This window comes from Manduca sexta, chromosome 27 (genome assembly GCF_014839805.1).
Source record: "Manduca sexta isolate Smith_Timp_Sample1 chromosome 27, JHU_Msex_v1.0, whole genome shotgun sequence".
Lineage (NCBI taxonomy): Eukaryota > Metazoa > Arthropoda > Insecta > Lepidoptera > Sphingidae > Manduca > Manduca sexta.
This window is the reverse complement of record NC_051141.1, coordinates 9,834,168-9,939,565: the sequence shown is the minus strand read 5'-3', so window position 1 is coordinate 9,939,565 and position 105,398 is coordinate 9,834,168. Positions and strand designations below refer to the sequence as shown.

General features: G+C 33.7%; 3 protein-coding genes and 1 long non-coding RNA gene across 12 annotated transcripts; 3 read left to right on the top strand and 1 right to left on the bottom strand.

The window, feature by feature from the left end:
- Positions 1-18,510: 18,510 nt before the first annotated feature.
- Positions 18,511-30,154, bottom strand: LOC115447973. Of its 2 annotated transcripts, XM_030175273.2 has the most exons (6): positions 29,864-29,989; positions 27,213-27,362; positions 24,106-25,389; positions 23,649-23,814; positions 23,117-23,315; positions 18,511-22,294 (listed from the first exon to the last, which is right to left on the bottom strand). In XM_030175273.2, the coding sequence occupies exons 1-6, from the start codon at positions 29,987-29,989 to the stop codon at positions 22,177-22,179; spliced, it is 2,043 nt and encodes a 680-aa protein (XP_030031133.2). In that variant the 3' UTR covers positions 18,511-22,176. The 2 variants fall into 2 exon arrangements, with proteins under 2 accessions (XP_030031133.2, XP_030031134.2); XM_030175274.2 differs by lacking the exon at positions 27,213-27,362 and having other exon boundaries at positions 29,864-30,154.
- A 707-nt stretch (positions 30,155-30,861) lies between these two features.
- Positions 30,862-35,320, top strand: LOC115447987. 8 transcript variants are annotated; one of them, XR_005113244.1, is made up of 5 exons: positions 30,862-31,276; positions 31,697-31,799; positions 32,221-32,398; positions 32,651-32,809; positions 32,978-35,320. It is a non-coding gene; the product is annotated as an uncharacterized LOC115447987 (long non-coding RNA). The 8 variants fall into 8 exon arrangements; XR_005113246.1 differs by having other exon boundaries at positions 32,651-33,689; positions 34,949-35,320; XR_005113245.1 differs by having other exon boundaries at positions 32,651-33,689; positions 34,372-35,320.
- A 2,724-nt stretch (positions 35,321-38,044) lies between these two features.
- LOC115447993 (mediator of RNA polymerase II transcription subunit 23) lies at positions 38,045-52,606 on the top strand. Its single transcript, XM_030175290.2, has 17 exons — positions 38,045-38,361; positions 40,736-40,980; positions 41,260-41,392; positions 41,819-42,001; positions 42,118-42,890; positions 42,977-43,380; positions 43,470-43,644; positions 43,873-44,042; positions 44,804-44,922; positions 45,076-45,266; positions 45,684-45,864; positions 46,111-46,256; positions 46,475-46,698; positions 47,404-47,643; positions 49,114-49,558; positions 49,828-50,034; positions 50,404-52,606. The coding sequence occupies exons 1-17, from the start codon at positions 38,302-38,304 to the stop codon at positions 50,540-50,542; spliced, it is 4,035 nt and encodes a 1,344-aa protein (XP_030031150.1). The 5' UTR covers positions 38,045-38,301; the 3' UTR covers positions 50,543-52,606.
- A 6,365-nt stretch (positions 52,607-58,971) lies between these two features.
- On the top strand, positions 58,972-84,595 carry LOC115447992 (failed axon connections). Its single transcript, XM_030175289.2, has 6 exons — positions 58,972-59,457; positions 78,545-78,680; positions 79,138-79,340; positions 80,180-80,317; positions 80,570-80,845; positions 81,227-84,595. Exons 1-6 carry the CDS (start codon positions 59,152-59,154, stop codon positions 81,299-81,301), a joined length of 1,134 nt encoding a protein of 377 aa, XP_030031149.2. The 5' UTR covers positions 58,972-59,151; the 3' UTR covers positions 81,302-84,595.
- Positions 84,596-105,398: the final 20,803 nt, after the last annotated feature.

The window sequence follows — 105,398 nt, the reverse complement described above, 5'->3', positions numbered from 1 at the left end:
TATATTTTACTTGAAGTTGAAACATTATTATTCTCAATAGTTGCAAGGAAATTATTACCACCACTCTCATTACTGATTTATTATTATAAGTTCTTCCTCTAATATTTTTGAATTATAATATGATCCACGTTGATGTCCACGACATTATTAAATCTAATAAATCCATTTCCTCTACCACTGTTAACATTTCTGTGTCGACAATCTCTTTGCATGTGGCCAGGTTTTCCACAGGTAAAACATTTAAAGTTTTTATTAGGTGATGCAGAACTACTAGTGTGAGCTTTAAAACATTTGAGTTGTCGCGTGATGGTTCATTACATTTTTCAGGTTCTTTATCCAATGATTTTAACATAATTTTACTTCTCAAATAATCTACAGTTCTGTCTTTTTCTGGTAAAACGTCTATTAGATCTCCAATATGACTGTAATTACGAGGTAAGGCCTTTAACATATAATTTAATTTTTTCTTGTTCACTTACCGTCGCGCCGGCTTGTTTTAACTGATTTATTGATTTCTCAAAGTCGTCAAAAATACACTTACTTGCGAATAGTTCGATAATTTTATTGCTTCTACATTGTTGCGACATATAATCTGTAGTGCCGATGATTTCTGCAGGTACATTTCATCAAATTTTGCCAATATTTTGCATGCGGAATCTAAGTCGCATATATATTCGAGTTGCTTGTTGCTTATTGCACTATAAATGTAGTTCGTTGCCTGGATATCCATCTCTTCCCACTTTGCAACATCATCCGAATCATTTTTGATTCGTATGGCAGCTTCTTTACATTTCTTAAACTCCAAAACTTAAGTATACGTATTTTCCAGCTACTATAATCCGATCCGTCGAATATTGGAATAACTGCGTCATTGCATTTAGTAAACGCCATTTTTGCTTATTGCATATATAGCACGTTTCCACTTTATTTGCGAAAATATCTTCTTTTCTTCTTTGTATTTGCAGGCAACCACGCTCTGCTACCATGTTAATAAAACCACTATGACGGATCACTGTTATTTAATTTGATATCTTAAACATAAACTTAAAGAACTACATTATTGTGGCTGCTCGCCGGCAGCCCGTGACAGGAAGAAGGAAGTGGAGGCGTGTTGCCACAAAAACAAATTAAATTACATATTAACAAATGTTACCCTAAACAAATATAAATGTACCCATTCAACAGCTATAGAGAGATCCGTCTTGTTCTAAAAAAGACTGTGTTTGTTATATTTTATTCGCTATTAAACAAAAAATATACGAGCTTGATAAACTCTTAGCGATCTGTAATTCGCATCCGAGATTAATTTTTTTTTTCCTTGAACGCCACTGGTTACATATTCTGTCTGCTGACTAGCAGACAGCGGTGCGGAGGCGCATAGTACTATCCTAATATGGAGTTATGACTTGTTATATTTTTCTATATATTTTATCTTAGATAGTGATGGTCAGCGCATCTTTCTTGTGGCGTCTTTACTATAATTACTAAAATACCTTATATCAAGTGCTCTCCGCATAGCGAAATAAAATTTTGCGGTAGTTCTAAACTATTCCGTGATACAGGAGAACTTTCCCAAGACAGGCACATAGAGTAAGTGACAGGTAAACATGTAATTACAGAATCCATAGTTTCCCGAATTTAATTTGTGTGAGTGGTACGAATTCATGTAGTAAAGGCAAACTCGCAAAGAAATTATAATATTTAATAAGCTTATTCCAAATTTTTATATTTTATTAAATATAAAAAATTATATTTAATAAATAATTTAATTTAATTTATATTTAAAAGGATTATAGTTTTTTGGCTCGTAAATGGTCAAATTTAGTGTTTGTCACAATATATTGTTTTCTTTTTATTAAACTTTATCGTCTGATTTGTCCTTTTTTGTTGTTTTTGCAAATAATTATCTATTATTTGGGAAGACAACAGTTGGTTATAGACTGGACATCAGGACCAAATTTGTGCGCCAAAATGATTACCAATTGGCAATAAGTCGCTGTATTTGAAATGGCCGTGTAACAAGATGTTATAATGTCTTTAGATATTGTTATAAAAATAACCTATTTCTAGAAAATATATGCACTAAAAACGTGCGCCTCACGATATTGAAAAAAAATAGGTATTTCACATTGGTGATTTGCTATTTTACAGTAAATTGTGTAACCGTCGCATGAGCGTAAAATTTTTGCATGACAATTTAGGTATCCAATGTCCTCTCTATATTGTTATCTGAGGACTCTGAATATTTGATAAATAACTGTTTAAGAACCGACAATTATCGTGAATAATTATAAATGCATTAGCTATATTTAATTATAATTTACCATGAAATGCCTTGAATAAAAATCGCATGGCGGGATTTCGCATTGCCAACTTCTGTCATCCGTGTTACGATTCATTTCATTGCCTAATTATTTTATTTCCTACGAATTGATATCAAACATAAATATTACAAAGACTTTACACTACAAGCTATCTAAGTATAATTTCATTTTTTATGTTTTGAGAACAAATTAAGTTTAAAGCAGACTCCTAGCAGGAAATCCATTCATTATATTACCATCCTCAATTTCAACGCCATTACAAATTTATATTATTATTTATAAATAAAAATATTATGTTCCAAAATATTCTTGGTTTACACCAGCATAGGTAGGAAAGCATTTATATTTATTAATTGCTCTCGTTATTATCTACGTGCATTCCCTTAAAATCAATCACGTATTCACTGTTTTGATGCCAGCAAATGTTCTAGTTAAAATGTTTCTCGGTGTAAAACTGCAATGTCAAAGAATATTAGGGTACTTTTAAAATATAAGTAGGGTAGCGTGACCGAATATAGCCTAGTGCCTAATATGTTAGACCATAGCCTAGAGTCCAAAAATCCTAGTAAAACCTTACCAAATCATTTCATACAAAGTAAAATCAAGGACGGAAAATTCATCTAAGTTATTGCTATAAAATTGTTGCTAAATATTAATCTAGATCGCTAACCACCGTCATTATTTTAATATTCTCTTTAAATTATATTTTTTTATTACCTAAATAATACTGTATTCTAATAAAGTAAAAGAGAATAGAATTTTCTTTGCAATGCAAAAATAATATTTTTTAAAAAACAAAAAATTATAATTAAATATGTTGTAGTTTGATCAAAGGTTTTTGTTTATATTCTTACACGAAACGATTTCATAAAGATTTTAAAATAATGTGGGCCATCGATGGTTCTGTACATTATAACTGCTTTCACCGTTTTATAAGAACGTTTTCCCCTTTCAGATCCCGTCAGAATCCTGAGAAGTACTGGGACATTTTTTAAATTTAAACGATTTCATACCTCATATTTTGAGAGTAACTTTTATGAGAACTTTACTCGCCAACTTCCATTCAGAACCCACCCACCAAAATAAAAGTAGATAGTTTTCAAACTTAATAGCTATAATCGAATAATCGAAGCAATAAATAACAATTTAACCAATATCTCGTGTCGAAATTTCTTCAGAATCTGTATAGCGTAGCATGCAAAGTTAAGTGCAGTAAAAATATGTTCTACAATACATACGTTTAATAAAAATTTATATATGATAATAAAATGTATTTAAATCGAGTACTTATATACTTAATTGACAGTGCAATGAAATAGTTGGCTAGTTGGCGGTGATAAAATGTTTTTAACAAAAATAGTTCATTGAATTAAAATTTTGTTAAAAATAAAATAAAAACGATTTATAACAAACTTAAAAATAATACCACATAATTTGCAACACTTATCGTAAAACAAATAGATTAAATTGATTAATCATTATAAAACTACTGAAAATATAAAATACTTGTTACCTGATGCAGATGTCTTTGTTAGGGCAGGAAAGCGCGACAATCAGCCAACACCAAATGATAATATTCTCAGCGCTAACCTTAATGTCGGGGTGGCGACAACCGGGGTGGACACCCGAGGGGCGGAGCATTACATCAACCCCGTATTTCTGTAAACCTTCATTGGATCGCAAGCAGTGGGCGTGACCTGATATAATCTTGTCTTCCAGGACCTTGAATTTTATGCTTCATCAGTATTTTATCCTGTAGGTTCAAACATCTAATATTGTTTTCTGTGGAGTGAAGCATTCAATATATTTGCGTCTGAAAATCTCTAGATACAAGTAACTGAGTATAGGATTGATGATTGTAAAGTGATTTCATAAATAAGACACTGATCTATTGTTTATTGTGAAAAATATCTTGAAAAATTGATAATGAGCCTGATTAAGTAAGTATGTATCTAAACTGAGACGGTTTCGAGATTTCGATTAAATGGTTTTCTGCTGTTTGTTTTTTTTTTACTCCAAATTTGTTCAAAATTTTTAGAATATAGTTGGTCACAAGCATAGGTTCTGGACTACGTGCTGCCCAACTAACGTGTAACGATAGAGCCTAAGCCTCACAAATTACTATGTCGTTCATATAGATAAGCACATGCATGATACCTATATCGCATATGTTATTTGGATATGTTCGGTTTAGTGATCAGTCTCACTTCCCCTGACATAAAGAAAAACTACTGTGTTACTATCAACAACAGTGTGTTAGTATTACGAATGTTATTAGTTACAGGATACTTAATTAGAAAATTAGCTACGTTTAAAAATGTATACTAAATTTTAAACGTTTGGTAGACACGAATCATACTTTTCGTTAAATGTTTGTCATAGGTTTAGGTCGAATCGACCTACAGTAGTAATATATACAAAAAAACTAGTTAATGATATAAATAAATAAATAGTCTGTAAATAAACTATGTTGGCAACATCTATTGAAAACCCTATAATAAGTATAACAAAACTTTACTACCTAGATGTTTGATAAGTACATTTCACAACTTCTGAGCACACGCTACTCGTCACAAAAATGTGTAAGCCGTACAAATAAATGGCAATTAGCTGTACGATGATTGTTAAATGAATTTACTTGAAACATGTGAGACAGGCCTAAGTTTCTCATTACAAAACTTGGATAGTTGCATGTTGCAATTTTTATTTACATGTTTCTGAAACGCATTGACTTAGTTTTACGAAAATGCGCCTATTTATCAGTGGCGTAGCTAGGCGTGGGCGAATATCTTCAATATTCACCCACCGCACATTTATATTTTTTCACTATCATAAATAGGTATGTCGTGTCAAAGCATGTTTGGGATCATAAATTTATTGGGAAGTTCTGGGGAATGCAAGAAAAGGGCCTCGCTGATGCGACTTCACCCACGTCTACATTATTAGTCCACGCTACACCACTGTAATTCATACCTACATACATAATTCTGAGTAGGTAATTCCGGTGACAAGAAGCTACACAAAGTGTTTGTCATGACACCGATAGTAAGTAGTGGTAAGACAAATCAGGTAAGTAGGTCTGAGAATTGAACGCAGAATCTTTTAATTCTACCGGCTTAGTTTACTTCAGTTTAAAGGAAGCGACAGTACAGATAACTCACAAAGACAAAATGGACTTATTATTTTAGCACAAACTTTACCGTCGCCTCCTCAATGCCGGAAACTAAATTTTAACCTAAAATCCAATTTTCCTGTAGCCTGCGGGTTTTCAAGTAGGTTCTTTCGACGTTAATATTTTTTTTGTATGTAAGGTTTAAGAATATTTTAAGGATGGAGGTGGATTACAAGCCGGTACCGCGCTGCGATGGTTTTCAGCAGGGAGCAGGAATTTCTTTCGAGCTAGGTCTATCGTAGTTTTGTTTGGGACGCCGGTTTCAAGAATTGGTTAATTGTTAGTGACGGATAAGTAACACCTTTCCTACACCCAGCTTCATTGCACCCAAGTACTTATGTAACAATAAATGCGCAATTATTAAATTTATGGAAGTAATGAATTACTAAGTTTTTATCGAAGTGAGTTAATAATATTTATATGGGTTTTGCGATAAATAAAACTATATTTAATGTGGAACCTATTTATTCTAAGTTCCAATTTTATAAAACAGAATGAACTAACTTACAATTAAGTTATTACACAAAAGTGCATTACATGCTTTACGTTAACTGTGATATATCAATTTTATGTAACAAATACATAGGTTACGATAACGTTATTAAACAAATAAGTACAGATTAAACTATAAAGCTTAACTTATTTGTGCTTTGGAAACGACAGCATATAAATGAATAGGGACAACAATACTTAACTAATCAATGTTATTAGAATATAAAACATCGAATAGAACACATCATTTTATAGCATTATTCTCCAAATAACGAACTAACTAGTAACTACAATATAATATTACCCAATTTTCAAATAACATTCAAAAGTTTTAAGTATAATATTTTTTGTACAAGAAATTTAAGGGAATGAAGTACTTAGTAATTTTAACATGCTATTGTTTACAAGACGTTTATTGTAAATGGCAGTAACAAGTAAATTAAAAAAACAGCATTCGATGAACTAAGTACATTGGGTGCCAACACCAGTGTCGGACCGCAAACGATAATGTAAATCAACATACTTAATTGAAAAATAAAAAATTGTTATGAGAAATATTTTAGAAATATGACATATATATAATGGTACCATATAAACGATGTGTGGCAGTGCGAGGGAACTCTCGATTAAAACGCAAGTTTTGATTCAATCGATAGCTTAATCCGAGAGGCACAAGATTGACGCACCAAGCGCATTTGTATTGAGATGCAAGCGAATAGCTGCAACTAGAGATACCTTTAAAAGGTAAACATACCTTCTTGTAGAGAATGTTTTTTTTATAAAAAAATGTACTGTATGTGTTCTTATGGCAGCTCTAATATAACTAGATATTATACTATTATGTAAAGCTAAGAGTTTGTTTGAATGTGCTTATCTTAGGATCCACTAATGCGTATTGAAAAAATATTTCAGTGTTAGATAGCCCATTTACCGAGGAAAGCTATAGGCTGTATAGCATCACGCTATAATCAATGGGAGCGGAGGATTAATGAGAAATATTACAACAACGAGGAAAATTTATTCCTTTTGCGAGCTTCCGTTGTATGCTCTGCGTAAACGATTAAAGTTAAGCATCGATCGTGTATGACAGAATTGTTCCATTAAAAAAGTTTCAAAAATATAACATAAAACAAAGTAGGTACGTCGCCGCATCTGTCTGCTATCTGAACGCGTTAAACTAAAAAATTACCCAAAGGGTTTAGATGAAATTGTATATGGAGATATTTTGAGACACCGGAAAGGCTACTTTCTATCCCGGGAATTATATATATATATATTTTTATCCTGGAAAACTATGTCACGCAGGCGAGGGTGCGAACAAAAGCATTCGCTTGGGGCAGTGTTTCCCAACGTGGGGCCCACACCCCACAGGGGGGCAATCTAAATATATATAACTCAAAGGTGACTGACTGACTGACATATCAACGCACAACCCAAACCACTGCCGGATCGGGCTGAAATCTGGCATGCAGGTAGATGTTATGACGTAGGCATCCGCTAAGAAAGGATTTTGATTAATTCTAGCCCAGGGGGATAAAATAGGGGATGAAAGTTTGTATGAAACTTTGTCAATTTTAAACCGATCGGGCTGAGACTTTGCATGCATAAAGCTACTTTGACGTAGGCATCCCCTAAGAAAGGATTTTGATAAATTCCACCCCTAAGGGGTTAAAATAGAGGATGAAAGTTTGTATAAATCTTCTTAGATTTTCGACTGATTGAACTGAAATTAAAGATTGGAGCTACTATGGTGAAGACGTTCGCTTAAATAGGATTTTGATAAATTCAACCCCATGGGGATAAAATTAGTTTGAACCTATCAGTACCGGGAAAATATGTAGCAAGACTTTTATCATACAGTGGACTTTTATCCCGGAAAACTCCTCCACGCGGGCGAACCCGCGAGCAAAAGCTAGTTTAAACAAAATTTTCAGTTTTTCATTATATATTTTGAAATTTTACTTACGATGTTTTGATAACAATTTCATAGAGATTTCTTCTCAAAACTTATCATTTATATTTCTAAAGGGAACGATACAAACTTATCATTTATATTTCTAAAGGGAACGATACAATATTTTAAGGTTAAAAACTATGTATGTGGAGCATAAAAATTTTAGAACTAACGTAGGGCATGGCCTAAGAGTTTGGGAAACACTGGCTTAGAGAGTCAGTCTTGTGGCCCGGTCATAAAATATACACTTTACAGGGCGTATACATAATAATTAACAGCACTGTGGTGCGTAAATAGCTGATAAAGTGGCGAGTGGCATGTGCTATGTTATTCCAGCACTGCGACGTGCACGGTACCATTAAACATTATCATCAAAAATTTTGGAACAATTTATTCTATGTATCGCAATAATTTATTGAGGACTTGAGTGGATGAAGGCAAGATAATGCTATATTTTTAGTATGAACAGATGAATTTTTGAGATAAGGCAGTTTAAATTAACCAATGGGTAAAAAGTTCTAATGCTAAGTTAGGACTAGCAAGTTCCATAGCAAAGCGGTTATTTTTTACTAATACGTACTATACAGATATAAGTTTGCCGTGATTCATACGCTAAAATCATTAATAGGTGTTAACATCTGAAAGTTTTCTTACAAATCTAAACCTGTTTCAGGGTTAGGACAGGAAGTTTTATTTTTAAAAGTATATTGGTCCATATTCAGATTTTTAGAAGCGAGAAATACTAAAACTTCTAATACTGAACGACCCTATTATATTAAAGATGAAAAATATTATTCAAAGGAAGCCTCTAAGAATGATTTTCTATAACCACAAAGTTACTAAACTACCGTTACTGCCCAGTCTCAAAAATGCATTGTTTTAAATTTTTTTATGCAATTTTACCGAGCCTATTTTGGAACCAATATTATACTTAGCCTGATTATAATCGTTATTGAATTTAATACACGCCAGTTTGTACAATAAAAAATATTTTCGTTGCCAGCTTTTACTTACGTTACATAGTTCTCAAGTAACAACCTTCATCAACACAATATATTGTCTTCAAGTAACAAAGCGCTACTATTTATTATTGAATTGGTTTAACAAGCTTTTATGACACATTGTTTTATGCCACCTTCTAAAGCATTTCGCTTTATATATTATTATTTATATATCACATAGATGTTCATACATTTCACGAGTAAATTTTTCAAGAAACATAATATTACGCTTACTCAGGTGTAATGTTTCTTAAAAAAGTGTAATATTACCACATAACATAACGTAAGAACAAATTTGTCCCACTTATGTAACGTGTATAAAGTAATAAACGAGATTTAGTCTTTTCATTTTATATGAAAGAGATAAATAAGAAAAATGTTATATCTACTGTTGATAGGATGTCCCGGATATCGACTACTTTACACTAGGTATAAAACCCGCTGTAGTGGCCTACGTAAGTATGTCGTGTTCCGGGATCAGTGTATGTATATTCGGTTTCAAACGCCGGCATAATAGTGTCGACTGACAAGAAAACCTAGTCATCTCTCATCATTCGACATTTTTTCTAGACCCCACTCCACACTTTTAGGTGCGGTGGGGTCATATTACCGTGCTGAGGTAAAAAAAATCAAACCATAATATCAAACATAAGTACTTAACATGACACATTACATAGCATTGTATACGATAAGTATGTTTGTAAAATTATTGCATTTTTTATTAATATAAAATCAAGTGTTTAAATGTTATGTGTTGCATATCGTGTCGCGTCGAATAAATTTGTGTCTACATTAATTTTATGATGCCTATTTGGTACTTCGATTTCACCTCAGTTGACTGAACTAGAGTCAACTTTCAGAGCAGTATTACGTTCGTACATGCCATAAAAATATATTAAAAAATATTACACTGTCGTTAAAGGTATATAATATGTATTCAATATAGACGATTGTTGTCCATAACGAAGCCCTTTGTAATAGTATTTGTACGACCGTGACAATTAGATTCACGGCGGGAGTCACGTCTACTGTGTCATTATTATTACACTTCAAAGACGTAAGTAGTGCATCGTTAATGTAGTATAAAAATATGTATTAAATATAATATGTGTATTGAAAATCACACAATGTCGACGTATTATATGAGCCTATTCTCAATGTAGCGAAGGTAACAACTTTTCCATTCAAGTCGCGCATTTTCGTTGTAGCATTTTATTAGTGACTTGTTGATGCTATGTCAGATAGTAGACTATATTCGTTGTTCCATTAACGCAAAATATCTTCGATAGATTTTTCAAAATACTTTGTTGTCACATTCAGGTATTAGAGTATATTTTTGCAATTGACAATTACATTTGTAGTAATATTACTTGCTTTATTATACTACGACTAATTATTAGTATAATAAACCCATAAACAAATATACATTTCATAATCCATGAATAATATTTTCCAGTTTGGTGTCATCGTCATGTCCAGGTTAGATCGGAACAAGTTTCTCTATGATTTTAATTATCACAGACACTAAGAGGTGCCATTTCATATTATGCAAGCTACACTTATTACACGCCACAGTTTTGGAAACTTTTGCATTAGCTATCACAACTTCGCTATTAATATAACAATATTGACTCGTAGGCAGCCTGCAAAAACTAAACAACACTAGTTTTCCAGTGCTTAATCCACATAACAACATTTATTGAAGATATCTTTAGCTTTGGACTACACTCAATTAACGCTGGTTTATATTAATTTCGCGATAACTGCAACGAGTAAAGGATTTCTAAAGATATCATGAGTGAAATTAATAAATGCGACTATTTAGCATGTACTATCTGCCAACATATTATACGTGTTGGTAATAATAACGGTGCGACACGCACGTTTTTCTACATCTTCTAACGTTTATTAAATTATACAGCACACAATCAAGTCGATATTGCGTATATTATAATATAATTATTTTAAATTATAATTGACTACGTATTATGATTTGCGACTATGAATTTGGATGAATATATTAAGTACCTAATAGAACAAGAAGCAATGATATCTTAATCGTGCAATGTTTACTTTAAGGAAAGGGCTCGTGCGAATTAAATATTTCTTGCAAAACAGCTGCGGGACATGTTGGTCTATTGGGTTACGTCGATTAGCCACTAAGAGGTAGATAACTGAAGATTTTTAATATATTCGAATATCAAACAATATACACAATTTAGCAATGTCACTCACTAGAGGTGAATTTTCTTAAGGGGTTATATACAGTTAGAAGGCCGAAAAAAGTAAATTTTCCAGATTTTTTTCTAAGAAAACTTTTAAATTTATTGATCTAAAAATATGTACACATATTGTGGTATCTTTTAACTGTATTTTAAGACTTAATATTAGTAAAAATATTTATTTGGAACGGAGCTGCAGCTGATCTCCGGGAGCTCCTCTCCAAAAAGTCGTTTAGCGGTGACAACTATATCTTTGAACTGGATCCTCTGTAACTAAAAAAACCAAACAGATTTCGTTAAAGTAATGTTAAACTAGTTAATTTCTAGTAAGTAATCGAATGAATAAGCAATTTTTTTGACAAATACGCGGTTACTCAAAAAAAACGATCGGCTTTAAATATTATAAACCTTCTATATATTTATCGGTGAGAAAAAATCTCCGGTTAATTACTAGATTTAACATTACTTTAACGAAATCTGTTTGGTTTTTTAATTTCAGAGGATCCAGTTCAAAGATATAGTGGTCACAGCAAAACGTCTTTTTTGAGAGGAGCTCCCAGAGATCAGCTGTAGCTCCTTTCCAAATAAATATTTTTACTAATATTAAGTCTTAAAAGACAGTTAAAAGATACCGTAATATGTGTAAAAAAAATTAGATCAATAAATTTAAAAGCTTTTTTTAGGACTTCTAACAGAATATAACCCCTATGTACCTACGACGAGAGCCGAATCTACAATGCCATGGTCACGATAAGAGATGATCTACGCGAATGACAAACGACCCGCACAAAGCAAAGAGGTCACAGGATACATTAAAATTTTACACGAACGTATTTGCGGACAACTATTTATATTGATTTAAACTCAATAAATGACGAAGCTGAGAATGACGGCCATGACAGGCCTAGGTGGGCCAAGACTCCTCTCAGCCTCTACCAGTCACTTAACTTGATTAATTATATAAATGTCGCTAAATGTCCAATCCAACATTAATCGAGAGATTAACTTATATTCTGGAACCTCGTTAGAAAATGTATTCTTAGAGCCCCGCCCCCGACAATAGCGCGCACTGCTCGTATTTTGAGAAGCAATCTTTTTGAGATCTATTATTCATAGGGGAATAAATATTCACAATACTTGGGCAACGTTTTCTTTACTTCGGTTTTTTCAAATTTATTAATATGGATATTGTTAATTTCATAATTTTGCATATTCTCCGTAACTCGTGTGCCGCCAAGTATGGAACCAATCGCTCAGGGCCCTTTGCCCATGATGAAGATACGATTCAAAACCAAGTAATTCCATTGAATAGATAATTGTTATTCATTGAAGCAGTAATATGTATGCTTACCTACATGGATGTGTCAAGAGACTACATCGAAGAAAATTACAATAAATCCAATAACCCCTTCTGATTAGCTATATTCAAACTGTGCCGCGGCCGAGGAGTCCCATACGGCCCACTGAACATTTGCAAGATACTTACCTGATTTCTTAATTTCATTAAAACTAAAAAAACTTCAAGATCACTCGAGCAGTAAGTTAGTATGAAAATTTCAGTTGCTTATTTTTTTATTCATTAAGATGGTTCGTATAAATAATATTTCATTGACTGCAGGATATTTAAATATATGTAAGCGCAGCAAGGTCTATTATTGTTATTACATGATTATCTATGGATTACAGTACATAAAAAATAACTATTTGAATAATTCGTATCACTTACAACTGAGAATTTCTTTATGACTATACATGCTCGATTTAGCCACAGCCACTACAATTATAATTAAATTTTATCATTTAGCATGAATACACGAAGAATAATCACATTTCGCTATCAATTAATATAATTTGTTTGAATAAAAATTGGCAACTATTACGATTTATTTACGTATAAAAACTTTATATACACGATGTTATTATAAATTCACAGTCCATTGTATTTGAATAAGGCGCTATATAATAATGTATTCTCATTAATGTAGTGGTACTATGCGAACCAGACTCGTGGCTTAGTGGAACATCACAGTCAATTAATGTAAGTCTTAACAAGGTCCACTCCATTCATTAGTGGAAGCAGAGATATTGGCGAAACTTATCATAAAATAAGTTTTATTTTATCATTTTCTTTGCTCGTTAGCTATAACTGGCCGGATATAAAATGTTTTTATATACAGGGTCATTTGTGGATCATTATTGTTCAAGACTTGGGATAGGAACCAACGTAATCGGTTCTTATTATATTAAGTAAATTATAAATTCCTATTAGGAAATTAAATACAAAACAATTTGTTTAAATTACATGTTCATAGGTACTATGTAACTACTTAAATACCTAATATTTTATACTTACCTACACAATTAGGTACTGTAGACAAAAATGACCATGGGAGAAGGTAGTACAGATATCCATTACTTATGGGAGCTACGTCATTGAATAGTTCGGTCAATGTCGAAGACAGTTTACTGATAGCAAAATGTTTTTTATAAAAGTATAGTGGTTGATTTTTTATAGCAATTTATGGCAAATATTATCACAACGATACTTTCCCGGCACAACCCATACTCGTGCTTCATGTGTGATAATCAAATTTACTTCGTTGCTCTACCAATATGAAATACTTAAATAAATACATTTACTACTACTACTATCGTATATTTTATTTCTAATTTGGGCTATTACTTATGTGTATCTTTATTTTTTAACCGACTTCAAAAAAGGAGGAGGTTTTCAATGCGACTAGGTTTTTTTTGTTACGCGATCACTCCATTTGTGGACCGATTTCCAAAATTCTTTTTTTGTTGGAAAGGAGATACTTCTGAAGTGGTCCCATAGTTACTAAGTCAGGATCTGATGATTTTATCCTGGGGAAATCGAGGGCAATACTCAAAATTTTTAGGCCGTTTTTCGTAAATTTTATGAAGTAACTTAGGTACTTGCGAATGGCAATCATCGTTTTATATAGCTGAAGATAGAACTTAACAATAAAGAGTTACCCGAAGAGGCATCGACTGATTTACAGTGCCTAATAAAAATTAAAAATTAGTCATTAATTGCTAGTTAAACTAGATAAATACATGAACAAATGTACGAAAACAATATTTGATTGTTATTAGGTACCGACTCCAAGATTGGTAATCAGTATATAGGTAATGTTAAATAAATTTTTGGTTTTTAGTTGTTTTTGAAGGCGGTTTTATTTTTTGTTAAAAAGTTTTTACAAGAAACTCTTATTTTAATGCGGATTTACGTACACAACTTTAAATTCTGAGAGAGTTTGATACTCAGAAGCTACGTTGACTTGTACCTGGTGCGTGTTCTTCCAAATGGCCATCATCCTGCAGCAATTAGCAAAGGTTGTTAGTGCTGCTTCTCAGTCTGTGTCTATGCGGTACTACGTCTCCCGGTAGCTGTCAATACCCTCGTGTTTAGACTAGACTAGGTGAACATAATTACGATAAAAACAACGTATGTACCTACTAGCCTGACGAAATACTAAGCATTCTCAGATGACTGCGTCGAAAGACGTCGTCCACTGTAAGATGGAGCACCTGCACAACTGCTGTACTGGTATAGCGAACAGACCTCCGCTATATTCCTTCAGAGACCCTGTGATGCCACCAGTTGGGCCATCTGTGTTAAGACTCATACAAGTAGACGATATTGTGACAAAACTTTACCGTATGTCTATCGTTATTTTAAAGCGCTAAATTGTTATAAAAACTGTGAAATTAAATCAATAGCTGTCGTACAATTTCAATTCCAAAATACACTTATCTGTTCAATTACGCAAGTCTCGTTGGTGGTCGAAATCTGAAACTAAAGCAGTAATATTTGGTATCATTGTTGTTTAATATTTAAATATAAAATTAATATGGAATTATTACTTGGGTTCCTTATGCATCCTACAAATCTTTCACATCCAGAAGGAACGGTACTATAAAAATCCTTTTAAAGTAATTTGTTGATTCTTGACGTAGTGTGATATCTCCCAGAATTTTATATGAAAACTAGCTTTTGCTCGCGGCTTCGCCCGCGTGAATGTGTTTTCCAGGATAAAATTCCACTGTTTGATAAAAGTCTTGCTACATATTTTCCCGGTACTTATAGGTTCAAACTAATTTTATCCCCAATCTATAATTTCAGTTCAATCAGTCGAAAATCTAAGAACATTTATACAAACTTTCATCCCCTATTTTATCCCCTTAAGGGTAGAATTTATCAAAATCCTTTCTTAGGGGATGCCTACGTCATAATAGCTTTATGCATGTAAAGTCTTAGCCCGATCCGTCCAATGGTTTGGGCTGTTACTTAATATATCACTGTCAGGCACCTTTGAGTTATATATTATATTAACAACTGAAGTTAGCTAAAATTCAGTTTCTCGAAGCCGACCACTATTTATGTACTATGCATTTTGAGACTATGCAATTTTGTCGCGTTCGCGATTCACTTTCACTTTTGTTGAGTTTCAGAACGCGATATTAGATCCTCCAACGCGCACGCGAATTTGAACTTTATGCAGCGGTAATAAATTACAAATTGACTCTCCATTTTATTTAGAAAACGTTTGTATGGGAAATAGAAAAATGCTGTTTTGAGGATTTTCCCGGCAATTATTCGAATTTTTCTCACCTTTTAAACCTTCCCTAGACCTCCACGAATAATTCAAGACCAAGATAAGATAAATCCGTTCAGCCGTTCTCGAGTTTTAGCGAGACTAACGAACAGCAATTCATTTTTATATATATAGATTATAATGTATTGATCGCGCTACATCGTGTATTTATTTCATTACTACAAATACTATTTCGAATCATACATACATGCATACAAATCTTTGTAAACAAATGAATGTATAAAGTATTTTCATTAACTCTTAGATTCTTCGCTCACTTTTTTGTAATGACGAATATGTATATATTTTTACTAATTGACCCGACAGACGTTGTCCCGTCCTAACTATGAATTTGCAGCGCGCTTTCTGTCAATCGCTGACAGTTATTTCAAACAATTATATTATAAAAATAATATTTTCGTTAAGTTTTCTTAAATGTTCTAATTTTCGGCGCAATATTTTGTTTTTTTTTTTTATTTCGTAAGAATCTTCTCCTGACAATAACACAAAAAAAAAAATAGCGAAATCGGTCCAGCCGTTCACGCGTGATGGCGTGACCAAGGGAAATAGGGATTCATTTATATTAGGTTAATAGAGATTAATTCGTATCAAAATGACCCTGTATAATAAAATCATTTTTGTGTGTTGTGTGCCACTCGGCCAAGTTATAGTTCTTGTATTTTTTTCACAAAAGGTTTATTATTGTACCGGAATCAACATTGAAATACATTTTCTATTGGCCCACGTTGAACATGGCGTGTGATCTCGAGTGTCGCTAATGGCCTTTTGGTATATCACAAAACTTTATTTACTTTTCCACTAATCATTTATCAATCTGGAATACCTTTCTCATATTTTTTTAAATAATTCCAGCTACTAAGACAGCACTACCTCGCCTAGTTTAAGACTTTGCCCTTACATAATATATTAATGCTTTATGATACAAACACTACAGTTATATAAACGTAGATCTAAAGAAGTACCTCAGTAATTACATTTCATTGAATGAGAATATACATAAGCCACTGATGTACCTAACTCATTAATTGTATTCATATCGTATGCTACACTGGCAAGAATTCTATTTGTACTCACGTGCGTATTTTAGTGCTTCAAATAAAATTACAGGAAGAAAGTTACTCCGCGTTAAAAATAATTTAAAAGAAATCAATTCCTTCTAATTATATTTATAAGAGCATATACTTAGGTATTGCGTTTCAATATAACTGATATGTTTTGAACGTGTACGCACGACGACTTTACGATGATGTCATATAAATCCCAATTCGTTAGCAATCCAAATAAAATGTGTTATGTACTTGCCATGCGTACAACCTTCATGATTTATGCTAAACGTTGTTTGCCTCGTATATTCTAAAATCAGGTCTTGTAAACAAATACGACATAGGATGTGTAAATACGATTATTAGTTTCAGTATAATATATTATGTTACTTGCGAAATATCACGGCAGCAAACAGCGAAGATTCGAACAATCCATGCACCAAAAGCACGTGTACAGCATACCACGATAAAAATGTTAGCACAAGCCTCGCCAAGGTACAAAATGAACTAAACACTTTCCTCCTTATTCATAAACGTTATTTATCTAAGGACGGTGCATTGCTGTGATAACAAGTCTGTTTCTCAGTTTTGTTTATCTGATAGCTTGCTGTTTGTTCAGATTTGTTCATCTGACAGCCAATTAGATTCAAGTTGTATCTCAATATTAGCCAATCACAACGGCTCTATGTCTACGCACTACGAGGCTGCCATGCCGTCAGCACAGAGAAACAGACCTGTTATCGCAACAAATATAGAGCTTAGATAAATAACGTCTATGAATAAGTGGGTTTACATATAATCAGAATCATCATTACTGATGATTGCTTCCAGTTATCACGACCAGTCACAATACACAACTATGTTGCTATTGCAATGTACGCAAAAAATTACAATACTAAAAACGCTTATGTACTAGTTAATTACAATTTTATGGTACTAACATGATAATATACATATTTTAAAAGCGGGTACACGGCGACAATATCTAATAGACATTCTCGAACCGCATTCACACTACTAAACAAATTGTAAAAAACCTCTCCGGCCGTGCCTATTGCACGCCGAACATTTTCGCTAATGACTTCGATCGCATGGATATTTGTACTTTACTCACGTTTTAGAATTGAATTTCTAAAATATATTTTAAATTATCATCTATCGAAGTCCGTCTATAATTTGTGTCAAACACACACAAATAGACGCACTGCGCAGGTTTACTTACAATCTAAAATTGGTGTTCTGTTATTTGTAATTAATTATAATACTGTATAACACCGACATATAGTTAAAGATCCTTGTAATAAAAATAGCATAAGAGACTATATTGTGCAAGCAGGTACCAATACGAACAGCGTTAGACCACGTGATTGTTGTCTCGTTTTATTTACTAAATAATATTCATAAATTATGTTTTAAAACAAGACAACTAAGACAAAATAAACCATGGTCTCATGTCGCAAATATAAGTGAAAGATGTTATCTATACACGACAATATGTCAAGCAGAAGGAGTAGTCAATTATATAGAACACACTCCCTTAATAACAAACGAAATCGTCACCGGAGACCTGACTCGAAAGACATATTTACATAATATAATAAGCTTTAGTGAAGATGTTTTATGTACGCATAAGGTGAAATAATGATAAAACAAAAACGAAAATGCAAATAATAATGAAAAAAATAATTGTAATAACCTAAATATACAAATAATTTTGGTTACAAATCGTAATACGAGCGTATTTATAACAATAATTGTTATTATGGTGATATGTTTGTTGCAATATCTTATAATGAAAGAACTTACAATATAAAATGTACGGTGGTATTATAAGCATACGTGCTTTATTTTCATTGCTCGACGGCGTTCGTGTTAATAAATCACAAGATAACATTAAATACAATAATCAAGATTCACAGGCTCCTGATGATATAACTAAAAACATTTCCTTTATCTTTGGTGTCTCAAAACACGCAGATGACGCAACTTACATTCGCAGCGACGTATAATGCAGGACAAGTTTCTGATGGGTGCGACAAATTGTGTCATTTTTATATCATTGAGTACCATTTCAAATAATCAATAATCCACCTTTGCTTGTGTCTAGCGTGGAGCGATACTTGGTTAGCCTTCAGTCATATGTTACAAATCCCAATATGCGTCCAGATCTGACGAATGGTAGTATTTACAAAACTTTCGCAGTCCTATGTCATCCTGTTCGCAATCCGCGAGCGGCGCTTGTGTTATCGTAACACAAATCAAAAGCAACCTTACACCAGATTTTTTAAGTAGATAACTGATAATTATTTAAAAATGTACGAACTCGCAACGTGATCGCCTTCCTTCTGTAGCCTTCAGTAGTAGAATCTACTTCATCTATTCATCATATATATCATCTGCTGAGTAAAGTGGTGACTGGTGCATCAGTGTCTTGCGCCGGTCTACAAAGTAAACTGGGCGTGGAGTTTAAAATAGGCTTTGAAAAGGTTTAAACGGTTTAAGTTGCTTAAAAGGTGTTCTGGCACCTTGATAAAACTGAGAATAATATATTAAAAAGTAGTTTCTTAAAACTGCATTCTCTGTAAAATTGGCTAGTAACTATCTGTTGAGATGACATGAACGATTTAGACGGCCTCGTAAAAATATCCGCGTTGAAAAATCTTATAAAAGTATCGCGGGCGAAATTTCATTATTTGTTTTTTATTTATACTCACTACAATAAACTAATTAGTACATTCAGAATAATCATAACATAATATCGACTACGAAAAATGAGACGCTCGAGAGCCACTGTCAGCACGTCAGCCTGACTTAATTCATTATTGATCATAATAAATTTTAAAATTATCATATTATATAGAGTGTTCACACTTGCCATCGTCCACTTGTCCAAAATGTGTCAATGTAAGTTGATACTGCTGATATTTATACTACTTGGTAAAATACATAAAGATAAGTCACAAATACGTAACGTAGGTGATGTTCGGAATTTTTCAAATCATTATTTCGACATTCATAATATATTTAAAAAACAATCACGCGTGTGATATTGTACTATATAAAGACGTTGATACGCGATTGCTACTGTTTCCATCTTGATGCATTAAGTTATTTTATTTATGATTAATTTAATAAACTGGCAGCGCATAATAATACGTATGTTGCGTACAAGTAACAACGTTATCATTATGAAATTTGCCATTCAGAAAGGAATAATTACTTACGTGTGTCAAACATAGACCATCTAGAAAGGACGCGGCATGCGCTTTTTGCCGAACAAAGAATTGTTACACTTTCAATGTAACTACTACATAGAAAATGCAACAGTAACATCGTTTTAAGTCGTCATGATCGCACACATAAATAAATCTAATACGTACAAATACACATATTATGTTCAACGCACATTAATCAGCTAAATACAACAGTTTTCATAACATGTGCGTGAGCATTTGATCTTATACTTTGGCAGAAAGGAAAGATTGTACACGCCGCGTTCTTCATACACTGGCTAAGTTGCCAGGTAATTATAACGTTAGCTAGAAATATGTCACAAAACCGACATAGTTCAATGAGTATGATAAAATTATAACCTCAGACAAACAGTAGCATATTTGAGTTAATTGTATATCCAATAATTTTCTAAATTATTCATGTAATTTCATGCAAGAGACGCTCTTAATTTGATATCACTCATAAGTTTAGTAACAACTTTAAATGTAACGCAGAAACGATCACAATAAGTTGTTTCAACTTATATAATAATAAAACACCTTCGATATGAAACAATACAACCACAATATAACATATAACTACGTTATTGTAAAACAATTCAATTATTACCTACAAAATATAACATAACTTGTAATACATTAGGTTAAGCCACAGTGAGCAATTAACCAACGTGGTTGTAATGTTGTGGCTTTATAAAGCGTTTTTACGATTTATTCCATTTTCTCGCAGTGGTATAGGTATTAAAAATATTTCATACACTTCATACAAAATATTCGAATATATCTCTAGGCTCACAGCAAATTGAGTAAAGCGTGCAACATTAATTTGACTTCTTCATACGTCTTTTGCAAACTATCAGAGTGAACCACAATTATCACAATATAGCTCATATTTATATTACGAGTAATGCCCGAGTTCACACTCACCCAATGAAGCGACACCAGAGCACATCGCGGATACAGCCTCTCCTTGATGATAGAATATCAGATTATAATATTTAGGGCAAAAGTGATCAGGTATCAACAATTTCACAAACTACTGCGGTTAATAGGTTACAGTTAAGGACATCATATAAATATCAAATAAATTACTTCAAAATATACTAAAGTTCTCTGATGCAAGGGATATATTATATTGGATATATGGAATAGAAAATTTAACAAATTGATTTCGATAGAATTTAGTTATTTACCAAAGAGTTTTCTTACTAAAAAAAAATATTCACAGAATCGATGAATAAGTGTAGCGTTCATTGAACTGTTTGAACAATTTTAATAAATTCCATTAATATTTCTTTCTTGGTGAAACAACTTGTATTCGTTAAAATGATTTATTTTCCTTTTCGTGGGACTTTGATTGAGATAATATATTTGACCACAGAAGTGACTGTTCAAATAGTTTATTTATTGATTTGTAAACATTTTACCCTTTAAGCCCAAATCCATGTTGCATCTTTATATAATCTTAATAATATCCATGATAGGTTCTTATATTGTATTAGATAACTTCTAAACTTGTTTAGAAGTCGAGTGTCTCGTGGTCGGTGAAAACGGGCACACCCATGCTGGCACTAATCACTCGAAGTGACCGTTCCGCTTCTATATGCTTACTAATTATTTCAGTACATCTACAACCTTTGTGACCGGGCCTGGATTCATGTCAGTGTAAACTCGCAATGTGGCTTAATGTCAATTAGTGAATAACACTAATATGTATGTACACAATTCATTATCAAAATAATTTATATTTATGTCCGCCACTTTCCGTATAAATTGCCGATGTGTCACAAGCCAACTAAACACTACGTTACCATGTCGGTGAAATACACGTTACAAAAAATTGATTTTATCAAACTCTGTACAAAATATGTTATGTATTGAAGAATTATCATGAATCACGGGTGAATGTACTAGTAATAAATAAATTAAGAGACTTTTATAAATACGCATAAATACATTTTACTTAAAATTATACGCCAGTAATACTTACAAACCAATGTAACTCATTGCAATTAATCAACCTTACATTATATATAGGTGTGTTGTAGAAAGTCAAAGACGCGGCAAGATAGCCTTTCGCACTCGACACTTGACACTAAATATCAGCGAGAAGTTCCGAGTAATAATGCGTAGCGCTTAAGTAGTCAAGTAGCCGCCGGGGCAGAGGTAGGTTACTTATAAGGTCGCGTCGAACGTACTTCAGTATCACAAACCTGGAACAAAATGTCACATACTTATTCAGAAGCCGGAGCCGCACTCCATGCCTTCATGAGCGCAAATCTTAGTTTGACGGAAAGCGTAAATGTCAAAAAAAAAACAATGGAAAGGCGAATTTACTCGGTACAAGTATTTATAATGCTTCTATTCCTCTTGCATATAGATAATATTTACAACCCTGAGTCTATAATATAGTTCAATCTATATATTAAAATATTTATGCAATATATATTATCTCAATTTTTAAGCCGTGTTTAGATTAGAAAGATTTTCCAGCAATTTCTTTTCAAATTTGTGTCACATAACCAGAATTTTTAATAACAACGCACTCAACTGCGCCAGTCATTTCGACACATAGTATTTTAAGTTTAATAAGATAAAGTAAGCTGGCTACAATATCTCTCTAACAGGACCACAATAGTGCATACATACTGTTGCTTGGCGGCAAAAATAGACATCGGTAACACCCAACAACATGCCAACTTAAGACATACCAATAAGGTCTATAACTTTAGACGGGTCGCATGTATCTTAACTGTCATCTTTACTTGCTCAACAAGTAAAATTTTTTATCAACACGAGGAATAAAATGCAAGTTGGTGGCACAAATCGCCTAATGGTGTTTAAGCGTGAGTTGTTATTGCAAGTCCCGCAAGCTATAAAAATTGCAGAAGTCTGCTTGTCGTGATTGTCTACATGGTAAAATCTACTTGCTAAAGTATATTTTTGCATGTTTTCTTGCTAATCTCAACTCCAATTTACTAAAGTGGTTGATGCAGATTCCGCAAATGCAGAAAGTAAGGAATATGCATAATCACCTGCACATATGCTGTAAGCTCTGCACTCGCTTAAACCTGGACACAGGGTACAAAAGTTGTACCCTTACGGGGCCCAGTAGAGGTCGCAAATTCAAGAAGAACAAATATCTACCGCTACGAGACGTTTCAACGGCATTCTCTATGAACTCGACTATAGTTTGCGCCTTGAACATTGTACAGCCTCCAAAACAGAAGTTACCTGAAATCATATAGCATAGTAATAGTGGTAGAATGTCGATGCAACAGTCCACGTATCGTTACAGATACCTTTATACATAACAGTTTCATTTTCGATTAAGTACCTAATTGACATCTTACATATAACTGTTTATTCATAGTTAAGGCTGGTGATATCGGCTGTTGTCTATAACAGGTTAACGCGTCTCGTAATAACTTAAAAAATAGTCTTAAACAATTCCGCTTGTTTGCGGGGCGGCGCTTTGACCTTATTTGGACACACCTTAATATTTACCTAGTATAGTCGTTTTATCTAAGTTGATGGAAACAAAGTATCGAATAAAAGACAACTTACCCTGGTCGTGTTCTATCCTTACATGCCTAAGACCATTCAACTTGAACGTTAACGTAAATATATAATGATCATCGCTGCTGTCCCGGACTATAAACGAACCGTCCGGCTCATTGGAAAGTATTTTTTCTGCTGCTTCTACTGATATCGGGCCCCAATACCACCCATACTGCAAAAAAATAGTATTATGAACGTAATATATGAAAGCTTAATGTCGGATTCTTGAATATCGTTATGCAACAGCTAAATTATAATGTAGATTGTGCTTTAAGTATTTTAAGTTATTAGGAAAAATAATTAGGATCATTTATTAAAAACAAAATTTCGAAGTCAAGACTAGATATTTATCTATCATAAAATAATATGGATGACTTATAAATGTATCTTTGCCTCAACAAATTGAATCCTCAAAACGAATGTAAATGGCAAGTAACACTAAACAAAATAGTAAGATGCTTACGTCTTTGACTTTCTGTATCGACGTGGCAAAATCCATAACAGTGTCGTCCTCGTTAGCAGGTCGTCTCGACGAGTGCGAGGTGGCATGAGACTGCGGCAGCGGCGGCAAAGCCCGACGGACAACTGCTGGAGGCGTGTCTTCTCTCCCATCCACTCTTGCTATTTCCGTAATATTCTCTACCACAGGCTGCCTTCGCCATCGAAAAAGATTACAGAAACTTTGTTTTAAATTAAGGGACAAAATTCTAACAGGCGACAACTTGGCTTTCTGGTTCTGATTTGAAATGTTTTTTTTCACCAGTTTGTCATTTTTACTAACTTCTAAAATGTCTTTTGTAATGTTTTCTTTATGTTTCATATGCTTAGTATTCATACCAAACGAATTCTTTGCTGTTTTTCTGTGATTATTATTTGTTTCGATAGTCCTCGATATATCAACATTTTCTTTCAAGAAAGCAGAAGAACTGGTCTCTTTATTCACATGTCTGGAGTGTATTCCGACACTTGTTACTATTGTGTTATTCTTTTTATGTATTGTATTCCTACATTCTGAATCACTGGAACTAGAATAGAGAGTATGCAAGTACTTCCTCATTTCTCGTAACGTTAAATGTAGCGAGTCTGTGTCGGAATCTGTGGCGCTTTTCTTAAACGAAGAGCTCGGTAAGCTGTGTCTTTTAGTTTTAATGTCTTTATGTCTATTCGATTCCTTTGGTTTTTGATTCTTTTCCACCGTATCGTTAATAATTGCAGTACTCTGCGGAGTACTCTTTACACGTTTCTTGTTAGTTCTTGCACTTTTTTTAACTTTGTTTCTCATATTACTATGACTAGGGTGAACCATGTCTATAGGGACAGCATAAATGTCGCTGTCGAAAGGAACATTGTACATGTCAGTTATATCAGACTTCTGAGCAGGCAAAGTGTCATGCGATATCGCCTGTGTTATAAAGCTCGAGTCATCCGCTTGGAATTGTGTTACGAGCGAGTTGTGGCTACTGGACAGCCGCGACGAAAGCGAATTCCGCGACGATGGTCTGGTGCCGCGACAAGGGCTTAAGTGCAACAGTCTCGGGCTTGCAAATCTGTGGTTTAGTCCTTGACGACGTTCATACAAACACTCCGGTTTTAATTTTCTTGGGTACAAAGGCGACAAGCGCCTTGTACTACTAGATACATCTAAGTTCGACGTTTTTAATTTACTTATAGGCTCATTGGTAAAAACAACAGATGGAGGCACATACACAGCCGTACATTTATCCACATTTACTGGGGCAGGAACATCCTGTAATAATAATAAAATATAATTCAGTTTATATTAACGTAAATAGTCAGAAAAAATGTTTAATATTAACGTAATATTAGGATAATCTATCACATTAGCATCCAAGGTTATGAAAAACAGAAAATTTCAATAGAACTTTACCCGAACTGGGTATCGAATCCGAGACCTCAGCGTAATAGTCGTACCGTGTACGCAGTGACTACAACTACACGTACCAAAACAATTTATTCCTATTGTAAACATTAATAAAATTATCATTTAAATACAAACTGAATATGAAAATATTGTTATAATCTGTTGGTGTATACGAATTGTATGCTAATTTTAAGTAAAAAAACCTACTAATTCATTTACTTTCATGAACTCAATGTTGAATATTTTGACGTTTTTCGGTCGTACGTTAAGCATTCGTAAGTTGTATACAGGTTATCCCAGAAAATAGTGTCAAGCGGGGATCAAGAGATATAACAACCCTTGGGGTGGATTTTGGATAAATTAGCCCCATATATGTTAATCTTCTGGCTGTCGGTAAAGACAATTAATAAGGGATATCTGGGAACGCCGATGGACGGTTGGAGCCTGACTGCCGTAAACATATTTTTCGAGTTCTTCGAGTACATTGCGATTCCAGGGATTGGTGGCAGTGTGGGTTGTTGGCTTCATGCTGCCGTCTATACCCAGGTCGTCCGTCAATGCTCGGGAGCTAATGAGCAATGACACGATCCAAGAGGAGCACCCATGAAGCATCGCGCAGTGCTTAGATGAACCCGTGGTCGCCCCTAGTACGCTGAAGATGGCCACGGTGTGTGTAGTGTGTGTAAAGTCGGGTTGTTAGACCGATAATTTTAACCTAACCATCCTGCAGCTACCGCCGCTTCTCTCTCCCTAGAGGCTGGGCGGTAGAAGTTACGGCACTTACCTCGTGGAAACAAAAAAAGGTATTTTTATTTATTAACAAGTGCGGACCGCCTTTACTTGTTTTGCCACGATGTGGCCACTGCGTGCTGAATGGTTGCCGACCGGTGGTATAAAGGATCCGGTTATTCAACAAAGTAGGTGATAGACGTACAAGCAAGTACGGGCACCTATTTCGGGCTAGACGACCTTTTTCGCTCTTTTTCCTTGTGCTTCGCCGTACATTATAATAGGTATCATATTTGGGTGACAAATTAAGGAAAAAGATGTATAATCTAGGCACAAGTACACGTAGAAGCTCGTATGAATTATTTACTTTACATATATTATAAATCACGATATCGTGAGTATGACTCTGCGGATCCGCAGATGATCTCTGGGTATAGCACTTGACTCTCTAAAGTCTCAAGGCGGTAGCATTTTTTTATTTCTTTGAATTACGAGAAGAGCTTGTCATTCGCGTGATGGTAATGGTAATTTCAAAGTATCGTTTGGTATTTCACTGCGCTCGTTATCCTGAGTCATGAGATGTTTAGTCTTATTATTTCCAGTAGTTACACTGGCTACAATGTCCTCCAAACAGTGACTACTCATTGCTACTTGCGGCGGCAGAAATAGATATTGTGGATCACCACATCATCTACCAAGGCGGATTCTCACATAAGTTACACCTAACATTAGTTGCTATGCTTGGTTGATATATGGAAAAACGAAATATTCGATCGAAGACCGAGTTTTATTCGTACTCACTGTCGAATGAAAGTGACTACCTACAATTAAATTTAGTCGTTAATTATAATTACTCCAATCCTATTAAAATATTATATAGAAAGTGACATGTTGTAATTGGTTATAGAATAAACAGTTTTATTTATAACTTATTTATTTGTTTTCTACGTATTGTATACCTGAAATTCTGGCGGTGGTTCTATGGTGGTTAGAACTACTTTTCCAGGGCCTTTCTTTACTGTATTGAAAAAATCTCCACACATACGTTCGGAAGTTTCAGTTGATTCGCAGAGGGATAGTGACCTCTCATCGAAATCACTCTCTTGTAACTGCCGAAAAATAAGGCATAAATAGAATGAATAATTAATATATCCATATAAACTAAAGAATTATTCTGGCATAACAATATTAAATATTTATAAAAATCGCTAAGCAAAATAATATTGTAACACAGGAAATGTTATATACATAAATAACAGTCACAGTCGCTCTACTGCAATAATTTATAACAAGTCGTAAATGAGGCTTAAGGTTATAGCTTAAGGTCCATTTTTCATACATTTTGTTTCACCTTTAATCTGGGTAACTAAACAAGTATTGACAAGTAAAGAATTTAAATTCACGTCTAGTTAGTGATTAGTTCTCGCAGTTGAAAGAAAAACGTAAAAATAATTAATATGCATGGATATATCGGCCTTTAAAATTTAATACGACGAAATTTCGTTTTATTGCAATAAGAATTATTGCAATAAGTATCTTTATATGATTGAAATGGAATGAATTTTTGGAAATTTTAGATACCATTCATTGCATTAATAACTTTGTCATTACTAATTTCCTATAGAAAATTGCAGTTATTAATCTGGTACAATGTATATGTATAAAATTCTTTATCTAAACATTGAAGGGACAACAGTAGACTCGTGAATCATCATTATTAGATAGGAATTTACTATTTAGATATCATAACAATTATAATTATTGATATGCCTAGATTTAATATGAATAATGATCTTCATATTATTTGTATGTTTAGTAACTGGTAATAATTATAATAGTGTATTTGAGATTCTTCGAAAACATTACAGTTGCATAAAAATTTAATATAACACCTACACAAAATTAGCAACACAAGAAAAAAGTCTCATTTAAACTTTAATTGTCATTATCACTAATTGTAAGTAATCATCGCTGAAAAAAGTTATGCCACTTTAACATGCAAAATGGCAATACAGCTCCCATTCTTGTTAACTAACAGACACAAAAGTCTTTCAAATATTATATATTGGTAACCGTGCGGGATTGTGAGTCACTGTGGATGCCCTCTGCCCCATATAGGGGACATAATTTACAGCAGATGCAAACAGTTATGCCAGCAAATAATCTGTAATCATTGAAGCACTAGAATAACAAGAACACAGCATATACAATATAACCAATCAAAATTAGCAAAGAATTCAACAATTAAGTATTAAACTAATAAAATTTTATTAAACATGAGTTGATGATTTGTATATACTAAAATTCATAAATTAAAATTCTAAGTATTGTACTACTGTATTAAATATGAAGCTATTATGTGGTGTATTAACAATCGCTTTTGAAATAAGTCTCAACCAAGCACTAAAATATCACAATTCGCTAAATTTTGCATGTGTAAATTGTGAGCAACAAAAATCTCTAAAGTAATGGCAATTCAAAAGGTTATTATTAATTATTGATATAATCTGAACAGAATAATCAATTTGCAATTGTTTTCATAATGCTGTTGGTACAATTTACAAGATTAATAAACATATTCAGGGAACAAAAACTTTATGTTAATATAAACTTAATTTTTCACTACTTTGATGTTTGTTATAAAAAAATATATTACATATTTTTCCTTTTCTAAACATAAATACTTAAAATATAATATCATTACTTACTAATATGCATTACAATATATTTTGCTTTATGCTATTTATTTTACATGAATTTTGGGTAATTCTATTGTTCGCTAAGATTTTCACCTAGAGATTGTTGTATGAGTATAAAATTCAACAGTCTCAACATTTATCACAATATTCTATTTTTGTAAGTTGCTGACTTATTCATATTTAAGACACTATACTATATTATTAGACGTAATTGATTTTGGTGATGGGTCCAAAAAGACCACAGAAAGATTCTTTTAAGTACTTTTTTTTATTTTATTCAAAAATTGCCAAGTCCAGACAAATAGTTATGAATAAGAGTGTGTAAACAGCTTACTCAGGTGTATTTGTTACTCATAATTTTTGTATATTGGTGCATGAATTATTCGCTAAGTTATTCAGTGGATAATTCATCAACAATCTACATGAGCTATAATACTTTCCATCCTGGACATGTATAAACTTTCCATCTTATATATATCTGGCACATATTACTTATAAAATCTAATTCACCAGGCATTTATATTGATAACATATACAAAACCAAACCATCTTAACCAATATTAGGAGATGCATACAAAATTTCAATAAATGTCAAAACTGATGCTATGTTATGATCTGAATTAAACGTAATAAGCACTTTTAGATTACAAATTTACAGTATCATTGTGATATATTAATAACACTTGGCAATTCAGTGCAAAATGATAAAGAAATCTTTGTTTATATACTGGAAGGACGTCAATGTACCTACACACTGCCATTTAAATGGAGATGTGCATTTGTGTCAATAGATTGTAGACAAACGTAATTTGCAGTGAGAAAAAAAAACATAAAATTCGGGGTACTTGGTTTGTTGCAATTCATATGTGATTTATAGGCTTCAAATAAACGAAATATGCGTAGTGCTTTACCTCCGATGCAACGTGATGCCATCCGCTTGCAGAATCACTTGAAAAAGAGCCACTTGTGATCAGTAAACCACTGTCTTCACTTAAAGGAGGCGCTTCGGAATGTGTCGAGAAGGGTGGTGACTCCATTACCCCACAAACGATATTATTAGAAATATCATATAGAAAACATAGAAGACACTAAAATTATTATACCTCATAAAAAAATACGATAACACATGGTAATATTCAATCACTTTTTCCCCAAAGAGAATATTTGTCTTCGTCGAAGCAATAGTTTTTTTTTTTTATTTTCCCTTTTCTATTGGGAAGGCAAAGGGCTCTAGCCCATACAGCCTCGTCATTAATAGTGCTTTCAATGAGATTCTGTACGATAAGGCCTAAGCCAAATCTTCATATTATTTTCTTGTTAATGTTATTTAATAAGGCCAAAGCCAAGTCGTAAGTTTATTGTAAATCCTTTTCATTTTTCATTATATATCAATTACTGTATTGCTGATATATTCATAAATTACTTGGTTTGTCTCTGTTCGTTTCAGTATTTCTACTTTCCATATATATTATAATTCTCTTTGATTTCTACTATAGAGCGCGGGACAAGCTCAGATTTGCAGTATATGTTAATTAATTTGTCAATAAATATAAATCTTTGTATACTAAAGGCAGTGCACTCAAACATTATGTGATTGTTTGATCAACATTCTGATCGCAATCCGTGCATTTAGGGGACGACACAATACGCATTCAATTAAGATGGGCTTTAAAACAACCATGTCCAAACCGAAGTCGGTTCAATATAGTGTAATATTTTCGATACTCGTTGACATTGAATCGACAGAACCAAGGACACTTTCCCACATGAATTAATTGCTGCATAATGAGTACCTTTTACTTTTAACGTATTCAGCCAATATTCTTTGCATTCGTTATGAATAGACTCTCTTATTATTTACTGGCAACATCATCAACAGGGATGCCTGAGAGGGATGCCGCTGTCACTGTCAACAATTGACTTGGCTAAAAAATCAACTTGCTCGTTAGTTTATTGGTCTCTGTTGCTCGTTTCCTATTACGCCTACATCTGTATTCTCTTTGACCTACATGCGCAGGTGTCCAAAGGAATTGTACTTCTTTGCCTTGATTCTTCAGTAGAAACCAACGACTCTTGATGTTGTATATAATGTAATTCGTATTACAATCCAAGTTATTATTCTGTAAGGCACGTAAAACACTCATGCAATCCGTTATAATGAGCCAACGTTGATCATTTACTTGATGAATATATTGCAATGTAAATAATATTGCCAAAGCCTCAGCAGAAAAGATACTCAACTCAGACGGAAGTTTGCGACCAAATCCAAAAGTAAATGAGGAATATAGAAAGCCATTGATACATTTCTCGACTTGGAACCATCAGTAAATATTTTTCTATATTCATTGTATTCATCTGAAACTACTGTTTACCTCTTCTTTATGTTTCATATTATTATTTACAATGATAGGTATGGACGTAAATTTACTTTCATAACTGTCCATATAGCAAGCCCAGTTCTCAGGTCTATGAATTTTATATTTCTGATCAAGTTGAATTATAAATGAAAAATCATGAAGTGGATAAGGTACATTAGTAGTGGGACCATAGGGACACTGACTATAAAAATGTTTTAATTTTCGCAATAATAAATTATTAGCCATAGATAATAATTTAAGAAGAAAACAATATTTTTGATACTTAAATCTATATGATAAAGGAGGAGTATTGCACTCTATTTATAATGAATTTATAGGAGTTGTCCTCATAGCACCAGTAACTAATCTAAGGTTTTTATTTTGCAGAACATCCAATTTCTTCACAAGCTTTTCATTCGATGCAAAACACAGAAAACCATTTTCAAAATGACTGCGGACAAATGATTTATACAACATTTACACAACATGGGTCAGCACCCCAAGACATTTTTGCAAGTGATTTTAAAATATTAAATCTCTTACCTGCCCTTCCCATAATGCAATCAACATATTTCTTCCATGAAATATTTTGAGTAAAAACTACCCCTAAAAATTTTACTTCAGACACTTGTGGAATTTCTCTCTAATCTTAAAACAATTTGATTGTTATAGGACGAGTTTTATGAAATACTATCATTTTAGTTTTGTTGATATTGATATCAAGATTGAGATATGTAAAGTAATTATTAAATTAAGCTTATAAATATATAATATGAATATTAAAGGACTTAAAGTTCCTCCTTAACAGACACCTTTGAATGATGCTCTAGGTCCAATAAGTTGATTTTGGAATTTGACATACACTACTCTACCATGTAAAAAATCAAAAATCCATTTCACATTTTTTTCAGGAATACCAATGGTCAATAATTCAGAAGCTAATATGTGATGATTGACATTATTAAATGCTCCAACAATGTCAAAGAAAATACCTATTAGAACTTCATTGTTCTTGAATGCATTGAAAATATCAAAATGTAAATGAGAAATACTTTCAAGACAAGAGCGGCCCTTGCGGAATCCAAATTGGTACGATGGTAAAATATGATAGCTTTCTAAAAAAAAATCTATTCTTTGTTTTAACAATTGTTCAAATATTTTTCCCATACATGAAATTAAAGCTATTGGCCTATATGAATCAGCTTGTTCTTTCTCTTTATTGGGTTTTAAAATTGGTACTAAACAATCTGTTTTCCAACTTAAGGGAATGACTGAATGATGCCTTAACAGATTATATATCTTTAATAAAACATGTTTTGAATTATTTGTTAAATGTTTAAGGACTTTATATGGGATACCATCGAGGCCAAAGGCTTGTATCTCGTCTAGAAGAAATGGCTGAATTTAACTCTGCAAAAGTAAATGATTTTGTAAGATAATCAAAACTGGAAGCAGGAATAAGTTTATTATTTAAGTTTAATTCAGCCTCAACAGTGGAAGGTGTGTATTTTCTAATAAAATCAAAAATCCAATCTAATCTGGTACAGGAATTAGAGTTAGTGTTTACTTTTTGAAAATTTTCATATAGTACCATATTCTAGATAAAGGAGTAGTTCTGTTGAAGCTTTCACATAAATTTTCCCAACTTATTTGCCTTTCTTGCTTCAGGGTCAACTTCTTAATAGCTTACAGCTTTTAAAAAGTAAATAATTGGATTTAGTTGAATTACATCTGAAATTTACATATACAAGTTTGGCCTGTTCAACAGCCAAAGCACACCTAACATTCCACCAAGGTAGAGGTCTTCTATTTTTATTATAATAAGTGCTGGACTGACTCTGAGAATTAAGACGATTCCCAACTGACATAGACAACTCAATAGCTGTATCTAACAAATTCATTAATTCTTCATATGCATTTAAAGGATTTTCTTCATTATAATGAAAATTATACATAAAACTATCTGTGATCGTTCTAAATGTATTCCAATTAATTTTATGATAGTTATATTGTTGAGGATATTGTTTACTATCAGGCAATAAAATTTGTTTGTTTCTAACAAAACTTTCAATATCTTTATATAATCGCAAGGTCATTGGCGCCTCTTAAAGCCTTAATACAGGTAAATGATAGCTTCCTTGAGGCTCATCATGCACGGACCAATCACACGAAACTGCAACATCAGAAGAAACTATTGTAAGATCAAGAGCATTTTGTCGCCATTTATGAGAAGCTACTGTTGTCATCTGACCATCATTCAGAATTACCAACAAATTATCATCTATACATTCTAAAACATCAGATCCACAAGTATCAGAAGTCATGCAGCCCCAACTATGGTGCAAGGCGTTGAAGTCTCCAGCAATAAGCAAGGGCTCAGGTAAACTTTGAATTAGGTTATAAAATTTATTTTTAGAGAAACGTGGAGAGCATAATTTGAGGCTGTAGAGAGATACTATGGTCAGTTCCTTATTATTACCATAATATAAACGAATTGCGATATTTTGAATGGATTTATCGCTAAAAGTGTCTAGTTTTTTAAAATTAAGGATTTTATGTACTAAAATAGCAACGCCGTTATGATCGTTACCACTGTCTAATCTCACTATTTCATAATTTTTGAAACTAATATGATGGTGTGGCTTCAACCAGGTCTCACATATAATGGCAATATGAATGCTTTTCTCATAAAGAAAATGTGAAAAAATATAATGATTACTTAGTAAACTCTGGGCATTACATTGTACAATATTTATATAATCCATAAAAGAGAAAAAATTAAGAGGAAGCTTTTTGTTCTTGTTGTATGTTTTGGATGAGAAAATATTTAATAGTTTTACTACAAATGCTAGTTTCATTTGATTTGCTCATAGTGATAATTTTTATAACTGAATCAACTAGTACTTTCAAAAAGTGATCAGAATCTAAAAATGATATAAATAATTCATTAGGACTTTTTTTCTTGCCACCTAGTGAAGGAAATGATTTTTCATTGACAACGTCCACAGATGATCTTTTAATTAACTTTTCTTTGTTTTGTTTAATTTTATCTTGCCTTACAGGGTATTCTAGGGAAATAGGAATATGACTCCCTTTGCAATGTATACAACAGGCATTAGTTAGAGCTATTGTGCAATTCTTATAATTGCGATTGCCAGCACAAATGGAACATTTTTCGGAGTTTTTACAAAATTTTGCTAAGTTGCCGTATCGGAGACAGCGTAGACACTGTTTAACTGGAGGAATGTATAGTGTAACCTCAAAACGCCAGCTATTGAAGTTAACACTTTCTGGTAAAATTTGACAAGAGAATGTAATACACACAGTTTGTGTTGGTTTGTAGATTAAATGTGTTGTCATAATTTTTGATTCTTTTCATAATTCTTCGAATAGATATTATGTTTTTAGTGGTTGTTAGCGCAGTATAAATTTGTTCGTTCGATAGATTGATAGGAACATGATAAATAACACCAGTAGCTTCCGTGGCTGCAGCTGGTATACTGGCTTTAAGCTTATTCATATCAAGAAATTTTTATTTGACTGTGCAGCATTAGCCAAATTTGCACTATCAAATATAACGCCCACCTTATATTTATTCATACGTACTAATTACTTAATTCCTTTATTGTATCTTTTCAGATTATTCGCAAGAAACATCATATATCTATCCCCCAGCGGCTTGTTGTTTTCAAGGCTTTCTAAGAATACAATATATTCAACATTACCTGAATATTCAGTATACACTCTTTGGTAATTTGGTATTTGAAAGGTTTTGTACTTATCCACAGCATCAACAGATTTGTGAGATGAAGAATCTGACTCCTCCAACTCGGCCTCATCAAACCCTGTCTCAGCTTTTTTCTTACGTTTCCTTGTCCCCCCCCCCCCCCATCTTGGACCAATTCCTTCTTCTAGTTGTAAATATGTATCAAGATATAAATATGTTATAGTTATGTAACTTAAATCGTGTTCAAATTTTTATTAATAAATAAATTAATAAATAAATTAAAATTGCGCCTTTTCGTTTTAGAGGTTCCCGCGCTTTTTTTCAACGGCAATAGAGTGGATGTTTTTTTTATGTCTATGGTTACATGGTAGGGATGCGACATATTAACGTTAACACATTTTAATACAAGGCTCCACGTCATAGTATGTGTCACGGAACGATAAATGCATTCAGTATTAATTGAAGAATTATTATTAGTTGTGATCCAGCCCAGCCGAAATTTGATCGTAATTTATAAATACATTATGCTTGATTGCGATTTTGTTCTATTATTATAAGCTGACATTTCAATCACATATTGGTTAAGGATCGTACACAATAATATTATTGTTTTCTTTTATTTACTGTACCTACTTGAAATATATATTATAATAATATTTATGAGTCCAAGCGTATAATGCTTTTAAGGAAGAATTAAAAGTTTTTGCATCACATATGAATATAATAATATTGTAGATATTCTATTAAAAAGTCCACGCTTTGTAACGGAGTATGACGCGAGTAAGATAAACCGCAAATAATTGTAGAAAATATCCTAGAACATACAAGAAATTGAAATTTTAAATACAGCTGAATATGCCTTATAATTAAAAATAAATATACGGTAGACTCGTAAGATTTCTGCTCTATTATAGCCATAAAATTAAAATACCGTGAAAGACAAATCACTGCAAATAACATTGTTTATAAAATACTGTGTCAATTCACATTAAATATTTCAAAACCGTTTACCTTGTCTATTCTTAACGGATTTTAAAAATTATTAATCAAAAAGACATTATGCAGTTACTCCTGCATCATTTCAGCCGGGAATCGCCCACTGCTGGAGATAGGTCTCCCCCATTGAGCGCCCTCGTCTATCGGATTCCGGCGAACCTCACCAGACGTCGGTCCATCTCGTGGGAGGTCTGCCTACTCTGCGTCTCCCGGTTCGTGGTCGCCACTCCAGAACTTTTTCGCCCAAACGGCTATTAGTTCTACGATACGTTTTTTTACGATATCGTCATTAATATTATATAAAAATCCATACGTCAAGGTGTATGATATGACTATGACGATATTGGAGATTTATTCAGTAATTACAACTCCGCTTATAACGACCGGCTGTTTTTAACGGAGTAATTCCACTCATAATTGTTCGGTTATAACGACGTGTGTGGACGTATTGACAAACAAATCGAAATGAATAGTGATAGACGCTATCTCAGTCCCGCGCACCTCTCTTACTAGTGCATCATGGACTGATGACTGACTGGCTGACTTTATTTTATGACAATTTTTAAATTGTAGTTGATGCTCAGAGTTGATGAGTGAGTGCGGCTAGCAAAACAGCTAATCAAAAAAAAAATCTGTATTGAAGAAAAAGTATTATACTACAACGTTAAGAAGCTAGTGACACGAATGTAACGAGAGAGGAATTTGGTGTAAACAATTCAACAATATCAACATTTAAAAAAAAATAACACAAGATAGAACTTATGTTCTTCGCAAATGTTTTGAAATCTCAACGTATAAGGATGTCGCGTCGTTGTCTTTAATATGTATTAATAAATACATACATACATTATATATGTGAGTATTAAAAAACAAAAATTCATTGTTCGTTTAATACAACTTCCGGTTATTTCGACAAAATATCACTGATCCCTTAGCTGTCGTTATAACCGGATTATAATATATTATATAGGTCATTTCATCCACGAAGACGCACCCAACGATTTTGAGCGGAAAAAATTGAAATTTACCATTTGGTTATAGGTTTATACGAGAGTTGAGTGAATTTCACATATCTACGCTTAATATAAAGCTTGTATAGACTTACTCATGTTCTTTTATACCTACGTAATTATCTATTTATCCAACTTTTTAAAGTGAAACTTTAGAATCATTGTTATTTGAAACTTGATGAAACGAAAATGCCTCACAATATTTGAGAAAGAAATAGCATTTAGCCAGCATGCATACCACATTTTGCAACCTTTTATTTTTTTGTTAGTATCTGTTTGCCCTCGCATATTACAAAGCCCTATTAAAAAGCAATCGTGTGGTATACTTAATTTGTGTATTTTTATTTATGTGAATATTTTTATCTTGCTAATAAATTCACTTTTTGCAATTATGCAAAAGTAATAAACCTTTCATTTATCCTAGTACTCTATATCCATATCATCTTAATCTCTCATAGGCTGTTTCAGAAGTTTCACTTCTGCTGCGTGTGACTTGTATTGTCTCCTCTTTAATAGGGTAAAAATGTACTAATAATAAAATAAAATACACACATCGAACTACTCAAACAAATAATAAATTTAAAGTATAGCATTTGTCCAATCGTATCGTTACGCTCTACGTGATTTTCGTATTGTCGGAGATAATGCAATACCGCGAAAATGACAAAAAGTCAGTATTTACATCTCAGATTTACATTGTTACTTATATACAAAACTTATGACTGACAATTCTATACGTTTATTCTTACGCGGTATTGCACTTTCTCCTACTTTATCCATCGTGTGTGATCTATACATTTCTTATCCTATAAAACTATCCTATGGAATTATTGTGTACCTACATAATATGCTTTCTCTAAGTATTATACACATTAGTTAATTAATAATAATAATTCCAAGTCGTATACAAATGATTTTATTGATATGAATATTAGTCGATGAACTATATTTAAAAAAAAAATGCATACTACAATCACGAATCGTGCACATCACTAGTGCAAGTCAATCTTAGTAGATGGGGACACGATTTATTTTAATTGTTTTCAATGTTTCCAATTTAGTATTTAAAACAGTATTAATAATTACTAAAACTACCTGCCAACTAATTAATGTAAACAATTTTTAGGGGCGTGACGCCTGCCATTTTGAATTATGCCTTATAGTCAATAGAGTAGAATTTATTATAAACGGTGCCGCGTTGAGTGATGCTTTATTGCGAATATTAAACAATTTACGGTTTTGCATAAAATATAGTCTTCATGAATCATATCGTCGATATGGCTGATACACAAGTAGCTAATATAGTTAATGATATATTGGTAAGTTAACAAAAAACATATTATTTTAAAAATAGTTACTTATTTTTTATATTTTCTAAAGATTGCATGAACTTAACATATTTTTTATTGCAATTATTAATTTGATTTAAATAATAAATACCTACTGTGATTTGTTTTACTTGAGATAATATGGAAAAAAACATATTTTATGCAAGGTTCTATAAAGGCTATCAGCACTTGTGGTTAGAGCCATTTTCCTTTATTTTTGCTACAACTAAAATTAGTACACGTACATATAAAAAACGTATAAATACTGATTTAACCAATATCGAAGTATAATTTCATTATTATTTATTATAATCACAAACAATTGTGACAACAGAACTTTGAATTTTGCATTATAAATTATGCAAAATATGTTTATGTTTAAAGTACAGTTAATAACGAAAACTAATAATACAACTGGGGCACTCTATCTTTATATGTTACTATCTTAATTCTTACAAATATAAAGGTCAAGTCCAAAGCTAAATGTACTGATCAGCATACTGTATCTCTCTCTTCTTTGTTTAAAAAAAATCTAAATTTATGTACATAATTTCTAACTTATCAGCAGAGATCTGTTTGTGCCAAAGTAAGTTGGCATTATAAAAAATAGTCCTGACATAAGAAGTCTATATTTCTTATACATAGTGATAATTTAGGTTGTATAATGGCTATTTTCTATAAACATATTACATTACTGTTAGATCTTTTACAAAATTTCATAAATCAGCATCAAAATTGTTTCACATACTTATGGATGTGTTATAGTGAAAAACGGCGATAGCCTAGGTGGTAGTAGAACGGACTGCCGAATGTCCGCAGGTTCAAATCCCAAAGGCACACACCTCAGACTTTTCTAAAAATTATGTGTGTATTCTTTGTGAATTATCGCTTGCTTTAAAGGTGAAGGAAAATATCTCGGGGGAAACCTGCATGCCTGAGGAGTTCTGTATAGAAATTTCGAGGGTGTGTGAAGTCTACCAATACGCACTAGACCAGCATGGTGGGCTAAGGCCTAATCCCTCTCAGTCCTAGAGGAGGCCTGTGTCTAACAGTGGGACAGTATATAATACAGGGCTGATATTATTATTTTATAATGGAATTTTGTTATTTTCTATTCCTGTAAACAATATTAATCATTGCTGTCAGATCTACCACAAAATTTTGTAAGGAAAAACTTGTATGACCCACTTATGGATGTGTGATAATGAAATTCTATAATATCCCATTCCTATAAACAATATTAATGATTACCTCAGTGTTATTTTTATTGGTCTCTTCTTACCATTAACACTTAAGTAGTAGTTGGCGTAATTTACTGGAATTCCCATTAGTTAATTACCAAAATTATAGCAATAGTTATTAAGATAAATTGAACAAAAAAGCATGTATCCCTAAAGAATATTGATACAATGGTAGCGAACAATGCTGGTAGGTTAGCTAGATTAGAGCTTTTATCATCTTCATTAGTGAGGATCTGAAAGCATTCCTCCCTTTATCTTAATTAAGATTATATACAACTTTTTTATTTCTTCTTTCCTACCAGCCCAAGCTGACCTCTTTGTTTACTTTATAGTCCTCATTTATTTTATGTTCAATATAAAATGTCTTTAGTTATATAAGCAACTTTATTTAAATAATAATTAAATATTTTCATGTAACCTGACTTATCAAGTGCAACTATGTTCGCCTAGATGATAAATAAAGCATTTTTTATTTATTTTAATCAATGATGACAGGTTTCATTAGATCATTCATTATTGGTTAAATTTTAATTATAAATTAATTACAGAAATCATTAGCATTGTAATATAACAAATGTTTTATGTAACAGTTTCTTTCCAATCACATATGTGGATTTTTTTTCTAGAATATGAGCCCTATGGAAATCCTGTACTTCTCTTGAATAAACAGATCATTATTCTATTACCATCTCATCTTTATGGTCATGACATTATATTGGGGTTATTTATTATGTTGTATTATGTTACTATGGTTAAAACACATTTTACTACTGCATTCTGCTGGGTGTAGCTAGGATGATAGCTATATGTATTATAGCATGATTTTTTATTGCCAATTCATGTAGATTGTAAGTATAAAATCTAATCATTATGAGAACCTAAAGTTGGAAACCATTGTTGTCCAGTTTGGGATTGTTTAGACATATTTGAACCTGAAGTGTAAATATATGCTACGCAAATTGTTGTGCAGAATGTTCACAAAAATGAAGAAAAGGTTTTTTAGAAAATATGTTTCTGATTGTAACAATACACATTTTTTAGGAAAGCTAAAAGACTACAACTGAAAGAGGAAACTAATAGCAAGCAAGATGCAAGTGATAACAACAGTATTTTTTTATTTTCAGAGAGTGGAAGCCGTAGAGGAAGCATTTAGTTGTTTCCTAGTCCATAAACCTGACCAAGAAAATGAGAGGCTGGCGATCTATCAGAAGAAATTGTCGACCATCATGACAACACTTAGTGTAGAGTTACAGGAGTCTGCCATAAGGCAGTACTTGACTCTCACTGCAGTTTTGACAAACAGATATAAAATGAAACAATTGCTCACTCTGCTGGAGAATTTAGTGAACTCAAATATACTTCCAGCCCGGTAAATTAAGTGCACATTATAATCATCATTCCTTGATAGTAAATATGGGCTGATGCCCTTATCAATTTACTATTGAAGATAGCCTCTTCTGAAGCACGCTAGTGAACCCTATCTATGGAATACATACATAGGGTTCAGATACCAACAATCAATTATTTGCTTTATATGAGACATATTAAAGAGTCAAAAACTAATTTATATTAACATCCATTTGCAGCACAGACATATCAATGAGATGTTTTAAACTTTATATAACATACTTATATTATGCCATTGCAGGATGCTTTGTGATTGTATTCTTACCAATGATAAACTTACCTATCAGAATGCAGATTTTTGGATAGAATGTTTTAATTTAATAAGAAGAGTAATTGGAGGAGTTGATTACAAAGGTGTAAGAGAAATAATGAAGGTAAAAAAGTCTTTTTTATTAATTTTTATATAATATTTAATTAATCACACTAAGGGTACATATGCATCCAGTTCTAGATTTTTGGCATCATAACTGTTCTATCACTGTCTGCACGTCTAAGAATGTTAAATGAAACACGTTAAAACGGCCATATTAGGCTTTGATTGTAGTTGGTGGAGAAAACAATGTGTAACTCACATGTCTCAAAATATAACTACATTCACAGACATTAATGTTTACAACTGCAGACACTTAAAAAGCGATAACGGGGTGAATTATTGTCTCCAGGGTCCCATCACATTATGGATACGCCACATGGCGACGCTTCCAATTAATGTTTATTGTCACCATCACAAAAATCAGGAATCTGCAATGATAGCAGTAACATTAAAATAAAGTAATAATAATATGCCACTTTTATTCTAGGGTTGCAGAGAGAAAGCGCACACATTACCAGTAAGGTTAAACTCTAGTACAATGCCTCAGTTAAAAGCTCTATATAATGTTATAGAATATATTTTCGATCGAAATGCCTCATTGCTGCCTGCATATTTCATAGTCACAGAGATCCAAAAAGATTATCCAGACAATAACCATTGGCCGCATTGGGTAATAATATTATCTTACTTATTTAATAAAACCATTCTGTGTTACTCATATTAGGAATGGAATTGGAAGAAAATTGATATGAAGAAAGTATTAACATGATTAATTTACATTTTCAGCAACTAGCTAAACTTTTAACTAGTTTTATTGAAAGCTTCAAGCCATGTGCACAAATGGTTTCAATCATAGGACATTCAAATATGCTACCTGTGGTAGAATTTTCTGGTTATGCAGATCATCTTGTAAACCCATGGCGCTTGGATCCAACAACATTGAAATTTTCTTTAAAGGGGAACTTGCCATATGATGATGAACTCCTTAAACCTCAAATAGGGTTGTTGAGGCATGTTCTGCAACAACCCTACTCTAGGGACATGATGTGCTCCATGTTGGGCTTGCAGAAACAACATAAACAGAGGTGTATAGCCTTAGAGGATCAATTAGTTGAACTAATGATATTGCCCATGGAAAAGAGTGAACAGGAAAATGAAGATGACGAAATGTCATCAACACATTGGTGTTGGTTGCATTTGTCATCACAAGTTATATATTTAATACTCATTGGGTTTGCATCTTTTCCCAACATTGTTATGGGTCTTCACAACAAGTTAATTGGGCATGATATGAAGAAGGGACGAGATCACCTCATGTGGGTGCTTCTGCAGTTCATATCGGGAAGTATTCAAAGAAACCCATTGTCAAATTTCTTACCTATTATAAAACTGCATGAATTATTATACCCCGAAAAAGAACCTCTACCAGTGCCAGACTACACGAAAGCGCATTGTACACACCAAATGGCGGTTGTTTGCATTTGGATGCACTTGTTGAAAAAGGCTGAAACAGAACATAAGACAATTTCCATGCCACCAAATCTCAAAGTTCAGTATGAGTAAGTGTGTGATGATTATACTGCAGGCTCTTAAATTAAGTAACCAGTTTCATTTTATAACAAATTAATATTTTTTTTTCTTTCAGTTTTTTACAGCATCTTATGAGCTCCAACAGCACGCCAACGCTTATGGGGTCAGATTATCGTATAGCTTTGCTTTGTAATGCATATTCAACAAATCAAGAATATTACGCGAGACCAATGGGAATCATAATTGAGACTCTGTTTGGAAATCAAAAAGCTATGCCAAATGGAAATCCAGGCACTCCTCTACCAACTGTTCCCCTATCAATGTGCATTCTAGACAGTTTGACCCTCCACTGTAAAATGTCGTTGATTCATTCGATCGTGACTCACGTTGCTAAATTGGCTCAAAATAAGACCAATATTCCAGGCAGTAGTAGCATGATGGCACCAGCCCTAGTTGAGACTTATAGCAGGTTACTTGTATATACTGAAATAGAGTCTTTAGGCATTAAGGGATTCATTAGTAAGTCTTGCGAAAAATTGCAGTCGTTTACATTTTTTTTTGCATTAAGCTCTGTTATATTATTGTTATCTAAAATTTGAATATTACAGACCAACTACTGCCCAATGTGTTTAAGTCGCATGCGTGGGGAATACTCCACAACCTGCTGGATATGTTTTCGTATCGCATTCATCACATACAGCCACATTACAGAGTGCAACTTCTGTCTAATATACATTCGCTGGCTGCTTATCCTCAAGCTAATCAGACCCAGTTACAATTGTGGTATGTTTCTAAATTAATATTAATTATTTTATATTGGTCACGCTAACGCTTTACAACAAGCGTTATGAATATTAAACTCATAATTCCTTTGGCAATGTTTACAGTATTTTTTTGAAATTTGCATATTTTCAACTACTGCAAAAAAGCCAAGAAAAGAATTTCTATCTTATTTAATTATAATGTAATATTATGTATGAAACGAATTTCCCACAATATTATATGTTTCAGTTTCGAGAGCACTGCCCTACGTTTAATAACGAGCTTGGGGAGTTCCGGTGTCCAACTACAGATGTCGCGAGTGGTCTCAGAACCGAAATCACTTGTATCTTCGGAAAGTGAAGAACTCAACCGTGTACTGGTGCTGACGCTGGCACGCGGCCTCTATATGACTGGCGCCGGTATTTATTTATATATATCTTTATTGTAAGCCAAACAATTCTATACTTAAAGTAAGAAACATAAAGCAGAGAGGTGGGACAATGTATGTGCATAGTTCAATCACACTGACTATATCTCCGAAGGTTCTGAGCTTCATCTGGGAAGGCGTAGCTACTGCACCCGCTTCGTAACTTTCCAAAATTACGATTTAACAGATTTATAACACTGTTTCCTTTGCAAATTGATATAAGGGCAATTTCATTGAATGGTGTCAGTTAGAAAAATAGATCATTTATATAGTTTCGATATGCTTACAAATGATTTATTTTTATTGGTTAACTGTCGGGATCGATCCAAAAAACATTTAAGATCCCTTATTGCCTAGTAAACTCTGTGAATTTATGTAAAACCCTTTTACCCGACTACAGGGAAGTAAAGAAGTAATAATTTTAACACTGTATGTATGTATCCATTTTATGTTTCACTCTACTGAACAGATTTGGCAAGTAAAATGTCTATGCACTCGTATTTATCTTACGATGATTATTCGTGTCATAAACTGTAGTAATATCATCTAAAATGACGAATTACTAAGCGCTTCGTTACTGTGAACATTACTCGTAAATGTTAAATTTCGCGATATTTCACTGGCTTTGTAGCTATGGTGTCAACAGTCATCAACAAACTACAGTTCAACAATGCTGGCAAATCAAATGCAATCCTAGAATGTGATACTATCCTGTTTTAATATAATAATAATTTAGGGATTTGTTCCTAACAGGTAGTGACGGAGCCGCAGTAAAGGAATTGTTAACGACTATAATGACGAACACGCCTCACATGTGGTCCCAACACACGTTGCAGTGTTTCCCGCCGGTGCTGGTAGAGTTTTTTGAACAGGTTTGTGTGTGTTGGTATGTTGTTACGCAACTTTATTTTCATATATAATTTTATTACGTTATTCCATATTTAACCTTATAATATTAGATGTTGTGAGTAACAGGTTCGTATTTTTTGATAACATAGTGATCGTGGGTAATATATTATTTTCAGAACCCAGCCCCAAAAGAAAATAAACAACTTCTTAAGAAGTCAGTCGAGGAAGAGTATCGCAAGTGGACCTCTATGGCGAACGATAACGACATTATAACACATTTCTCCGTCCACGGCACTCCTCCACTCTTTCTATGCCTTTTATGGAAGATGATATTTGAAACAAATAGAATCAATCCTATTGCCTTCAAGTAAGTTAACGAGATAATGTTAATTTTTAGGTCGGTATTATTTGGTCATTATAAATTTTAATATGCTAATTACTATTGGACTTGACTAGTGGTGCTATGAAATTTATTTTCATTGACACAATCGAAAAGCAAAATGTGAACAATGTTCATTCTTCATAGTTCATAATATTTATTTATGTAACCCATGGCAGTGAGAGGGATTAGGCATAAGTACACCATGCTGGCCTAGTGCGTATTGGTAGACTTTACACACCCATAAAATTCCTATAGAGAATTTCACAGGTATGCAGGTTTCTTTACGATGTTTGCCTTCACCGTTAATTAAATCAGTGATAATTCAGAAATAATACATGCATCATTTTAGAAAAGACAAAGATGTGTGCAAACTTCAAAACTTACATATAAAAATCTTTACAGGATTTTGGAGCGGATAGGCGCCAGAGCTCTCTCAGCTCACTTGCGCAAGTTTTGCGACTACCTCGTATTCGAGGTGACGAACCCCGCCGGCGGCCCGCATATCAACAAGTGTGTGGACGCCATCAACGACATCATATGGAAGTACAACATAGTCACCATCGATAGACTTGTCCTGTGTTTGGTAATACTTACATACATATACAGACAGCCACGCCTTTTTCCTTTCCAAGTATAAGCAGGAGTGTAATCACACCCACATTTTGTCAGTTGATTTTGATTGTTTTTAAAAGGGGCGAGCCTATTGCTATTTATCGGCTATAATAACAGACTTCGTGTTATTACTGAACAGAAAAATATCAATTTAAAACTCAGTCCGGCATGCATATCCCTATTGTACTTGTGTATTATTTAAATTTTTCCATTCAAGGTATTACGTCCTAATCCAGACGGAAATGAAAGCCAAGTGTGCCTTTACATTATACAGTTACTATTACTAAAAGGATCCGAATTGAGGAACAGAGCACAAGATTTTGTAAAAGAGAACTCTCCCGAACATTGGAAACAAAATAACTGGTAAGTGTCCAGTCGCAATGTATATTAATTTATTCATACGCTTGGTACTTTCGCGTGTAATTCCTTAATGCGATACGCTCTCTTATGTATTGTATTTGTTTTAAAACACATTAAAGTATTCAGTTCAAATTATAGACTTTATACGGTATATATTATTAGCATCCATTTGCCGAAGTTCGCCCCTAATAATGTATATTTTTATCAAAATCTTTTTCCAGGTATGATAAGCATTTAGCTTTTCACAGAAAGTACCCAGAGAAGTTTGCCCCGGAAGAGGCGAGCAGTGCATATGGCGGGCCAATTCCCGTCTACTTGAGCAATGTTTGTCTCAGATTCATTCCAGTTCTGGACATAGTGGTGCACAGACATTTGGAGATACCGCAAGTGAGCAAGAACTTGGAACAACTGCTCGAGCATCTCGGATATTTATATAAATTTCACGGTGAGTTTTTGTATTGCATTTTGTGGTGTCGGTTAGAATAGTCACGAAGTTAATACCGCGTAAGTGATTTACAGTTTTTAAAGTTAATATTTGCAGTTTGTTTCTTCGACCACATTGGAGCGGCAGATACTTAACAAATTCAAATGATAAGAATTTATAAATATACTATGGTATTTCACTTATAGGCCTATGGCATTAAGATTCATTTTTGTTTGATAATTTTTTATAAATATATTTACATCACATAAATTGTAACAAAATAAAAAAAAATAAAAAGTTCAAAGACTGCAATCGGTTAGAAGCGGTACAGGCGATGAAACAAAATAGAATCGCAATTACTATTTGTTGTTTCCTAGATTTTAGTTACTATAAAATTTATGATAAAGATTATAAAAAAATATTATTAATCAATTACAACGTGAACCCACTAAAACGCAAAACTCCCTATAAGTTAAAATTTCATTTAAATTTAGTTGGTTCACCTCAAAGCCCGTATATTGATGCTCTATTTACAGCGCAAGTCAGTATAAATGTGTTATAAATTCCCATACTACAAACACGAAAAAAATGTTTACTATTTCCCTTTAATTATTTACTTACGTGATATTATTAATAACTAACTTAGCGACGAAATGTTGTTCCGCGTACTCCAAGCACATACCATAAAATTTTCTCTTACTTTGGTATATATAATGGATATTTCAGATCGCCCTATAACGTTTCTTTACAATACATTGCATTATTACGAAAGGAAGCTTCGTGATAAGCCATTGTTGAAACGGAAACTCGTGAACGCAGTACTAGGTTCTCTGAAAGATGTTCGTCCGGCTGGCTGGGCTACCACTGACGCGTTCCAGGCGTATTTAGCAAAGTCCGACGTCGATGCAACAGCGTGGGTGCCAGACCTCAACTACTACTTAAGTCTGGTTAACAGAATGGTTGACAGTATCCTTTTCCAATGCACGTTACAGTATTATCATGTTAATAGGAATCACCATAGACGTATCTAGAGGAGGGAGGGGTGGAGTGGGAAGGATAATGTCGTTGGTGCCCACACGCTGGATGATTGTCACTGCCCACTACCACCTACTGTTCATTTTTAAAACCATTGAAATGATCAAATCCGCAAGTACACCGAAGTCTTTTTTGTTTAGGAAACTGACCTCCCCCCTCTCCCCCTGTAAAATTTCTTTAGCTACGCCCATGGAAATGCATATATCATAGCGTATTTGGTGCAGTTACTAATTGATTGCAATTGATAAGCTAATATATAGATATTATTATTTATGGTGGTGTTTAAATCACTTCCATCACTATAACGACAATAGTGTCGTTATAGTGATGGAAGTGATTTAAACACCACCATTTTTAAGATAGGGTAATTATTGTATTGTAGTAGTTTTTGTCATAAAATATGTGTTTAGGTATCTAGTTTCCGTGGATAATAATTGTCCTCTCTTACATCATTAATTATTGTAGAGATAAATAAGATTACAGTTAATCAATTTAGTCCAAACATTCAAATGCCCGAAATAGTAAAATAGTCTCCCCAGAAACTGGATTGTAGTGATATAAAATCATAATTGATGTGTAAGGGTCCGCTTCCCTTTAATCCTCTGAAAATTATGTCAAAATTTAAAAACTACTCGACGGATTTTAACGAAACTTGGTACAATTATTTTTCATACTCCTGAGCTGGATATAGTATACTTTTCATCACGCTACAATTAATAGGAGCAGAGCAGTGAAGGGAAATGTTGGGAAACCGGGAGAAGTTACTCCATTTTTTGAGCTTCCGTCGCGTGTGCAACCTTAATGGTTAAAGCTACACAGAAATCATGTATGACGGAAATGTTCCCCTTAAAATTATATAAAAATATCCCACGACAGCATATGTCTATCTTTTATGGTTGACTCACAATAACACGTTTAACTCCCGATAGCTTAGCAGTTCGAAGCTTTCTCATTATATTTGTTTACTCTTACGTTTATAACACTCTCAGACATCCCTAATTAAAAAGTTAACATTATTAAATATTCCATAAAAAAGAATCATAGAAATCGGTATAGAAACACCAAAGTTATACATGAAATAGGCTAATAATAAGCCATCACGCGTGAATACTGAATCATGCTATATGCTTCCTTCGATTTCACCAGGATCCCATCATCAGACCCTGACCGGACAATCGGACCACCTGCATACCACCATACATTAAAAAAACATCCCGACAAATTGAGCACCTCCTCCATTTTTGAAGTCCGAAATCCACGCGGGCGAAACTGCGGGCGGAAGCTAGTATAAGAATAAAGTATGCTTAAATGTTACGATGAGCATTACAAGTAGATCGGTTATTTTGTTACATTAAGTATTTTTATTTGTATTTTAAATATATTTCTTTAATATTGCCGCAGCGATGACAGGAACATCCCATTTTCCAAATACAGATTGGCGATTCAATGAATACCCTAATCCCTCAGCGCATTCCCTTTATGTCACTTGTGTGGAGCTCATGTCACTTCCAATTGCACCAAACTTCGTGGGTAATAGCATGTTAGACGTTGTCACAAAGGGGTTTGTGGTTATTCCTGCAACAAAAATACAGCTTTGGATTAACGCGATCGGTCTCGTGATGGCCGCGCTGCCCGATCCGTACTGGACGGTGCTGCACGACCGGCTGCTTGACCTGATCACCGGCAGCGACCTGACGGACTGGCCCTACCCGCACACGCCATTCCAGCTCTTCAGCCTGACTACCACTAATGACGCCATGCTGGAGAACAAATATAGCTTGACGCTTGCTCTCGCACATGCTATATGGTACCATGCTGTCGTCGGACAAATTATGCAAATACCTCAGTGAGTTTTATAAGTTTTATTGTTTTTTTATAACATAATTACAAGTTTAATGTTATTTAACTTTAGTTTACATCTATACTAATATTATAAATGTCAAAGTTACACTGTCTGATGAGCTGTTGCAAGTAAATTACTGTATTAAATTATTTAACTTAAATTTGGTATGATGTCAGCTTCATTCCCGGAAAGATTAATTTAATATTATGAATGTTTCGTTGTATTTTAAAACCTTTATTTTATATACTTTTTTCGGTATAAATGTTTTCCAGGTTCATAAAAGAGAAGCTCGCTGTGGAGGTTCACATGGAGATCCAGTTACTGTTTTTGTGTCACATGGTGGGACCCTTCCTGCAGAGATTTAATTCGGATTTGTCTCGGGCCGTCATGGACATCACAATCACTTTATACGAGCTGCTGGCCCACATAGACAAAAATCAGCCACATCTGCAGTTTATCGACCCCATCTGCGACTTACTGTATCCTTTTTGTGTCATGAACGTGTTTATAATTTTAAATTATTAATGCGCTTACACACTTAGTCTAATAATTTTATTTCTTTCTTCATTGTGTGTAATTAAAGTTATTGTCGGTTTTATAAAATCGTTTGATAAGACGAGTATATTAATCGCTGGATGGTATGTGTCTTCACTCTTTGTTAATTAAAAGCAATAGGGCATTGAACCGCGATCATTATACTGCGCCGTATCCACGAATTATTGCTCTGTGGTGATCATGATAATAATTTTTCATCAATTCAATTTATCTTATGTGCAGATACATAATATGCTATTGTAAGGTTGTATATGTGAGCTATAGAGTGAATATAATCCTTAATGGCAAAGCAGCTATCACATAAAATACATGTTCGTCGGGGATACAATGAAGAATGAAGTTGAGAATGTAATTCGCAAACTTCGTCCGGCGTTGCAGATGCGGCTGCGCTTCATAACCCATTTGAACGTGGAGCAAATAAACACCGCCTAGCAGAACGATTACTACAGCTACACGCCGTCCAGTTCGAGCTCCAGCTCCGAGTGATGGCTACGCTGTAGTAAGTGTTTGGATCTGTCGTTGTAGATATAAATGGTTGTTAAGCTAAGTTTCGGCTAGCAAGTTCTCGCAGCAATATTTTGCGCATGAACTTCTATATGCGTTTACACTAGCTACTAATTAATTATATACGTACGATTCGCGGCTCGCCGCAAGTTACAAACGTAATTTGCAGAAGTTTTTACCGTTTTTGTTAACACTGTACAAATCTCTCTTGCAATTAAACTTCTGCAAATTTTGTTAATAATCCTCGATTTAAATATACGACGTTCACACTTGTACGTGTCACTGATTAAGCTGTTTAACATAGATACGTACCATTCGTAAAGTTAGTGAGCGAGACTAGGGGTCGTATTAATAGATGCAATTTATTTGCACTCTAAAGTCCAATATTAGCTGAGACTCTGCCAAATGAAGGTCAGCCTCTCAAGATAGCCGCTATATAATAAACTCATCTCATAACAGCTCAAATTATATTTTATATCACAATATGTGACAGCTGACGTGCTCTTAAATTATAGCTTAGGCTCTGTTTACTAAATAGTTCAATACATTAAACGTCTACACGAGATCCTACTCAAAGCTGTAATTGATTTATTAATACGGCCCTATAAATTAGTCTTACAAAAGTTGCCTTTGTATAAAACTGAATGCACAAATTTCGCAGTAAATATATTACAATTCAATATTTACTGTCGCATGTCAATTCATTAGGCGTAACAAATATTGTCAGTAATAGGATTGTATGCGCATGCATGTAATTTCGTTATCGCACATAATTAAAATGCAACATGATTTAGGTCTTCGAGCACATATCTAAAGATTTATATCTATGTTTGTAACGATTTACATAAGTATACTGACAATTTCAGTTTACTATACGCTTTTGTAGTAAAAATATGTGCGATACTAGAGATAGGGAGAACCATTATATTTGCAGCAATAGTTCTGGAGCATCGAAATAAATGCAATAAAAATAGCATAAATCTAAGTTATTTTAGACATCTTTTGTAACTTAAACCCGTCGACTGAATAGTAAGATATGATGCTGACGATGCACTATAATGATAAAGTTTATTCAGCTAGATCAGCTAGTTCACGCCACGAACACGATCAGACGCATCACTGTACTCTGTGACTACTGAATTAATTAGAACAAACGTTAAAGCCTCATTATCATAAGGGACATAAACTGACTTCTATTTGTAAATGTTATATAATTATATTATTACTATTTACGGACAAATCAAGTGTTTATGTTTTATAGTTGTTTGTCACACATTATATTTACCATTTTGCTTACGTCGTGTTATTTGCCGCGAAGCTTTGGTACACTGGGACATATAGACAATGCAATCGAATAATACAAAAAACGCAAGTTATGAGTATGATCAAATAATCCAATGTAAGAAACAATTACAGAACATGTTTTGTGGCTTTTGTAGACTAAGTAGAAATAGTTTGTAAAGAGTTACTATTAACTAGTATAAGATAAAATAATGGGCAATATCACACTTTATTTACAATTGGTGTTAATAGGTCTAATATTTTTTAGCCTTTTTACATTATAGTTATAAAAATGAATATTTCATTTGCTAGCATACTTTTACGTTTTTATACAACGTAAATTTTACATTTTTACAATCGTCTCAATAAATGTATTTACAACCGAAAGCAATAGTTAAAGAGTACAAGAGTTAAATACTAAGGCAAGAGTGACTGGATTTGTTTCGAGATCATTTCAATACTTCATCCCAACGCTGCGAGTAATTGTGACATAATATATTTTTGATACTGGGTAGAATAGAAAATATTTTAGTCATAACTCTAATCATACAATTGAAATTATTGAATAAACTAAGGAAGTATGACTTTATCCAATTCAGAATACAATTTTACGCAGATAAGTTAGTTAGCGTCATTTTTTTATAACTATGACCTTACTAAAAATCTTAAATAAGATTGAAGTTAGATATCAACTTAAAACATATTACCAAATCGAAGTATTTCAACATTTTCAAATACATCGTCAGTAGTAATTTTGTTAATGTAAAGGTTCTATGCACTCCAGCCGGAATCACGTGGCATTATGGGCCCGGAAATACAAGATAATCGTTTGTTATTATCTGACCTAGGAATCAAACCTATAATCTGGCTGCCTTCATAGTTAACGTACGCTGACACTAGGCAAATAACGTAATGATTTTATACTATTTCGCAGAAAAAAAAATCTGTAGGCCTGGACGGCTAGTGGCATATTTTGAACGCGAAACATAATATTCAAAAGAATGTGTACTTTATGGCCAATGCAGACGGTGTTTTTCATACGCGCCATTGCGAGCGATTTTTAAAACCGTAGTTAGCGCGTGTTAACCGCCCGAATACGAATGCAACAGTACTCTGGTTCAAATTGTGTCGTATTTAGGCTATGGATGAAGGGCGTTGTCAATTTTTTTGAAAACGTCGTGTGTATAAGCTTATAAGTTTAGTGTTTCGTGTTCTAGACAAAAATTTAAATCGATATTAGCCATACCCACTATAGAGACGGGAAGATGTTGGTATGTTATTACCAAGAAATCACACATAGCCATCTAAACATTTTTATTTTCAATGTATAAGGTTCTACAAAATCGAACTGACCATAATATTATTATAAGGAAGGTAACAGCTTAAAGCCTTAACAACAGTACTTTCAGGAGAACAAAAGGACGTAAATATGATAATTAAAGTAGATGGAATATATTTTGCTGTCCCACCAAAATAAAAACACAGTGGCATACAATGTTAAGACATTTCGCGTAATTTTTATTTATCTGATCGAGGATGTCAGCTATGTAAATAGGCCTCAATTGAATTAGAATACCACTAGTTGTACGAACCTAAGGAATTGAATAATGTTATTGTCGACGTGTGAAAATGATAACTATTTTAATTTTGTTATTTATTATTTAAGCTACTTGCATCACATGTAGTGGTTTTTATAGTCAAATGGTAGGTATTATTTATTGTAATGTAACAGCGTGGTTATAGATAAACTGACTGATTCAATTACTCTAGAATTTATAAATCCAGTTACAAAATTTTTATAATTTATTTCAATAGAACTTGCTTATTTGCGTTATTACGAATTATTTAGGCTTTTGACAATTTTTTAAACAAATATTGCATTTCAGAATAAAAGTAATCAATGTCAATTGATTAAAATTATTTTTAATGTTCTGACTGTCAAGAGATTTTTTATCAGGACGCCTAGTGGTATCCGGTTAGAGTTAATAACAAACACTTGGCTATGGTTTCTATCAACTATAAACAAAAATCAAACTTGTAAGTGTACGTAATATATAATATAACAGTTTATGCCGCATATTTTGCGATTTCGCAAGGGAATCAAAAACTCTAGGACGCTTCCTGTTGAATTAGAATGATCAAATTTGGCAAGAAGCAGTGTCTTACAGCACAAGTAAAGGAAAATATCAGAAAACTGTAAATGTGCACTTATATACTTAGATACCTTTGCCTAAAAGCTTGTACGGAACCCGAAGCGCGAGTCCAACTGGCACGTGACCGGTTTTATTTGAATAATGGGGCATTCCACGTGAAGCGGGCACGAAAAAAAACTCGATGTCTCAGATTTTCGTAATTGATTATGTTATACCTGTATATGTCCTCGATCCAGATACAAAATATTATTAAAGTATAAAGCCTGGTTAGCGAGTTAAAGGACTTTGAAGTTTTGACTGGCCGGCTGGTATACGCCACTTCGAATCCAATTATCAAGTTTTTAAATATTACAATAAAATAAATAAAGTAATGAAATAAATACTTCATTTAATGAGCTTTTTTGTTGTATTCTTGTAAATTGTAAAATGATTTTTTTTCTTTGAAAAAAATGTGTTTGAAAGTTTCAAACTTGAATTTCACAAAGTTGGCATATTTATATATTTTTTATTTGTTTTTCTAAAAATAGCTACTATTGTATAGACAATCCCTGCGAAGTTTCATAATGGGCTGAGAAGTAGTTTAGGAGCTAGACCGATTACAGTGCCGAAGCGCGGCGGTCGCCAGAAAGAGCGAAGTAGTAAAACTTTCCATTAAACTAAATACTGTCGATCAGAGTATTTTATCATGTTTTGCATCGCTCTAACGATTCAATTACATCTGATTATAATATAAAAAATATATTTATATTACTGACGGTGCACAACAACATTTTAAAAAGATTTAATTGTATTAACTTGTTATATTTCAAACAGGATTGTGGTAAAGATGCAGAATTTCATTTTCGTGCCACTTCACATGGCAGAAGGGCAATTTGACGGCCTCGGTGATAACCTAAAACGCCTGGCGACACAAGCTAGTTTACATAACGCATCAAACAAAGCCATCACGATACCCGACCGCTTATACATATAGGCTAGAACATCAATGCCACAAACCCATATTTATTATTACTACTACTATTTATTATTACTATTCATATATATTTTAATGTTTCAAACTTGTATTTCACAAAGTTGGCATATTTATATAATAACTTTTTTCTACTAAAATAGCCAATATTGTATATAGATTATCCTTGCCAAGTTTCAAATGTTGTTGTGCACCGTCAGTAATATAAATATGTTTTTTAATATTATAATCAGATGTAATTGAATCTTTAAAGCAATGCAAAACATGATAAAATTATCTGATCTAAAGTATTTAGTTTAATTGAAAGTTTTCATTACTTCGCTCTTTCTGGCGACCGCCGCGCTTCGGCACTGTAATCGGTCTAGCTCCTAAACTTCTTCTCAGCCCATTATGAAACTTCGCAGGGATTATCTATACAATAGTAATTATTTTTAGAAAAAAAATATAAATATGCCAACTTTGTGAAATTCAAGTTTGAAACTTTCAAACACATTTTTTTCAAAGAAAAAAAATCATTTTTCAATTTACAAAATACAACAAAAAGCTCATTAAATGAAGTATTTATTTCATTGGTTTATTTATTTTATTGTAACATTTAAAAACTTGATAATTGGATTCGAAGTGGCGTATACCAGCCGGCCAGTCAAAACTTCAAAGTCCTTTAACTCGCTAACCAGGCTTTATACTTTAATAATATTTTGTATCTGGATCGAGGACATATACAGGTATAACATAATCAAATATTACGAAAATCTGAGACATCGAGTTTTTTTTCGTGCCCGCTTCACGTGGAATGCCCCTAATGTTAGTTTATTTTTTTTAAAGTTCTATTGAAATAAAATATGGGTCACAACTCGCAAGTGCAATTTACAGAATAAGTGCATGATAAGAAGGTGATGTTTTTTAATACAATATAAGGATATTCATAGATAATGTTTATATTATATAATATTATTAAGGATTGTGGAAAAACCTACCGCCCATTCATTGCCGAATAATGAATATTGTTATACAATGTATGTTCATCCATTGTATAACAGATTTTTCTAGCTATGCAATTGTTATATGGATTTCGGTATTGATTGTTTCGACTTTACGCTATTTTTATTTACTATCTGCCCTCTTTCACGCTAATGTGGATTTGGCGCAACACAATTTTTCGCGTATGTTGTTGTTAAATATTTGACTTTAGTTTTTACAACTGGCTGCCTGTCTAACATTAAACTGCTCAGGCAGATCCAATTCCGGGCTGATGATTTGCTACAGCCACACTAACCACAATGAATTCCATTGTAAAATGATCGCTTTAACTCGTTGTTATACTTATGCTTCGTCTCAACACATATTAGTGTGGCCCCAGCATTAAGCAAACACATATTAAGTGTTGCCAGAACTAGGAATCAAACTCGAGACCGCCTAGCTTACAGCCCACATACGCTAGAGAAATAATAAATATTATGATAATCATTTGTTATTGACATGATGGCTACCAATTTTCAAATATAAAATGTTTTGCATATGACATAATATATTTTAAACTTGTTAATGCTACACAATATCAAGTCGGTTCTAGTACATTATAATAAGATTTAGTTTTAAGCCATAAAAGGACGCACCTCTATGTAAGTATATAGGTATAAGTATACAATTTTAATACTAAGATATTTTGCACATGGTTTTTAGTTTTACTATATTATACAGAATATGTATATTATATTTTAACATGATTATATATAATTACTCATATTTTACTTGATTATTTCTAATACATAAAATTCTCCATATTGGTTATCACTATTAGGTGCAGAAGATAATTTATGAGAACCTCTACTCCGATTTACAGCCGTTTTTAATAATCGATCCCAATGTCAATATTTAATCCAATTCCGAGAATGAACCAATCAATATAAGTAATTTGCAATCATGTTCAAAAATCTTTGTTTTGTTTGATCCATTTTTGAGATAGATCTAAAAAAGCGATCGGGTCGTTTATTGAAAATGGTGATCACTTCGTGTCACCTTGCCTTTTAACGCAATAAAAATTGTATTTTAATACGGAAGCAAAGTTCTATACTTAAATTTATATCTAGTGACATTGTAATCATACAAATGGTAATAATGTGATTTTTGCATAATTTATAATAATTCTGATTATATGTAAAGATTTTCATCATATTTATATTAAGAATAAGAAAATAAATATTTTAATTACTACTTTCTAAATATTTTATTACCCTCACATAACCAATATGGTGTTCGTTTCGGTTACAATTTTAACTAAATTGTAATTAAGTACTGGGAAGTTCTCAAAAACGATCTCAAAGTCTTTGGAATATTTATATCTCATTTGGAGAAATAATAATGTTTCTGAAAGTCGCGTACACTTATCTAAATCAATTAGTAAATTATTTAAGAGTATCTTCAAAATGAGAAGGTTGCTTTATTCATAATATTTTTATTACTTTGTTCGGTGACAATTTTTTAATACGTGCTCCGATTTATTCTTGAATGGGCTTGCTTATTACCTACCTTGGAGTGCGAAGATGAAAATAGATATTCTTTTAAATCAAATAGGATTTTGATATTTTTTTTGTTGGGTTCAGTATGTATAGCCACAAGATGGTGCCATATCAAGAATTTTGTTGTTTAATTTTTGTTCAAAGATACGTAAGGGAACTCCACAAAACTAAATAACATTTTGATTATTATTTCGTTTTTTGTTCAATATCTCAACATCTATGTATATTTTAATTAATAAAAAAGAAAAATTTTATAACTAAAATAAATCCGATTTCAAAACCCACTACAAACCAATAAATGATGAAACTTTCTAGATGATGATAAGAATTTATGAAAAAAAAAACAGGTAAGTACATAATGTACCCACATTATTGCATTGCGTGTTTTAATGTGTATAATCTGTATGCACATTATAATACTTTGTCATACGCAAGACTAGGCAGTATGGTCGAAAAACTATAACCAGTCTTCTAGAAAAATTATATATAAAAATATATATTATATTATGGAGTCGCTGCCTAATTTAAATTGCTAGCTAAGCTAAGAAAATATGTGTCTGTTGACAGAATGGGGCCCCCTGATCTTATTACATTACGTATACATAACTAAAAGGCATAATGTACTCGTAAAGTGTTAAACTTATTTAATTAATAACGAATGAGGTCGGTTTCAATATATGTTGCAAATAGAATAAAGCGCAGGTTAAGTAGCTACTTATATTTTTGTTACAAAAGGCAAATTTGTATAACGATTTCATTAAAAAGACCTGACGTGGATTGCATGGCAGATCACGTTATGTACATGTACCTAATCCAAATTACCACAAATGCTTAATAATTAGCTGGACTTGTTTAGTCATTGTTTACTAAGACTTAGAAAAACGTACTTAATCCAAATAACTTGAAGCATGCAATATCTAAGTATATTCACAAAAACGGCCTGTTCGCTTTTTTTAAAATATTATTTTATGTATAATCATTAATCTGGAGTGTGGACCTTCGGCTGTCTATCGAACTTGGCTGACACCATAGGTTATTTCAAAAGCTTTACGTAAATAATATTTCAATTATAATTGCTATTGTAGGAGTGTTTGACTAATCATTTTAATTGACGAAATAAGTGCTTTTTAGTCTAACTCGTAAGCACTTTTGTTCATATTTCCCGCTATTGTACTGAAAGTCAATACAAGTACTTATTTTCTTTCTTTGCTTCATAAAATTATATAACTACATTAAAAAAATATTTTATTAAGATATTATTATAGTTAAGTCGCATAACTCCTAATTTGTTTCTATTTAGTCAGATTTTATTTACAAATTTTAACTTTAAATCTAAAGTTAGGCGCCATTTTGTAAGCCAAGCGTTGATTTAATGGCGTGGCCTGGCAACGACTTGTTATTCGGTGACTAATGCACCCTAGCGGATGCGGCCAGAGGTAGAAGCTTTGTACAAGCGGTGCGGCGGCACCCGGCAGATCGGCTTGTCAGTTAGGCGATATACAACGTTGCGCTCCCTCGTTTTCGACGGTGAAGCGAAATTTATAAATTGCTTACGGGAATTTTGAGCAATTTGTTGTGCGTGTGGGTTGTTTTAAAACTTTGATATATATCACAATGACTGTTGATACTACAAATAACGTTCCGGAGAATCCGGAGAAAGAGAAGATCATGAAGGAGGACACGCCAGTGGATAATGGCCAAACTAAGGAGGAGGCACCGGCTTCAGCGGAGAAAGTTGAAGAAAAGATCGAAGAGAAAAAAGTAGAACTCTCCCAGCCGAAACCAACTGTCCGTAAAACCAATTTTGAGAAAGATGTGGTCTATCTGTACCAATTTCCGCGAAATCCTTTGTTACCATCAACATCATCCTTCTGTTTGAAAGTAGAAACATGGCTTCGTTTGGCCGGCATAAAATACGAGGTAAGTAAACTTAACACCTTATAATTATTATGTTTCTTTTAATTATTATTTCAGTGAAACTTGTGTTTTATTTATTGAAACAAAAGCTGCGCTTGATGTATGAGTGGGATTCTGTAGATAATTAAAAGCTTCTTTGCGAATTGTGCTTTGCGAAAGCAGTTCTGATATCTTTAAAAAAACTAATAGTTTTTTTTCTTGTATCTGTCTATAGTTTTGTATAAACCTATGTTTACTTGATTTTAACTTCAGTATAAGCATAGTAGCACTTATAAATTAATTAACACGTGAAATGTTTAAAGCTCATTTATTGTTTTTTTTTACGTTAAGTACTTAGTTCAGGTAGATAATATAAGGAACAATAACTGGAATTGGCACATTCCTTCATTGTAGTACATCGATTTTTGCAATGCCTGTCCATGTTTGTAAATTTTAGGGTAACTTGTATCAGGTTGGAACACATATTTTTTATATATCTACTGCCAGAGTTGAAATGTTTTCATTGCATAAACTAATAAATACATAATATGTAATGCATTCTTAGTTACACTTAATGATGAAGATTATTTTATAAGAGTGCAAAAATTTTAAATCGCAGCGTTTCAATAAGTTTATTGGTTGGAGTAGGGAACCGCCCCAGTAGGTGCGTACCTACTGCTCAGCGGTTTGGAGCTCCCGTATCACGACCCACTGACGATTTGTATTGGGGTCTGGGAGTAGCCACAGAGTAATCTTATTGTTTCTAGAACAACTATTAAAATTAAGTGTAAGTATTCCTTATATTAATTATAGTATTGCGAAGCAAAAAAATAAGAAATTATTATTTTTAAATTATTCATAAAGAGGGATTTTAATACAATTTAACCAAAATGCAATATATATGTAGTTGAAAGGTACGTATATAGCGATGGCGTATCCGTATAATATACAGACCAACCGTCAGGAGGTGGTGTGGTGGTGTGGTAAGCACGGGGATGGGGTTGGGCACACGCGGCGGCGCGCGGTCGGTCGAAGCGTCTAGCCGATAAAAACATAGCTATTATTGTATAATGCTTATTATGACAATAGATTTCTAAGCCTACGCTGACAACGCCAGATGCAATGGAATCTGGAAGTTTCAAACTTTGGAATTTTTAACGGAAATTTGGCAACTGTTGTTCTTCTGGAGAGTTAATAAGTAATTTTTACTACATACACTAATTCTTATATTATTATATTCATCGTGTAATAATTATATGCCCCACTACTGTTGGGCAGTGGGGCAAAATAAAGAGCATCCATGATGATGAATGCTCGTTATTTTTGGGAAGGTATTGTTTTTCTTTCCTGTAAAAGCGCTTACGGAGACTACCATATTTTTTACAATATTATATAATTCTCAGGTTGATATATTTGTCCTGAAATGCTCGCTAACGGGTAGCTGCATATAGAGAAATGGGTAATGCGAAATAAAAACCTTTCTTCTGAATTGGGTTGGAACCCGGGTTATTGGATTTTTAGCCAGTTTTAACCCATAAGCACTTATTTGCCGGGTAAAAACATTTTTTTTTAATTATCTATTAGATTTGTCTATTTATATAATTTTATAGAAAGAATAAACTAACTAGCAGACAGGATTACTGATCGCTAAACGCTCAACCATTCTAATACTGCTGAAATGTCACACCAAAGTTAAAACATATTATTTAAGAGTCAATTTATAGTTCACAATCGATACCGAATGTGCGTTTAATATTTAAATTATAAGGGTTACGCCACCTGTTTTTCGGCTAGTTGCTCTTAAAATCGAAAAGTGGTTGCTGGCCTAAATATTGATATGTAAGTCAGTTGTGATTAAAGCTAAGCAATTCAAAATGAGTTACTTTTTTCAATTCTAATATTGGAGCTGTTATAAAACGAACCTTAAATGAGAATATTGATATTCCTTGCCTGCTTTCGTGTAAGATATAGACGGGGGTTTTCGGTTCTGCATTTTGCATGGATATTAAAAACATTGTTTGATGTTTCGGTCAACACGAATCAATACGTAATACAACTTTTCATATCCATAGTCATGCCAATATTCGTAACACCGAAGTTAACTAGAGTGAGCTAAAGGATGCCCGAATCATTGTGGGTGCGGTGCGCATCCTCTCATTGAGTATTGTGAGTGACAGTTATGACACTTTACGGATTTAATGGCAAATTTTACAAGTTGCAAATAAATAGTTACCCAAATAATTGAAAAAAGTCCACCCCCAGTGTCTTCGTGTTTGGCGAATAGGTTATATTGATATGTTAAATCGTTATCAATAAAATATAATTATTATACGCTTAAAATCTGACATTTCCTTATTTGGAAGTTGTGGAAATTATACTTAGGTCAATAAATAAATTATTTTTTGGTAATATATCACATGAATTCTAATTACGGATATTAAATATAGGCTGTATTATAAATTAAGATCTGTGCAATAATTTATACATTGGATCAGTATATCCGATTTGGCATTGTCTGTTTTTATCCTTGAACAAAGGTTACACATTTAATCTGAGGGCTAGTTTATTCTTGGACGATTTGACTGCGCCATAAAGGGCTTAGCTCATTATGTATTTTAAACATGCTGTACTTTGTGAAAACATATATAGACAATGCAGCACTATAAAAGGTTAGTTATTTGTGTATATCGGCGTCAAGATACCTACGAACATATCGAAAACAGGAGTCGCCTGCATCAATTATGAGGCGTCGCAGAACATGTACATATGATTCTATAGTTTTATACTCGGAATGTGATAATATAATGAATAACCTCGAACCAGTGACATTTGCCATCATTCAATACTCCAAGCCAACTAAGAAGGAACAGTATTTGCGCATTTAGCGTGAAGGGTGCTTTATACTACTTACTCCATGATCCACTTTCTTGCTTTCGAGACTTCCTTGTTGAGTCTTCGAGACAAGTCTGATTTGGGAGTAATAAGAAATAAAAAATTAAATTGGTATGTTAAAAAACTTAGTGTCCCACAGAGCTAAGCGAAATAATATATTCGACACCATATTATAAAAAAAGTAAGTTTACCCCGTTCAAGTACTCTATTAAGGTCAGATCAATTGCATGATTGACGGATTTTAGTGTAGATTATGATTTCAGATGTCATTTTACGCGTTTATCTGGGAATTTGCCTCTGAAATGACATGGATTTTTGCATTTTTTTCAAATATATTCCGCTTTAAGCTCATTACATTTAGATCGTGGGCGATAGGTTCCAATATTGCAAAAATCAGTTCGTCTATCAGCTAAGTTTAAGATCTATAAAAGAACAACTAAGGTACTAACAGGCTCGTTATTTTTTGCTTTTTTGTAAATAGTGCAATACATGTATTTTCCGTCTAAAAAAATGCGGGCAATATGACGTTAAAGATGAACGTATGTATTGCTAAAGAGAGCAGCTTGCAAGTAGGTATGAACTCGCATGATATAAATTTAAACTGTAAGTATTAAAGGAAAAGAGTTATAAAGTAGTCATATAACAGTAATTGTTTTCATAAATAAGGATTATGATATTAATAGAATATCAAAACAACAATGTTTATAATATTGGCATTTAACTGTAGTATACTGCGGTTGGACTTGTTATGTTAATTATTCTTTAATAAGAGTACGCCACAACTGGGTAGATGAATAAAAGCTATTGTCAATTGGATGTTCATAACAGTAATAATAAGCCATGTGCAGTCGCACTAGCCAACCATAGGAGGGTGTAGGACGAGCGATATCCGGCCGCGGACATTGCCCTTTCGTATTAACCTTGTTCATACACCTAGTTACTATACTTGTGCCTTTAGCATTCACTGTGATCCTAATAAAGCTATTCTTCTTAGCATTTAAAAAAAATATGAAAATATCGATTTGTAAAAAAAAATTTATACGCGGCGTAACCATTGGCGTAATACGATAGAATATCAAACTAAAGCAGGTCGATTCATCTAGCAAATATTTGCAACAGCCAGAATACCCTATTTCATGACATATAGTTATTAAATTGTTTATATAATCTTACCTAAAAAATACCTTGTATTTAAATAAATGGATTTGTTATATATGGCTAGAACTTAACTCTTTTTAGCAACCTTTATCACACCTTGGCAATTTGTAAGACTATTTCATCGTTTATGTTTTCTTCCTTAGACAAATCGTGTACTGGTTGGCACACTTAGTCTCTACATAGCTGTCCCATTTTTTTTTATGATTGGACACTGGTATGTTACCTCTGAAGTATTTGTGTTTAGTTAAGTTTAAGTAATAAATATAACGTTTAGTGGGTAGACCAGACCAACTCGCCCATTCGTTTTGTCATTAATCCGTCTTGTTCACAATATCACTTTAGGGCCCACCAGTCATTTCAGCCATTATTAAAATAATGTTTATCGAAAAAAAATCCTTAATGAATTTACTCCGAATGCTGAACATAAATCTACAACGTGATATACAATAGAACGCTGCACATGTGAGAGTGCTCGCGCATATAACCCGGTCAATAAGTTTAAAACATAAATCGTCAGTGTCATTACGGACGATGTTATTTATGAAAATATTTTAATTAATTCAACATCAGGAATTAATAAAAACAAAATCTACTTTAGCTTCTTTTGTATATTAATCATTTAAAGCATTGTACGACTTAAATCAAAATCCGCTCCAAATTTGAGTAATTATATACCATGCTGAATATTATGTTGTAGGAAATAATATGTATTCATTGATTAAGATACCTATGAGTTAATGTTTAACATTAAATACTTAACTTCGTCATTTTCGTATTAAACCAAATGACGAGACGAGACATGTCGTATATAGGTATTGTCAGTGATAACAAACGAACTTGCAAAGACAATGCAAATAAGGTACAATGTAAGTGGCAATAGCTTGTATCTACGTTATTTGTCCTGACTCTTAGCTCCCGAGCGGAGGCATGTCGATATTGCAAATAAGAAAAATAGCAGGCGGTAATTTCTAAATCTTTCATATGAGAACCGTTATGTTTACATTATACATAATTCCTAGTAATATATGCTTTTGTTACAGAATATAATTTAAATTTTGCTTTAAGTTAGTAAACCGCTTAACATTTAAAAGTTAATGGAGTTAACATGTTATTGTACCTAAGCGGGGACCCTGTTTCACCGCATGTCTGATACTTTTTGTCCCTTTTTTTTGTGAAGCTTTAGAAAGAAGTTCAAAGAAATATTCCAGATGTTACGCCTATTCGAATACTGAACTGGGTGCAGTGCATTGGTATGCATAATTTAATCATATTCGGTAACGTTTTAGACTGCCAAGTATTACGGTTAAAATCATAAATATTATTATTTTTAACGTAATTACCTTATTCTGTCATCCACAACAAGGCGTGCTTCGAAAATATTTTCTTATGATATTCTAACACAATAATCAACCATAATATCATTATGTTTACGTTAATAATAAAGTCAGCCTGAAAAGTGGAGCGCACATAAACAACTGACATTGCCTACATGAGATACTTAAATGTATAACAACTATCTTGAAAATTAATGATTGTGAGCTGCTGGGAGCCACTATTTATTAAATTGCTTTCTAGTGGAACTTAAGAGGTCGACGACCGTCGTGGTCATTCTCAACTCGGGCCACGCCGCGCCGCGTCTTATCTACTCTATCTTGTGCCTACTTGAACGAGTATCGTTTATACGGATATTACACTTGCATGGTTGTCATGTGTAAGTTCATGTTCACTGTTCAGCGTTTCTACACCAAATTATATTAATGCATGTTTAAATTTTAAGCAATTATATTATTGTACATTTTATGTAAGTACAAATATATGCCGGTATCTGGAATTTTCAGGTTTGTGTTTGTATATACAACTAGCTGACCCGGCGAACTTCGTACCGCCTAACAGTCAATAAGTGTCGTGTTACCTTTTAGCTAAACTAATTTAGGCTTTGATGAACGTAATACAATGATACAAAATAATAGAAATATAAAAGTATTTTATTATGATGAATGAAGAACCGATGATGATGGCCTTGATTCTGTAAAAGTCAAAGCCATAGTTATAGTTAGATTTACAAACACTTTTATTTTCAAATAATAACATGCCATTTTTATTTTAGAGACAAATACAGAAATCTAACAAACTACATTCCAGATTTTTTTTACAATCATAGAAAATAAAGTTTTTAACGTAAATTACCTTAAATGTCGGATTATATCCGTGTTCTTCGATAATTTCCGGCCCAAATGAAGTCATTTGGAAACAGACATTGTATTTTGGAGTGTTCGCTGGAAAATGTCGTGATTCTAGTGTTTCGCCATAAAGCAGGGAACACAATGGCTCTGGTGGCGGGACCAATAATGGCAATTTCACTTTACCACTAAGGCAGCACAAACCAGGCGTTTCACCAGCAAACTTCAATGCGCCACAATGCTGGCAAACAACGTCCATTGGACCAATGCAAACTAAACGATGCAAGCTGTAGTCGATGGTGCAATCATATAGAAACACTGCTCGATTCAAATCAATACTTGAACCATTTCTTCTTGCACTTTGAAGATTATTCCTCTGTTCATCTGAACGATAAGCTCGATTTCTCGTTTCTAACCTAGCCGTTTCACGGGCTGCCTCTCTTTGCTCTTGTGTTTGAGAAGCACGAATTAAGGCCCTTCTTTGCTCCATACTAACGCGGCGCTCTTCTCGTGCAATTTCTCGTTCTTCATCAGATAATTGACTCGCGATATTCCGTTGCCTAATTGCATTACGGCTCCGCTGGGAAAGATTAGATCTTCTAGGACGCGGCATTGTTTTTAATAGTAATACTAAATATGCATTCGCACAAAACCACATAAAATCACCAAATATAATAACCAAAGAGAATTATAAATAATAACAGTGCCTGAACTTTCGAGACATAGACAATAGCTTGTCAAGAAAAATCATAGACAACCTATAAAAAGACATTTACACTTTTGTTAACCTGTAGAATAAATCTTAGGTATTATTCCGAGCTATTTTAGATTTTTCTCTATTTGTCAATACACTTCTATTCAAGATGGAAATAAATTTCTGAACGCACACATGAATAGTTGTACAGTATTTGACAGGATTGGACAACATGTTTGACATGTACTAAACAAAAATGAGCATTTATTGAAATGATTAAGTATTATTACACATATCGAGTTTTCATTGTTTTTAAGGTGTATTCTGCTATTCGGGGCGGAGACAAATCCAACGAATCAATAACCATGAAAATTGGTTCAGCAGATCTCGAGTTATAAGTGTTGTAACGAACCCGTCTTTGTTTTATATATATAGATTATGCCGTTACCACTATCTATCAAGTTTTGTCTCTTTCTTACTCGAATTATTCGTATCTGGGGAGTAAGTGACAAAAACTTATCCTTTGGCAGAAAAGGGGATAACATATAATAATAATATAATGCAACTGGAACAAATGCAGTGTCATATAAGTATTTATGAGTCGCATTATTTTCCTTAATAGCTTTCCCGTTTCAATGTTTATTCAAGATCCGAATAGCGCAATATTGAATAGTGTACCTTATTTGTAGTAAAAGTAACAAGAATATTCATAATATATTAAAAGATATTATGTAGGACCACGTAAAAATGATTATGTTTGTGTTTCACAAGCCGCAGTATAAAGTCACACTAACTACAAGTCTATGTATAAGCTTGACCATCAGTTTTATCTTAGGGAGCCTATTTGAATCAATTGTATATTTTATGTAGAGTTATATTTCAATAGTTTACGTCGGGATTTGGTGGTACACATTTTTAAAAATCCTGGGCAGTCTTTTGTGATACATTTATTATATCCATGGGCCATGAATAAGTATTTTATCCTAAAATATTGGTACACGAATTAATTTTCTTCTTCTTCTTTGACTGTATCACTTTTGTCAGCGTGGTCGTGACTTCAGGTGTTGGTGTCTTCGAATAAATTTATATGGCGATTAATTATGCCCGGTAGAAGTGTCAAGCCGTCGCGTTCTTTTCTAGTGAGGAGGTAGGTATACAATGTATAGAATATAATCTTATCTAAAAACATTTATACTGGTTATAATATCCATTCTGATACTCCTTGAAAGATGATCGATGTGTGCAAAATAAGAAGTATAATTATCTGTAAAACACCAAATTTCCAGGAAAGCGCGTTGAAAGAAAAAATGAGTCATCTTTTCAATTTCTCAGTTATGTTTTCGTACATTTATCAGCATATAATTTTATAAGCGTCTTAAAATATTGTATAATTTTAACAGTCTTTAAATTTTGCACTTTACATTTACTTCCTGTGTTCTAATTTACTTAGTCTATTTGCGTCTAGTTCGAAATTCAAATTAAGGATAATTTAACTTAAAACTCTTATAAACATCTCACTTAATTAACCCAATACGCATCAACACAGCACTCTGATTTGTAAAAAAACTACGCTCCCTCATTAACAACAAGGACAATTGCGAATATCCGGCGAATGCACAGTAATGAACAAAACAGCTATGACTCAGCTAAACGAAGAATGTAAGGACCTAATTAGTTATGTCTATGGCGAGAGCATCAAATGCAAATGAATCGAAACTGACAGTTGGTACGTCTTATCGTAATTGGGCCCCGAAATTCTAGTCGCCAGCAAGTTTTCTGCGTTTTAACGTTGTACTAGACTGGAGCATAATTATCTAAGTAAGCGATGAAGTTGTAGCTTACATATCAATATGTTTAATTGTCATTCAAGTTAAGACGTTAATCATACGAAAAAGTCTCGCGTACTGTAGTGCGCGAGACTAGTAGTATAAGGTGTACCTTATACTACTTTTTCATACTATTACCGTACTTGAATTCCATCCTATCGGAATTTTGGCCTCGGCGGCCATCAATGAAGATCAGCCAGGTATGCATGAGCTATTATAGTGAACTCTTTGTTCCTTCACTTTTTTAGTCCCGCGAGACGGCAATCCCACATGACCGGAGCTCTCTCTTCCAGCGCCTGACCTCTATCACGCGCTGGACCAACGGCTTTACGTGCCTTCCAAAGCACGGAGGTATCAAACCGGAAACGTCCTGACTGAGCTGCACCTGAGCAATTTTAAAATGATAAAACCCAGTAACAATTATTTTTGGCCCGAACCGACTTTCGAATTTAGGACCTCAAGATGAGGTAGTAGTAGTAGGTAGAACGACTACCGAGTTGAGGTCCTTAATGCGGTAGTCGTATTCATACTGCTCTCGCATTACAGTTGCGTCACCGAGGCAGTCAAATGTAATGACCGTATTAGGAATTTGTCTGGCTCCTGCTCTCCGTTACCGAACAACATGGTCTCGTCCCATGCACAACAACTATTATCGACGAATATATTTTACCAGTGCTGTTACGCTCCGTGCATGGCATGTGACGATGTCTAACTGGTGCGCCCGTCACGAAATGACATTCGTAACTGTTAATACGTTCTACCGGACTTAGTAGCCCAAGTTGTGTTTTTTTTCGTATCTGATACATCATAGCACAGTTATAGTATGATCGAGTTATGTGGGTTTGATTATGATTATAATAATTATTTCGATTAATTTAAGCCATGTTTAGTCAGAATAAAATTATCATTTTCCCTTTATTAAACGTTGGTAATAGTTATTGTTTTAAATTGTTAGTGACTTGTATCCTTTTTTCCTTACCACAAATAATTTGGAAGTTCAAGAAATAAAACATTTCTTAGCTTAATCACTGATTATAGATTAGTTTCCTATCAAAAAGGGCCACACTATGCAAACGGTATTAATCGGCATATTAGGCACACATGATTAGGAAACAGTTCGGTATTGTACCGAATAAGTGTTATCTTTATATGTGATCAATTTCGCTCGGTCCGCAAGGCGATCGACTACAAAGCGTTTATTATTCCAACCGGGAGCGTTGTTTGGCGCGACGTATTTGGTGGTGGAATGCGGGTCGAGCTCGGAAGGCGACAGTGGACAGCCCTCCACTGCTAGAGTTGCACGATGGAAGTTTACTTTGAGTTGCTTAATGCTACGTTTCAAAGCCGTTGATTCGTATTCGATGCAGGTGGATCTTTACTATAAAAACTAGCACCTGCACCGTTACAGTATGTCCTTCATTGATATATCGCAACGCGGTCCCGGTTAGGAGCACAGCCACACCATATATTTCACGGTAACCTAATTTGTTTATGTTGCTTATGTATGTGTGGCGAGCGCAATAACGGAAGCTTATTAATTTTCATAATCAGTATTGCATTACGTATGTACCTAGTTTCTGAGCTGCGTGCCTAAGTGACAAGTGTAATATTGTGATTAGTTTACTTTAAACACTTAAGTATCACATTTCGTGTTTGGGTATGTGCTATTAATTAACTACAATCAGTTTTAATATATTGTAAAAGGTGCCTTGTGATAATGGCTCTGCATTTTGTCCTTTTAAATAAATCATTATATCTAAATCATCAATAATTTATATGCGGATTTATTTTGGAAAAGATAAATCTTAAAAAAATAAGCTTTCTGCTGCAATTGCAAAACCGCTACAGAGTTTGGCTCTGAGCTATGAAATCGCGGGACATAGTCATGCCGCACAGACAGACGAATAAACTTTCCCAAGTTCCTACCAAAATCATGCAATATTGTAGGTTTTCAACTTTCTGCTTAACAGATTTAGGTAAATTAATTATGTTTAATTTGATACTTATTTTTTATTTTCCAAGTATCTTATTGTGGATTTATTATTAATCTGGTTAATGATTACTCTAGAAATTAAGTTAGCTTCAACTAACTACCTACTGGCTTATTTCCAAATAGTCTTATAATGCTTTATGCTCATAGCATAAAATAATTTTATTTCATGTTCATTTGACATATGTTCTAAAACTGGCTATCCTAGTAAGTGTGACTATAGTTCTTAGGTATATTTCTTCTCAACATTTTCTTTTTTTAATTCATCAGTCTCTTTCTAGTGCCTTGGATCTTATGGATAAAAATATATTAATAACTATGAAATATAATAAGGAAGCGGCTTCATAGACTTGTTAAATCTATAAATTGACGACAATCCAAAAAATGTCGTTACCGATAAATCCGGTTACATCATATTACAAGATGCATCAGGTCGTTAAACCCCCTTATCAAGGCGTTAATATGCAGTCAGTGCATGATACATATACATACATATCTATTTATTACGATCGTAAACATGCAATAATTGCGTCAGCATTTGAGATGAGTAAGTCGAAATATTTCTGTAATAACTTATATCAAAGTGGGACCGGCACGGCATGTGCGGCAGCGCGTATTCATCGTGTAATGTGGACAGATAAAAAAATCGTCGTCGTCGTTACAGTAGTACATACGTCGTGTGAAGAGTAGTGATTGGTGCACACATTTTGAGCATAGGCCAATTAATCAATTGATCCAACATAGCACAGAGTTATAAAAATTACATTCTATTTTTATAAAATTATTTTGGACATCTCGCGTATATTAAATACCTAGGCAATAAAAAATAAATAAAAAATAGCGTAGTCTTAAATTGCGAAGTGACAGATTTTTTATTCATGTAGGTAAAAAAAAAACAGTACTTAGGAAGGTATTAGTAGAGACTAATCAGGAAATAAAAAAGTGTCGTTTCTATATTTCTAAGATATCGCTGGAACCACTTTATCAGTGAACTAACAGATACCGGAAATGATAAAGGATCTCGATATTTATATTTGATTTCCAGACTGTAACGGCTTAGAGTAGAAAATAACTTATTTATACGGCCTCAAGGCCGGCAAAACTACGATGATTATTACGGTGACATTGATGTTTTTACATGCACGGGCAAGTGACCCCACTGGACCAGACGGTAAGTGGAGTGGGGTCCAGTACAATATCAATGGACGAGAGATGATTACCCCTCGCTAGACGATAATTCTAACATGTTTAAGCTTAACAAATTCAAATTTATAAAAAAAGTGTCAAATTCTCCGCGCAAATTTATAATTTATTAGAAATTATATACCTAACAACAAAGATCTACATTATACGAGACAAAAGATGTCACAAACTGGTTAGGTTTGCTGTTATCGTTAACTACTGCAAAACGTCAAATTGGTAAGCCGCTATGTTTGAGCCACTCAATTGAGTTATCCCGAGATCCGTCATGATAATTTTAATTTAGCGAATCATGTACTTACGTAATACGGAGGAATACATTTTATAGTAGAACTGGAAACGAAACCGAAATCGCCAATAAAATTCTGTATTTAAGAACAGTCAAAATCCTCATTTTTTCCACCTCCATAAATAGCTAACAATAACATGTTAATACCTATTATGTGCGATACATTGGCCAACAGAATGTCCCTCGGCGCACAGTTGAAGAAAGACGGTCACAACTAGCGTCCGTAGTCTGAAGCTCTCTGGGCCGGTCATCCGTATGGTTTTAAAAGAATCTCGTTCAATACACCCCACTAAAACACAAGTTTGTGCGTTCACTGCTTAGAAGGATCTATTCGTTATGGCGCCACAGTTCGAAAGAGTTACTCTCAGTACCTATAATAGTGTTGAGATCTTCAGTATTAAAATTTCCAGTGATGTCCAGTTTAGGACTCCTATGACTTGCCCTTTTTTAAACGAGGCTTCAAAAGAGTGCTCATCTCCTATTAATCAGCAGTTTGGCTGTGCCACGGTATTGCATAATTGACTATAAAGTCAATGGGCAGTGAGCGCCGCTTACAATGAGGCGGGATGCTCATTCGTTTGTCTACTTAAACACTGAGAAAAGTAAAAATATATGTATAACTTCGAAAAGTTAGAGGTTGGGTTATGAACTAGCGGACCTTCGTCTCAGCAGTCCGTTCCATTCCCAATTAGACTCGTGCACAAAGCACGTAGATTTTTATTAAAATTGCACAAACAATGAACAAATATTTTATCGCGCTATATTTCGCAACATAATAATTAAATGCGCAAGTAGTTTTGTAGGGCATTGTACTAGTACATAAGAACGTAAAATTGTATTTACTTATAATAATAAAAAAAAACAATTGTACATGGAGGTTCATTTATATTTTTGTGAATCCGCCGGCAGTGTTGCACCCTGTACGACGATTATAAAATACTTAACTTTGTCAGTACGTGATCGTTAATGCTTCTTATGTACATTAATTCATACCGACTTGAACGGCATGTACATATGTAGAAATCGTTTTAACTGAAACTCCACACATACACTAATAATAATTTATTGACTTAAGCGTATGAAAACCTGAAACTTTGAGTATGCTGCACAATGGTATAGCGTTTCCCCGAACGTTGGTGTTTAAGTAACGGTTAACACAATGTGTGATGCAGCGTTGTTTACTTAACACACGATACATAACAGTAGCATGCGTTGTTAAATTTAGCTGCGATACGTTGAATGGTATTTCTTCCATAGTATGTTTCTCAATTAGAGTATATACTCTAAATACCATAGAGTTTTATACCCACTGAGCATTTAGATAAATTAGTTCAATCCTTGTAAAGGATTACTTTATACCTATTTAGGAAGGATCCTGATTATAGCCTAAATTTAGCATTTTTTAATGTTACAATATGAAGATTAACAATAGAGATATAGCTTAGTATAAATAACTACATAATTATTAAGATAAAGAAAATCGAAACAGAAAAATGAAAATAGCCAATCGGTACCGTTTAGAACTTAAGATAGTAATAAAACCTTATTTTCATGTCATGAATATAAGTCCTGTGTTTGGGAAATTTCCATTATTCCAAAGCGTATACCTTTAGCCTGGGGGTCGGCAACCGCGAGGGCTTCGACCTGTATTGCTAAGGCGCCTGCGCGACCCCGCCCGGCCATCGACCAACCCCTGGCCTCCGATTCCAGGGTGTGCCGCCCGGGACGCCAGCGCGCCCCCGACTTCTACTTTATTATTTGGGAACGGTGCTGTAAAATATAGCTTAACTGTCACTTCAATTTAGGACGCTTAATTATATGAACAGTGACACCCTATCGAGTAGGTGTCATTGGCAGTAAACGCTAACGAATTGCGGATGAGATTGAAATAATGAGCAAACCTCATTTATATAGGATTTATAATAAATTCTACATAAATAATAATTTTATATATACAAGTACAATTTCAATTTGGAGGTAGATATTAAAAATTTGAGTGTATCTCAGTATTAAAATTGTTTAATTACGATTCAGTCATTGTAATTTCGTAATTAATTCTATAGGACGAATCATTTCGTAGTTTATTTCTTTTAAATAACCTAGCAAAATGGTGACAGAATTTTATATCCAATAACTAATTAAAGTTTATTTGACAATAATTTACAATTAACCCCGAGTAATTTATCACCAATTAAATTATTGACGATAATATATTTTTTTTAAGCTTTAAATCCTCACATAGATAACTATATAATACCGTATGTAATTAATTATTCTCATGGTATAGGCACATATCTACATACTTTATTGATTTTGTGATATTAAGTATACTTTGATATTAAAGTGGATTCAATCTAATAAAGTTCCCATTAGACATCTATAAATGGATTTTAAGAGTTTTTGTTTCATTATTATCAGATTTAAATGCATAAGTCTTCCATTCTTGACCAAAATAGGTTAATTATACTTACCATGCATCTATGTATCTGCCTAAAAGACTTTACAAACTTCTATCTTATTAATTTTACGGAGGTACGGTATCAACGTTATCTTTTCCTTGTTGTTACCATGTCCAATGATAGTTATAGGGGATGCATGTAACTAGAACTGGGTGGGGGTGTGATGCCCGGCCGCTGAACCTCGCTACTCGCCAAGCAAAATCAATACAGCCGCTCCCGGAGCCCGGCGAGCTTGCGCTCGTCTGGAGCCGGTCGCCATGGATACGCGACCAGATAAACGTAGTCGATGGCACGTTTCACCCCCACCCCCGCCGCTGCCGCTGCCCGCCCCCCGCTCGTCGGTCGCTACGCGGCTCATCCCCGCTGACGTCCCCTGTAGCTCGATGCGACCGCTCCCAGACACATTAACCAAACTTGGCCCATCCCTTTTTATAATAAAATTTATTATGGTTTACAATTTTTTGTTGTCACATGGGAATAAACGAAATATGATAATAGAATATATTATGTATTTTAACTAATAGTTTAATCGATAATTTATTTTTTCGGGCCCAGCTATTAAAGAACTAAATTAAAGTACCGATAGTGAGCTTCGAGTTTGGTGTTTTCAAATTATTTGGTTTTATGCCATTTTGGCATTCATGAAGTTATCTAAATTTGCTTTTTGTAAAGAAAGCTGAGAATCTTGCAGTTGTTTATAAATTTAATATGAATATTATGCTGGTATAATAAAGTCTATTTTCTATAGAAAATAGTACGCATGTGTACAATGTACGTTATTCCATTACAACGTGATTTATCGCAAAGACAATACTATCACAACAGTGAAGAAAAACATTGCGAACAAACTTACATAACTAAAATTTCACCATAAGAGTTTGGAAGGTATGTGAAGTCTGTAAGTCTGCTTTAGAGCAGACTTACAGACTTCACATACCTTCCAAACTCCTGGAACTCCTGGAACTCCTGGAACTCCTGCCTATGTCCAGCACTGCCTTAGGGCAGTGCTGGACATAGGCCTAAGTAAAGAAGACCCGTACTCAACAGTGCATATTACTAAGTAATAAAGGGCTAGTATGATTTATATCATAAATCTAATTCATGGTAATGGTTGATAACTGCATACGTTTTTGAGCTTATCACATTACGACTAAAAATATCTTACTGTGGTATATTTTTAGAATATCTGTTGCATTGATATTTGTAATCAACCAGCTTTCACTCGCGGCTCCGGTCGCGAATATGTCCCTTTCAGGATATATTTATATGCCTTCCGCCTGCAGCTTCGCCCGCGTGGATTTCGGACTTCAAAAATGGAGCCGGTCGCGAGCGTTCGAGAATGTTCGTTTAACGAAGCTACTCGCTACGTGATCCGCTAGCCTCTAGGTGCCAAGCAAGCCGCCTGCCTGTGCGTTCGCGACCTTATATATATATATTACAAAAATAATCCTTATAGCATGATTCAGTATTCACGCGTGATGGCTTATTATTAGCGTATTTCATGTATAACATTGGTGTTTCTATAACAATTTCTATGATTATTTTTTATGGAGTATTTAATAATGTCAACTTTTTTAATTAGGGATTACTGAGAGTGTTATAAGCGTAAGAGTAGACAAATATAATGAGAAAGCTTCGAACTGCTAAGCTATCGGGAGTTACATGTGTTATTGTTAGTCAACCATAAAAGATAGACATATGCTGTCGTGGGAAATTTTTTACATGATTTTAAGGAGAACATTTCCGTCATACATGATTTCTGTGTAGCTTTAACCATTAAGGCTGCACACGCGACGGAAGCTTAAAAAATGGAGTAACTTCTCCCGTCTTCCCAACATTTCCCTTCACTGATCTGCTCCTATTAATTGTAGCGTGATGAAGAGTATGACAAATAATTGTACCAAGTTTCGTTAAAATCCGTCGAGTAGTTTTTGTTTCTATAACGGTTATACAGACAGACAGACAGACAGACAGACAGACAAAAATTTTACTAATTGCATTTTTGGCATCAGTATCGATCCCTAATCACCCCCTGATAGTTATTTTGGAAATATATTTCATGTACAGAATTGACCTCTCTACAGATTTATTATAAGTATAGAAGATTATATTTTTAAACCAATGTTATGTGATGCAACGGAATCAATAGAAAGTATAGCTTAAACCCTTTCTGAATTATGAAAAATCACATATTAATCCTGCCTACTGAAGTTACAAAATTTTATATGTAACTAAATCAGAGAACTTCATTATTTTCTATTGCTTTCTTCTACGGTGATCGTTTCTGGAAACCACGTATTAGTTGTACCTTATTATTCCCAGCTGGTATGACACAGCGATATCTAGTAACAACCCTGTATATGATGATAAGGACAGGGTGTCTGAGCACTGCAACACCCATATCGATCAACTTGTACAGACAGAAACAAGTGACCTCTCCTGCCCCCATTACTTGCTTTAAGTTACTACACGTCCTCGTTGATTTCCCTTGGCCTACTGAAATATACTGGTCCGTCTTAACGTATTACTTTTAGTACAGTACGTATGGGAGTGCCTCGGTCTTCGCTACTTGCATGATCATGCGTCAGGGTATATTTACAGCGAAACTACATGCAATATTAATTCAGAAGATATTCAAGTTTATCATGATTTATATCAAAATAGCACGTTTTACCATAGTCGAACATGATATAGAAGAAACCAAGGTTTAATTGATATCCGACAGTAATTTATCTAATTATAGTGGAAACGTAGGTATGTTGTTTAGTAAACAGGGGACGATATAGAAGCCTATTTCCATATACATATGTTGTGCTAAATAGTTATGTCTCGTAAATTCCTTTTGTCACGAAAAGTTAATAAATAAAAATGATATAATATTATTCCCTATACAGTCATTAAAATATTTTGGGGTCTTTGTAATGAACTGTTTAAAATATGATTTTAAAGGCAAATAATGGTATGTAGATGTTGGAGGTTGCTTGAGTTCTGCCTGCGTGTAAGACTATCCCAGAAAAATATCACACTATGTACTTAACCAGTATAAAAAACTATAAAGGTATCTTAAGCTAGAAGAAGAGCTTTTTTGAGTAGTATTGGACGTAAAGAAAAATGTGAGGTAGAGTCAGCGTATTGAACATTAGCCCAAATATATCATAAGAGCATTCATTACCTACTGTTTTATTTTTAAATGTAATATCAGCCTTAACTATATGGACTCCAATTTCGATTAGATGGTGGGTGGATACTCTCGGGCATGAACCTGTGCGAATTATATGACACATCTTTTATAAAGACTGCCCAATTTTGATCAGCACTTCACGCAGTGTTTGGAGCGGGTTACCAAAGTTATTAGCATTTATTATAATGTTACTTATACTTGCGACTATGCCTGGATATTCTTTGTTCAACGGAAAGAGTGTTAATGGTTATTTTTACGGTCCTAGGCAAAGGTTATCCTGAGCTTTAAATTTGATGCTAGAATGTCCTTCCAACCATAACACATCAGCTGATGTTTAGCGATAGAAATTGACAATGTTGTGGTAGTAGTTGCCCAGATGGACTCGTGTACTCGAGAAATCTAGCAAGAAACTTGACGACAATGTTCTTGTTATATCGTCGCATATGCCATCCAGGCACATGCTTAGTCTACATTCAATACTTTAGGACCATTATAAATAGTTTTAGGGGAAAGATAATTATAATAAAAATATATTTCATCTATCAAATCTCAACTTCCATTACTTTCTTGACATCATTTTACTTTGATTTCACCTTTTTGTATTATTTTATTGTTACTTCCATACAACCTGACAATTCTTCACCCCTTTAAAAGCAGATTTTCGTAAAATCATTTATAAGTAGACGTGTGCCCCTATAAGGAAGTCGCTTCATCAAGCCATACAAAGTGAAGATGCATTGCCGTGGGTGCCAAAATCTTGAACTTGTTTTGTATGTTGTTTTTTTTCTCTGACGGTTTATATGCAAAGGCACTAACTTGAAAAGCTGTGCAAAACAATTGAATTACCTACTGATTTTAGGAGACGATGTGAGATACTAGCCGGATTCGAGACACTCCATTCTTATTCACTCCACGTAGCTTCCATTTCTCTGACATTGTGAATGCCTTCATAGCCGTCGGTGATCACTTACTTTCAGATGACCTACTTACCCTTTTGCTTTCTTTCTGGTATAAGTACTTATATAAATATAAAGACGATTATACATGATTGCTGCTGACTTTATGCGCCTAAGCGTATGTGACTATGATAATAACGTTACGAAGGCACATAAATTTGAGTAGCAGCAATTCGAAGTATCAGTTGGTTGAGCCACTAATTATGATAGTTGTTTATTTAGACTTAGATATAACAAGTGGGAAATATTTGTCATGGAATACAGTCAATACGTTTATTGTTCACAGAATGTTGACCACCGAGCGAAATACCGTTCCAAGAAGGGCCAATTACCGTTTGTGGAACTGAATGGCGAAGAAATAGCTGACAGCACGTTCATTATCAAGGAGCTTTCGGAGAAATATAACAAAGATCTCGATGCCGGTGAGCCTTATATTTTATTTTACCTTATTATATCATATTAGTGTCACGCTTCACTATAACGCAATCGCGAGACAAGCGTATTATTACAATGTAATTTTATACCCTTTGTAGTAAGAGGCTTGTTATTAGCATAAGTTATGTTAGTAACAACTTAACGAATATAATAAGAAAGCTTCAATACAGTGTTTTCTACGTTTGCAGCTTTAATAATTAAGTATAGTAGCGTGCTACTACCAAGTTTCATGCCTACGTAGCTGCCACATTTAAAATCAAATGTATCCGAAACCTATCGATTTGATAAACTGAAATACCTGGCTTGCTATGGCTATTTTTAACTGCATAGATCTAGGTGACCTGCGAGTCCTAGTATCCTAGATATTAATGGGACGTTGCGCATGTGCACACGAATAATGACAGAAGGGCTGGGCTTCACTTTATCGTTTGTCCTTACTCGCAGCCCTATCTCCGGAGCAGCGAGTGATATCGCACGCCATGATCTCTATGATCGAAAACCATCTCTCGTGGGTGATTCTGTGGTGGCGTGCCAAGTACCCCGACAGCGTCATCAAGGGATATCAGCTTAACCTGCAGAATGCTCTCAATACGCGTCTGCCTAATTCCATACTTAACTTCTGCTACAAGTTTACCTATGGGCGCAAGGTAAGGCATTTGCGAATTATAATTTAAAAGTGGTTGCGTTCAGCGGCGTCCACGGTTTCTTGCTACGTTTAATGTAATGAATTACGTGGCCCAATCTGGAGGCAATAGAACCGTAATTTGTGGTCTAGCTTCGAGCTCGTCATGTATAATCAGTGAAGTGATAATTGAATTGCTGCTTTAGCTCATAAGTCGACGTCGTCATGGAAGTGTAATAAGATATTTATGAAATACAAATACCTGACCTAAAAATCTTAATGATACAAAATCCACATCAAAATTAATTTTAGTAATTTATCCTTCAGTCCATGTTAGTCAGCGGATACTTGTGTATTATTTTAATCATAGGCGTAGTGTAGTAGGTTGGTGTGTGTGTGGGGGGCGGAGGGGGAGGGGATGATTTAATTTATACATTTATCGTTCAAACTTATAGTGATATGTAGCTATGTGTATGGTTGCAATTGATGGAATATAAAAAATAGAATGGAATAGAGTAGTGGGATGGTTAGCCTACGATATACGCAAATTCCGTGAAAAATTTCTTATACATACATAACATAACATCACGCATTTTATCCCCGAAGGGGTATGCAGAGGCGCAACTAGGGCACCCACTTTTCGCCAAGTATGTTCCGTCCCATGATGTGATAGGGGGCGAGCCTATCGGCATATCGGGCACAAATTCCAGACTCCGGGCTGATACCGAGCAGAAAAACCCAAATATCACTTTGCCCGACCCGGGATTCGAACCCAGGACCTCAGAGCGCTATTGTACCGGACGTGGAATACAACTACGCCACCGAGGCAGTCAGCAAATTTCTTATATCTTGAATTTATTTTAGGGAATGAAGAAAGCTAAGGCGCATGGCATTGGCGTTCACAGCCAGGATGAAATCATTGAATTTGGCAAAAATGACTTGCGCGTGCTCTCGGATTTGCTTGCTGATAGACCATTTTTCTTTGGTGATGAGCCGACTCTAGTAAGTATATCCCTTTCGTTAAAAATATTTTAATTGCAATATCAGTAAGTGAAGGGCGTAACTTGATTAACAACTTCTAATTTAAGCTTTTTGTAGAACATGCTGCTTTAATTAACACATTTTTGCTTCGCCTTTTACTAACTGAAGTAGTTTCGCGTTGAATTAGAAAACAGTAGTATTCTATTTAACTACAAATTAGTAACAAGCAATCATAATGTACAGGCATTAAAAAAAGATTACTGTTTTTGACAGCTGGATGTGGTTGCATTCTCGAACCTTGCGCAACTGCACTTCATCGACAAGGAAGTGGAACACCCGCTGCGTGACGTTATGAACGAGTCGTTCCCCAACCTAGTGGGGCTAGTGTCGCGCATCAAGGAGCGCGCCTTCCTCGACTGGGACGACATCTGCACCACCCTCGACTTGAATTCCCATCTGCCTAAGCCAGTGAAGGAGGTAAAGGAGACGAAGGAGGGCACCGGCCCCGCTGAGAAGCAGCCGCTGCCTGACGAACCAGAGAAGGGCAAGGCGAGTATTAAGAAATACTTCACTTGATATTATATATCGCGTATGTAAATGTGACATTGTAATATCGTACAATATATAAACAGTGTGAAACCCACACGCTGAAAATAGGTTGAATGCAGATCGATTGAAACAACCTCTTCCTCTTTATGTAGAGTCATGATTTGATAAATAACGATTTTAAAACGGGAAATAAAAGGGGTTTGCAATGCAAAAAAGCCGGGTAAGTGTGGGCAGGTTACCTACCTAATGTTTTTGGGTATTATATTTTAGAGACCAGCGACAAATGTGATCATCTTGATATCCGATATGATATGATATCCGCACTTGACAATGTGCAAATGGCAAACACTTGATATTTAATGTAAATCATGATAATTACAGGGTGATGAGAAGGAGATGGAGAAAGAGCCAGAGGAGAAGAAGGAGAAGGAGAACGAGAACGAGAAGGAGAAGTAAAGCGCGGCGCGGGACGCAGGTGTCGCGGGCGTTGCGCGTATTGACATACAACGTTGATTGTGCGTTAGTTAGGAGTCAGACTCGTAATAGTTCTGTAAAATATAAGCGCGTAAATCCATTTGTCTTTCCCGTACTTTCAGTTGACATGGATGCTAATGCGTCCTTATTTATAATTATTGTGTGTTTAATTTTTATTATTATAAATATAATATAGATTTTGCTTGATGTGTCGTAATAATAGCATTGTGTCAGTTCATGTAGACGACATATTGTACACATACATATACGGATATAAAATTTACTATGCTTTAAAACGATTTGTTCATATTACGGTTGTTTAGTTCTCATTGCACTGACAGTATATTGAACATCATTGTTTATTGGTCGGTGAAACGACTGAAGGATTTAATACGTATAAACTGACATTGGGAGTACGTGAGGGTAGTAATTTGATTCGTTACGTAAATGAAATAAGTTCACTGTGTTGTGCTGTGGTCTTCTGAGAAAAAGACAAACGAGACGGTTTTAATTTATTTATAAAGAATAAGCACCGACCAAAGTACATTCATACTCGAAAAATCGTTTCGACTCGCGATAAACACGAGTGTCGCTGATCACCGAACAATACCGTCGCTGTAAACGTGAATACTCGGAAAATAACATGGTCCTCTTGCTCATATTTCAATTCAATTGGCTACTTTACGCTGTCAACTACTATATGATTCAATTTATAAAATATTAGATTAATTAAAACCAAAAGAAATCATATTGGTTATCATAATTAGATAATTGAACGACAAATTGTTTGTCGACAGCACCGCCGCTTCGCACGCGTGGCCGGGGGTGTTGTGTAACGTTAGACTGTTTTGAGATTCTTGTACTTTACTGGGTTTTACAATGACAAATTTACATTTTACAAGTTTTGATAAACGAAAAAGCCTGGAAGACTGTTTTTTCATGTTATTAATAATTCATAGTCCATAAAATTTTGATATTGTATTAATTGTTAAGATTTAGGATTGAATGTACTCAAAATTTATATATTACTTATATTAAATTGAATTGTGTCCATGTTTGATGAAATGTCGATAAGTTTACGTTGAAGTATAAGCCGCCTCTCGCGTCTGCTGAACCACGATATCGAATGCGTGCAATGTGTTATGTGACGTGCTATTCAACGACAATTCAACATGCAACGAGTCTACTGTCGAATCATATACACATTATATATTTTTTATTATATAACGCGTTAAATCTACATTAGCTGAACACATAATACCCACTATCTACCTTATTTATACTTAGATATATCTGGCTGAATATAATATTAACCACGTAGTTTCCGGACCCTTGTCTGGTTGTAGAGAATATCGAGTGTTTGGTATATGTACGAGTGTTGCGGCTGTTCTCACTGAAGCAGGCTTAACGTACTAACTTAACATTAAACACATACGAGTATACATAAGGTACATTCCATTGCCATTCCGCAGCCAACTGCTTATAAAACCCAAAGGTGTTGTTAAGACGTGTAGGAACATAGACACAGAACTCGGCAATGTAGTTGTTTGCCTTGGTTATATAATAATATCAGCCCTGTATTATATACTGTCCCACTGTTGGGCACGGGCCTCCTCTACTACTACTACTACTACTGAGAGGCATTGCCTTGGTTAGTTGCTTATAATGATTTTTAGCTAGGTCATTGGTTCGGATTTTAGTTTGCTGCCGCTTGGTAATATGTCATTTGTAGTGCGCTTTTATTGTCTGATATCTCCACATTTCGATATGATTAATATTAGAATAAATTTAATGTAAGTGTTAGGTCAAAAAATATACATAAATATATAAAATCATTGAAATGATAATCATAAGGTAATAAATAAATTACTGTAGTGTATGTATCGGGTTATGATACTTTAGGAGTAGCCGAGTCGAGAGGAGGACGCGGTCGTTTCCATCACGGCATCGTGTCATCGCGAATGTGCGAAGCGCGACTCATAGGTAATAGTAATCAGAAGAATATTTGGTTGTTTTAAATATCTTTTGTTTGATTCTTGGGGACGGTTGACTTGATCCCTCCCCGCAACTGCTGACCGCCACTGCCATTAGATTCAAATATAAGAATTTAATAATAAGGAAGTAAATAATTTAAGAAATGGATACACCTATATTTCACTCTTTATATCCCGTTTAAATGAGAGGTGTTCGATGCGCGATAGAAAAAATCACGTGTTTACATCTACGCGTATATTGGACGTTCACGTTCGAGAACGTGCAGTCGTTGCGCGCGTCTGACGCTTGTTGTCTGAACGGGCTCTTAGATGTCCAGTCTCGCGGCGCCTTGAGATTTGTTGGCGTGCGGACTGTCATGTGTAGGCTAGGCGTACGTACAGTTAGTAGTGATGTTAGCAAGATTAGGTACGAAGCTTGGATGTTGACATTTAGTCTTCTCTTTACTGCTAGTAGTTTCGTGCCACTGTAGAGCCTGTTTCAGTGTGATGCATAAGCAATTAGTGTTGGTATTTCACTTGTCATGTGTGGTGTCCGATATTGTCAGTTTTCATCTTCATGTTAGAACGCGGATCTTGCGGAATTGTATATTACCTGTATTATCCACACTTATATGTCATAAATAAGTTAGGTGCATTTACATTTATAGTTATAGGAGCATTACAGTTAATCCGCTCATATAATATCTAATGTAATTTTTAATTTGAGGCAATAAGGAATTGGAAAATATATGAACTGTCGGAATTCATGAAAATACAATAAACGTGACAAAGATACGTGTGCCATTCACTCTCAACTATTTGAAAATAAAATTGTAAGTATTAAATGCGTGTTTTGAAAATAAAGCAAATTGTTCTTTATTGTCTCAATAGGTTTTTAGTACCTATCTATATTATTTATATTTACTTAACATGACATATAATATTATTCTGACTCAACTTATATTGTAAGTTAGTGCTATATTATACAAGTTATATTAATAAGTATCTCAAGTATGTTATAATATAGAAAAATAGAAAATTTTAAGAAAAATACGAGTTGTAATATCTATTAGTTACGTTTTCCATTTGTAATCATTGTAATTCATTCACTTATAATAATATTATATTGTAATTTTCAATTATTGTGTCAATATTTAAGAATAAGCATATTCTGGTAGAAACAAGTAATGGTTCGCTATAACTGTACCATTTATACACAACTGAGCTTTCATGTGGACGCGATAGTCTTCTAAGGATTTCAATGTAATATTCTGTCGCCATTAAAATATAATTACAAAACCTATTATCGTGGAGTGAGTCGGTGTGAACCTGCACGGGTTCACGTAGACGAACGACACGAGGGTATTCATTTCATGCCTCCATCCACTAACACGGACCCTAAAACGTTGAAACATTTTTTAAATTGTACTAGACATTTAATTCTGGGTGTGGATAAATTTGCAAACAAAATGAAATCGGATGCAAAAAGTTTACTGATAACAAATGAGGTGCACTTTCAGGCCTCATCAGTCATTATAATATATCTGTGGTGGCTCCTAATAGGCTTATTGAATATAGTTTTTTATGTTTATTATTTAGACAGCTGTGAGTCACTCATATGAAATAAATTAATTAATGAAAACATGTAAGACATAAGTTTAAGAGAATAACTTGATAATTTCATTTTAAATTTATTTAGGGTTACTATTTTGTGATATACTGTGAAGCATTGAAATTATTTAATAGCGTTTTTGAATTTCAACGAGAATGTGATAGCTTACGTTTTATGTTGTCAGTCAGTTATTCCTTTCACACTCAAATTTACCATTGGGACAACAAAAAATTAAGAGGGGAAAGGTTTTATCCGCTGTATTACGACTTTGTACAACCCTAAGAAAATATTTATGAACTAAGTACATAGTAGTTCAAAAGAACAATAAAAGATCTGACTACATAAGTAACTAGATACAAATAAAAACTTATTAATTACTGACGAAAGACTTCTTATTGTATCGTGTATACTGTATAAAGTTAAATTTTTATTTGGTTTGTAAGTAGTTGTTCTCAAAGTCACTTTTGTGATGTAGATCGGGTTTGAGCATTTAAGTTATGTAAAAAAGAAATACCCTGAAATAATATCTAACTGAAGAATTATCTATATAAAAAATATATAATTTATAGCGTTACACAGACTCCAGGTACTTGTTCAACTGCAAGATCTGAAAATTTTAATCGTTCTGAAATCCCGAAGAAACAAAATAATATAGATAGAAATAGAAATCATTTATAGCTAACCTAACTATTTAATTCATACAGGATATACCAATAGCAAAATGAATATGGCTGATTTTAAACCAACTGAAACAAGACATTTCATACGTTAGCTCACATTAAATATATTAAATTTAAAATATCTAATAAATAATAATAATGCCATCTACCACGAGAATAGAGAATTACAATAATGGTGTTCTGTTATCGAACGCCTCTGCCCTTGTCATTGTGCTGTGCCCCTCCCGTATTTCCTTTTTCTGGAACTGCAAACATATTATATTATAGAATATGAAAAAAGCGTAAAACGCAGATAGATGGCGTTAAATAGTAATCAATTAAACCCTATCCAATAATAGATGACACCACATTATACTAATTTCCGAAATAGTTCATCGTTAATGCGCAACAAAATGCAATTGAATTAATAATAAAAACATATGACGAGGATGGATCACATTAGTAGACATTTTCTTTTAAATGATCTTTGGATGTTTAAGTAAATTTTAGTTTTAGCACCACATTTACCGGTGAATTTAGACACGGATATATATTTTTTTAAAAACGCTCGATATTGGAATCTTAATGAAATTTTAAAACGTTCCATTAGATTTCTTTTACGACAATTTTAACGGTCTATTATGAAATGCTATGCTGCTGTTACAAATACAAACAAATACTGCATGCAAGCAAACTTCACGCAACGCAGTGTGGCGCTATGTGTGAGTGAGCTTTTGTAAATCAAGTTGTGCGTTTGAATGTTATATTACAAATAAAGTTAATTTATTTTTTTAATTTTTTCATCAATATAAAGAAGGATTAACTACATAACATAATATATTAAATGGGTGGACGGCGCTATGGGTAGGTACGGATAGCGCCGTCCATAAAATAAAATAAACTTTATTTGTATATTGTTTTTTTTGGTAGAAAAAAAGCTTTTCCGGCGGGCGAAATTGCGAGCAACACTAAATTTAAAATAACTAATAAGAATTCCACTTTATTTGTTGACGTATTATGAGGAGCAATTGTGACAAACTTGGCCTATTCGAAAATTATCAGGTTATATTTTTTGATTTACTAAACACACACATACTCACTTTACATCTCTATCTAGTATCTCCTAAGAGGTGGGTAGAGGTGCAACCAAGGCAGCCACTTTTTCGCCTGTGTATTCCGTCCGAGAATGTGATAGGGGTGAGCCTATCGCCATATCGGGCATAACTTTCTGACTTTGGGCTGATACTGAGCAGAAAAAACTGATTACACTTTGCCTGACCTGGGATTCGAACCTGGGATCTCTGAGCTGTGTCGTACGCATTACAGCTACGCCATGGAGGCAGCCTAATAATCATTCATTTCAACTAAAATTCCGATAGATACGGAATACGTTACATATTTTGATATAAGTACCTACCTATTTGTTGATATATATTTATATTTGATATTTTTTTCTATCCTAAAGTAATAAATAAGTATAGGTAGGAACTAGCGATGTAATGAATTTTCGATTACCACATTGCCCAATTAAATATTGGATATTGAATTGGGCACCAAAACACTGATCCCAATGCAACCACCGTAGGTACTCAAGGTGACCCGCCATAGTTCGTTGCGTTCTAGGATCAACCTGTGTATACCAGGCTGATAGTTGCGTCAACTCAAGTGGTAATGAATAATCATGTCTCGGCATCCAACTCTATATGTGGACGTTTACAAACTACTGTCAGTAGAGTCACAGGTGATATACTTACCTGTATGAAATTAGGAAATAATGAAACTGTCAAACAGCTATCTATCTTTTTAAATTTAGAGTTTAGTGTATCTTTTTTTTATTTCTAATTGAGCTGCTCCGAAATAATTCCCATCGTATTATTGACAACGAGACTTATAATTTATTATATACTAGCTTCCGCCCGTAGCTTCGCCCGCGTGGATTTCGGACTTCACAAATGGAGGAGGTGCTCAATTTGTCGGGATGTTTTTTTAATGTATGGTGGTATGCAGGTGGTCCGATTGTCCCGTTAGGGTCTGATGATGGGATCCTGGTGAAATCGAAGGAATCATATAGCATGATTCAGTATTCACGCGTGATGGCTTATTATTAGCGTATTTCATGTATAACTTTGGTGTTTCTATACCGATTTCTTTGATTCTTTTTTTATGGAATATTTAATAGTGTAAACTTTTTTAATTAGGAATGACTGAGAGTGTTATAAACGTAAGAGTAGACATATATAATGAGAAAGCTTCGAACTGCTAAGCTTTCGGGAGTTACACGTGTTATTGTGAGTCAACCATAAAAGATAGACATATGCTGTCGTGGGATATTTTTTATATAATTTTAAGGAGAACATTTCCGTCATACATGATTTCTGTGTAGCTTTAACCATTAAGGTTGCACACGCGACGGAAGCTTAAAAAATGGAGTAACTTCTCCCGTTTTCCCAACATTTCCCTTCACTGCTCTGCTCCTATTAATTGTACCGTGATGAAAAGTATACTATAACCAGCTCAGGAGTATGAAAAATAATTGTACCAAGTTTCGTTAAAATCCGTCGAGTAGTTTTTGTTTCTATAACGGTTACACAGACAGACAGACAGACAGACAGACAAACAGACAGACAGACAAACAGACAGACCGACATACAAAAATTTTACTAATTGCATTTTTGGCATCAGTATCGATCCCTAATCACCCCCTGATAGTTATTTTGGAAATATATTTCATGTACAGAATTGACCTCTCTACAGATTTATTATAAGTATAGATAGATTTTATTATTATTATTTATTTTTATTTTTTAAATCTCTCCTATCCGGAGGTACGGTTAGCACGGGCCTAAGCCAAGTGCATATGAAAATAATTACGAAAGAGATAGAAATTTTCTGACTATGCGACATGTATTTAGAATTACGGCTTTCTGTAAAAGGATGAAGGTAAATTTGTGAATATTGAGGGTGCAGAGACTAGCATGGAGTGACTTAGGTATGACGCCGGTGGAAGAAATGACTATGGGTAAAGTTTTAACTGTAGTTGCGTTCCATTGTGTCTTGAGTTCTATTGCTAGGTCCGTATATTTTGCTATTTTTTCATTGTGTGTAGTTACGATGTTGTGGGTGTTACAAATTGCTATATCTACGAGATAAACAGTTTTACTGGGTTTATGGAAAATTGTTATGTCAGGCCTGTTGAAGTGGATTGTTTTGTCGGTGATGATTGTGCGGTCCCAGTAAATTTTAACTTCTGTGTTTTCCAGGACATTAGTGGGTGTGTACTTATAATAAGGCATTTTTTCTGTAATGAATTTATATCTGTGGGCTAAATGTTGGTGTACTATAGCTGCGACCTGGTCATGACGATGTTTGTAGTCAGTTTGTGCTATGGATCGGCAGGCTCCAGTTATGTGCTGAATGGTTTCAGAGCTGCCATGACATCTACGACATATATCGGTGGGCAGGTTAGGTAAGCGCATGATATGCTTTTGATAGTTCCGGGTTTCTATCACCTGATCTTGGATGGCTAACATAAAGCCTTCAGTTTCGGGAAATAGCTCGCCTCTCTGCAGCCATGCGTTCGACGCTGATTTGTCGACATGTGGCTGCTGTAGGTCGTGCCAGTGTCTCCCATGAAGGCTCTTCTGTTTCCATTCCTCGATTTTAGTTTTGGGATCCTTAGTGCGTTCATTACGTTGTATGTTTCGATTGTGTAGGTTCAAAGGGAGTAAACCGTTTATCTGTGAGTGATGTTAATTTGTGCAATTCGGAGTGTTCAGAACGTGTGTGAAAGTATTTCCTTAGTGATGAGATTAATTTATTATGTAGGTTAGTGATATCAATTAATCCTCTCCCTCCTTCTTTTCTGGGCAGCGTCAATCTTTGTGTACAAGTTTTAGGGTGGTGTTTCCTATGGGCTGTCATTTTGTTATTAATAGTAGTTTGGAGCTTTTTTAGGTCGGTTTGTGTCCAATGGATGATCCCAAAAGAGTAAGTTAAAATGGGTATGGCGAAAGTGTTAATAGATTTAATTAAATTTCTAGAGTTTAATCGGGATCGGAGGATTATGTTTAATCTATGTTTATATTTTTTTATAAGTTCTGTTTTTGTTAGTTTCTGGTTTATTTCAAGTGCCTGTTGAAAGCCTAAATACTTATATAGCTCGTTATCTGCTAAGGCATCTATACTGCATCCCGTTGACAGAATAAAACTATTTTTTGAATCGTGCCATTTTCTATAGAGAAAGTCTTGCACTTATCTATACCAAATTCCATTTGAATGTCCCGAGAGAATGTTTGTGTGATATCTGCTAGTTGGTGTAAGGATTCCTTGGTCTGGCTGTAGAGTTTTATGTCATCCATATACATGAGGTGTGTTAGTTTTTGCTGTTGTTGTCCTGCTTTCAATGGGAGTCCGTACTGTGTAGAGTTTAACATTAGAGAAAGAGGGTTTAGAGCTAGGCAAAACCAAAGGGGGCTGAGGGCGTCTCCTTGGAATATACCACGGCGAATAGGGATAGTTTCAGTTTGAATATTTGAGCTTCCATTTATTTTTAATTTTGTGTTCCAGAGCTGCATAGTATGGTTGAGAAAAGTAACAATGGATGGATGTATTTTATAGTGTGTTAGGACAAATAAAAGCCAACTGTGTGGAACTGAATCGAAGGCCTTGCGGTAATCAATGTACATGGTGTGTATATCTATTTTGTTAGTAAAGGCATGTTTCATGGCGACTGAGTCTATTATTAATTGTTCCTTGCATCCTTGGCTATTTTTGCGACAACCCTTTTGTTCTTCTGTTAATATGTTATTTGTTATAATGTGGTCATATAAAAGCTCTGAGAGACACCCAGTAAGTATTTTATATATTGTCTGCAAACATGTAATAGGCCTGTATTTTGAAGGATTTTGGTGATCATTATTATCTTTGGGCAGCATGTATGTAATACCTTGGGTGAAATACGTGGGCATTGAGGTTGGCGTTTTCACAAAATTATTTATATGATTGTATAAAAGAGGGTGTGTTATTATTATTATTATTATTATTATTATTATAATAAGGTTAATTTCCCGTGACACGTGTAACTGTCATGTTAGCCGGCTAACATGTCAAGCATGCAATGGTTTTAAATAAAGAAGTACCTATATAATAAAAATTACTTTCATTGAGTTGAGAATCACAAGAGCCATTTTCTTTTATTTGTCATTTTAACTATCTGTCAAGTCACCATCTTTACTGGACAGACCTGTGGAGTAAAGACTAGTGATTTTTTTTGTAAGTTAATTTCAATACACGTATTTGGTGTGCTTTTAGCGTTTGATATGATGCAAAAATATAATTTCGCAGAAGCGCGGTAGGGTTATCGGGTTACATTACTCGTTTGTTTTTGGAATGGCACAGGAAACGCTTGTCAGTGCGTAAGGCCATGACAGTTAAGAGATTTTTATTGAACAATAACTTGCAGATAAGTAAATACGGTACAATTATTAGATTAATTGATTGAAACTCGAGAAAAAATTAAATAATTTTAAATTAAAAGTTTCAGTTGGAGATTGTGTTACCTATTGGGTGATTATGAGTGCAAAATTACTTTTTTTAAGGCCCTAACGAGCAAAAGTCCTTGAGCTATTCGTTTCACACTTGGCGGCGCGTGATATAGTATCGGTGGGTGGGCAAAGATTAACGAGTAATTACCTTAAAAAATCAATTTTTGTCTTATTAAAAAAAAATAATTAACTAAATATTTCTTATTAAATTGTGTATCTGAGAGTGTTGCTAGCAAATTAGAATTATATGTTTTTCATTCATTTTCATTTTCCCTGATATTTAAGGGTATTATCAATATTAAACTAATGAAACAACATCCAAATTATAAAAACATAAATAAATAAAGAAACCAAAGTAAGGAAATATTACAGTAATATCTTTATTTTAGAGCTATGTACTTCAAAAGGGACTCTGATAGGATCATTTTGGTGTCCATCTGCCCACCTGTCTGTATATCAAGAACCGTTTTCTCAGGAATGTGTAGACGTACTTATCTACTTGTAAATACTCGGATCTACGTTCTTTTTCAACTGTAAAAAATCATTGTAAGTAGACGTGATGAAAAGATATGATCGTACTATTGCATATTTTGCGATTTTACAAGAAATTCAAAGCTATAGGGAGTATTTAGGAACCCTCTAACGGACAGTAGCCTGTTCACCTAGAATCATGAAATTTGGCAAGAAGGAAAATCTTACAGCGTAATGTTAAGGAAAAATACTACTTTTTACTTTACTACTTTTTATAACAAATAAAAAAAATTGTTCTTACTGAACCGTCAGTGCGCAAGTGCAATTCGCACTACATCGTATAGATGATGCAGACATTTGAGACACGCATGCGAGTATTGCATACAAATGTCGATGAGTCGCACTATTTTATAGCTGATTTTAGTAAACGATTCCAATCGCAATCTGTAATCCGATTCCGAGTATGATCCAATTAAAATAACATATTTGAGATAGATTGAAAAAAGCGATTGGGATCATTTATTGAAAATGACGGTTAGGGTCTAGTGTGCAACTCTATGTAATATGACAGAACGTGCTTAGACGTCATACTTAGCCAGATTTACTGCTGCTAGAAGGATGATAACTTTTATCGGATGTATTTTTTACAATCAGCAATAGGGTTAGGAGTTAGGTGTGGATCCAGTTGTGATACCTTTTCATATAACTTGAAAGATCTTTGTTGGCCATCAAAGGGACCAATGAAACTCATGTTAAATGATAATTATATGTTTATTATAATATTCACTTACTATATTTAAATAAGCATAAATTATACTAGCTTTTGCTTGCGGCACCGCCCGCAGCACTCATAAATCCGGAATAAAAGCGCTTTATATTTTCCCAAGACAAAAGTAGCCTATAGTGCTCAGGGATAATGTAGCTTCCTATTAGTATAAAATTCAAAATAGGTTTACAAATTTCTTAGATAAGTGCGTTCAAACATAGAAACTCCTCAGGTTCATTTATATTACTACAGATTATAACGTATATTTTACACTTATAACCGTATGTATTTATATACTTTACACTATTTAGTAAACAATAACTGCATAAAACAATAAAAACAACCTTTTGCATTCTCGGCGGTGAGAGTTTTTAGTTTTATTTCCTTCGAATGAAAGAGCACTGTAGGTACGGTGAGAAGTTTAGGATGAGCCTCGTGTATAAAAAATGGCGCAAAACGCGACACTTCATAATATGAGTGAGAGTAAGCAGGTTGTTACGAGAAACGCAATCAGCCTGGATCAGCTACAGTCATATAAAAAAAACTCAGAAGTCCCAAAGAATGCGCCATACTCACAGAGACAAACTAACATACTACGAACCCTTGCTATTCGAGATCGATAGAAAGATGAGTGAGAAAAGTATAAAAATCTTTTTTAGGCCATGTTTTCGATTAGCAAGTACTTATAAATCTAAAAGTTTAAACCAGTGACAATTTTTTATAATTTCTTTGTTTATCAATTGATTTTCAAGTGGATAATAGGAGCTTACTTCGAAAACTATCTAGATAAGTATTTAAATAAGACTCCGCCGTTCTCGATGTTTTACGCTAACTGCTTCCTAGATCCCTAATTAGTAACTTTAAGTGTTATAAAATTAAATATATTGTTTGTAATAAAAAAATATGAAGGTGTTTATTGACGCATGTATTATTATTATCTATAGTAGGTATTCCCATTGCTCTGTGTGATGACCTTTATGCACATTTTTTACGTGAAAATCATATGCAATCCAATGAACGTTTTGGAAAAATAATCACGTTTAATGCAATTTAAATTTTTTAAAAAATTCCTTTGAACACAGTCACTGCAGCAACAAATTAAGCGAAGTAAAAAATTCGTTCTACTTTTGGATAATTTTTTTTTATGTTTTTTTATTTATGTTTAAGGAACATATTTAATGTTCTACTGCTGAGACCGTGCCGGATTACAATTAGGGCAATATATCACAATAATCAATATCTTCTGTAAGGTCTCTAAGACTTGATATCGTTGCTAATTTGTACAAATATCATTACAATATTGTGATGTAAAAAGAAACATCGATATCCTGATAATAAGCAAAATTTGTAGTTCGAATTTTCGGTCTAGATTATATTATAGCTGGGTTTTATAAAATTATCTTCTAAAATCTGTATCTTATTATAGGCACTTTACTGTACGTCGTATAGGACATGAATATAATATTGTAGTGTTTGATCTGTATCAACGTATAAATAGTCATTTTCCTATTAAGCTTCATTCAGTCAGCTATTAGCCATTTTCGATGAAACAAACTGAATCCAAACACTGCACTAATAAAACTAATGCATGAATCTAGTATACATGTATAGTGCTACACGAACCTGACGAAATAAAGTTACAGTATTAAAATACAATCACAAAAAAAAATATTTGCAACATACTCATTGAAAAATCAGTTCTATGAAGCCCGCTCTAGCGGGAAGTCTAACATTTTATTATCCGCAACCTAGGAAACATGTACAACAGAGGGATTTGACACGTTATTGAAGCGAATGTTGCTTTTTCAGAGAAATAATAATATGTTAAAATTTAATCTTTATTTCTGAAATGTTAGGCCCATTAAGTGTAAATAAAGCTTCGATACCGCCATAAATGTGAAACATTCGAATGTTACGTGTAATGAAAGTTCAAACTTTTACACCATAAAAGTATTTTAATATTAAATTTCATAATAACACTATCCTCAATGTTCACTAGATACAATATCTATCTAGTGTTATCCTTGGTAAAAGTGCCAGCCATTTTGTTTTTTTATTGTAACGCCAATAATTGGTTTGGACAAAGGACGGATTCAAAGGTGTAAATAAAATAAATGCTTGCCATTTTGAATTTATTTGTTTCGAGGGCAATAATTAGCTCAATGCCGATATCTAGGAATGAATTTGATCTCAGAAGGTAGATCTTATGTTAAAGTTGAATAAATGGCCGCTATCTTCACCAAATTTGAATGGGAATTGGCTTCAAAAGAGATATTTAGGTATATCTTTGATCACAACGTTAACAATGTAAACATTGAAGAAGGAGCTGTCATTTTGAAGTTCTAGCGCACATGGCTACGAACGAATATACCTTTTTTGCGTATAATATAAATATACGCTTTCAGCACGCGAGGGTTTAAAGTTAAACAACTGAATAATTGCGAATTCAAAAATACGAAATCGCATAGAAAATTCACTGATGTTTAGTCGCAGAAATATATGTACAATGTGGTGTGACAAACCTAGAAAGAGTCTCGCTGGATAAATAGGTACTAATTTTGCTCGTAACTTTATTCGCGTGCAATTCAATTTGTGATAAAATGTAAAAAAACGCTTACACTTCGTCCTCCTATCTTCCTGTTGAAACTTTCACCGTATCAATTACATTAAAATTTGTTTAGCCGTGCAATCTTAACAGATAGACTTAGGTTTATCGTATTTAAATTCATTTTTAAAATATATTTGTTAGAACTTTTAAAGAGGAACATTTCCGTCATATATTATGGTTGTTGCATAATAGTTTGCAATAGCGTTATAAAAACTTCTCTACCGAATACCGATATGTCTGTTAGCACTGAAAGTCGATCTAGTAATTGCACTTTCGCCGCGAAGACAATAAAACACCAGCATATGTACAGTCAGCCACAAAAGTTGCTGAACAAATTCAATCGATTTATTTATTCTTATTTCTTTATCTTCTATCTTCTATCTTCTTCTATCTATCTATACTTATAATAAATCTGTAGAGAGGTCAATTCTGTACATGAAATATATTTCCAAAATAATAACTATCAGGGGGTGATTAGGGATCGGTACTGATGCCAAAAATGCAATTAGTAAAATTTTTGTCTGTCTGTCTGTCTGTCTGTCTGTCTGTCTGTCTGTATAACCGTTATAGAAACAAAAACTACTCGACGGATTTTAACGAAACTTGGTACAATTATTTGTCATACTCCTGTGCTGGTTATAGTATACTTTTCATCACGCTACAATTAATAGGAGCAGAGCAGTGAAGGGAAATGTTGGGAAAACGGGAGAAGTTACTCCATTTTTTAAGCTTCCGTCGCGTGTGCAGCCTTAATGGTTAAAGCTACACAGAAATCATGTATGACGGAAATGTTCTCCTTAAAATTATGTAAAAAATATCCCACGACAGCATATGTCTATCTTTTATGGTTGACTCACAATAACACGTGTAACTCCCGATAGCTTAGCAGTTCGAAGCTTTCTCATTATATTTGTTTACTCTGACGTTTATGACACTCTCAGTAATCCCTAATTAAAAAAGTTAACATTATTAAATATTCCATAAAAAATAATCATAGAAATCGATATAGAAACACAAAAGTTATACATGAGATACGCTAATAATAAGCCATCATACGTGAATACTGAATCATGCTATAAAGATTATTTCTGTATATATATAAGGTCGCGAACGCACAGGCAGGCGGCTTGCTTGGCACCTAGAGGCTAGCGAATCACTTAGCGAGTAGCTTCGTAAAACGAACATTCTCGAACGTTCGCGACCGGCTCCATTTTTGAAGTCCGAAATCCACGCGGGCGAAGCTGCGGGCGGAAGCTAGTCTTAAATAAAATAGACTATTTAATGTTTATTTTAGTGAATTTAACAACGATTATTGCTAAGGACACATTTGAAATTTGAATTTGTTCAGCTACTTTTGTGGCTGGATGTACCTACATACAACCTATACTTATAAAGTAAACACACCGTAACTGACTTGTGACACGGTCGAATATATTCAAGAGAAAATACTTTTGGCCAAGAGTAATTACCCCTTTAAAGGAAGGGATAAAATAAAACTACTAATGAGCAAAAATTTGGTTTAAACGCTATTCTGTCATTTGTTGAAACATTTGTTTTTAATAATCATAGTACGAGAAGATACAAAAACCGGAAAACCGGCTGGTTATCGAATCAGATCTAAGAATAAAAGTGACGTCATTTCCGGCAAATGGAGTTACTTGTTACAATCAACAGCATTATAGGTATACATATAAAAACATTATTCAATTTATAGGTATAATTATAAATATAATTATTGTTAAGGTTGAAGTTAACGACTCAATTATATTTTGCATCTGACTAATATAAATGCAAGAGTTTGTGAAGATACTTATAAATATAATATTCGAAGTTGTTTGGAATGGGGTATGTAACAGAGTAAATAACGCCCTCAGAATTTATAAACTGGTCAGTTTATTTACCATAAGTAGAGGTTTCGCTACATCGAATGTATAACAGTAACACAATTTTCTGGTTATTTACCATCGTTATGGAAACTACAATGCCATATACAAAATTAGCTAGCTTAATTGATATCATATAAAATCTTCAACAGAAGTAAGCGCCAAAATCGGTAGACGGATTTGGAAGGAAGCATGCACATGGTCTATCCATGTGCAATATGCATTATAGATAGGTCCTAGTGATGTAACGGATTATACATTTGCGAATACTAATACAAAGATAAAAAAATCACCTCAGTAACCCAATGAAGACGAATGGAACATACTTATACGCCGAAATGTGGGAGCCCAAGTTGCACCTTTGCCTAGGATAAAAGGCGTAATTAATTTGTCTGATGCTTCATTTTACCACGTTATAAGGTGCATATTTGCGCGACTTTTTAATACCAAAAAAGAATTATAATTAATTATAGCAAAATAATTTAAATAAAATTATATACATCGCATGATTTATGTTATAACATTATTATTATTAATTAAAAAATAACTCTTCCTTCTGTACAAAAAAGATAGTTAGCTTCATTTATCAATAGCAATTTTAAAATTAAAGTTTGCTGTACAAGTACATAACAAACTAGACACAGTGCAGGCATGAGTGACTTTAGACAAATACAACTCGCGATCATCTTTCTCTACGGTTTTGGCTTGTCGCAACTTTGTCGGTCTCTTTCACCAACTTCGAAGACAAATTCATTACCTACACTTTAATTAAGTATTATTTTTTTTCAATGACAATTATGTTCTCTAAAATATATTTGCCATTAAAATTTGTCGAACACGAATATAAAAATTAAAACGGACTTTCAGAGGAAGCCGTGATGAAAACCAGTTTAAAATATGTCTTGCTCATTTGCGTGTTCTTTTTTATATTCAAGTTATAATTTTTCAGTATACTTAGTCCGAAGACCTAAGTATTGAACGCTCACAAAGGGGAAGCAATAAAATAATCTTCTTGGAACAAAAAAATAAGAATAAGCTAGGCGTAATGAAAAATTTCAGCTGCAGTAGATACCACAGACAACCTCCCTATAAATATTTCTTCTAGGATTTTATCGGTCACAGAAAATTTTATGTGCGAAGAGTTTGTTTGTTTGAACACGCTAATGACATGAACTACTGGTTCAAATTGAAAAAAGTCTTTTGGGTTTGGATAACCCATTTATTGAGGAAGGCATCAATAAACAATGTTGCAAAAACAGCCTTTTATTCCTCTTGAGAGCTTTCGTTGTGTGCGCTGCGTAAACGGTTACAAAAATTTGTGACAAAATTGTTCCTGTTAAAATGTTTAAAAAATATATATTATAAAACTAAGTCCCCGCCGCATCTGTCTGCCTGTTTGAACGCGATAAACCGAAAAATTACTCAACAGATTTCTATGAAATTGGGTATGGTGATAGTTTGAGTCTAGTTTCTATATCGGGAAAATATATAACCGGACCTTTATTCCGGGAAACTCTTTCACGAAGGCGAAGCCGTATGCAAAAGCTAGTGGTGAAATAAAAGTTTCCTGCTGAACATTATCAAAAACATGTAGGCATCTGCGTACTACCAGTATTACATCAATCCGTCACATTATCAGTAGGTAGTTTGTATAATTAAATTATATGCCGAAGATGACAGAGGATCACAGTTCACCAGATAGTTGATAATACAGGGTCATCCGTTACAAAATTAAACCACGTGCTCGTCTTCACCTCTTAAGATCGTGCTGAAAATTATCCATGAATAACAAATACGAATAACGCTTTTAACGGTTGTTTTTTTCACTCTGTAGCTTAGTGCAAATATAAATTGTGCGTGGGTGTTTCTGACTGAAAGTATGATATTGCCTTTGCAGCAAATTCTATTAGAGTAACTAGTATTAGTAGCATTAGGGCATTTTATTTCAAAATCACTTTTTGATATTTATTTTGTGCGAAAATAACAAGTATTTTATTTTATATTATTATATACGGTTAGAGTAACTTTTGTTTAGTGTTGTTTTCTAGTAGATAAGTATGTAATTTCATTTGTAACGCAATATCAACATGCCCTGTATAATTAATACTTACATAGAATCTATAATAGATATTTTCTTTTCTTCTTATATAAAAATCATTTAGGAAACAAATGGCATCTATCTACTTTCTTGGTAATATGTTCTGTTTGCCCTTGACTAAATGCATTTAAGTTTTTGTTTTGTATTGCTATTGCCAAGACATACTATGGTATGAACATATTTATTAAAAGAGCTTGTCGATTGAACATGCATGTACTCGTAAAACATATAACTAAATGTAGTAATAGTATTTGAGCAATTTTAAGAATTTTAATTACTGGTTTCTGGGTGTGTAGGTGGTTTTTAGGTGCGTACTTATGTTTTTGTTTACATGAAATCATAATGTGTGGAATCTGTTGTGAATAACGTGATTTTTAATTGTTATTAATCTATCAGTGTTATGTGTTATCTGTAGATTTTCAAATAAAGTAAAAATAAAATTAAATAAAAATAATAACACAACCTAATCCGAATTCCGATCTACTTACATAATAATATGCACCAATATAATTCACAACACAGTGGAGTACCTATATTTAAATTTAAATAGGCGGAAGCCCCAGCTACCAGGAATCCGAAATACGTGGAATTTAGTTATAACCGTGTGCATGTATGTGTACAGTCAGCCACATACGTAACTGAACAAATTTAAAACTTCAAATGCCTTGTATGTTCTCACTAATATTTTATACTTCATAACAATCAGATACCAATTACAAGGGATTTTACTTTCCTTTACAAATAAAAAAAATTATAAACCTAACGAGGACAGGCGATTTTTAATTTTGAATTTACCCAACTACTATTGTGGCTGTCTATACTCTTTAAATAATTAGGTACTTTGCAAAACACAAAGGCGTTAATTGATTTTACTAGCCGTGGCTCGTGAATCTAATTATTTGCTAAGTACCGTTAACAATCATTACCAATATTAGTGGATATGCTCTCTCTATTTTGTTTACTGTTACATAATTTCATTATCCATTGTGTGTCTTGCCGGCGGCAGGTCCTAACGGACGTTCTGAGGACGGCAGAATCTGTTACCTATGTAGGAAGTAGGAATATTTTAAAACTATATTTTTTTACTTTCTTACGAAATGTTTATAAACATTATAGATATCTACGAATTAAACTAAATAAACTGCACATATGCCTACCGTTATAGAGATATTATGAATCACGTGCTTTTGTATAAAAATAATGTTTATAAGTGACGATGTTAATGAGTATAATTAAATACGTACGTCAATACTCATATTAAGTTTTTATCGGTGTTTGAGTAAATTGCTGTTGATATGCCATTATTAATCATTTATTATTCATGTAAACTATATAAAGTATACTTATACGGAACTCATATTTTTAATTATTATTTTACAAACTACAATTACTTTATTAATTTAAAATGTGAAACATATTTTTGGATCTAATTTGATTTAGCCAATTGCAATGTTTACAATTTTCAATTACTTATTGGTATTAATTATGTATGTACCGACACGTTTGTAGAATGATATTCATAGGAGAAAATGAGTAAGTACTTGTACTTTTTTAATAATTTTAGTTTCTTTAGTTCATAATCGCTTTTTTTTTTTCAAAAAACAACATAAAACAATTCTATGAATTTGTAGTTCCATTGCGTCACTCAGATTCTGTTCTGGTAAAAAAATATTTGAAGGATAATGTTACTTTTAAACTTCAAATAATTTCCATGTTACAAAATATTACGGTTTATTGCGTTCGCATATGAGAATTTTTTTCTCAGACCGTTTATGAGAAAATATAAAATGTCTCTATTGGTGCTCGGAAATTTCATAAGGTGCGTCAAGTGGAAAGTAGAAACGTATAATATAGTTGCTTCGCTATTATTATATTATATTAATAATGGACCTTAGCAGTGGCGGAGGGGGAAATTTACCGAAAGGGAATCCGACACAACTTATAAGTACTAATAATATGCATAAATGCGGTCTGGAAATCATTCTAATGAAATTAGATTTTACATAAATTACGAAAGGGAAGCCGTCAGGATTCGGGTCATGTGGACCCTTCGCCAAAACATCTTACGTACCGAACCTGCTCGCTCGTGAAGTGCCAATGTAGTTCACCTGATTGCTTAAACTTGTTACATTCGGTTAACATATAATAAGCAATATGGCCTAAACGCGAAATCTTCCAATCAATTTCAAACTTTTTTATTAGGAGGCATTCGCTGCGCACTGGTACCATGTCTTGTTCTTTTAAAGGATACCCTCAGATTCTCAAATAAAATAGGATTCACAAATCTACAAGCTATAGTGATGGTCATCTATTTCCCAGTATTAATAAAACCGAGAGGCAAATGACGGGGACATTACTGGGTAAAATTCATGAAATTGGTACCAGTGTGTATTGTATCTGGGGAAAGAATAAAAATACAATTTATTTAGTCTTCTTGGTTCTCAAACGCAAATGCTTGGATCGTTATATCACGTTAGTTGCGACTAACTAGGTACCATAAAAATATTTTAATTAGTCAAGACCTTAAAAGCATCTATAATGAAAAATAAATTGTTGAGTAGATATTTACGCTTATTTCTTGGCCTCGTCAAACGCATTCGATCTGGCGTCATATGACATGTTGTGGCACAAATTGCTGACAGGGACGACTGTGCTCATTATTTTTATTCTATACATCTGTAAAAAATGGTACATACAACTGGCAGAAAAAATTCTAGTCGTTTTAGTACTTACATAATTATATTCTAGGAAATATTGCATCATTTTATGAAATTATTTTTCTGAATACTTACCCACAGCCAGCAGGTAATTTTGTTATCTATATATGTTAACTATTGTTAATCTATGGGAAAGAGATTGATTATACTTTTTAAGGCAGCACTCTATTTCTATAGAGCGCTGGCCGGTTTAAAAATGTATTCAAATATTTAAAATAATTTGTTAAAGTGAATCCAAAATTGTTGTTTTTCTAACGTAGTGTTATATTTTCTTTGTTTATATTTACATTTCTTTTTTTTTATTTTAAATTTATACTTTTAATTAAATGTGGGGAATATCTCCCGACAAATCTAATACCAATGATCCAACTCATGAGGTGTAATAATTTATTAATTTTCGACTATTGTTTTTCTTGTTTAAATCTGTTGGTTTGCCTATAACATCCTAATTTCTATCCTTTGTATTTTTAACGTACCTTCAAAAGACCCACGTTGGTACATGTTACTTGTGTCGAGCAATCGATGTGAGGGTTTTCACTGTAAACTTCAGTGAAGTTAACAGCCGTATTGTTGCGTTACGTGTAGTAATTATCACTACTGTATGAATATATGATTCACTAATTTGTTTTTCATTATTCCCCGATCTACCTTTCTTGTGTCCAATGTAGTTAAGACGATTTAAATTTCTATAATATTTATTTTGATATAACTTATTTCTCTATGTCCCATCGATTGGTCGACATTATGAAGATGAGGCTCCGTTTCTTAGTAGTCAGGCTGGTTTCCTGCCACCTCACAAGGTGACATAATGCTACAAGGCCACGACACCCGTCTTGCGGTTCGTCAGAGGCTTTAATCATAGTACCCTGAAGGTTGCGGTTGCATCCAAAAGCGCACGCCGCGCCGCGCAGCGTGGGGATTTACTCAGTCGGAAGGTTTAGTCCAATAGAAATCTGTAAATGGGTAAGTATTAAGGGTAAGGTTAGGTAAGTAAACGTTTAATGATTTAGTATCTAGTAAAATTTTTAAATTTGTTGACATTTGGTATTGTATTATATATGAAATTCGTCTAGACGCAAGTTTTTGCCTCCTGGGCCGGTTTACTAACATTTTACTCACTTAGTTTTCTTCCTTCTCCCACTCTTTATGAAGATTCGTACGCTGATGGGTCGTCAATTGTCATTTGTAGCATAATTTCAAACTTGCATTCGCCAGTTGACGCTGATAATTATCATGAAACACAAAAATATTCATCTGTTTGCAGAATTTCGATAAATATAATTGATAATTTTATTTAATCTGAATTTTCTATAGTCTATTGTTCACTGGATAACACACAAATTGGAAATCAGTCGTATGAAGAGAATAGTTCACTTTTATATTGTCAAGTTTTAATTAAAATGTTATACATCCGCCGACCAAACTTTTATCTGATGAGTGATGTTTGAAAAATCGACCTTTGTACTGTTGTATTATCTAGGTATGTATATTATACATAGATATAATTATGTGGAGCTCTAATAAACCAATAATAATAATCAGAAATGTGACTTATTATAGATTCAAGTATTTGAAATACAGATACAAAATACCTACGTATCTGTATTTACATCTTATATCTAAAATATTTTTTTCATATCTTAGTATTTTATAAATACAAAAAGAAAGCTTAATTTTGGTTGGGTGCAACGGGTTTCCGGCCTACGCCCATGTCAATGACCAATACACCTTTTTCCGTGTTCCAATACTGTAGACCATCCCTTTTTTAAGATGTGACCTAACAATTTATGTTTTCAAAAAAGACTTAATTGAAAAACGTTTATTGTAAAATTTTAAATACTATTTTCAAAAGTGTCTTTTATCGGATACGTCAAATGCTTTCTTCTCAAGTATCTCGTAACTTGAAATTCAGATACTTTTAATAAGATACTGTGTACATCTCTGCATGTAATAAACTACCTATCTATATAAACTTAAAATCTTACCCTCCATACTAACCGCCGGTCAATACTTAATTAAAGCAGGTTGTAAGGATTTAGTTTTATAATTTCGTAATACGCCGTATCTAAAATAAATTCGTATAAAATACATATAAACCTACATACAGCAAATAAAAATAATCTTGTTTACAAGAACTCATTGCACTCCTTCATTGAATTAGACATATTAATTATATTATACGAATAAGTAATAACCAATTATAATTTTAAATAAGTATTCAATGTTGTTTTTAAATAAATCATAATCATAATAATCAAAATAGAAAAATAGTAATGCAATCTGCCTGCTCTACAATTACCTAAAAATGGCACTCTTAAACATTTTGTCAAAAATAACAGAGTTGAAACGTTGCAAAATTGAAGAGTACGAATTTAACGTTGCGCGTCATCAAAACCGACTGATTATAATTATTCGGTAGTACTAGATGTAACTTGTCGGTGAACACCCGACTGAGTATAATTATTCGGTACGTATACTTACTAGATGACAGTTGTAGTTAAACACTTCATAGAAATTTAAATAGTTATTTTTAATTATTTCTAATCTGTATAAATAAAATAAATCCTTGACATAAAAAAACCTTTTGTGTTTGTCTTTTAAGTATATTCTAAGTTCCCAATAATATTTTGACTCAATTGTGATCATGTCGCAAATAATAGCTAAAAACCATTTCGATCACATCAGTTTTTAAACAACAAAAATATCAAAATCGGTCCATTCCTTTAGGGGTTATGATGCCAAAGACAGACTTCTGGCTGTCTTTGGCATTGTAACTATTGTGTATCTAAACAGACACAGATACCCTCTTTTTCCGTCGTGGGTTGAAAAGTGAAAATGTGTTTTTTTAACGCCCTCGTTTTATTATTTTTAGAGTAACTACAAACACTGAAAATTTAAGATTAAGTACTTATATACTTATTACCAATTAAGGATTCGGGGTCTAATTTATATTGCCAGCTAAGCAAAATGAACACAATATGAACTATATAATGTAAAGAAAAGAGTTGGCGAATCTATTGGTACAGGCCATGGCGGTTTTGACCATCAAGCTGTGGCTTCGCATGCTAACACGCATGCTTCTGCTGACAAATCATGTGAATAGTTAAATTGGATCACGGGATAAACAATAGTTATCGCTAAATAAACCTAAAACACGTAACATCCTTTGGACTTTGTTATATAAATAGGAATCAGATATGTTAATATGATGAATGATGTTAATTTCCCGCTTTATACCTGGTTGCCTTGCATTTGCTTGGTTACTTTTCGTGATATTAAGTACATACCATTAGGTACTATTTTTGGAGTTTGCCCTCTAAGAAACACGCAATACATTATCATAACGAAGCCTTCGCAACTTTCTGGCATCATCTTAAAGGTCATTTTAAGAAAGAGTACAATGTAGTTATGTTATGCTTATATACTATCTATAAATTCCACTGTTAGTTTTATACCGCGTTAGAGGAAGTTTTCTTATTGTTTGTAGCTGATAAATAAATTGTTCTTTAATCATGTGCCTTGTAAAATCGAAGTTCTAGGAACAATAACTCAGGTAGGTAATTGTTAACGTCGAATGTTGCTATTTTCTATCGACTTTGAACGAGATAGGCTGTATCCGTCGTATATGTTTTTATGTTTCTTCAATGATAATTTTTTAAACCTTGGTCCGATTTAGACGATTCTATTTGCGTTCGATTTTGTTTAGTTTCGGAATGGACCCGTTTTAATTTATTTTTTATAGATATTTG

Excerpts from the sequence above, each read along its gene's own strand:
- LOC115447973 (XM_030175273.2), bottom strand. The coding sequence starts at position 29,989 with ATGGAGTCACCACCCTTCTCGACACATTCCGAAGCGCCTCCTTTAAGT. Across the intron at positions 27,363-29,863 it reads GGCATCACGTTGCATCGGAG|TTACAAGAGAGTGATTTCGA; the intron begins GTAAAGCACTAC and ends ATTTTTCGGCAG. Across the intron at positions 22,295-23,116 it reads AGCTTACAGCATATGTGCAG|GTTTGTGATACTGAAGTACG; the intron begins GTGATTATGCAT and ends ATTTTGTTCCAG.
- LOC115447992 (XM_030175289.2), top strand. The coding sequence starts at position 59,152 with ATGACTGTTGATACTACAAATAACGTTCCGGAGAATCCGGAGAAAGAG. Across the intron at positions 59,458-78,544 it reads TGGCCGGCATAAAATACGAG|AATGTTGACCACCGAGCGAA; the intron begins GTAAGTAAACTT and ends TATTGTTCACAG. Across the intron at positions 78,681-79,137 it reads TAACAAAGATCTCGATGCCG|CCCTATCTCCGGAGCAGCGA; the intron begins GTGAGCCTTATA and ends CCTTACTCGCAG.
- LOC115447993 (XM_030175290.2), top strand. The coding sequence starts at position 38,302 with ATGAATCATATCGTCGATATGGCTGATACACAAGTAGCTAATATAGTT. Across the intron at positions 41,393-41,818 it reads GTGTAAGAGAAATAATGAAG|GGTTGCAGAGAGAAAGCGCA; the intron begins GTAAAAAAGTCT and ends CTTTTATTCTAG. Across the intron at positions 44,923-45,075 it reads TGGTAGAGTTTTTTGAACAG|AACCCAGCCCCAAAAGAAAA; the intron begins GTTTGTGTGTGT and ends TATTATTTTCAG.